The sequence below is a fragment of the Erpetoichthys calabaricus genome, chromosome 10, assembly GCF_900747795.2.
Source record: "Erpetoichthys calabaricus chromosome 10, fErpCal1.3, whole genome shotgun sequence".
NCBI lineage: Eukaryota > Metazoa > Chordata > Cladistia > Polypteriformes > Polypteridae > Erpetoichthys > Erpetoichthys calabaricus.
This window is the reverse complement of record NC_041403.2, coordinates 6,496,328-6,640,506: the sequence shown is the minus strand read 5'-3', so window position 1 is coordinate 6,640,506 and position 144,179 is coordinate 6,496,328. Positions and strand designations below refer to the sequence as shown.

General features: G+C 42.7%; 2 protein-coding genes across 4 annotated transcripts; one reads left to right on the top strand and one right to left on the bottom strand.

Moving 5' to 3' along the window:
- Window positions 1-36,094: 36,094 nt before the first annotated feature.
- On the top strand, window positions 36,095-110,655 carry LOC114658756 (cytochrome P450 2J4-like). 2 transcript variants are annotated; one of them, XM_028810802.2, is made up of 10 exons: window positions 36,095-36,315; window positions 52,639-52,876; window positions 56,877-57,039; window positions 62,230-62,379; window positions 63,836-63,996; window positions 78,055-78,231; window positions 84,234-84,372; window positions 94,394-94,581; window positions 102,607-102,748; window positions 110,319-110,655. In XM_028810802.2, the coding sequence occupies exons 2-10, from the start codon at window positions 52,676-52,678 to the stop codon at window positions 110,492-110,494; spliced, it is 1,497 nt and encodes a 498-aa protein (XP_028666635.1). In that variant the 5' UTR covers window positions 36,095-36,315; window positions 52,639-52,675; the 3' UTR covers window positions 110,495-110,655. The 2 variants fall into 2 exon arrangements, with proteins under 2 accessions (XP_028666635.1, XP_051788696.1); XM_051932736.1 differs by lacking the exon at window positions 52,639-52,876 and having other exon boundaries at window positions 36,096-36,315.
- A 7,039-nt stretch (window positions 110,656-117,694) lies between these two features.
- Window positions 117,695-131,020, bottom strand: LOC114658754 (vitamin D 25-hydroxylase-like). Of its 2 annotated transcripts, none has more exons than XM_028810801.2 (2): window positions 130,632-131,020; window positions 117,695-117,864 (listed from the first exon to the last, which is right to left on the bottom strand). In XM_028810801.2, the coding sequence occupies exons 1-2, from the start codon at window positions 130,995-130,997 to the stop codon at window positions 117,856-117,858; spliced, it is 375 nt and encodes a 124-aa protein (XP_028666634.1). In that variant the 5' UTR covers window positions 130,998-131,020; the 3' UTR covers window positions 117,695-117,855. The 2 variants fall into 2 exon arrangements, with proteins under 2 accessions (XP_028666634.1, XP_028666633.1); XM_028810800.2 differs by lacking the exon at window positions 117,695-117,864 and adding an exon at window positions 120,610-120,828 and having other exon boundaries at window positions 130,632-131,017.
- Between the last annotated feature and the right edge of the window lie 13,159 nt (window positions 131,021-144,179).

Genomic DNA, 144,179 nt, shown 5'->3' with positions numbered 1-144,179 from the left:
CACTTGAAACAATGCAGAAAGCAGCAACTCCACACAACATCAGGCATCATCCATAAAGACTTGGCATTGTAAAACTACTTACCTGTGGCAAGATAAATGGCAGCGAACAGCCAGCCTACCTGTTATGTGTGTGACTAATGAGTCAGCATACAGTCTTATATAATAATAATAATAATAATAATACATTTTATTTATATAGCGCCTTTCCCATGCTCAAGGCACTTCACAGACTTTAAGAAAGAACGGCAGGGTATACAATATATAGCTTATATATACTGTATACAGTGCATCCGGAGAAGGGCCTTAGTCAGGGAGGTGACCAAGAACCTGATGGTCACTCTGTCAGAGCTCCAGAGGTCCTTTGTGGAGAGAGGAGAAACTTCCAGAAGGACAACCATCTCTGCAGCAATCCACCAATCAGGCCTGTAAGGTAGAGTGGCCAGACGGAAGCCACTCCTTAGTAAAAAGCACATGGCAGCCCACCTGGAGTTTGCCAAAAGGTACCTGAAGGACTCTCAGACCATGAGAAAGAAAATTCTCTGGTCTGATGAGACAAAGATTGAACTCTTTGGTGTGAATGCCAGACGTCATGTTTGGAGGAAACCAGGCACCGCTCATCACCAGGCCAATACCATCCCTACAGTGAAGCATGGTGGTGGCAGTGTCATGCTGTGGGGATGTTTTTCAGTGGCAGGAACTGGGAGACTAGTCAGGATAAAGGGAAAGATGACTGCAGCAATGTACAGAGACATCCTGGATGAAAACCTGCTCCAGAGCGCTCTTGACCTCAGACTGGGGTGACGGTTCATCTTTCAGCAGGACAACGACCCTAAGCACACAGCCAAGATATCAAAGGAGTGGCTTCAGGCCAACTCTGTGAATGTCCTTGAGTGGCCCAGCCAGAGCCCAGACTTGAATCTGATTGAACATCTCTGGAGAGATCTTAAAATGGCTGTGCACCGACGCTTCCCATCCAACCTGATGGAGCTTGAGAGGTGCTGCAAAGAGGAATGGGCCAAACTGGCCAAGGATAGGTGTGCCAAGCTTGTGGTATCATATTCAAAAAGACTTGAGGCTGCAATTGCTGCCAAAGGTGCATCGACAAAGTATTGAGCAAAGGCTGTGAATACTTCTGGACATGGGATTTCTCAGTTTTTATATTTTTAATAAATTTGCAAAAACCTCAAGTAAACTTTTTTCACGTTGTCATTATGGGGTGTTGTGTGTAGAACTCTGAGGAAAAAAATGAATTTAATCCATTTTGGAATAAGGCTGTAACATAACAAAAGGTGGAAAAAGTGATGCGCTGGGAATACTTTCCGGATGCACTGTATGTCAATTCATATCTGCTTTTATCAAATTTAGAACATTAGAACCCTCTGGACAAGAACAGGCCATTCAGCACAACAAAGCTCGCCAGTCCTATCCACTTATTTCTTCTAAAAAAACATCCCTGAACCTCCTGTGACTTGTACTCCACACATCAAGGCGCTATATAACCTGACATTCTGTTAGCCTTCTTAATGGCTTCTGAATACTGTGAGGACGTCGATAGTATTGAACATTAGAACATCACAGCAATCTAGACAAGAACAGGCCATTCAGCCAAACAAAGCTTGTCAGTCCTCTCCACTTATTTCTTCCAAAAAAACACCAAGTTGAGTTTTGAAAGTCCCTAACGTCTTACTGTCTACCACACTACTTGATCGCTTGGTCAATTATTCCAAGTGTCTATTGTTCTTTGTGTAAAGAAAAACTTCCTAACATTTGTGCGAAATTTACCCTTCACAAGTTTTCAGCTGTGTCCCCATGCTCTTGATGATCTCAAATTTCTATAATCCATGTGTCTGCTAAGAAATTGTATTATTCTGTTCCTTAAAATGAGTGCAACCTCAGCCACCCTGACAGAAGTCTAAAGACTGGAGACCTCCGCCTATACCATAGAAAGGTAAAGTAAATGAAGTAGGAGCCTTACCGAATTATTGAAGTGATAACTGATATTGCCAAAGGCAAACCTGATTGTTAATTATCCTAATTAAAATTTGTTAACTTCCTACATTTAAATTGACAGTCCCTGAGTGGGAAAGGTAAAATTTCTGTTTTCAGATCCTACACTGCCAGCCATAGCAAAGCATCAATGGAGGAGAGCTACAGCTGCGACAGCAGTCCCGTCCCATCACTGCTGGCTCCTTTCTTGTCCCCCACAGTTCTTTTGGTGCAATAGTGCCGGAAAAAAAAACGTGAACATGGCAAAAGCCAATTTGCCTTCTCGGCTTAATCGTGTACAGCGCAAGAAACGTTTGTCATCCTCAAGAGCAAAATGCGATGCACACACCAGCTATCAGTGCGTCCATTTTAATGCCCCGAGTCATCTCACAAATGTGACGTTTTTTCCTGTTGCGCACTCAGAAGACTTGCACACAAATGTACTGATGTGTGCGTGCGTGCCGTTTTAGAGGACTGGCGCATTCACATTTCATTTAGAAACAACAGGTCACATCTACTTATGAATGTTCTGAGATAAGAACAGGCATCCCGGCTGGGGAGGAGCACAGGTTATTACCTGGACGGGGAGCCCCCGAGAGAAATGTTGTACAGACAACTCTGTGCCCACCCAACGTAAAATAATGGGTGGACCAGTGGAAGCCAGAACTCATGTGCTAGGTGGCAGTGGTCCTTATTTGAGAACCCATTTGGGACACCTGCAGGGGTGCTATGGAAATGGAGTCCAGAAGTGAAGCCCTTGGAGGGCACTGTCAGGGAAGGGCCACTCTACTTTGTCTGTAGCCCAGAAGTGTGTCATACTGGAGACAGAATGGCACTGGACGCATTCTTGGGTCCGGCATTGAAGGAAGCCCACTACCTCCTATGGGGGTACAGAGTCAGAAGGCAGCATGCAAAACTCAGTGGAGGTGGAGAAAGAGGAAGAATTGGGAATTATTGAATAATTATTGCATACTTGTGGCTTATTGTTGGGAGAGGATTGTGGACAGTGCCAGGAAGGAGAATAAAAATCCATTATTTTATTCTACTAACCTAACGTGTGCTGTATTACTGGTCCTGTGGTTTGTGGCTCTCTGGTGCCCTCTTGTGGTCATAATGTGAAACATCAAGATAGAGTAGAAAATTGGAATCAAGCAACGAGGCTGGAGATAGATAGAATAAAATGCCTTTTATTGTCACTATACACATGTACAAAGAGATTAAAAGCAGCTCCTCCAGTGCAAACATATATGTAAAACACAACAAATTAAAAAAGAAATGGTGCAAAAAGTTGCAAAAAAAAGTTCTGCGACGCTATATACATATGGAAAGAATAAATAACTATTGCACTATTGGGTTATTGCACATAATTTAAATATTGCACAATTATGCTGATCATGTGCAGTGAGTAGTGGATGTTGGACCCTGAGAGTAATGATATTGTACAGTATACAGATATTACACAGTTATTATTAGTACCATTTACATATTGGATATTGCACAGTTGATGGACAGAAGGAAGTCCAGGGGTTGGGGGGTCAGACTGTGTAGTCAGTGCATGTGTGAGTTTAGAATGGTTATGGCTTTTGGGAGATAAAACTGTTGTTGAGTCTGTTAGTCCTTGTTGTGATGCACCTGTAGCGCCTCCCTGAGGGCAGCAGGTCAAACAGATCAGAGCCAGGGTGGCAGCTGTCCTTGATGATGTGTTTTGCTCTGCTGAGGCAGCGGGAGGTGTAAATATCCATCAGGGAGGGGAGAGGGCATTACTTCGAAGGGCAGGAGTGACCAGAAGGTGGGAGACTCTCCGCGTGAGGCCATGGAAGGCAGTGGGAGTCGGGACTTGGGACGTGGTGTCCCCAGCTTGAGAGCCTTGGTCGTTGGGGAATCCCAAGTCACTGTCAGGGGGAGCTGACCTGAGCCAAGGATCGGTAAGGCGACTGACAGTGGAAGCAGGCACAGAAGGAGAGCTGCAGAGTGAGCGTCTCGCCTGCTGCAGGGCCCAAACGGGAGAAGCAGGTGAGACGCTAATGTAAAAGAAGCACTGGGCTTATTGTTTTTAAGGACTGCTTCCAGCAACGTTTTAACCTCATCGTCTTTTTAAAGGAGTGTTTTTGCATTGTTTTTAACCTCCACAATTGGCACAGTTTTAATGGATTATTAATTTAATGAAGACTTTTCTTTAGAAGCACTGCACTTATTTATTTGGACTTTGTTTTGATTGCTTATTAAAATCACTGTGCACTTTGTACCATCCCCTTGCTATGTTGTTGCCTCACTACTTAGCTCATCTCGGTTATAATTACCAACGGTGATGGGTTCAAGGGCTTCTGAACGGCGGATGGGAGCATGGAGCAGAACCCGCATCGTCACACACGGACATAGCAATTTCCAGCGAGTTGTAATTCCAAGTCATCCGTTTTATGCACCAGGGATCTGGCATTGGTGAGATACAGGCTCGGTAGATAGAGGTGGCTTGTGTGGTTGTTTCTTTAGCCTTAGCATAACACCGGATCTGCTTCCCCGCTTCTGCTTCCTTTCCCTCCTCCATCTGCGCCGTCGCCTAGACCCGACAACAATCCACGGAGAGCCCGCTGATCTCGTTATGTTGTCTGGGATGTTGTGTGTGTGATGAAAAACACTCGAAACAGATGTCTGGCACTGGACAACGAAGTCTATGAGGTTCTGACGGGTGTAGCGGATGTTCGCAGAACCGACAAAAGCAACAAAAATGAGCACTGAAAAGGTGATCCCTGAGCCGCTGCGACCATGCGCGCCACCATTCTAATCATCATGTGAATGTAGTCTTAAAATTACTGGTCATTAGCAAGATGTCTGGAGTCCAGCTGTGGTCAATTCAACTAATTGGGCTGATCAGGAAAGGCACACACCCAGGGGGATGACCGAAATCAACTGTTTGGAATTTCCTGAAGAAGAAAGAACACGTCCCAAGAGCCAGCTTCTGTAGCCGAGGATCGGACCGCCAAGGTCCCCGCCTTCGGCCACCACCCAACTCACACTGCACCCGACCTCCTTGGCCCCTCCCATAGGTGGTGAGCCCATGGGAAGGAGGACCCACGTTGCCTCTTCGGGCTGTTCTCAGCCGAGCCCCATGGGTGCAGGCCCGGCCACCAGGCGCTCGCCATCAAGCCCCACCTCCAGAGCTGGCTCCAGAGGGGGGCCCCGGTGACCCACGTCCGGGCAAGGGAAAACGCCGTCCAAAGTTTTTATTCATCATAGGAGGTCTTTTGAACCGCACTTTGTCTCATCCCTCACCTAGGAACAGTTTGCATTGGGTGACCCTACCAGGGGCATAAAGCCCCGGACAACAGAGCTCCTAGGATCATTGGGACATGCAAACCCCTCCACCACGATAAGGTGGTGGTTCGAGGAGGGGACTTGAGGGTCCTGCGTCAAGTGGAGGAGTTCAAGTATCTCGGGCTCTTGTTCACGAGTGAGGGAAGAATGGAGTGGGAGATCGACAGGCAGATTGGTGCGGCGTCTGCAGTGATGAGGACTCTGCATCGGTCTATCGTGGTGAAAAAGGAGCTGAGCCATAAAGCAAAGCTCTCAATTTACCAGTCAATCTATGTTCCTACCCTCACCAATGGTCATGAGCTATGGGTAGTGACCAAAAGAGCGAGATCGCGAATACAAGCGGCTGAAATGAGTTTTCTCCGCAGGATGGCTGGGCTGTCCCTTAAAGATAGGGTGAGAAGCTCAGTCATCTGGGAGGGGCTCAGAGTAGAGTCGCTGCTCCTCCGCATCGAGAGCAGTCAGATGAGGTGGCTCGGGCATCTGATCAGGATGCCTGCTGGACGCCTCCCTGGTGAGGTGTTCCGGGCACGTCCAACCGGGAGGAGGCCCCGGGGAAGACCCAGGACACGCTGGAGGGACTATGTTTCACGGCTGGCCTGGGAACGTCTTGGGATTCTCCCGGAAGAGCTAGAAGAAGTGGCCGGGGAGAGGGAAGTCTGGGCATCTCTGCTCAAGCTGCTGCCCCCGCGACCCGACCTCGGATAAGTGGAAGAGGATGGATGGATGGATGGATGGATGGATGGATGGATGGATGGATGAGAAAGAACACACTGGTGAGCTCAGTAATAACAAAGGGGCTGGTAGGCCAAGGAAGACCACCCACTGCACGGCTGATAACAGGAGAATCCTCACTATGGTCAAGAAAAAGCCCCCAACCCATGTCCGAGACAGACCAGAAACAGTCTTCAGGGGGCCGATGTGGACGTGTCAGAGACTTCATGAACAGAAACACAGATGTGAGCCTCAAAATCAGGATGGCCAGATTACAGTTTGTGAAAACAGACTTCAAAGAGCCTGCAGAATTCTGGGAGAAGGTCTGTTTTGTCTTGGTAGAGTAATATATTGCTCTACTTTCCCCTATTGTATTATTAATACAGTATGTAGCCTTTGTCAGAATGCCTAAAATCATAGACTTACCACTGTTTATAAGGTATTATAGTATACTAGTTGAAAAGCCTGCTGAATAGATAGATAGATAGATAGATAGATAGATAGATAGATAGATAGATAGATAGATAGATAGATAGATAGATAGATAGATAGATAGATAGATAGATAGATAGATAGATAGATAGATAGATAGATAGATAGATAGATAGATAGATAGATAGATAGATAGATAGATAGATAGATACTTTATTAATCCCAAGGGGAAATTCACATACTCCAGCAGCACCTTACTGATACAAAAAACAATATTAAATTAAAGATTGATAATAATGCAGGTAAAAAAACAGACAATAACTTTATATAATGTTAACGTTTACCCCCCGGGGTGGAATTGAAGAATTGCATAGTTAAGAAGAAGATGAATGTATATTTTATGGTCTTTTATTATATTATATGGTCCTGGTTTCTATCATGAATGATCTCCAATGACACTATTGGTGCTTGCAGATTCCATGATTCTGCTTCTGCGAGACATTGCTGATCCACCTCATAAAGCATTTTACATGCTTCAGCAAAAGGATTATTCTCGCTCATGAATGAACTCAGCAGGGTCATGAGGTTGGGGTTGCATTTAGAGTTCTCTTTGATTTGCAGACAGCTCATCAAGATCAAGGATATAAAGTTGAGCAAATCGACGATGATCATCATTTTCAGGATGTTGAGCCCCAGATCTGTGATAAATCTGTCCATGAATACGAAAGCAGTAGGGCCCGAATCCGGGAGGAGGAGCAATTTTTGCACCCATTGAAGCAAAGGCTAATGCGCTGTTAAATGACCTTATGTTGTCCATGAAGTTTTTTGAGTGTTCGTGTTGTCCCATCATGAGGCTCTTCAGTAAAGCAGATACCCGTATCGGAGGTAAACTCACTTTTCCTTTGTGGCAACAGATGTTAAACAGTTTATCTGCTGGTTGTTCAGCAGGGAAATGTTTCGCACCACAGAATGTGCACCGTAATTGTAAATTTCCACAAAAATGTTGGTCGATGTTGTCTTCAATAACATATGTTCCGGTGGCTGCATGAAGATGCTGAGGTGTAGGTAATTGCGTGAGTGTTGCTCTATGATTGAGGTCTTGTTGGTTTCGTCTTTTGCGTCGACGGGATGCTTCCTCCTGTGTTGCATTTGGTCGTCGAGTGCGGTTCGTTGACGTTTCTGTTCAGAAAAGACCGCTTCATCTAGCAGTCTTTTGCGAGGCATAATCGTCTAAGGTTTAGGGTAACTCGTTCACTATTGTGAGGAAATGGTGTACTTTAACTGGAATGTGTGGCACTAAACTCTTGACATGTGTACAGGTATTCCGAAGGGCCATTAGAATACGATACAATTCCGTAGTCCAATGTTAACCAAAATTAACCAAACGTTCTCAACAATGTTAACATTATTTTCTAAACAAATATTAATCACCTGGCAACGCAAAACAGTCCCACGTTTAAACAAATTGTTATCATCACCTAGCAACGAAAGGGAGACGTATGTACGTACGTATGTATGCACAGGCATTTTATATATATGATAACATATCCTCACCTTCCCTTCTACATCTATAACCTCAGGCAATTAGATATAGTAAAAAGACAAGCAGGAGTTAAGTTACACATACAGTGGGTACAGAAAGTACCACTTTGTCATATTGCAGCCATTTGCTAAAATCATTTAAATTAATTTTTTCCCTCATTAATGTACACACAGCACCCCATATTGACAGACAAAAAAAAGAATTTTTGAAATTGCTGCAGATTTATTAAAAAAGAAAAACTGAAATATCACATGGTCCTAAGTATTCAGACCCTTTGCTCAGTATTTAGTAGAAGCCCCCTTTTGAGCGAATACAGCTATGAGTCTTCTTGGGAAAGATGCAACAAGTTTTTCACACCTGGATTTGGGGATCCTCTGCCATTCCTCCTTGCAGATCCTCTCCAGTTCTGTCAGGTTGGATGGTAAACGTTGGTGGACAGCCATTTTTTGGTCTCTCCAGAGATGCTCAATTGGGTTTAAGTCAGGGCTGTGGCTGGGCCATTCAAGAACAGTCACAGAGTTGTTGTGAAGCCATTCCTTTGTTATTTTAGCTGTGTGCTTAGGGTCATTGTCTTGTTGGAAGGTAAACCTTCAGCCCAGTCTGAGGTCCTTAGCACTCTGGAGAAGATTTTTGTCCAGGATATCCCTGTACTTGGCCGCATTCATCTTTCCCTCGATTGCCACCAGTCGTCCTGTCCCTGCAGCTGAAAAACACCCCCACAGCATGATGCTGCCACCGCCATGCTTCACTGTGGGGACTGTATTGGACAAGTGATGAGCAGTGCCTGGTTGTCTCCACACATACCGCTTAGAATTAAGGCCAAAAAGTTCTATCTTGGTCTCATCAGACCAGAGAATCTTATTTCTCACCATCTCAGAGTCCTTCAGGTGTCTTTTAGCAAATTCCATGCAGGCTGTCATGTGTCTTGCACTGAGGAGAGGCTTCCGACAGGCCACTCTGCCATAAAGCCCTGACTGGTGGAGGGCTGCAGTGATGGTTGACTTTCTACAACTTTCTCCCATCTCCTGACTGCATCTCTGGAGCTCAGCCAAAGTGATCTTTGGGTTCTTCTTTCTCTCTCACCAAGGCTCTCCTCCCCCGGTAGCTCAGCTTGGCCGGACGGCCAGCTCTAAGAAGGGTTCTGGTCATCCCAAACGTCTTCCATTTAAGGATTATGGAGGCCACTGTGCTCTTGGGAACCTTAAGTGCAGCAGAAATTTTTTTGTAACCTTGGCCAGATCTGTGCCTTGCCATAATTCTGTCTCTGAGCTCTTCAGGCAGTTCCTTTGACCTCATGATTCTCATTTGCTCTGACATGCATTGTGAGCTGTAAGGTCTTATATAGACAGGTGTGTGGCTTTCCTAATCAATACAATCAGTATCATCAAACACAGCTGGACTCAAATGAAGGTGATCTCAAGGATGATCAGAAGAAATGGAAAGCACCCGAGTTAAATATATGAGTGTCACAGCAAAGGGTCTGAATACTTAGGACCATGTGATATTTCAGTTTTTCTTTTTTAATAAATCTGCAACAATTTCAAAAATTCTTTTTTTTTGTCTGTCAATATGGGGTGCTGTGTGTACATTAATGAGGAAAAAAAATAATTTAAATGATTTTAGCAAATGGCTGCAATATAACAGTGTGAAAAGTTGAAGGGGGTCTGAATACTTTCCGTACCCGCTGTAAAATAATGTATTATTGATAATAATCATAAATAATAACAATATGCAAAGTACATTTGAATATTGGCAACCATACAACCTGATTAAATGGTGATGTGTAGTTTCAGGCGGCACACAGACTTGTAGTTACTTAAAATGTCTCTAGTTAAAGCATCATTCAGCTTTCTTCAGAACAGGCCGTATGCCTGTTCCAATATGGCTGCTAAACTGTGGTCTCCATTGTGTTGTCCTTTCAGTTCATGGTGTGATGGTCTTCATCAGTTGTTGGTTAGAAAGAGAGAGAGAGATAGGGTGAGTTTAAGCAAGTAAATTTATAGATTCTCTGTCCAACCCCTACAGCCAATAGGACATCATGATACTTAAAAGCTTCTGATCCAAGCCAATAACTTCCATACTTCAGACCAATGGGGGAATACAACATCTTAAAACCTGCCACCATCCAAGACCATATGTTGAGCTAAAGTTTCCTTGCGGGGGTTGAAAGACTTTAGCAGAGAAACACTCGCCAAACTGGTTTAAAGCACACCCCCCAAATCCTGTCGTAAAATTCAAACAGACTCATTCGTGAATGCCTCTCACCAAAGTAACACTAAATTACATTGCTTTGCCTAAATTACAAATAAAGACGTACAGTCCAAAATATTTATCAAGTTATATGCAAAACCTCACATCACAACAAGGTCTTATGGACAAACGAGACAAAGATGAACCTCATCAGAGTGATGGCAAGAGCACAGTGTGGAGATGAGAAGGAACAGCCCAAGATCCAAAGCAGACCACCTCATCTGGTGCTCGGGGTGTTATGGCGTGGGCATATACAGTGCATCCGGAAAGTATTCACAGCGCATCACGTTTTCCACATTTTGTTATGTTACAGCCTTATTTCAAAATGGATTAAATTCATTTTTTTCCTCAGAATTCTACACACAACACCCCATAATGACAACGTGAAAAAAGTTTACTTAAGGTTTTTGAAAAATTATTAAAAATAAAAAAATTGAGAAAGCACATGTACATAAGTATTCACAGCCTTTGCCATGAAGCTCAAAATTGAGCTCAGGTGAATCCTGTTCCCCCTGATCATCCTTGAGATGTTTCTGCAGCTTCATTGGAGTCCACCTGTGGTAAATTCAGTTGACTGGACATGATTTGGAAATTCACACACCAGTCTATAGAAGGTCCCACAGTTGACAGTTCATGTCAGAGCACAAACCAAGCATGAAGTCAAAAGGAATTGTCTGTAGACCTCCAAGACAGGATTGTCTCGAGGCACAAATCTGGGGAAGGTTACAGAAAAATTTCTGCAGCTTTGAAGTTCCCAATGAGCACAGTGGCCTCCATCATCCGTAAGTGGAAGAAGTTCGAAACCACCAGGACTCTTCCTAGAGCTGGCCGGCCATCTAAACTGAGCGATCGGGGGAGAAAGGCCTTAGTCAGGGAGGTGACCAAGAACCCGATGGTCACTCTGTCAGAGACTCCAAAGGTCCTCTGTGGACAGAGGAGAACCTTCCAGAAGGACAACCATCTTTGCAGCAATCCACTAATCAGGCCTGTATGGTAGAGTGGCCAGACGGAAGCCACTCCTTAGTAAAAAGCACATGGCAGCCCACCTGGAGTTTGCCAAAAGGCACCTGAAGGACTCTCAGACCATGAGAAAGAAAATTCTCTGGTCTGATGAGACAAAGATTGAACTCTTTGGTGAATGCCAGGCGTCACGTTTGGAGGAAACCTGGCACCATCCTTACAGTGAAGCATGGTGGTGGCAGCATCATGCTGTGGAAATGTTTTTCAGCGGCAGGAACTTGGAGACTAGCCAGGATAAAGGGAAAGATGACTGCAGGAATGTACAGAGACATCCTGGATGAAAACCTGCTCCAGAGCGCTCTTGACCTCAGACTGAGGCGACGGTTCATCTTTCAGCAGGACAACGACCCTAAGCACACAGCCAGGATATCAAAGGAGTGGCTTCAAGACAACTCTGTGAATGTCCTTGAGTGGCCCAGCCAGAGCCCAGACTTGAATCCGATTGAACATCTCTGGAGAGATCTTAAAATGGCTGTGCACCGACGCTTCCCATCCAAACTGATGGAGCTTGAGAGGTGCTGCAAAGAGGAATGGGCCAAACTGGCCAAGGATAGGTGTGCCAAGCTTGTGGCATCATATTCAAAAAGACTTCAGGCTGGAATTGGTGCCAAAGGTGCATCAACAAAGTATTGAGCAAAGGCTGTGAATACTTATGTACACGTGATTTCTCTGTTTATATATTTTTAATAATTTTGCAAAAATCTCAAGTAAACTTTTTTTACGTTGTCATTGTGGGGTGTTGTGTGTAGAATTCTGACGAAAAAAATGAATTTAATCCATTTTGGAATAAGGCTGTAACATAACAAAATGTGGAAAAAGTGATGCGCTGAGAATACTTTCCGGATGCACTGTATGTAGGGCTGTCTTAACGCATGGGCACACTTGGCAGTTGCCCAAGGGCCCCACGCTAGTCTGTGTATGTTGTGACTTGCTGAGTGGTTGTGTAGGTGGGGGCCCCAATGCACTGCTTTGTCTGGGGGCCTATAATGCTGTTAATATGGTCCTACATGTATGGATGCCACAGGTCCTGGCACACTTCTCTTCATTGATGATGTGATTGCTGACAGCACAATGAATTCTGAGGTGTGTAGAAACCTCTGATCTGCTCGAGTCCCAGTAAAGGCCTCCAAACTCGGTCGACGGCGCTTCATTCTACCATAAGTTAATGATCCAAGCATACTGCTGAGACGACAAAGGAGTTTATTGAAGCTAAAATAAGTGGAAAATTCTTGAATTGCAGAGCCAGTCACCTGATTTCAGCCCAATCGAGCAGGCCTTCCATACGCTGAAGATAAAACTTAAGGGGACGAGCCCCCCGAAACAAGCAGCAGCTGAAATTGGCTGCATTAGCGTCTTAGCAGAGCATCACCAGAGAAAGACCTGGTGATGTTCACGAATCACAGACTTCAAGCAGTCATTGAATTCTGGGATATGTGACAAAGTCCTCACAGGTGGCGCAGTGGTAGTGCTGCTGCTTTGCAGTAAGGAGACTGTGGAAGATTGTGGGTTCGCTTCCTGGTTCCTCCCTGTGTGGATAGCGCTTTGAGTACTGAGAAAAGCGCTATATAAATGTAATGAATTATTATTATTATGTCAATGACTTTAGTAGACCTGTCATTATTTTGTGCCAAACATTACGGTGCCCTGAAATGGGGGGACCCTGTAGAAAAATTGGTTTGACCGAAATGTCTGCAAATCCCCTTAAATGAAAGTCAGCAGTGTGCCCTTCAATCACAATGTCTGAATTTATTGATTTGTAATTTAAACTGTGGATCAGAGGAGGAAATCAAAGAAATGTGTGTCGTTTTACCAAGCAATATGGAGGGCACTGTATAGAGTTGGTAAAGAAATGATGCTGCGTATCCAAATTTCATCACCTGTTTTTGCAAAATTAGAAGCATTTGTAGAAAATAAAAGAAAACTTTGAAATACAGAAAGTGGAAAACTTTTAAAACTTTGTGTGATTTTGAGCGTGAAAATACATGTATGCCATTAAATGAAAAAAATGCATATACTGTAGTAAAAAAATAAAATTCAAATGTATTAACCTTGCTGTATGCACGTTTCCACAAAATTTATTCTTTATAAATGACGATCATCTTGCAAATGTGTGTTGCTCAAACTCCTCCCAGTTCCACCCTGAAGCAACCATATAAGGAGTATGCTAATCAGCCTCATACATATGCAATCACAATGCTGCAGAGCTTCATGGATTGGAACAGCAGCTTCCTACATGACCCATTGTGGAAACAATTTAATAGGCGCCCCCCACTGGGTGAACAGAACAGAAATAAAAATGAGCACCACAAACACAGGAGGGGCAGATTACAGTTTGTGAAAAAGGACTTCAAGGAGACTGCAGAATTCTGGGAAAAGGTCTTGTGGTCAGGTGAGACAAAGATGAACCTCATCAGAGTGACTGCAAGAGAAAAGCGTGGAGATGAAAAGGAACTCCAAAGCAGACCACCTCATCTGTTCAACATGGTGGTGCTGGGGGTGTTATGGCTTGGGCATGTATGGCCGCCACAGGTCCTGGCACACTTCTCTTCATGAATTCTGAGGTGTATAGAAACCTCTGATCTGTTCAAGTCCCAGTAAATGCCTCCAAACTCAGTGGATGGCATTTCATCCTACACAAATGTGCACTGGTGAATGTGCCTCAGACTCCACCCAGTTCCACCCTGAAGCAGCCATATATGGAGCATGCTAATCAGCCTCATACATATGCAATCACAATGCTGCAGAGCTTCTTGGGCTGGAACAGCAACTTCCTATTTGATCCAATGTGGAGGAAATTTAACGGCACACCCCCCCCCCCCCCCCCCCCCCCCCCCATAGGTTGTCCTATAAAGACAGTAAACACAGGGAAGTGAAAGCGTCAATCATTCTTCTTTATTATCTAAGTCAGGGATGTCCAACTACTGTGTCTGCAGGTTTTCATTCTAACCATATTCTTAATTGGTGAGCTGTTTTTGCTGCTGATTCACTTGTTTTGCCTTCGTTTTAATTGACGTGACTCAGACCCTTTAGTTGTTTCTTTTTCCTTAATAAGCAGCCAAACAATAAAAAGACACAAAACAAGCTGGCTAACCTGAAAATAAAGAAAGGTGAAGGTCTTGGTGATGTTGGTCTGTTCAGGTCACCAAAACATCTTGACGGTGGTCTTAGAAAAAAACAGAAGATCAACAGTCTGCTGCTGCAGAACGAGTGCAGTGAAAAGTTTTGATAGTCAATAATGACTTTAATTAACAGCAACAATTGGCTTCTCATTAATAAACTGGTTGGAGTGAAATTGGCCAGAGTTTGACGTTTCCAAGTTAGCGGGTCATCTGTTGGCTCGTTTCACGTCTCATTTCTGTTTGGCTGCCATTTAATAAAGAAACGAATCAATTCAGAGGACTGAATCCTTAAAAACAGGGCTATTAAAATGAAGGGAAAAGGAGTTAACTAGCAGTGAAAACTGGTCACTGATTAGGAAAAGGGTGAGAATGAAAACCTGCAGCCACTGTGGCCCTCCAGGACTGGAGTTGGACAGCTCCGATCTAAGTCTTGTAACACAAACAGCGCAAGCTACTTATTAGCAAGTGTTACAAAAGAAGGAAGCGCCTTCTGCACTGTATTTATACAATTCATTGATTAGATCACAATTCCAAGGAATTCATTACATAATCAGAAAATGTTTAACGTGATTGCTTACACCCAATTCTGATGGGATGTGGCAAAACTTTGATACTTTAAATAACCACAACTAACCCGGCCCTCCAGGTTTATAGATAGTCCTGTCAGTTTAGGATTATGTGACCTTTTTAATGTATTGTGGGAACCAGAGGCATGTACAGCCGCCCCCACCCCGACACAGACAGGCAACACACAACACTCATTATTTTTATTTTCTCGCTTCCCTGATCACAGCACAACTGAGCACCAAAAATAGACAATGACAGATCTCTTCTCTCCTTCTTTCTGCCAGTCCTTTCCACCTACACTCCTCCTCCTCCTCTTCACAAGCTTTGTCCTTCTTCCTCCCGTCTCTGGCCCCTGAGTAATGGCAGCTAGCCCCCTTTTATAGGACACCCGGAAGGACTCCAGGCATCTAATGACCTTAATCCAGCAGCACTTCCGGGTGTGGCAAAAGTGCTGCCAATCGGGGCTCAGTAAACGTCCAGGCTTCCCCTTGATGGTGGCCACGGACCCCAGCAGGCTTGAGCTTCCATTCTCCAAACCCTTGGGCCTCCTGCCAGCCAGGGGGGCTGCCCTTTATCATTCAGATAGAGATAATGTCCTGAAAAAGTTCTCTCTCTGGTCGTTCCATTGTTGCGGCATCCCGGCCAAGTAAGGGTCCCGGTCGTCTGCCACGGTATTTAACAAGTGTGCTTATTGCCATGAGATTCCTGCATGTTTCTCCTGTTCTCTTTGCCTAAGCATTACGATAGAACAATGATTATGCCTTAAATATGAATATTATATTAATTAAATATTCATATAATTATCATCCATCCATCCATTTTCCAACCTGCTGAATCCGAACACAGGGTCACGGGGGTCTGCTGGAGCCAATCCCAGCCAACACAGGGCACAAGGCAGGAATCAATCCCAGGCAGGGTGCCAACCCACCGTAGTATAATTATCATATATTATGAATATATGAATATTTAAATATACAGTGCATCCGGAAAGTATTCCCAGCACATCACTTTTTCCACATTTTGTTATGTTACAGCCTTATTCCAAAATGGATTAAATTCATTTTTTTCCTCAGAATTCTACGCACAACACCCCATAATGACAATGTGAAAAAAGTTTACTTGAGGTTTTTGCAAATTTATTAAAAATAAAAAAATTGAGAAATCCCATGTCCATAAGTATTCACAGCCTTTGCTCAATACTTTGTCGATGCCCCTTTGGCAGCAATTACAGCCTCAAGTCTTTTTAAATATGATGCCACAAGCTTGGCACACCTATCCTTGGCCAGTTTCGCCCATTCCTCTTTGCAGCACCTCTCAAGCTCCATCAGGTTGGATGGGAAGCGTCGGTGCACAGCCATTTTAAGATCTCTCCAGAGATGTTCAATCGGATTCAAGTCTGGGCTCTGGCTGGACCACTCAAGGACATTCACAGAGTTGTCCTGAAGCCACTCCTTTGATATCTTGGCTGTGTGCTTAGGGTCGTTGTCCTACTGACAGATGAACCGTCACCCCAGTCTGAGGTCAAGAGCGCTCTGGAGCAGGTTTTCATCCAGGATGTCTCTGTACATTGCTGCAGTCACCTTTCCCTTTATCCTGACTAGTCTCCCAATCCCTGCTGCTGAAAAACATCCCCACAGCATGATGCTACCACCACCATGCTTCACTGTAGGGATGGTATTGGCCTGGTGATGAGCGGTGCCTGGTTTCCTCCAAACGTGACGCCTGGCATTCACACCAAAGAGTTCAATCTTTGTCTCATCAGACCAGAGAATTTTCTTTCTCATGGTCTGAGAGTCCTTCAGGTGTCTTTTGGCAAACTCCAGGCGGGCTGCCATGTGCCTTTTACTAAGGAGTGGCTTCCGTCTGGCCACTCTACCATACAGGCCTGATTGGTGGATTGCTGCAGAGATGGTTGTCCTTCTGGAAGGTTCTCCTCTCTCCACAGAGCACCTCTGGAGCTGTGACAGAGTGACCATCGGGTTCTTGGTCACCTCCCTGACTAAGGCCCTTCTCTCCCGATCGGTCAGTTTAGATGGCCGGCCAGCTCTAGGAAGAGTCCTGGTGGTTTCGAACTTCTTCTACTTACGGATGATGGAGGCCACTGTGCTCGTTGGGACCTTCAGAGCAGCAGAAATTTTTCTGTAACCTTCCCCAGATTTGTGCCTCGAGACAATCATGTCTCAGCAGTCTACAGACAATTCCTTTGACTTCATGCTTGGTTTGTGCTCTGACATGAACTGTCAACTGTGGGACCTTATATAGACAGGTGTGTGCCTTTCCAAATCATGTCCAACCAACTGAATTTACCACAGGCGGACTCCAATGAAGCTGCAGAAACATCTCAAGGATGATCAGGGGAAACAGGATGCACCTGAGCTCAATTTTGAGCTTCATGGCAAAGGCTGTGAATACTTATGTACATGTGATTTCTCAATTTTTTTATTTTTAATAAATTTGCAAAAACCTTAAGTAAACTTTTTTCACGTTGTCATTATGGGGTGTTGTGTGTAGAATTCTGAGGAAAAAAATGAATTTAATCCATTTTGGAATAAGGCTGTAACATAACAAAATGTGGAAAAAGTGATGAAGCGCTGTGAATACTTTCCAGATGCACTGTAAATTAAACTTTATATATCTTTGCTATAAAATAATTAAAAAATGCCTTCATCATGGTGAATATTAAATAACACCTTCATCCTTTAAGCAGAAGCTCAGAATATAAAAATATGAAACAAACTCAGCAGGTAATAAAGATGGGCTTCTTTTAACAATTATCTGGTCACCTGCTTGGTGCAATTCGAACCCAGGTGCAGATTCGACTCTTACTCCATCTAGTTGTGCGAGACAGAAGTTCTTGTCTCTCAGCTTTTATTTAATGGCCTAAGAGCAGGTGTCCGCGACAAGCACAAATTTGTTCAATGGCAACCCGTCACTGGTGCTGTAAATGCCGTCTCTGGTGTCTCTTCCTGTGAAGTCAGTAGACGGATTGTGAGAGCATGGGGGGGTCATGAGGTCGCTGGAAAGGGGTGTGTGGCACTCCTGATATCTCTACAAAAGGACAAAGGTCCAAGTCTTTAGAGTCCTGGTGCTTCCTGTTTGTAAGACATGGCCACTGTACAGTGACCTGAGATGAAGACTGGACTCCTTCATTTGTGTTTCTTCAGAGGGTCCTTGAGTACCACTGATCTGACTTTGTGTTACTCCCGGAGTCCCAAATGAGGCACATAATCTGCATTGTGAGGGAGCGTCAGTTACGGCACTACGGCCACATGGTGTAATTCCCCAAGGGTGATCCGACTCGCAGGATCCTCATTGTGTGCCACCTGGCTACGACAGATAGATGGTCATTTCTTGAAGGGTGGGACTGGACTGTGTGTCTGCCTGGGAGGGATTGCCAAGCAGAATCGTGAGCTGTTTAGTCGAGTGGTGGGTGTGGCAACGTGCTGTACCAGTGCAGACTCCCCAACCTGACCTGACCTGACAGAGAGTGGCTGTGGACTCCCTTTAAACTGCTAAAAGCTGGCAAGCAGCTGATTTCCCAACAGTCAAGATTAACAAAATGGGAAAGGGGGAAAGCAGTCGCAGTGCAGGAATGGTGATAGTGTTACTTTACTTATTTGTGGATTTTATGTTTCGTTGTTGTATAACAGTTTGGAAATAATCCTTGGGATCTGTGAAATGTAGGTAAGGTAGTCTATGTGTAGGAACAAGGTGAGGATGAGGTCTTGGATCCCCCCCTATATTAGAATGGTATGAGCCCATTGCCTTTAGGCGAGTGGGTAGGTAATGTTTAAAGGCTTCAAAGCCATTAGTTCAAAAAGTCAGTGATAAGGATAGGTGTGTCTATTGTGCGTATTGCAACATTTCTTTATCTCCCTCAAGCTGTAGGTTGTCTTAAAGGTATTTTTCCATTTTTTTAATTCCAGGGTGTCTCCTAGATTTTGAGAGAGCTTCGGCACTGGGGTGCTACAGAGCCCTTGGACCAATTATTCAGCCTTTTTCATTCTACTATTATTGTTTTTTGGCAGCTTTGGACTGTGTACATTTTATAAGCCTTTGCCTGTAACTACTCTACATGAATGTTTTTAGTAATTTATTGAATTTGTCCCATGTGTTGGAAACAACTATTTTGTTTTGCTTGATTATTGTGTATTATTTTTATGGATTGTTTAGCTCTTCATGACACCTTTTAATTAATTAATTAATTAATTAATTAATTAATTTTTGTTGATTTTTGTTCTTTATCTCACCCAACAAATACTGGATTACAATTTTTCATGTAATAAACATTGTGACTATGGTTTCAAAATACTTTGTGCATTATCTGTGTTTTGGGGCATCCTGAGTGTTGTCTGGCTATGAACTACTAGTGGGCATTGACTTAAAACAGTGTATCACGACACTGACGAGCCCCAGTGAGGGCAAAACACGTGTTGTGTACTCTTTGTATTATTTGGAATGTACTGTATCATATATACAGCTGGGAAAACAAGTATTGAACACGTCAACGTTTTTCTCAGTAAATTTATTTCTAATAGGGCTATTGACAGGAAATATCACTAGATAGATAGATAGATAGATAGATAGATAGATAGATAGATAGATAGATAGATAGATAGATAGATAGATAGATAGATAGATAGATAGATAGATAGATAGATAGATAGATAGATAGATAGATAGATAGATACTTTATTAATCCCAAGGGGAAATTCCCATACTCCAGCAGCAGCATATTGATATTAAACAATATTAAATTAAAGAGTGATAACAATGCAGGTATAACAGACAATAACTTTATATAATGTTAACGTTTACCCCCCCTGGTGGTATTGAACAGTCACATAGTGTGGTGGAGGAACGATCTTCTCAGTCTGTCAGTGGAGCAGGACGGTGACAGCAGTCTGTGGCTGAAGCTGCTCCTCTGTCTGGAGATGATCCTGTTTAGTGGATGCAGTGGATTCTCCATGATTGACAGGAGTCTGCTCAGCGCCCGTCGCTCTGCCACGGATGTCAAAGTGTCCAGCTCCATGCCTACAATAGAGCCTGCCTTCCTCACCAGTTTGTCGAGGCATGAGGTGTCCTTCTTCTTTATGCTGCCTCCCCAGCACACCACCGCGTAGAAGAGGGCTCTCGGCACAACCGTCTGATAGAACATCTGCAGCATCTTATTGGAAATGTTGAAGGGCGCCAGCCTTCTAAGGAAGTATAGTCAGCTCTGTCCTCTCTTGCACAGAGCATCAGTATTGGCAGTCCAGACCAGTTTATCATCCAGCTGCACTCCCAGGTATTTATAGGTCTGCACCCTCTGCACACAGTCACCTCTGATGATCATGGGGTCCATGAGGGGCCTGGTCCTCCTAAAATCCACCATCAGCTCCTTGGTTTTGCTGGTGTTCAGGTGTAGGTGGTTTGAGTTGCACCATTTAACAAAGTCCTTGATGAGGTTCATATACTCCTCCTCCTGCCCACTCCTGATGCCGCCCGTGATAGAAGTGTCGTCAGCGAACTTTTGCACGTGGCAGGACTCCAAGTTGTATTAGAAGTCCGATGGCTGACCAGGACCAGAGAAAGTACAGTCCCCTCCGGCGCTCCTGTGCTGCTGACCACAATGTCAGACCTGCAGTTCCCGAGACGCACATACTGAGGTCTGTCTATAAGATAGTCCACGATCCATGACACTAGATTTTGGTAACAACCCAAGAAATCCACACATACAAAGAGATCAAAACAAATAAGTCTATAAATTAAGTTCTGTGTAATAAAGTGGAATGAAACAGTGAATAAGTACTGAACACACTTACTGAAATGTATTTAAATACTTAGTAGAAAAGTCTTTGTTGGTGATGGGACCTTTAAGACTCCTCCTGTATGGAGAAATGAGTCTCATGCATTGCTTAGGTGTTATTTTGGCCCATTCTTCCACACCAACTGCCTTCAAATCTTGAAGGTTCTGGGGGCCTCTGATCTTCATTTCTTTCCATAGATTTTCAATGTGATTCTAGTCGGGTGACTGACTGACTGGGCCATTCTAACCCCTTACCCCTACTCTCTCTTCTGTTTCCTTTTCCGGTGTCCTTTTGGTGCTGGCTTGTGCCACCACCATCTACCCAAAGCACCATGATGTTCCAACAATGATGGATGGATTAAAAGCCAGAAGTCTGTATGACCATCAGCATTAAGTGACTCCGTGAGAACCCTAACTACAAAGAGGACTATTTCATTTATGTTAGGTAGAATGCCCAGAGGGGACTGGGTGGTCTCATGGCCTGGAACCCCTACAGATTTTATTTTTTTCTCCAGCTTTCTGGAGTTTTTTTTTTTTTTTTTCTGTCCACCCTGGCCATCGGACCTTACTCCTTTTCTATGTTAACTAATGTTGTTTTATTTTAATTTCTTATTTTGTCTTTTATTTTTCTTTTCTTCATTATGTAAAGCACTTTGAGCTACTTTTTGTATGAAAATGTGCTATATAAATAAATGTTGTTGTTGTTCTAGCAGCTTCTTTATTTTCTTTATTCTCTGACACCAGTTGAGAGTTTCCTTGGCTGTGTGTTTGGGGATCCTTGTTTTGCTGAAATGTCCTCCCTCATTTCATCTTCAGCATCCTGGTAGATGGCAGCAGATTCTTCTCAAAAATGTCCCGATACATTTCTCCATTCATCCTTCCTTCAAGTCTATGAGGTCTGCCAGTATTTTGGGGTGTTTTGGGGTAATGTGCAGTGCCATTTCTTCCTCAAATATGGTGTGTGCAATGACAACCAAAGAGTTAGCCCAGACTATATATGTATGCTAGGGGGCTCTGCCCACTGCTCGCTTCGCTCGCCCACCCCCGGGTTTGGTTACCCAGATATACAATTTAAAGAGCTTGTTATTTTCATGGGAATTGTTACATATTCATTATTTTCACTTTTACATTAAAACTTTTGTAAAAACAATTTTGGAATGAACTTTTCTTGAAGATCGCATTGAATTTTGATTCCGTGTTTGTACTTTCATCGTGACAACATAATGTATAACTGCCCGTGAGTGAATATCGTTTCTTTCTCTAATAAACTTTCTCGAATGTTTGTCCATGCTCTTTCTTCTTCGCTTTGTCGTTGACATCATCTAGAATGTATAAAATTATTGTCCTGATATATATTCTAAGAGCTGAGAGCACAGAAAGCGTGCTGGACAAAAGCATTCACACGACTGAGGTTAGATGACCGTGGTCTTGTTTGAAAATAGTTGTAAGTATGGCGTGACTTGAAAGAATCTCATGTTAAAAGTCTCCATCTCACGGGACTTCATACCGAATCAACGTTTTTGGAATCTTTTAATTCTCGCTGGCAACACGAATGAGACGATCTACAAGTCTAAGGTTTAAAGTTTAAATCCGAACAATATATTCTATCTCTTTTCACTGTTCCGTTATTTCACAGAGTAATAATTTCTGTTTATTTGTGCTAATGCAATCTTTCCTATCCTTTTTTTGAGACTTTGCAATTATCGTACTTCCATTATTTCTAACATGCTCTGCTTGTGTACTGCGTCAACATTTTTGAATTCTTTACGACATTCTACTTTGTCATCTACTCTTTGTCCTTAATTTCCAGCCTCGGGCCTGGTTAAATCTTTATTTTTTTTATTTATTTTTTTTTTAATTTTATTGATTTTATTGAAATCACACAACATTCCTGGACTTCTCTAGCGCCTTCAACACCATCCAACTTCTGCTCCTTAGGGACAAGCTGACAGAGATGGGAGTAGATTCATACCTGGTGGCATGGATCGTGGACTATCTTACAGATATACCTCAGTATGTGCGTCTTGGAAACTGCAGGTCTGACATTGTGGTCAGCAGCACAGGAGCACCACAGGGGACTGTACTTTCTCCAGTCCTGTTCAGCCAACATACATCGGACTTCCAATACAACTCGGAGTCCTGCCACGTGCAAAAGTTCTCTGACGACACTGCTATCATGGGCTGCATCAGGAGTGGGCAGGAGGAGGAGTATAGGAACCTCATCAAGGACTTTGTTAAATGGTGCGACTCAAACCACCTACACCTGAACACCAGCAAAACCAAGGAGCTGGTGGTGGACTTTAGGAGGACCAGGCCCCTCATGGACCCCGTGATCATCAGAGGTGACTGCGTGCAGAGGGTGCAGACCTATAAATACCTGGGAGTGCAGCTGGATGATAAATTAGACTGGACTGCCAATACTGATGCTCTGTGTAAGAAAGGACAGAGCTGACTATAATTCATTAGAAGGCAGGCGTCCTTCAACATCTGAAATAAGATGCTGCAGATGTTCTATCAGACGGTTGTGGTGAGCGCCCTCTTCTACGCCGTGGTGTGCTGGGGAGGCAGCATTAAGAAGACAGACGCCTCACGCCTGGACAAACTGGTGAGGAAGGCAGGCTCTATTGTAGGCACGGAGCAGGACAGTTTGACATCTGTGGTGGAGCGACGGGCACTAAGCAGACTCCTGTCAATCATGGAGAATCCACTGCATCCACTGAACAGGATCATCTCAAGACAGAGGAGCAGCTTCAGCGACAGACTGCTGTCACCGTCCTGCTCCACTGACAGACTGAGGAGATCGTTCCTCCTCCACACTATGCGACTCTTCAATTCCACCCGGGGGGTAAACGTTAACATTATACAAAGTTATTGTCTGTCTGTATACCTGCATTGTTATCACTCTTTAATTTAATATTTTCTTTATCAGTATGCTGCTGCTGGAGTATGTGAATTTCCCCTTGGGATTAATAAAGTATCTATCTATCTATCTATCTATCTATCTATCTATCTATCTATCTATCTATCTATCTATCTATCTATCTATCTATCTATCTATCTATCTATCTATCTATCTATCTATCTATCTATCTATCTATCTATCTATCTATCTATCTATCTATCTATCTATTATATAGTACCTTATAGTAAGTGAATATAGATAAATGGAGAAGAAAAAGAAAATGGGGAGAGAATCTGCTTCCTCAGTGCTTTAAAAGTTTATTCTAGAATGTTATTGATTAGATCCTGCCATTTTTTGAAAAATTTCTGCACAGATCCTCTAAGTGAAAATTTTATTTTTTCCAATTTCAAATAATATAAAACATCAGTTACCCATTGACTGCGGTGGGTTGGCACCCTGCCTAGGATTGTTTCCTGCCTTGTGCCCTGTGTTGGCTGGGATTGGCTCCAGCAGACCCCCGTGACCCTGTGTTCGGATTCAGCGGGTTGGAAAATGGATGGATGGATGGAGTTACCCATTGACTTAAAAGAGGAGAGTTAGGAGTCTTCCAGTTTAGCAAGATAAGTTTGCGTGCCAGTAGTGGGGTAAAGGCCATGAAAATTTGTTTGTCCTTCTCCACTTTAAGCCCCTCAGTGAGCCCACCAAGGCTGTCTGAAAGGTATTTAAAAATTTGGGCCCAGAATGATGTTAACTTGGTGCACACAGTCCAGAACATGTGACCCAGTGAGGCTGGAACTTGATTGCAGCGTTTGCAGGTTGGATCTTGCCCTGGAAATATTTTGGATAATTTTAAGTGAGACAGATGTGCTTGATGTATAATTTTTAGTTGAATAATTGTATGCTTTGTGCATATGGAGCTCGAGTGAATTCTCTGCATTGCTACCTTCCACTCCTTTTCTGAGATGTTGAGTGAGAGATCCTTTTCCCACTGTGCTCTTGGATCTTTGAAAGGGAGGGACTGTACAATGGTTTTATATATTGCAGAAATGCTATCTAAGTCCTTGAAACTGATAAATATTTTTTCCAGCATAGAAGGAAGTGGGAGGTGAGGAAAACTGGGCAGGTTCTGTTTAACAAAGTTTCTAATTTGAAGGTAGCGAAAGAAATGTGTTGCTGGAAAGTTCAATTTAGAATGTAATTGCTCGTAGGATGCAAAAATGTTGTCTATGTACAGATGTGTAAGTGATTTAATCCCAAATGTTTTCCAGATATTAAAAACTGCATACGTTTGCGTGGGTTGAAAAAGGTGGTTCTTGTGCAATTAAATCTCTTTCTTGCATTGTGAAGGGGGGGCTGAACGCAGGCTAAGGAGATGCGGTTGGATCAGCTGCTGTCTTTCTGCTGCGTTTCCTTCTTTTCGCGTTGCGCATCCATCATTTAAAAGCCTGTACAGCAGCTGTCCTTTTATCTCGCGGGATGTCAAAGTATCTTCCGAGAAGATTACATCTCGTCTCCCTCATCTCCCTCCCAAGATTTTTTTTTTATAATAAATATATATATAATACCATCCATCCATCCATCCATCCATTTTCCAACCTGCTGAATCCAAACACAGGATCACAGGGGTCTGCTGGAGCCAATTCCAGCCAACACAGGGCGCAAGGCAGGAACCAATCCTGGGCACCGCAGATATATATATATATATACTGTACATACAGTCAGACGCTGACTTGCTGCTCCATTTTGGACCAGCCATTTACCTATATGTCAGTCACAAAGTGTGCAGGCCATTACACTTGAGGGTCTGTGTTGTATGGCGCAGCACCAACTGATCTTCAAGTCTGAGCATCCACATGTCGGGTCTGTGTAAGTCAGTGTTTCTCAACCACTGGACTGTGCCACCATTGGGTTACGGGTTGCCATTGTTGGTTTGCGAATGGGTCTTGGTGGGTCAAGATGGTTGTCCTAAGTGATCGGTGGTACTGTGTGATATGCTTCCCCTTTTCTAAGCAAGCTCATTTCACAAAGTGGGCTGTTCGTGGGTCATCAAAAGATTAAAAAAGGCAAACCTGGGTCACAGTAGTCGGGACCTTAAACATTAAGAAATACTGGTGTAAGGGAAGTAAGGGAAGGCGGTACGGTTGAAATGTATGAGCCACATGGAGCAGCACAGATGAAAACACACCTTCAAAGGTCCTCCTAGAGTCCCTGTGAAATAATAAGGATAATATTGAAGGATTTATTACTAGCCATTTCCTGAATGTTAGTACCCGATTGTTTTACTTTGGCCCTCGGCCGTAGGTGTGAATCTCCTTACATAGGGGTGACCTCCAAGACTTTACTTTGTGTCTAAATGGACACCTTTCATGTATTCACCCCAATCCACATAGCACTACATAACTGTGAAGGTTGCCCACTGCACATCAGTTCTTTACATTAGGCATCCCTTTATCTTTACAAATAGACACCAGACATCTGCAAGTTATTTTAAGACTGCTCTCTAGATGAGTCCACAAATGAACAATTCCCCTGACTTCAGTCCTTAAAAATCCTAGAAGAAGAAAAACATACAGCAATCTATTAAACAAAAAAATACCATTATGGCACTCCAAAAATATCTGTCTCGTCGATGTCTGTGTTTGCTGCCTGCTCCCTGTCTGTCTCCCGGGATAAACCAAATATCGCTTCTAAAAATACTCGGCAGAGCAAACAGATCCTTTCCATCGTGTCTTCTCACTCCACACTCATTTCTGTGCTCAATATGCTACATTTTATTTTCATCCATCACAGCTTGTTGGGCGTCTACATTAAAGCAGCCTGGTAACTGTGAGTGCTGTATTGTTAATGGCACTCATTCCAGCCATTTTCTTCAACAGAAGTCTTGACCGCTTATGCACAAGGTCGTATTTCAAAGTTGTTTGTGTACGATGCAATGCACCCACAAGTCAATCAAACACAATAATGGTATTTTTACATTCCCAAAGGTGTCTTCTTTCAAATAAATCCTATGTTTTCATGTTGTCCTCTCTCTTTCATTATTAAACTATGCGAATTGCGCATGTCACAGCTGAGTTAGTCCGCTTTTTTCAAAGATCCCACCAACTTTGAGCTGCATACAGTGAACGGCTCGTTACTATTGGATAGATGAGGTTCAGAGCCTTCTGTTAATATACAGCTGTCTGTGATTGGTAAATTGTACCACATGTTAAAGCTGTGCATAAAAGGCAACAAAAAAATGCCAATGTAACCTCTCATCTGCACACACCGTGATGCACAAAACTCAAGTCAGATTGTGAGCCAAATTATGACTTTATTGAGAACGACATGTTCATTGAAGGACTCAAGGCTACGCTGGATATGTAGATAGATAGATAGATAGATAGATAGATAGATAGATAGATAGATAGATAGATAGATAGATAGATAGATAGATAGATAGATAGATAGATAGAGAGTGAAAGACACTATATGATAGATAGATAGATAGATAGATAGATAGATAGATAGATAGATAGATAGATAGATAGATAGATAGATAGATAGATAGATAGATAGATAGAGTGAAAGACACTATATGATAGATAGATAGATAGATAGATAGATAGATAGATAGATAGATAGATAGATAGATAGATAGATAGATAGATAGATAGATGTGAAAGGCACTATATAATAGATAGATAGATAGATAGATAGATAGATAGATAGATAGATAGATAGATAGATAGATAGATAGATAGATAGATAGATAGATAGATAGATAGATAGATAGATAGATAGATAGATAGATAGATAGATAGATACTGTATTAATCCCCAAGGGGAAATTCACATACTCCAGCAGCAGCATACTGCTTAGTATGACTTTGAAGTGACTAAACAAATAAAGTGCTTCATTTGAGAATTTCCATCTTATCCATGTGTAAGAGAATGACAAGACAACTAAAAAGATTTGGGGTCCAACCCGGTGTCTCATATACTGGGTTCACAATGAAAAAAATCAAATACACAGTCAAAAGGTCTTTTCAGACAAGAGTTCAAGATGGAACTGACAAAGATGGCAGAGCGTCTGGTTTTCAGTCCTGCTGGAAAGAAGAGGCGGGTCCAGGTGGACGGACATCGGACATCATTCATCCGGTTTGAAGAGAGGAAGGCATTAAAACAGCACCCACTCCTGGTGTGGCGGTATAATTACAGTCAGTAGAGCCCTTCAGCTGTCCCCTATGTGCATGCGTGTGACACCTTGTAATAATATTACCCTCATTTCTGAGTGCTGTAGCATAATTTTGATGACATTAGTTAAGTAAACGTAGGTCAAGGGTAACTATTTATTCTATATTTTACTAATATATTCTTAGTAGAGATAAGGCATGCAGACTTCCTCTATTATTACTATCTTATTATTATTTTATTATATATTATATTACTTATGTTATTACATATATAACATATATATATTATACATATATAAATAGCTGATTATCCAGTGGCTTCGCTCACTGAGTGGAAGGGGAAAAAATAAAATGTAGTCTATAAGTTATTAAACAGTAAAACATTAACATTTTAAGAAGTAAAGATACATAAAGCACTACTGGAGTGGTTTCGGGTAAACTACATTTTAAAGGCGCTATAACACAACAGGTAAGTAGTACTAACAGCAGCTAAAATGCATTTGGATCATCTCACTGTAGTAGATCCCTTTTGAAAGGCGTTACACGACCGCTGTGGTATAGAAATGACATTTGCTATGTGATCGTCCAAATTTCTGCTCTGACAACCTTGCACTACGTGCCTGTGATTTAAGAGAAAAATAATTCTGATAAATGTGGACGCTACCCTTCCGTGCTTAACGGGCAAAAGGTCCAAACAATTCCCAAGTCCAACACTTTACATGAAGAGGTCTGTACATCTTCTTAAAATAATTGAGCACAAAAGCGACCTTGAATGTTGTGGGGTTTTAGTGACCCAAACTCACCTTAAGGGACAGTAAGTAGTTGTGCAGGGCAATTTACAAACAGAGTCCTACTTCGATGGCGCCGATTACACTCATTCACAAAGATTTCCACTCTCCCAGGAGCTGACGGGGCACTTGAAGTGTCACAAACAGTGCGAGAAGAGAGGACGCTGTTCGAAACTGTGAAGGTCTCGACCTGGTGGAGCAGCCCGACATTCCACGCCTCCCAGCGTCCACTTTGTTCTCACGACCCCTCGCCGCTGAAGGCGGTCTTGTCTTCACATTGTTTACAGCTTGGCGCAGTTAAAAAGTAGAAGGACGCAAAGCTGTTTTCCTCATCTCTTCTACTATCAAGTACTGCCAACTAAAAAAAAGTTACAATGTGGCAGTTTCTGCGACAGTCACGTGGACGAATAAATAAAACTTCTCTGTCAGAACACGACTGCTGGCGGACGGCTCAGCGCTGTAGTCCAGAGAGGAGGGCTGGGACAGGGCAACGCGGGGTGCACTTCTATGGGATAGATCAGCGTGTTTGTGTTTACTTCTTTTTAATATCAGTAAAATAACCCTCACACAAATAATAACAATTCGTAAAGACGATATAAAAATGGCGTCCACAAACGAAGTGATTGGTTCTTGTATTATAATATGTTCTGTGGTCATACGTAATTTCCATTTCAAACGCGAAAAGAATTTTATATATATAGATATATTACTTATACATGCACACACACACACACCACAAACACACCTCTTCACTGTATGGACTGGAGGAGCAAGCCTGGTCATAACAGTACCTCCCCGAGGACGCTAGATGGCAGTTCCCCTGGGTAGCAGTGGTGCCTCGGATTCCCACAGGGTTTCATGGGAGATGGAGTTCTCTACAACCCTGTTTGGTTCCGGGGGTGCCACCAGGTGGTGCTGCAATTGTTCCTGAGCCTGTGTGGGCAGTTCTTCTGCTTCACTCGGAAGTGCAGCCGGAAATAGGTCATCAAACACCCGGAGCACTTCCAGGTGGGTTATAAAAGGAGCCAGCAGCCGCCACTCTGGGAGCCAAAGTCGGGAGGAGAGGGACTAAGCTTGTCAGAGAGGAATGGTGAAGACAGAGACTGAAGAAGTATAGTATTGTGCTTTGGACTGTGTGTTGTGGACTCGTGGGAATGGGGAAGACGATCTCCACGAGTTAAGAAAAATAAAAGCACTTTGTTTTAGTAGTGTGCCTCCTGTGTCTGTCTGTGTTGGGTTAAGCGCTGGTATAGCACCATCTACAGTCACCATATTACAGTATATATATATTGTCACGCACGCGCGATTAGGGAGCCGCGGAACGACCTAAACTGTTGTGCGAAAACATATACCAGACGGGAATGGCGGAGTACTAACCTTTCTCTTTTTATCTCCAACAGAAAGAAAGACACAACACTGCCATGAACCTGCTGAACATGGACTTTCAACACGCCACTTCCGCCTTCCCTCTGTCGCACCCCAATGACGTCAGCAGTCCCATCATCCATCTCGGTTCCTTCCCAGCAGCGCTTCATCCATTTCCGGTCCCTCCCTCATAAATGTTCCCCCCGTCCGCCATGATGGCGAACGGTGTTATGACAGTTGTATTGTTTAATTCGCTTGATTGCACTTTTCCCACAGTATATGGGGCCGGAAAACCCCAAACCTTTTTCTGACTTATTGTGTCTTTTTTACAGTGGCGTAGTCGGCAGGATAGAAAGATTGTCCGAACATGACAGAAGGACAAGACCTAAACGAAGTGCTGACCGGGATGGCTGCCCAAATCCAGAATCTCCGGATTGCACATGCAGAAACAACGCGGGAGCTTGAAGCAACCAAGGCAAGGCTGACAACGGCAGAAGCGGTAAGACCGGAGCCCTCCAGACCTCCGCCTCCTCCGATGGTACCGTTGTCCGAAGCAGACGATATAGAATCGTACCTCGGCATATTTGAGAGGACCGCCTCTCGCAACAAGTGGCCGCGGGCGGAGTGGGCGTCCATTTTGGCTCCGTACCTGAAGGGTGCTGCGCAGCGGGCCTATTACGATCTCCCCGAGGAGGAGGCCGCAGATTACGACCTCCTAAAGCCAGAGATCCTAAGTCGCTACGGCATCACTACGGACCAGCAGGCGAGTGAATGGCGAACCTGGCAGTTCAACCCCGACCACTCTGCCCGAGCCCAGGCTTTCGAGTTCTGGAGCAAGATGGGGAGTTGGTTAAGACCAGAAGGTCCCCAGGCACGTAAAGTAGTAGAGCAGGTGGCTTGTGAGGGCTTAGTGAACGCTATGCCGGGATATCTCGCCCAGCAGGTCCGTAGACACCCCTACAAGGACATGAAAGGACTCTTGGAGGTCCTGGAGCGTCAACTGGCGGTACACCGAGCCGGGAGATCGGAAAAGTCGGCTCGTGGCGCCCGACAGGGACGGTCCAGTCACTCCGAGCCCACACGTCGCGCGGCGGAAGCACCGCCAAAAGCCAAGGACAGACCCGGCCCGTCGCACTGTTTCAAGTGCGGGGACCTCGGTCACCTGTTGTCTGCCTGTCCTTTGTATCAGCCACTCCAGGAGCCAATGGACTGTACTTGGGCCACCACAGAAAGGTACTATGCTCTGTCAAACCCTCTGGCTATTCCAAATACGGGAGTGGTTTTAGTTAATGGTCATTCTGTGCTTGCATTGTTTGATTCCGGCAGTAACATTACCATTGTTGCTCACCGTTATGTTTTACCGCAACAATGGCAATACCAGTATGTCAGTGTAACTTGTGTACATGGGGAGACCAAGTCTTATAAGTCCGCAAAGTGTTTTTTATCATGGAATGGTGGCTTGTCTCGATTAACGGTCACAGTTTTACCCGAGCCACCTTTTCCTGTCATTTTGGGACACGACTGGTCCGATAGCAACAGCGGGAAACAAATAACCACTCCTAGGACTAAGTTGGGTCTTGTTATGGGTACGCGAAGCACCACCCCCGCGGTTCCCAGGCCGTGCACACGGGCGAATGCCGTAGACAACAGTGACCGGGGGGAAGAGTCTCTGGCGTCGGACCCCGACCCGGAAGAAGATCCGGGCGAGGGCACGAGCCAAGGAGTCTGCAGAGCTCCCGTACATGCGGACCCGATAGACTCTATGATCAATCAGTTCCGGTCTACCCCCGCGTCATTTAAAAGGGAACAGTGGAATGATGATTCCCTAAAAAACGCCCGGAACACAATTGTTTCAGTAAATGACCATTTGTCCGACAGTTCCTTGTCACCGGAGCCCTACTTTGTATTAGAACATGATCTGTTGTATCGAGTCGCGAGTCACGAAGGTGGAGCGCGGAAGTTATTGTTAGTGCTGCGAACCTTCTGGCGGGAGGTTTGCGAACTGGCACACTCCTACCTCCTAGGTGCTCATTTGGGAGCCGAAAAAACGCTGGAGAGAATTAAACAGCGGTTTTATTGGCCAGGAATAAATGAGGAGGTTCGACGTTTCTGTCAGTCCTGCCCGGAGTGTCAGATCCGTCAGATTCCTAGGAGGGACCACGCTCCTTTAGTTCCTATTCCCCTTATTGATGTTCCCTTTGAGAGGATCGGTATTGATCTTGTAGGTCCCCTAGAACCTTCGACCCGTGGCCAAAAGTACATATTGGTCATGGTAGATTACGCGACTCGATACCCAGAAGCAGTGCCCTTACGGTCCGCTACTTCTAAGAATATCGCACGGGAATTAGTCAGGCTGTTTGCCCGAGTGGGAATACCTAAAGAAGTCCTCACGGATCAAGGTACTCCCTTTATTTCGGATACGTTCAGGGAGGTTGCTAAGTTACTTAAAATCAAACATCTGAGGACGTCGGTTTATCACCCGCAAACCGATGGTTTAGTGGAGCGCTTCAATCAGACGCTTAAACAGATGTTACGTAAGGTAGTCAGCGCGGACGGTCGGAACTGGGACGAGCTTTTGCCCTTCGTGCTCTTTGCTTACCGGGAAGTCCCACAGGCCTCCACGGGTTTTTCCCCCTTTGAACTCTTATATGGACGTCAGCCCCGGGGGCTTTTAGATATATTAAAAGAAGGCTGGGAAGAGGACGCTCTGCCTGGCTGTAATGTTTTGGAGTACATCGCGCAAATGCGTGATAGAATGAACAAAATCCGACCCATCCTAAAAGATCACATGACCCGTGCTCAAGCAACGCAAGCCCGGTCCTATAATAAAAATGCTGTCCTCAGGGAATTTCACCCCGGAGACCGCGTAATGGTGCTCGTACCCACATCCCACTCTAAATTACTGGCCCATTGGCAGGGTCCTTATGAGGTTAAGGAGCGGAAAGGGCTGGTGGATTATTTGGTGAAACAACCAAATCGTAGACCTGCCGAGAGAGTGTACCACGTGAACTTGTTAAAGCCGTGGAGAGATAGGGACGAGGCTCCACCCTCCGGTACCGCCCTCTCCCTTTGTGCAAGTAAACTCACACTTAACCTCGGACCGGACTTAACCCCATCACAACGGCTGGAGCTGGAACATGCTATCCATGCCATTCCCGAAGTGGTTAGCGAGTTACCTGGCCGTACTTCGTTGATTGAGCACGATATTGTTACTGACCCGGGGGTGGTAGTCAGGGAGAGACCCTATCGCCTCCCGGAAGCAAAGAGGACGGAAGTGGAATTGGAGATCCAAAGGATGCTGGACATGAATATTATTGAGGAAAGCTATAGTCCCTGGTCCAGTCCTATCGTCCTCGTATCTAAGCCAGACGGGTCCTGGAGGTTCTGCAATGACTTCAGGCGTCTGAACCAAGTCTCTAAGTTTGATGCCTACCCTATGCTCCGAGTGGACGATCTCTTGGAGCGCCTAGGGAGGGCACAATACTTGACTACCTTGGACATGACAAAAGGGTACTGGCAAATTCCCTTAACGGCATCCGCCAGAGAGAAAACAGCATTCAGTACCCCTAGTGGACATTGGCAGTATACGGTTCTCCCATTCGGGTTGCACGGGGCACCTGCAACGTTCCAGCGTCTGGTGGACAGAGTGCTACGGCCCCATCAATCCTATTGTGCCGCCTACTTGGATGACGTAGTCATTTATTCCGGCACCTGGGAGGAACATATACTGCAGGTGTATGCTGTTCTTGCCACACTAGCGAAGGCCGGCCTCCGCATTAATCCACGTAAGTGTTACTTTGGCTTAAGGGAGGCCAAATATTTAGGCTACCTAGTGGGGCGGGGACAGGTGAAACCCCAATGCTCCAAAATAAAAGACATCTTGGAATGGCCCCGTCCGATAACCAAGAAACAGGTGCAGGCTTTCTTAGGGTTAGCGGGGTATTACCGCAGGTTTGTTCCCCGTTTCTCTGAAAAGGCAGCACCCTTGACTGATCTGACAAAGAAGGGGTCTCCTGTCTATGTGGTATGGAACCAGAAAGCGGAACTAGCATTCAGTGACTTAAAAAAGGCCCTGACGTCGGCACCTATATTACACACCCCTAACTTCTCTTTACCTTTTCTTCTCCAGACCGACGCTTCGGACACAGGCCTGGGTGCAGTGTTGAGCCAAAGCGTCGACGGTGCCGAACACCCCGTGTTTTACCTGAGCCGGAAATTGTTGGACCGAGAGACCCGGTACGCGGCGGTTGAGAGTGAGGCCTTGGCCATTAAGTGGGCGGTGACTCATCTGCGGTACTACCTGCTGGGTCGTAAGTTCACTCTGGTAACGGACCATGCTGCCCTACAGTGGATGGCCCTGCACAAGGAATCGAACCCTCGTGTCACCAGGTGGTTTTTGGACCTGCAGCCATACAAGTTTACCGTTACTTATCGCCGGGGTCCCCTTCTGGCCAATGCAGATGCCCTCTCCCGGGTTCACGACCTCTCGGTTCGGTCCGCCCGACCCGGTGGGTCTGGGCTGAGGGGGGGGTCATGTCACGCACGAGCGATTAGGGAGCCGCGGAACGACCTAAACTGTTGCGCGAAAGCATATACCAGACGGGAATGGCAGAGTACTAACCTTTCTCTTTTTATCTCCAACAGAAAGAAAGACACAACACCGCCATGAACCTGCTGAACATGGACTTTCAACACGCCACTTCCGCCTTCCCTCTGTCGCACCCCAATGACGTCAGCAATCCCATCATCCATCTCGGTTCCTTCCCAGCAGCGCTTCATCCATTTCCGGTCCCTCCCTCATAAATGTTCCCCCCGTCCGCCATGATGGTGAACGGTGTTATGACAGTTGTATTGTTTAATTCGCTTGATTGCACTTTTCCCACAGTATATGGGGCCGGAAAACCCCAAACCTTTTTCTGACTTATTGTGTCTTTTTTACAATATATATATATCAGCGGTGGGTTGGCACCCTGCCCGGGATTGGTTCCTGCCATCCATTTTCCAACCCACTGAATCCGAACACAGGGTCACGGGGGTCTGCTGGAGCCAATCCCAGCCAACACAGGGCACAAGGCAGGAACCAATCCCGGGCAGGATGCCAACACACCGCAGGACACACACAAACACACCAAGCACACACTAGGGCCAATTTAGAATTGCCAATCCACCTAACCTGCATGTCTTTGGACTGTGGGAGGAAACCGGAGCACTCGGAGGAAACCCACACAGACACGGGGAGAACATGCAAACTCCACGCAGGGAGGACCCGGGAAGCGAACCCAGGTCCCCCAACCGCGAGGCGGCCGCGCTACCCACTGCGCCACCGTGCAGCCCATATATATAGAGGGCAGCTGTGGCACCACGGATTCCCGCAAGGTATGCTGGGAGGTGGAGTTTGGCACAGCCCTGTTGGGTTCCATGGGGACTGCCAGGGGGTACTGCAGAGCCCTATAGTGGATTTCCACCACACCTGGAAGTGATTCCAGGTAATACTGATGAGCGACCTGGAACACTCTCAGGACCTGAATAAAAGGAGCCGCCTCAATCCATTCTGGGAGCCAGTGTCAGGAGGAAGAAGGAGGAAGCTTGCAAGAGACAAAGTGCAGGCAGAACGACTGCGCTGTGGTGCTGTATGGACTGTGCTGTACTTTGGGGGAGTGAAGAAAAAAACGATTTGCTCTGCTGTAAATAAAAACGTGCTGTGTGGCAAATCGTGTCTCTGCCTGTCTGTGTTGGTTTAGGGCGCCCTGGTGATCCACTATATATATATGGAAGTGTGTGGGTGTGTGCGTGTGTGTATGTGCGATTTTTTCATTTAATTCGGGATCCCCTTTTTGTGGAATCTGTTTTAGCGGCACCATTTGCAGTTTTTCCCCGTTGTCATCTGACAATGAAAAATTTCTGTGGTGCCCCCACCCCCTCACTCGATCCCCTCAGCACGGGCTTATTTTGTTTAATGGTTAATCCAGTCCTGCCGCTACGCTACTGTACGCAGTGCCCTTTCACACTGACCCGGTACTTCAGGTCAGACGACGTCTTTGTGCTCCTCATCTGTCGCACGTCGGGCGTGTCTCTCAATCTGTCACGTGTGGCGAGTCACCTTCCATGGCACTCAGTCAGCTACAGCCAGTGAATTGCAACTTTGTCCCTGCTAGTTGCGCAACTCCAGCTGGTGCGGTGCGGTGTTCCTCATTTTACGTTGGACGTCATCTGACTGTCGGCTGGAAGTCGTGTACGGCTCGGCGCTGGCGGTTCACTTTGTGCTCGCGCCCACAGGACACGCTCGTGTCTCCCGTCTCTTTGCTGAGGATTACAGAGAGGATTGCGCGCGCATGGAAAAAGCGCCCGTAAACTTACTGAGGTAAGTGAAAAGAAAGCTAGAGAGGGGGGGCGGGGCTGTCGCGGTGCGCCGCTCTTACCGGATTCTTGTCATTTCTTATGAATGCCCTCATCACGGAATAAAAATCGGGCAAGGTGAATCACACATTAAAGGTTCTTGGTAAACGGCCAGCAGACGAATGACACAAACCCGGTTCGAGTCCATCAGCAGGGGATAATTTTGTTCCCGCAGGCTGCGGCGGGTGCTGCCGCTCTAACCACTTTTTTTTCTTCACTATGAAGATTAAACATCACCGCACGTGAAAACCGATTTGTATTTGGAGAGGTTTGGTGGGTGGGGTGGTGGCTGATGGTCGTGACCGTTGCAGCTCTTGGCGACTATGGTGAGATGTGTATGTGTGTATATGTAAACAAGTTGTCTGCAGTTCGCTGAGAAGCACTACAACTCCCATGATGCTTTAGCACAAAGAATTACAGTGATTGTTGGAGTTACCGGGGCCGGACAGTAGGAGTGCATATAAAGTGATGTGTTAATGATATTGCTGTGCAATAAATGTTCTCGACCTCAGTAAACCCGGTTTGGGGATTAATAAAGTATCTATCTATCTATCTATCTATCTATCTATCTATCTATCTATCTATCTATCTATCTATCTATCTATCTATCTATCTATCTATCTATCTATCTATCTATTATATTGTGCCTTTCACTCTATCTATCCAGTGCAGGATTTACGTATAAGCTACACAAGCTATAGCTTAGGGCCCCCAAAACAAATTGTCCGAGTGAGCAATTGTCATATATACTTAAATATACTACAGCATTATTTGTCCCAATCAGACCTGGCCTTAGGCATAGGCGAAGTAGACGACCGCCTAGGGCCCCAGCGTCTGGGGGGCCCCGGATCGACTCCTTGGTCTAATTTTCACGCATTTCACAGAGCTTCCAGGGGGGCTCCTGGACCCCCCTTTCGCCTAGTGCCCCATAATACCTAAGACCGGGCCTCTATCTATCTATCTATCTATCTATCTATCTATCTATCTATCTATCTATCTATCTATCTATCTATCTATCTATCTATCTATCTATCTATCTATCTATCTATCTATCTATCTATCAAGAAAGACCCAGGTGGCATGACAGTGCCTGAGGTGTTTTGGATTTCAGTCCCATTCAAATCTTTATTTTCTCCTGAGGTGTGTTTTTTCCTGGGTACTCGGCTTTCATCTCAAAATAATAATAAAATAATATAACATTTTATTTATATGAGATAAGTTGATATTAGATAAAACTTTATTAATCCCAAGGGGAATTTCAAATATATACAGCAGAAGAGACGTAGATCAGGTCAGGTCAGGTTTGGTGGGGCATGCACAGGTACAGCATGTTGCCGCACCCACCACATTACGAAACAGCTCAGGATCCCTTTTGGCAACCCCCTAGGCAGACACACAGTCTAGTCCCTTCCGGAAATGACCATCATTCTGCCACAGCCACAGTGTCCCCATGGCCTGGTCCTCAATGTTGAGGATCCCCTGAGCCTGATCACCCTCCTGAAATCGCGCCACATGGCCGTAGTGCCGTGACTGACACTCCCTCACAATCATTTGGGACTCTGTGAGCAACCGCTCATTGGACACAAAGTCAAACCAGCGGTACCCAAGGATTGTCTGATGAGACACAGTACCAAAGGAGTTCAGTCTTCATCTCAGGTCACTGGATAGCATCCATGTCTCGCAAACAAATGCTCCACAGCCGTTGGACCCCACATCACTGTCACTGCCGAGGTAATCCCATAAAGAGGCGTGTGACTAAAATGCTTGATAATGGACAATTAACATAAATCAAATAGACACCCTAGAGGAGGGGCCTGGCTTCTGAATCCCTCCCAAGTCTCCCCATAGCTTCGTCCCTGCTGTAATATATACAGAACTAGCTGTGAAAATTTTGTAAAACAATTGATTGGATGTATCAGAAGTACTTCACATCTAATTGAGTACTTATCTTCTTCTTCTTCTGAGGCTCTGAGTCTAGAGATCTGCACTGGCAATCGGAAGGTTGCCGGTTCGAATCCCGTAAATGCCAATAGGGACTCTGCTCAGTTGGGCCCTTGACCTGCAATTGCTGAGCGCTTTAAGTAGTGAGAAAAGTGCTATATAAATGCAAAGAATTATTATTATTACTTCTATGTGGGCTCAATGTGCCTGATTAACCATCTCCAAACAACTCGGTCCTACACCTCTTCACCATTCAAGCCATTTTTCTCCAAATCCACCTCTGCACTGGACTCCCTTGCTTTCCCTTTCCCTGGACTTCCATTCCCATCAGTCTTTTGCCCACATATCAGTCACATGTCCATACCACTTCCACCTCCATTCCTGTACGTTCTTAGATGTCTCTCTCATTTTTGTCGTACTTCTGATAGTCTCATTTCTTATTCTGTCCCTTAAAGTATCTCAACATGCTCATTTCTGCTGCGTCTAACTTCTTCTCCTGCACTCCCTTTATTGCCCATATCTTAGCTCCTTACATCACTGCTTGTGTTAAAAACCTTCGCCTTAATTCCTTGATCACATTATACTTCTGATACCTTCTTCCACATGTTCCGTCTGCTCTGCATTTAATTCTCCATCTTTGGCCACCACTGATTCTAGATATTTTAACTTCTACACTCTTTTCAATGACTCTCCCTGCAGGCTAACTTCTTTATCCTGATCATCATTAAAGCTCACATATGCTGTCTTCTTCCTGTTTGTTTTCAACCCTTTATTTTCTAAAGTCCTTCCCCAGTCTTCCAACATCCCTTCTTCTGTATACAACATTTGTATTTTTTTTTAACCAGAAGATAATACTGTTAGTTCACTGACCCTCCTTACTCTTGAATACGCTACATACGGTTGCCCACAAGTTAACCATCCCTTCTTCTTCTTCTTTCGGATCATCTTCTTCCATTACAAGTTAAACATTCCTGCCATAGAAGAATTCCTGCTATTGCCTTCTGACGGACTTTGGCTTTTGTTGATGGTCATTGCAAAACACAATTTTACAGTTAACCGTATTCTTTCGAATGGAAACGGGTAATTGTGATGATGCGGGTCCACTCCATGCTCCCAACGCCTTCCGGGAGCTCTAAACCGGACACCGTCGGTAATGTCACCGAGATAAGCTGACAAATGAGGACAAATGTCACATGAAGCCAGGGGGTATATCCAAAAAGTGTCAAAGTGCTTTTATTAAAACAACAAACAGTGTCCAAACAAAAGTGCAGTGCCTCAGGTTCAATAAATAATCCATCAAAACGAGTCCAGTGGGATAAAAAACATCAAAAAATAAATCCTTTAAAATACGAGGTTAAAATGCAGTCTCTATCATCCCGATCTCGGCACACCCTTCTTTCTCCCCGGCTCACCCATAACTCGCAACTGGCGGATACCCCACGGCCACGAGCTCCTTCAGCCAACCTCCGTCTTGGCCTCCTTACGGACGTCACTGCCACACCGTCTGAGGTCAGCTGTCCTCCCTTCTTCTTTTGCGCTCCCGCAGTCGCTCCTCTGATCCCTCGGGAGGACACCTGCCCTGCTCACCCCACTCACTTGAACTTTCAGTGGGGCAAACTAGCCCCTAGAGCGCCACCAACTAACACTCCTTCACAGGGCCCCAGCTTGTTCGGCTTCCTCTTTTCAGGTGGCCAGATCCTCCAGCCAAGACTGCGCCTTCCTGTCCATTAACCTCCTCTTTCTTCACCTCCAACTATCTCTACATCCTTCCATTTTTCTCCTCCCCATCCTGGTGTCGACCCATATATATATATATACCCCCCGTGCGCCTCCATGGGCACAGCACCTTAATCACACACGGCAGGAAGCCAATGAGGCAATCGAGAACAACCGTACCCAACAACCTCATCACGCCCACGGAACGGCACTGGACTTAAAACCCGACCTTTTTTTTTATTCGAAGCCGCGGATCCGCCATACCGCAGTAATCAGTAGGAATTAGGGATGTGAGTGAACAACACTTAAAACGTTTAACTAATTTGAGGTTGAAAACCAGTTAGGAAAATAAAAAAAAATCTAACCTGTTTGTCCGTAAACCCCAGCTCCACCAACCCCAAATCGCATTGCACTGTACGATGAAAACAAAATTTCAACATAATCTCCCCGCGCGAGTTGCAGTACCAGCCAAAAGTCGTGGGGTGCATTGTGATCAAGTCGGAACGGGACGTCAGAGTCTCTGTTTACTGTCTACATGTGAAAGAAAGCCGCTTTGAGGGATTCTCCGGGATCGATGTGCCTGCTTCGATGTCTGATGAATGGTTCGATGTAGTGAAGCAAATGGCCGACATACAAATGCATTCGTGGTGCTTTTATATTCATCCATCCATCCATTTTCCAACCCGCTGAATCCGAACACAGGGTCACGGGGGTCTGCTGGAGCCAATCCCAGCCAACACAGGGCACAAGGCAGGGAACCAATCTTTGGCAGGGTGCCAACCCACCACAGGACACACACAAACACACCCACACACCAAGCACACACTAGGGCCAATTTAGAATCGCCAATCCACCTAACCAGCATGTCTTTGGAATGTGGGAGGAAACCGGAGCGCCCGGAGGAAACCCACGCAGACACAGGGAGAACATGCAAACTCCACGCAGGGAGGACCCGGGAATCGAACCCAGGTCCCCAGATCACCCAACTGTGAGGCAGCAGCGCTACCCACTGCGCCACCGTGCCGCCCCTATTATATTCAAGCGTCGCATATTCCCCATCATAATGACATTGTAAAAGTCTCACACGCCATCTTCTGTGCCATCTTTGTTTTTTGCTCATTCACTGCAGAATCGCAATGTACGGCGGTGTATTGAAGCCACAGAGAAAAACATTAAGGGCACAGTGAAATTAAAAGTGGACATAATCTCAAAACGTTCAGTTTACCCTCGTAGTTCGTTTTATCATTAAAGTAGACCGTCATAAACGTCATCTTAAAACGGACACAGTTGTTAATCGCTCCGTGCTTCTGGGGCTTCCTCCTGAATTGACAGCAGCAGAAAGCCACAATCGCCACACAGAACACATTACATTTATGATATTCCGGCTGTCTGCACATTTAGAATCCTTAGATTTATACTTGATATCACTTTCATGATGAAATGCATTAAAGTATGTATGTCATATTTTACAAATAAGTCATTAACTTCATTTAAATAATGAATACTGTTAATAATTACACATGTTGTGGCAGAGCGGAATTGCCTGGAATTTTGATGTTTTCCCAGTGGGTTTCCAGTTCATTCCAAAGACATGAAGGTTTGGGGATTTGGTGACACTAAAATGACGGCAGTTGTTTTGTCTTGGTAGAGTAATATTTTACTCTACTTTCCCATTTTGTATTATTAATAGATAGATAGATAGATAGATAGATAGATAGATAGATAGATAGATAGATACTTTATGTAGCCTTTGTCAGAATGCCTCAAATCTCACAGACTTACCACTCTTTATAAGGTATTATAGTATACTAGACATTAATACCATTACAATAACGGGCGCTAGAACAGTAGTGCATAAACATTAGTAGGAACAGTCTATATTAAATGGCAAGGGACTTTGACCTCATTCTTTTTGTTGGTCGTATTTTTCTTTGTCTTTCAGCCTTTCTTTTGTTGATGTTTACTTGCTGAGCTGACCGTTTTCTGTGGGCTGTCGCCGTGTATTGTGTGTCTTTAATTTTCTGTGACAGTAATACCGTCTTGTACATCCGCTGGCTTGTACGTTCGTAATATACCTTTAATTTTCTCTGGCGGTAATACAGGCGTGCGCGTCGGTAATATGACAAACTTTCTCTGACAGTAATATCGTGCATCGCACCGTGCCCCGCGCATTCGTACTTCACCAGAAGACACACACACACGGACACCTGGACACACACAGGGATTTTATTAAAGAGGATAACTTCTCCACACCTTCCCTTCTACCTGTTTAACCTCAGGCAATTAGGTGTAGTAAAAAACAAGCAGGAGTTAAGTTACAATTTAAACAATGTATTATTGGTAATATTCATAAATAATAACAATATGCAAAGTACATTTGAATATTGGCAACCATACAACCTGATAAATGTTGATGTGTAGTTTCAGGCGGCACACAGACTTGTTAGTTACTTAAAATGTCTCTAGTTAAGGCGTCATTGGTGGTCAGCTTTCTTCAGAACAGGCTGCATGCCTGTCTCAATATGGCTGCCGAGCTGTGCTCTTCATTGTGTTGTCCTTTTCAGTTCATGGTATGTGAGACGGTCTTTCATCAGTTTGATAAGAGAGAGAGAGTGAGGTAAAGCAAGCAAATTTATAGGTTTTCTGTCCAACCCCTACAGCCAATAGGACGGCATGGTACTTGAAGGCTTGTGATACAAGACAGTTCCAAACAGTAATACAATGGGGGGACAGAACATCTTCACACCTACCCTCCCAACCAGGTGTTAAGGTAAAGCTTGGCAGTTAGGCAGCCTGGCTTTCCTGTGGGGGTTGACTGGAAGTCCTGCAGAGAAATATTAGCCAAACTTGTTTGAGGCAGTTCACCCCAACCCTGTCATAAAATTACAAACAGGGGGGGGTCTTAAACCATTGCTGTTATTATCTATAATGTATCACTAATATTACATTGCTTTGTCTAAGTTACAAATAAAGACGTACAAAATATTTATCAACTTGTATGCAAAATTTCACATCACAATACCAGTGTGTGCTTGTGTGCTTGTGATCACCTTGCGATGAGCTAATGTCCCATCCAGAGATTTTGTTTATGTCTCATGCCCGATGCCTGCTGGAATGGGCGCATCCCTGGATTGATGGATGTAATCATTAAACATTGTTTTCAGACATATTGTGGCAAGTTGTCCTTGGAACTTAATGGATGTTTTAGACAATTCACAACACAGCGAAGCCGAACGTTTTCTCACCGTGATGATATCTCGCACTGCCACCCAGTGGAATATTGCAGATTTACATAAAGTATGTGCACAAGTGTAAACAGTGCACCGCTTGCATAGCAGTAGCGTCCGCTGGAGCACGCGTCACGTCGTATGAAGCATAAACCCGGCCTTACGGTATTTGAGGGTTCCTCTTGAGTTCCTCTTTCTCTTGCACAATTTGTCTCAAAAACTAATCAGCACATCATCATCTCATAACAAGCTTAAGTTTCGAGTTTGGTATTTTTCCGTCTGCGACACACAGACACACACCCATCATCAAGATATTGATGTTTTTCGGTATCAGAGTGTTGTGGGGTACAAAATCTGTACATTTTGGTTTATATTATTATATTTTGTTCAATCCCAACAAGATGAATTCAGATGCAGGACACTTGTATAGGCATATCCTCCTCCCTTACACTTTTATAACAGTTGTTGACAGCATAGTGCTAAATTGGTTTTACAGTCTGGAAAAGGAAGACTGAGCCGATACCTCAGGCTATTGATTACTTTATGGCTGGGCATCTGGGACAACAATTTGGTTTACAGCCTGGGAAAGGAGGACGTGTCGATGTTTTAGGCAACATCAAAAAAAACTTTATTATCTGGGAAAAGGTAGATTAAAGAGTTTGAGCAAAATTCATCCATCATATTGACAGCCAGCCAATCAGGTGCATGCAACAATCATGTGTTGTGAAACCACGGCATGAAATTTTATAATAAATATGCCTCATTGGAAAGCAATGTCAGAAGAGAAACAGCGACGACAGAAGAGCGATGTCAGAAAAGAAAACAAAGACACGTGTGACCAGTTTTCATCCGATTGTCAGTTAACAGTATTTTCATGAACATCGATTGCTAAATCAAACACCGCCCTGGGACATTCAATCTTGACATCACTGATTCCTTTCAGTAAGCTTTTTTTGAGACTGTTTTATCCAGACTTTACTATCGATCTTATTTTCTATTGCTTATTATTGTTCTTTAATAAATATTAGCTTATTTTCATCCTTCTATGCTTTGTCTTAATGTCTAGAGTGATTGAAGTAATAAGTTAGATTTCTGTAAGCACCCGGTGCAGTCGGAGGTTTGCCATTACCTTTGTGCTGTGAGGTTTATTAAGGCTGAGGGTGTGAGCTCCACTCAATAGTAGGGAACAGGATGTAAAGTAAGGTATTCTTGGCTGATAAATGGCTTATAGTCAAGAGTGCTGAGCCTTTGTATGTTTTAAATGTATTCTTGGAAACACAAAGTAATATTTAGGTCTGAGATATCATTAAAACATTGTATGTTGTTCGTGCTGATAATAAGTAAGCCTCTTGAAGTGCTGAGAGAGTGACAGGCTGTGTTATTCCAACAGCACTTGTGTAGTTTAAAGTGCTAAGGGTTAATCAGCGTGTGTGTGTCATTCATGGGGCACTGTTGTGGTTAGGGTCTGTGTGTATGCATATAGCTATGTATGTGTGTGTTCATCTTAAAGTGCAACAGTAGACCAACACGATCACGAACTTGATGAGTACACTTACCCTTGAGAAAACAGGAAAAGGGAAAGACTACGATAATACACAGGGGGACCATAAAACTGATCTGTCGAAAACTGGAGATCGAAATTTTTGATGAATCTAATGTTTTTGCTCCTTCCCCATAGATCAGGGGTGGGCAAATTCATTCCTGGAGGGCCGCAGTGGCTGCGGGTTTTTGTTCCAACCCAGTTGCTTAATTAGAAAACAATCCTTGCCAATAATTATATTTCATGGCTTGTTAGTGCTTTAACTCTGCTATGTCAAGTCATTCTCATATCCTAGATTTTTTTTTTCCATTCTAAGGATATCATCCAAATACTTTGAAGTGTAAAACGGAGGGGTAATTCTCAATCCTTCACTTTTTTCTCTTCTCTTTCCTTCCAAGTATTTAATTAAACCAAATAGTGCACGATAAATACACACAGGTGTAAAGGGTAACAAGCAACATGGATAACTGCTGGTTTCTTTTGTCATTTGCATCTTATTGCTTATAAGGAGCAATTAAAAACCAAGAATGCAGCTGTTTAAGACTTAAATCAGCAATAAGGGTTCATAATCTTAATGAGGGAGGTAACTAAAATGAAGCAGAAGTGTTTCTAGAGCAATAAGTGCTTCTTATTAAGCAATTGGGTTGGAACAAAAGCCTGCAGCCACTGCGGCCCTCCAGGAATGAATTTGCCCACCCCTGCCATAGATGATAGGTTTTAGTGGGATGATGGCGCAAAGCAAATAAGTGTCTGAAGTTTTCTCGTGTTCAGGAGTACAATAAGTGATGTTTCTCATCATTTTTACCAGTTGTCAATGTCAGTGAGCAGATGCTGCTTTAAATATTTTAAGCATTGATGGGGTTACTTGCAGTTGGGCTACTTACTCTTCTTACAGGCACATTGGTAGGTATATTGTTCACCGTTTTAGTTCTTGTATTTTTAAAACATTGTGTTTAAAACCAGGGGTTTGGTGCTCTAGCAATGTTGTTTTCCTCTCAGTTCCTGTTGGAGCAGTTACACCGCTTTTTGTGTTGTTCTACCGTAGTCCCTCCATTTCAGAACATGTAAACAAAGAACGACCTACTCCTGCATTGCATAAAACTGATTATATCTAGCTGAATAATGTTTACCTCATCCACCGTTCAAATTCCTTATTACTTTATTTCCTTTTTTAAACATTGAATTTAAATGGCTAAAAGCAAACAGACGCAGGCTGAATCAAGCTACTCTCTTAGCCGCTTGGTGCCTGCCCTGTGCAGAGTGAGTGAGAAAGAGCGTACACCGAGTGGGCAAAACCAGAACAAACGAGATTGTAATACCAAACAGAAGTACGAATGCTGCACGTCTTAAAGCCCAGCTCCAAATGTTTAACCACTGTGATGCCCGGGCGCATACAGCTGCCCTAACCCCGACACAGACAGGCAGGACACGGGTTTAGCACACAACACACACCTTTATTTACAGTCGTGGAGCTCTTTTCTCTGCACAGGGCACAAAGCACAGTCAAGATCATACAGACAAGGAACAAACTGGCCCTCCAGTATAAACAATAGCTATTAGTCAAATCAAGCAAAAGTATCACCTAAAAACATAATCGTAATAAATTACATTCACTAAAGCTCATGATTTCAGGGTGTCAGAAGGTAGAAGTCAGCCTAAGAACGGACGTCGGTCTATCAACATTAGGCTTAACCTAATGTTATTCAATTATGTTTACCTCATTTGTAAGCCACTTTGGATAAAAACACCTGCCAAGCAAATAAATGTAACTGAAAATTGTATATCTGTAAATTGACACATACACAGCAAACATCTCACATCTTTCTATTATCACACATGTGTGCATGGGATGCTGCTATAGGGCTCGAAGGAAGGTAATTCCCCCCTGGTCTGGCGTGGTGCACTAATCCTTTCTCTCTCTCCACTGCAAATCCATAATGGGAAATTCTGCCTGGTCTCCATGATGTCCCTTCCAGTTACGAGCCCAATGACGTAATTTCCAGTCCAGACCCCACCACCACTTCCGGTCACAAGCACAATGATGTCACTTCAGGTTCCGGTCATAATTACCTCACTTCCTCTGCCACACTTAAAAAAAAACCCACCATCTCAATCTCACCAGTCAGTTCTGTTTTGGACTCCAATCTGTACACAATTGTACACAAAATTAATTATTTTGTAGTCAGGATCAATTGTTAAGTTGAATTGTTGAATTGTTAAGTTAAACTTTGGTACGGCTAATTTTGTGCAGACGAGACAATGTCTAATTAGGATACACTGGGATAAGCTTTTAAGTGTGGAAACAGTCGAGGAGCAATGCAACAGGTTTAAAAATGTTTTACATGTGATGCAGGACAGATACAGACCTAAGTTTGGAATTAACAGGAAATTAAAAAAAACTCCACGGTTGATTAATAAAAATTTAAAAAAGAAGTTGCAAAGGAAAAAACTGCTTTATAAGGCATATAAGACTAATGACTGCAAAGTGAATCGTAGAGCGTATGAGAACATGAGGGCAACCATTAAGAAGGATATCAGGGAGGCTAAAAGACAGTTGGAGAGGAATAGATCAGATAAGGCGACAGACGACCCTAAGAGATTCATTCGGTATTTTAGTAGTAAAAGAACAGTCAAGGAGGCGGTCAAGTGCATCAGAAATAGTAAAGGGGAATTAAAAGATACAGACAGTGAAATAGCAGATGCCCTAAACTTACATTTTTCTGAGGTGTTTACAAGTGAGCAAGTGGATAACCTCAGAGCAGTAACAGGGACTACTAAGGAGGTACTGAGGGATTTGGAAATTGTAGAGGGAGAAGTGCTGCTCAGATTAAATAAGCTGAAATCAAACAAATCACCAGGACCAGATAATATTTACCCTCGAGTTCTTAAGGAGGCTAGCGAGTACAGATATAAACCCTTGACACATACTTTTAAGAAGTCACTGCGCACTGGAGAGATTCCGAAGTACTGGAAAATGGCAAATAACATCCCATTATATAAAAAGGGTGACAGGGCAGATCAGAGCAACTATAGGCCAGTAAGCTTAACATGCATTACAGGAAAATTAATGGAAGGAATTATTAAGGTTAAGATTGAGCAACACCTGGCAAGGACAGGAGTTATTAGGAATAGTCAGCATGGGCTCAGAAGAGGGAGGTCATGTTTTACTAACATGCTGGAATTCTATGAGGAGGCAACAAAAGGATACGATCAAAGTGGAGCAGATGAGATTATTGATGTGGACTTTCAGAAAGCATTTGATAAGGTGCCACATGAGAGGTTGGGCATCAAATTAAAAGAAGTGGGAGTTCCGGGTGATGTTTTTAGATGGGTGCAGAATTGGCTCGGACACAGGAAGCAGAGGGTGATGGTGCGAGGAACCTCATCAGAACTGGCCGATGTTAAGAGTGGTGACCAGCAGGGGTCAGTGCTAGGGCTGCTGCTTTTTTTTAATATCTATAAATGATTTAGATAGGAATATAAGTAACAAGCTGGTTACATTTGCTGACGATACCAAGATAGGTGGATTAGCAGATAATTTGGAATCCGTTATATCATTACAGAAGGACTTGGGTAGCATACAGGTTTGGACAGATTTGTGGCAGATGAAATTTAATGTCAGTAAATGTAAAGAATTACACATAGGAAGTAAAAATGTGAGGTTTGAATACACAATGGGCGGTTGGAAAATCGAGAGTCCACCTTATGAGAAGGATTTAGGAGTCGTAGTGGACTCTAAGCTACAGGAGAAGAGCGACTAGGCTGATTCCTGGGCTACAGGAGGTGAATTATGAGGAAAGATTTAAAGAGCTGAGCCTATACAGTTTAAGCAAAAGAAGATTAAGTGGTGACATGATTGAAGTGTTTAAAATTATGAATGTTATTTTAAAATGAGTTCATCAAGAACACAGGACACAGTTGGAAACTTGTTAAGGGTAAATTTTGCACAAACATTGGGAAGTTTTTCTTTACAAAAAGAACGACAGACACTTGGAATAAGCGACCAGGTAGTGTGATAGACAGTAAGACTTTAGGGACTTTCAAAACTCGACTTGATGTTTTTTTGGAAGAAATAAGTGGACAGGACTGGCAAGCTTTGTTGGGCTGAATGGCCTGTTCTCGTCTAGAGTGTTCTAATGTTCTAATTATATGGAAGGCTGCCCCAAACGTTTTTTTTTTTGGCTCTTTTGTCTCATCTTTTGACACTATATAAGCTGTGATGGACTCGGTCAGGACACCCCTTCTATATATGTTCTGGAGGAGCAAGCACAGGCTGCACAGTACCTGTCTCGGATCATTTGGTGGCAGCCTCCCTGGGTGACTGTGGTGCCTCAGATACCTGCAGGGCTCCATGGGAGATGGAGTTCTCCACAGTCCTGTTGCGATCCGGGGTGACCACCAGGGGGCACTGCAAGGATTCCTGGATCCGTCTGGGCTGTAGTTCAGCCACACCCGGAGGTGCAATCGGAAGCAGGTGGTCAAGCACCTGAAGTTCGTCCAGGTGAGCTATAAAAGGAGCCACCAGCCACCACTCCGGGAGCCAGAGTCGGGAGGAAGGAGACAAAGCTGCCAAGGAGGAGTAGAGGACTTAAAGAGTTTATTTGTGCTTGCGACTTGTGGCTTTGTGGGACTGTGTGGATGGGGAAGACGTGGGTCCCCAGCTGAAGAAGAAAAATAAATTCTTCTGGTTTATTTTAACGTGCCTCCGTTGTCAGTCTGTGTCGGGTCGGGCGCATAAATAGTGCCTTATTACAAAGCATTTCCCTATTAAATTTCTTAAAAAGGAAAATTCATGCATTTGGAACACTGTGTAACGGCCGACCCCTTACCCAGCCGGCAGCCGAACTACCAGGACCTGTTGCCTGGATGAATTACTGAGAAAACCTATCAATACCAAGCAGTACCTCTGACAAATAATATTTTCCCTCCTCTCCAATTGACGGTTCAAAGACTAGCAAACGAAAGCAGATATGTAAAATAAGTGTAGGAATATTTTAAATACAGTAATCCCTCCTCCATCACGGGGGTTGCGTTCCAGAACCCCCCGCGAAAGGTGAAAATCCGCGAAGTAGAAACCATATGCTTATATGGTTATTTTTGTATTGTCACGCTTGGGTCACAGATTTGCACAGAAACACAGGAGGTTGTAGAGAGACAGGAACTTTATTCAAACACTGCAAACAAACATTTGTCTCTTTTTCAAAAGTTTAAACTGTGCTCCATGACAAGACAGAGATGACAGTTCCATCTCACAATTAAAAGAATGCAAACAAATCTTCCTCTTCAAAGGAGTGCGCGTCAGGAGCAGAGAATGTCAGAGAGAAAGAGAAAAGCAAACAATCAAAAATCAATAGGGCTGTTTGGCTTTTAAGTATGCAAAGCACTGCCGGACAAAGCAGCTGCAAGGAAGGGAGCAATGTGAAGGTAGTCTTTCAGCATTTTTTAGAGGAGCGTCCGTATCCTCTAGGCCAGTGTGCGAACAGCCCCTCTGCTCACACCCCCTCCGTCAGGAGCAGAGAATGTCAGAGAGAGTGAGAGAGACAGAGAAAAACAAACAATCAAAAATCAATACGTGCCATTCGAGCTTTTAAGTATGCGAAGCACTGTGTGGGAAGCATGTCGCTTGACAAAGCAGCTGCACAGAAGGGAGCAATGTGAAGGTAATCTTTCAGCATTTTTAGACGAGCGTCCGTATCGTCTAGGGGTGTGAACAGCCCCCCTGCTCACACCCCTCCATCAGGAGCAGAGAATGTCAGAGCAAGAGAGAGAGAAAGGCAAACAATCAAAAATCAATACATGCTGTTTGGCTTTTAAGTATGCGAAGCACCATGCAGGAAGCATATCGCTTGACAAAGCAGCCACATGTAAGCCCAGCAAGGAAGGGAGCAATGTGAAGGTAATCTTTCAGCATTTTTTTGAGGAGCGGCCATATCCTCTAGGGGTGCGAACAGCCCCCGTGCTCACAATATATTTGAGGAGTTTTATTTAATACGTAATACGCGCTCTGGTTGGGTAGCTTCTCAGCCATCTGCCAATAGCGTCCCTTGTATGAAATCAACTGGGCAAACCAACTGAGGAAGCATGTACCAGGAATTAAAAGACCCATTGTCTGCAGAAATCCGCGAACCAGCAAAAAATCTGTGATATATATTTAAATATGCTTACATATAAAATCCGTGATAAAGTGAAGCCGCGAAAGTCAAAGCGCGATATAGCGAGGGATTACTGCACAACACAATGACAGATACAAGAATACAAATCCACGACGTAAAATATATCTATATATATCCCTCCACCAAAGCAGCAAAGTGAAAACAACACATATACAACAACAAAACCTCCCTCGCCCCTGCAAATGTACAACAAACACAAAACACAAATAATATCAATGGAAGAGTACTGAATGACAATGAACGTGAAATTAAGTCCAGGTAAATTCACTGTGCAGTGTACGGATGACTGATCAAAAATGGATGTGTTTGAATCTCCCGAGTAAAACAGAACAACCTTAACCCTGCTTCCTCTGTGAATAGTGGATAATAATGTCCAACCCCGGGGTTTCTGGCAATGGAGGTGCTGTCGTGATTTCTGCAGAATGAGAATCAAACTGGAACCAGGTGCAATGTAAATACAGTGGAACCTCAGTTTGCAAGTAATTTGGTTTACGAGTGTTTTGCAAGACAAGCTAAATTTTTTGATAAATTTTGACTTGATAAACGAGCGAGGTCTTGCAGTACGAGTAGTATGTATACGCTTTGTCTGCTGAGTGTCATGTGATCACAACTGAGCTGATGGTTCTTCTCTCTCTCTCTCTCTCTCGCTGCAGGATTGTGGGCAGTCGTCTCCTATTCTCCGTCTTAGTCGGCGTGCCTCACTTATATAGTCAACATCCGTATGCGTGTACTGTTTACTACAGCATTGTAACTGTGCGTGCGTGCGCGCGTGCGTGCTGTGACGTGCGAGTCCCTGTCATGCGCCCCAAAACACAATGCTGAGTCTCAGTACTTTAGTAACACTAGCTTTATTCAGCTTGAAACAGCTACAGCGCGGTTATTTATTGTAGAAGGATCTGCCAACTCTCCTATACACAGACACAGCAGTCAGGCAGGGCCCTGCGCATTTATAATGTTCCTTGTTCCTTGTATCACCCATCGATGGCAGGCGCTTATAGCATGTCCGCGATCTTTTTGGATTCGCTTTTACGGCAAACTGCTACAGCGCTGGGAGACTGCAATTGCTTTGGGACGCTCTTCCGCGTGTCGTCCCGTTGGGTGGAATCCCACAAGAGTTTAGAAACTCACTCACAGCAACCATGATTCTTTTTAAAGGTAAAGTGCAGGTTTATTTGTTTTATGTATTTTTACTTTATATTTTGTATTAATCATTTTTATATGAGTAGTTTTGAGTTGTGGAACAAATCATCTGAGTTTCCGTTATTTCTTATGGGGAAATTCACTTTGATATACGAGTGCTTTGGACTGCGAGCACGTTTCCGGAACGAATTACGCTCGCAATCCGAGGTGCCACTGTAATAGCAGAATAATGCTGATTGGTTGTCGATACTTGAAATTTCCATCTCTCTCCTTCCTCTCCTCTTTACCTCCTGATAGTTTAAATAATGAAGAGCCGGATGTAACTGCCAGTACTGACGTGTCCAGGGGGTCGCTGCCTCCCCGCAACATCCTTCCCCATTTCTCATTACGGGGACGACATTTAAACAGACACATATTAGTTTAAACGGGGTGCTGTGACGAGATGCGACTGGGTGCTAACACTATAAACAACAATACCTATGTGGCCCTGCTACAACTTTCTCTTGTCATAAATTAATATTTGCATTTGTTTTTGTGTTTTTGTTTTTCAGAGAAACATAAAAATAACAATTTTAAAGAAACAGCAAAATGCAGATGCTTCAGGAGCTGTTGCACTTGGAAGGGATTGGTATAACGGAGTGTTTAATTTTCCTGTTTGTATTTCTTTTAATATCTGATTATTTTTGGAGCAAGCCCCCAAATAACTTTCCTCCGGGACCACCCAGCCTGCCGTTCATAGGACACTTGTTTCATTTTGATACTAAAGAGCCTCATACAACTTTAGTCAATGTAAGTACTTTATTTTTTTTATGATTGTCAGCCTTTACGATTATTTTATTTTAACCAAAACATAAAGCGAGCTTTGAATAAATAAATAAGCCATCTCAATGGATTACAAAGACGCTGGTGCTGAAGGGTAAATCGGAGTGGTGGGGCTAACAAATCATCCAGTCTATGATTTTGAGGAAGGAATTCAGCCATCAAATGGTAGGACCTGCTGGTCTCAGTGTTGTCTTCTTGTCACTCATGTGTTCTTGGTGGAGAGGCGTATTGTGAAGTGAAGAAAGTACAACATGGACTGTGCTTCTTAAAAAGGACACATAGGCTTGTTATAGGAGCCATGTTCTTTAAGTTAACGTTAATGGCAATTTTACCTTAGCCTGCTTAGCTTGAACTTGAATATTATAATAGCTTAACAGAGTGTTTTGTCTTGGTAGAGTTCTCTATTGCTCTCCTTTCCCCTTTTGTGTTATTAATGTGTGTAGCCTTATCAGAATACCTCAAATCTCACAGAGTTATCATTGTTTCTAAGGTATTGTACTTTATAAATTCTCCTCACCTTCCCTTCTGCATTTATAACCTCAGGCAATTAGGTGAAAGAAATGCAAAGCGTTCAAAATTCCCATTTTGAACTGGGGATTTCAGTTCAGCCGGGCGGCACAGTGGCACAGTAGTAGCTCTGCTGCCTCGTAGTGAGGAGACCTGGGTTCGCTTCCCGGGTCCTCCATGCATGGAGTTTGCATGTTCTCCCCATGTCTGCGTGGATTTCCTCCCACAGTCCAAAGACATGCAGGTTAGGTGCATTGGCAATCCTCAATTGTCCCTAATGTGTGCTTGGTGTGTGTGCCCTGCGGTGGGTTGGTGCCCAGCCCAAGAATTTGTGCCCTGTGTTGGTTGGGATTGGCTCCAGCAGACCCCCGTGACCCTGTGTTAGGATATAGCGGGTTGGAAAATGAATGATGATGATGATGATGATGATGATGATGATGATGATGATTTCAGTTCAATGACCAAATGATCTTTGGGTTATGGTATCATATTCAGGCAACTGGAAAAAAGTGTAAAGAGTTTTGAAAAATGTGCATTTTCATCATGGGTTGAGAGTTTTATAAAACCAACATCAAGGTTCACCACACAACACATACCGTTATTCTTCCCATGATATACAAATCAATGGCAACAACGCTTGCACAGTCATTCTGCCTCCAGTCCTCCACACAGGCTTTGTCCTTCTTTCTCCCAACTCTGGCCATTGAATACTGGTGGCTGGCCCCCTCTTTATAGGATACCCAGAAGCAGGGCAATCTTAACAGCATTATAGGTCCCCAGTCAAAGCAGTGCACTGGGGTCCCTACCTTCACAACCACTCAGCAAGTCACAACATACTTAGATTAGCATGGGACCCCTATGCTCATGGGGCCTCCGGGCAACTGCCCAGTGTGCCCATTCATTAAGATGGCCCTGCCTGGAAGGACTACAGGTTTTTAGTGATCTTCTTCCGGCAACACTTCCTGGGTGTGGTGGAAGTGCTATCAAACAGGGCCCAGCAAACGTCCAGGCATCCCCCCGAAGGACCCCTCCAAACCAGTGGCCCGCTGCAAGCCAAGGGGGGATACCCTCTATCGGTCCAGGGAAGAGAATGTTCTGAGAAAGCTCTCCCCACCAGTCCTTCCATTGACAGGGTGTCCCCGGCCCTCCACCACAGGATGTACCATTCAAAAATTCCAGTTTCATCTCAGCAGTCTGTTTATATTGAAATCCCTTTTGTTATTTGGACATATTTCCATTGTCAGTAGCCTGGACATGAAGTACAGTTTTCAAATATCGGAACAGATGTGGGCCGCAGTGGCTGCAGGTTTTCATTCTAAATCTTTCCTAATCAGCAACCAGTTTTCACTGCTAATTAACTCCTTTCCCCTTCATTTTAGTTGCCCTGTTTTTGAAGGATTCAGTCCTCTGAATTGATTTGTTTCTTCATTAAATGGCAGCCAAACAGAAATGAGATGAGAAACGAGCCAACAGATGACCCACTAAATTGGAACGTCAAACCCCGGCCGATTTCACTCCAACCAGTTTCTTAATGAGAAACCAACTATTGCTGTTATTTAAAGCCGTTATTGAATATCAGGACTTGTTGCCGCTCTCATTCTGCCGCAGCAGACTGTTAATTTTCTGCTTTTATTTTCTTGTATATGAAGTATAGGGAAAGTATTGTAATTGTCCAAAAATTCAATTTCGAGATTTTGATGAATCTCAACGTTTTAGACCTCTCTGACTTTCTTGTATACAAATTATAGGGAAAGTATTGGAATCCTCCATCCTCCAAAAATTACATTTTGAGATTTTAATGAATCTCGACATTTTAGACCTCCCTGGCTTTCTCATATGCAAATTATAGGGAAAGTATTGGAATCCTCCAAAAATTCAATTTCAAGATTTTAATGAATCTCGACATTTTAGACCTCCCTGGCTTTCTTGTATATTTAGTATAGGGAAAGTATTGTAATCGTCTGAGATTTTGATGAATCTCAATGTTTTAGACCTCTCTAACTTTCTTGTATACAAATTATAGGGAAAGTATTGGAATCTTCCATCCTTCAAAAATTCAATTTAGAGATTTTAATGAATCTCAACATTTGAGACCTCCCTGGCTTTCCCGTATACAAAGTATAGGGAAAGTATTGGAATCGTCGAAAAATTCAATTTCGAGATTTCAATGAATCTCAATGTTTTAGACCTCTCTGACTTTCTTGTATACAAATTATAGGAAAAGTATTGGAATCCTCCAAAAATTCAATTTCGGGATTTTAATGAATCTCGACATTTTAGACCTCCCTGGCTTTCTTATATACGAAGTATAGGGAAAGTATTGTAATTGTCCGAGATTTTGATGAATCTCAATGTTTTAGACCTCTCTGACTTTCTTGTATACAAATTATAGGGAAAGTATTGGAATCCTCCATCCTCCAAAAGCTAAATTTCGAGATTTTAATGAATCTCGACATTTTAGACCTCCCTGGCTTTCTTGTATACAAAGTATAGGGAAATTATTGGAATCCTCCAAAAATTCAATTTCGAGATTTTAGTGATTCTCGACATTTTAGACTTCCCTGGCTTTCTTGTATACGAGGTATAGGGAAAGTATTGTAATCGTCCAAAAATTTGATGTCGAGATTTTGATGTTTTAGACCTCCCTGAGTCTGAAAATACCATTTTTGGAATTATGTCTGTATGTCTGACTGTTTGTCTATGTGTGTGTAAACACGATAACTTGAGTACACTTTCACTTAAGTCGACCAAATTTTGCATACAAATATTCGGTACAAAGCGTAGATTTCTATTAACTTTTGGGCTATTTCCACTAACCGGAAGTGGAAACTTTACCTTTTATTCATGCAGCCGCAGAGTCCAATTTATTCAACTTTTCTTTTGTAATAGTTGTTCAGTATATTATTAATTTGATTTGATTTGTTGTTGATGGTTCTTTCATGTACATAATATAAAAATATAATCATTGTCTTGTGGTTTTCTCCTCAAATATCCATCCCCATATTTGAGTATATGCAAAAGTTGAGGGGAGGCCACTCCCGATTTTTTCTAAGACCACCGTCAAGGTGTTTTGGTGACCTGAGCAGACCAACATGACCGAGAACTTCACCTTTCTTCATTTTCAGGTTAGCTGGTCGTGTGACGGCTTGTTTTGTGTCTCATTATTGTTTGGCTGCTCATTAAGGAACAAGAAACAACTAAGGGGTCCGATTCACTTCAATTAAAACGAAGGCAAAACAAGTTAATCAGCAGCAAAAACGGCTCACTAATTAAGAAGATGGTTAGAATAAAAACCTGCAGCCACTGCTGCCAAACAGGACCGGAGTTGGACACCCCTGAGTTAGAAGCTGCTAATGCTAAGGCCAGAGGTGGCCTCTCCATCTCTATCTCTCTTCTGTGTTATGTTAATGTTTGGTCCAATCAGTTGTGCTAGCTATAATTATTCAATCTCTATTTGCAGATTGGCAAGAAATATGGAGACGTGTTCAGTTTACGTATTGGAAGAAGACGTTTGGTGGTGTTATCTGGATATAAAATCATGAAGGAGGCCTTTGTGCAAAATGGAGATATTTACATTGATCGGCCATCTTTACCTCTGCTTTCTGACCTAACCAACCATCTTGGTAAATTCTATTTTTTTTTCTTTTCCATTGCATAAGGAGGCTTAACATTTGAAAACCTTTCTGCATGAATCCAACATGCCAGTATGCTTTATTTTGCTTGAAGGAGACCTGCTTAGAGCAGATCAGGGTGTTAATCTGAACCAAAATTCAGATGAGTGTTACATTAGGCCAAGACAACACCATTTTGAAGATGGTGGACTTAGGACTTTATTTGTCCCTAAGGGTAAATTTATTTATTTATTCTTTACAAAAGTTGAAGAAATATAATAAACAACAACCCCCCTCCCCCCCAATATACACCTGAATTACTAAAAAGGAGAAAATGTCTGGACTGGCTAAAGGCAACAGAGTAGTTGCAGCTCCAGTAAGGCATCACAAATGGCATGTTGCCGTCGGCATGAAGGAGCCCCCCAGTATTGTTATGTGTCTGACTTCTGCGGGCTAAAAGTCCTCAGTGCTAGTGTGTGATAGTAAAATTCTTCATTGGGTCTTTGATTCAATTTCCAGCAGATCCAGAGAGCATCCCATAATAGGCCTTGTGTTCTGTCACAGACAGTAATATTGTAGGGGGTGGGAACAACATGAATAATATTCAGTCTGACAACTGTAAAACAAGTTGTGTATTTGTGGACATTTTTGGTGAGTAATAAAAAACTAATAAAATGTAACAAAATATAAAAGTTAATCGCTGAAAAACTAAAACTAAATAATAACAAAGAAAATACCAAAAATCGGGAGTGGTCTCCCCTCAACTTTCCCGTATTCTCATATATGGGGATGGATATTTGAGGAGTAAACCACAAGACAATGATGATATTTTTATATTATGTACATTAAAGAACCATCAACAACAAATCAAATCAAATCAAATTAATAATATATTGAACAATTATAAAAGTAAAGTTGAATAAATTGGGCTCCATGAATAAAAAGTAAAGTACCACTTCTGGTTAGTGGAAATAGCCCAAAAGTTGATAGAAATCTACATTTTGTACCTAATACTTGTATGCAAAATTTGATTGACCTAAGTGAAAGTGTACTCAAGTTATCGTGTTTGCAGACACATACACAGACAGACACACAGACATAACTCCAAGTCTAAAGTCTAAAATGTCAAGATTCATCAAAATTTCTAAAATGATTTTTTTTTTTGACAATTACAATACTTCCCCTATACTTTGTATACAAGAGAGTCAAAATTGTATTATTTCACTCAGGGAGGAGTAAAACATTGAGATTCATCAAAATCTCAAAATTGAATTTTTGGACGTTTACAATAATTTCCCTACACTTCGTATATGAGAAAGTAAAAATGGTACTTTCGGACCCTGGGAGGTCTAAAATGTCGAGATTCATCAACCTCTTGAAATCTTATTTTTGGACGATTGCAATTCTTTCCTTATGGGAAAGTGAATCGGACTCAAGGGAGGTCTAAAACATCGAGATTCATTAAAATCTCAAAATCGAATTTTTGGACGTTTATAATTCTTTCCATATGAGAAGGTAAATCAGACTCAGGGGAGGTCTAAAACATCAAGATTCATCAAAATCTCAAAATCGAAATTTTAGAAAATAGCAATACTTTCCCTATATTTCATATATGAGAAAGTAAAAATGGTATTTTTGGACTTCGGGAGGTCTAAAATATCAAGATTCATCAAAATCGAATTTTTGGACGATTACAACTCTTTCCCTACGAGAAAATAAATCGAACTCAGGGGAGGTCTACAACATCGAGATTCATCAAAATCTCAAAATTGAATTCTTGAACAATTACAATTCTTTCATTATGAGAAAATAAATCGGACTCAGGGAGGTCTAAAACATTGAAATTCATCAAAATCTCAAAATTGAATTTTTGGATGTTTATAGTTCTTTCCATATGAGAAAGCAAATGAGACTCAGGGGAGGTCTAAAACACCAAGATTCATCAAAATCTCAAAATCGAAATTTTGGACAATTGCAATACTTTCCCTATATTTCATATATGAGAAAGTAAAAATGGTATTTTTCGGACTTCGGGAGGTCTAAAATATCAAGATTCATCAAAATCGACTTTTTGAATGATTACAATTCTTTCCCTATGAGAAAATAAATCAGATTCAGGGGATGTCTAAAACATCGAGATTCATCAAAATTTCAAAATAGAATTTTTGGACAATTACTATTCTTTCCCTATGAGAAAATAAATTGGACTCAGGGAGGTCTAAAACATCGAAATTCATCAAAATCTCAAAATCGAATTTTGGGACAGTTACTGTACTTTCCCTACACTTCGTATACGAGAAAAGTAAAAATGGTATTTTTGGACTTCGGGAGGTCTAAAATGTCGAGATTTATCAAAATCTAATTTTTGGATGATTACAATACTTTCCCCACACTTCATATACGACGAGAATGTCAGGGAAGTCTGAAACGTCGAGATCCATCAAAATCTCGACATTAAATCTTTGGACGATTACAATACTTTCCCTATACTTTGTATATGAGACAGTAAAATCTAAAAATAGAAAAGAGCAAAAAGCAAAAGCTAAATAAAAACAAAAAAAAAATCAACTAAAAGTCAGCATTGTCACCCTAGAGATGGGCGGGGCTGAACAGGTGATTGACAGCAGGGTATTCACAGATGTGCTGAGTTCTGCATTCCAAGAGCCCCCAGAACTTTCTCATTACACTTTACAAGTCCGAGAAGGCAGCTGGAGACTCCCATGGCCTTATAAATTCAGACTTGCAGATGATAATGGAGACACGAGGGAAAAGGGACATCACACGAGATGCTGGTTGACAATCAGGAACACTGCGAGAGTGGAATAGCCTGTCTTAGGAAGCGACTGGTATTTTTACGGAGCGTCTTACATGGCTTTTACAGCGCATGTTTGATTCTACTAGAACAGGGGGTCCCCAACTCTGGTCCTGGAGGGCCACGGTGGCTGCAGGTTTTCATTCTAACCCTGTTCTTAATTGGTGACCAGTTTTTGCTGTTAATTAACTCCTTTTCCTTTCATTTTAATTGACTTGTTTTTTAAGATTTGTTCCCCTGAAATTCTTCATCATTCTTCTGAATTGCGTCATTTCTTTTCTTAAATAGCACCCAGACAGAAATGAAATGTGAAGTGAGTGAGCCAACAGAAGACCAACTAAGTCAGGATCTCAAACTCCAACTCCAGTTGCTTAATGAGGCGCCGATTCTTGTTGTTAATTAAACATATTCTTTAATTCTATGGCTTGTCACTGCTCTCATTGTGCAATAGTAGATATTTACAAAATGGTTGATTTTCTCCTTTCTAAGAGCACTGAGAAAATGTTTTGGGGACCTGAGCAGATCAACATTCCTGAGACCTTCATCTTTCTTTATTTTCAGATATTGTATGATGGACACCAGTTGTTTTGGCTCATTTTGTATCTCACTATTGTTTGGCGGCTAATTAAGGGAAAAGAAACAATTAAGGGGTCTGAATCTTCAAGTGGCTTTCAATTCAAATGAATTCAAAAGAACTTAATTAGCATAAAAGACAGGTCACTAATTAAGACAAGGGTTAGAATGAAAATCTGCGGCCCTCCAGGACCAGACTTCGGGAAACCCTTTGCTACAAGACCACTGTGAATCATTTGTTGTGGAATAAATGGCGCTCGTTATTGGGCTTAACTCCCATTTGGTGTGTGCTTTTCAGTCTTTCCATCTCGGTGCTCGTTACAATATCTTCGAACTAGAAAAACCAGTGGGCAGCACAAGTGTGAGCACCTGAAAAGAGTGCGCTGATCGCATCACACTTGGTGACAGTTGTGAAGCAGAGTTTAAAATCCCCACATGACAGTGCAGACAGCGAGTCTATCGGTCATTTGAAAAACGTCCTTTGTTGAGAGTCTGGAGACGGCAACTCAGGTCATAATGCGGTCCGTGCTGCCATCTGTTGATGCTTTACGATTGTTTTAGCCTACAACTATTTTGTAAGTAAAGGATGTTTCATAAAGTACGCAGGTTATGAATTTTTTAAGCTTGTCAGCACCGTTCCTATCATTTTCGTTATCTGTTATCACTTCCGATTAGAAGACCATTTGTCGTTTTTCCATTTAGTAGCCATGAAGCAGTTCAGTATCGTGCAACGCATTCTTATTGTGAAAACTCATTACAAAAACGGGGATTGCTATGCAGAGACTGACCGTAAACTTTGCGCAATCTTTGGACGTGACAATGCCCATACTGCAACAACAGTTTCGAGGTTGGTACAGAAATTTGAAGAAAATGGGTCAGTTGCAACCAGAAAATCGCCCGGTCGAAACCGTAATGTCCGAACGCAACAAAACATTGCGCAACACAACAACACAAGAGCTGAAACCAGCAGATCATGCAGAACAGCTGGATTTTGGAAGCAGAGGACGACAATTTTTCAAAAAGAATAATCTTCAGTGACGGGGCACATTTCCATCTCTCAAACAAAATTGCCACATTTGGGGTCACGAAAACCGTAGAGTGATCCAAGAGCACGAAATGCATCCCCTACGAGCCACGGTTTGGTGTGGTTTTTGGGCAGGAGGCGTGATTGGCCCCTTCTTTTTTGAAGATGATGATGAAAATTCAGTTACTGTAAATGGCAACCGTTATTGGGACGTGATCACAAACTTCTTGTGGCCTTGTTCTGGAAGAAATGGAGGATGACGAAATTGATGAAATGTGGTTTCAGCAGGACGGGGCTACTACCTGCCATACATCCCGGGAGACAATCACCTTTGCTTCATCAAAAATTCCCTGAGCGTCTGATCTCGCTTTACGGCAGCGACCAAGAATGGCCTCCGAGGTCATGTGACCTCACACCTTGTGACTTCTTTTTATGGGGATATGTGAAGTCACAAGTTTACATGAACAAACCTCAAACGATTGCCGAACTGAAGAGGGAAATTCAACAGGTAATCTGCGAAACCGACAGGGACGTCTGCAAAAAAGTTATCGTTAATTTCAACGATCGGATGACTGCCTGCAGAGAAAGTGTAGTGGACATATGCTCATGTTTCATTATTAAATTGAAGTATATGTTGAATGAAATTAAATAAAAATTTTGAATTTTGCTTCGATTTTGGCTGATTTATTGCATTTTTAAAAACTATGTAGTTTATGAAACACCCTCTATTTGCATCAAGTCTTTCTTAATAAGTAATGCTTGACAACTCAATGCTCTTACTCTTTTTATTCAGGGATCTTAGCCTCCAATGGACATCAGTGGAGAGAGCAAAGACGATTTGCGTTGTCCACGCTAAAATATTTTGGAGTTGGAAAGAAGACTTTGGAAAATGCCATAACGGAAGAGAGCAGACATCTGAATGAAAACGTCACAGAGAAGAATGGTAACTGGGAAAGCCAGTCAGAAATTCTATTCCTGGGTGTATGAAAATGGCTTTGTAACAGAAAACACAGGACAGTTTTATATATAAGTGGAGGCTTTATAGTCCAAGCACTCATCTGACCTGTTAGTCTCTGAATGGTCCAAACATTTCCTCCTGGTGAGGAAGGAATGCCAGGTTTTTCTCAATTGTTGTGGGGCCCATTTAGAAAATTACTCTGTACTTTAGTACATTTTATTTTCATTTTAGGATTTAGGTCAAACCTAACAAATAGTTTTCTTACATTGAGATCCGTTTCAGTAACAAGCTGGACTAGTTTTATAACACAGAGGGACCAGAGAAGAAAAGGGCAGAGCAGACTTAGGAGGCTTCACTCCTTCAGTGCAGGAAGTGAGAAACATCACATCTTCTACAACTCTGTGCTGGCCAGTGTGCTGGGCTGGTGACATCACTTCAAGAGAGGCCCACCGAATCAACGAGTTCAACTCAAAAAGACAGGCAGGCTCAATTATGGGATGTACTCCTGACAAGCTGGAGGTTATAGCGAAGGGGAGAATGAACACAAACCTTAATAAGACATAATGAACAATGGTGGACATCCTCAACTCTGAGTCACACCAACACTGAGGACCTTCAGCCAACAAATTATTCAGCATTAGTGGGTCAAGAAACACTAATGGGGGGTCTTTTAAAACAACAGCAATACGCCTGCCATAACACCTCACTAGGAAGTTTTTCGTTCATTTTCATTTCTTTTCCTTTTTGTCATTCTGGTATATGTTTGAGAGGAGGTTGTTACTTCTTATATTATAGTAATATTTATTTATTTTCTGAGCTTCTGAAAAAAAATCTAACACATTTCTCTCTGGGCATAAGTAAAGATCTATCTATCTATCTATCTATCTATCTATCTATCTATCTATCTATCTATCTATCTATCTATCTATCTATCTATCTATCTATCTATCTATCTATCATATAGTGCCTTTCATATCTATCTATCTATCTATCTATCTATCTATCTATCTATCTATCTATCTATCTATCTATCTATCTATCTATCTATCTATCTATCTATCTATTATATAGTGCCTTTCAGATCTATCTATCTATCTATCTATCTATCTATCTATCTATCTATCTATCTATCTATCTATCTATCTATCTATCTATCTATCTATCTATCTATTATATAGTGCCTTCTATCTATCTATCTATCTATCTATCTATCTATCTATCTATCTATCTATCTATCTATCTATCTATCTATCTATCTATCTATCTATCTATCTATCTATTATATAGTGCCTTTCAGATCTATCTATCTATCTATCTATCTATCTATCTATCTATCTATCTATCTATCTATCTATCTATCTATCTATCTATCTATCTATCTATCTATCTATTATATAGTGCCTTTCACTATAGTTAACTTGATTTACAATCCCTTTTCCAGGTAATCCATTTGACCCCCAGTATCTCCTGCACAATGCCATCTCCAACATTATCTGCTCTTTAGTTTTCGGCCACCGATTTGAGTACACAGATGGCAGATTCCAGGAGTTGCTGCGCCTGCTTGAAGAGTTGTTGCGTCTACAAGGAAGCGCATCTGGACGGGTAGCGTATCATCTTTTGAATTTTGAGTTTTAAATCCTGACCTCTTTCAGTAAGAGTGACAAATTTTTAAAGTCCAACCAGGATTTTTTTTTTTTTTGTGAACAAATTTAATACTTGACTTGTTGAATGAAATCCATTTTTTTCTGAGAGTAGTCTGCAAACTGTGTGAAACCTTTAGGTTCCTTTTAAGAAAAGCAAGCCAAGTAACAGTGTGTATGAATATCAATACAATAGGTGATTGGTGATTTCACTGTACATTTTTTCATAACACAGACATGGATTCATTTAATTGTAATTCAGAAGAAGACCTGCTAAGTTGTAGCAGCCCCCTAGTGATGGTAGGTAATACATGACCAGGGGCCTAAGGAGAAGTCCTAAAAACACAACATCAACCAAACGCAAGTCAAGTATAGAAGCTTCCTCTGTCTCCTTGACCTTTAGCAACATTGGCGTCTGCTTCTGTTTTATGTAAATCAGTCATATTGTGATATTCAGTAAGATCAAATTTCATTGTTTTTATCTAGAGAGGTGCTATATTTATCTTCTTCTATAATACACTACCGTGGCTGTCCGTTTGTCTATCCAGGATTTTAAATCACTTGTAGCTCACAAACCGTTTGACCTGTTGACCTGAAATTTGGTCCACTTATACTACGTGACCTCTACTGTCCACTTTCGGGGTGATGATTTTTATTTTTATTTTATTGTAGAAACCTGCTGTGTGGCGCATGCGTATGGCTAAATCATTTTTTAGGCAGATTGAAGACTTAAGTGCTGGCTTAAGTGAAAAATGAAGGAAAACGTACTAAGTAATTGCAGCACAAACACTGACTTAATCAGTCTTAGCAAGAAACAATGCAGACGGAAGAAGAGAAGAAGCGGACCGCTAGGGTGGAGACAAGAAGAGCTGCTCAGGACACAGCAAGCACATCAGCCTCTGAGCAAATGAATGGTAAACGTACAGAGAAAGAGGATGAAAACTATAAATACTCGAGTCAAGTGTATTCACTGCATGTTATTGTGCAGTCCGCCGTTACTGGTATAATATAATATAATATAATATAATATAATATAATATAATATAATATAATATAATATAATATAATATAATCCTCTTTAATAAAACCCCTGTGTGCGTCCAGTGTCCATGTGTGTGTGTCTTCTGTTGAAGTGCGCATGTGCGGAGCACGGTGCGATGCTTCAAAGGCTGCCTGACGCGTCACACAAGACAGAGAGGGCGGGACCTATAAAATATCGCACGGCCGATCCAATCGGATTTCGGTAAATGAGGTAAGACCTAAAACATAAAACATGAAAAATCCAATCGGGTACTGAGACATGGAGACCATCTTCCCCATTGTTGTGCAAGTGTTCACTCTGAGGATGTCAGATTTGCGATTAAGAAGTTTGGCTCGGTAAAGTGTAAAGTGTCAGTCGTTGAATGGGTTTTCTTAAATATACGAATTTTCATGATATTACAATACAATGACTTTTAAAAGTAGATTTATTTTCGCGCACATTAAATCAGTTGCTAGGGAGAATCTGCTGATTGCCCACTGTTGTGACAGAAAATTAAACGCATATTACGGACAGCAAAGCCAGTATTACTGTCAGAGAAAATTACAGGCATTTTTACTGAAAAAACTTAATGAGGTTTAAAGGTCCCTTGCCATTTAATATAGACTGTTCCTACTAATGTTTATGGACTACTGTTCTAGCGCCCGTTATTGTAACGGGCTTAATGTCTAGTATAATATAATATATGATTTTTTAAAAATCTTTTTACAATGTTTGAATTCCATGCATACCTTCATTGTGTAGGTACAGTATAATAAAGGGATTCTATTCCATATAATACACTCCATGGCCAAAAAAAAAAAAACAAAAAAAAACTCCCCAGCTGGACTTAAGTAAGCCCATTCACAGAAGGTGGCACCTCATTCTGGACTGACGCTCATGAGAGATGGAGCTCCAAACCAGCTGTCAACCGTTGGCTGTTTTTTGTTTTGGAGCTGCACCATTGTTCAACTTTTTTCTTTGAAATCCTTTGTTATTTTTAAACGGGATGACCCTACTGGCACCCCAACATTCCTCGAGACCTATCGCTGTACCTCGCATGACCACAATATGTTTATATCTTATATATAAACATCTACACGTGGAAGTGTGTGTGTGTTTGTGTGTCTGGCCCAGAAGTGTGAGGCTACAGCATGAAGCTCAAAGAAAGCGAGTCTGTCGCCAAAGTGAAGCCGCCGCCGCTACTAATACACAAGTGAGGGGCGCACATCAGCAAAACGAAACCTCTGAGGAGAGAGAAACTCACTTAGCTGCCAATAGACAATGGAGTTGAGCAGGTCGGCAAAACGAAACCACAGAGGAAAGAGAACCTTGCTTAGCCGCTAATGCACAACCGATGCGATTGACTGATTGACTGAAGTGCCAGAATCCATGGTTTCTAGGAGCCCGGGCTTTTTACAGCATGGGCTTCCACAGCTAGTACAGTTTATTTATCGATGTTCTCGTTAGCTTTAGCAGGTCTAATAACATTGTTGCCGTTTGCTTTTATTCTGGTGGGACTGCAGGAGGCGGAGCAGGGGGTGTGGCCTGAATGTTTTCAAGGCATTTCTGACTGCTTGGAGTTTTTGTAGTTGGTTCTGATAACTGGCTGCCCAGCTCTCAAGCCCTTCTCATGAGAACAACGGGGGCTTTCAACCTGTTATGTGACTGTACACCTGTGTGACATGAGGGGAAAAGCCAGCGGATACAACTGTAACTGGTATATATATATAAAATCCAACATCTGTCTGTCTGTCTGTCTGTCTGCCTGTCTGCCTTTCACGAGAGAAGTACTTAACGGATTTCAACACTCTGGTTGATTTTGCGACTTCTATCACCATGCTAAGCATCATAGTTCGCTTGTGATACCGATTTGTTTGCACGAATCAAAGAGAAAGAGGCAGTGGGCTGAGGGGAGTGGGGGTGAGGCCATCCTGACTCACATGCCAGCCTCGGTTCATGTTCCTTACCTCCGCTTAGCTAGCAAACGAGAGAACTGCTTAACAGATTTAGGTTTTTTTCTATAATTTTTTTGAACATTCCGGTTGATTTTGCAACTTCTCTCATTGTGGCATAGTTCGCTTGTGGTACCGATTTATTTGCACAAATCCGACAGAGAGGGGAGGGCATAGCGGACAGGGCCCTGTGTGATTGCCAGAGATTTTGCGGATACGTGCTTTTCTCCCCATGCGGGGGACGCTCTCCTGTCAGAGCTGAACACAATCAGATACAGTGCCAATGTTTGACATTGGAGCGTACCTACAGTCATATGAAAATGTTTGTGACCCCCTCTCAGCCTGCATAATAATTGACTCTCCTTTCAACTACAAAGATAACAGTGGTATGTCTTTCATTTCTTAGGAACACCTGAGTACTGCGGTGTTTTCCGAACAAAGATTTTTAGTGATGCAGTATTTAGTTGTATGAAATTAAATCAAATGTGAAAAACTGGCTGTGCACAAATGTGGTTTCCCTTGTCATTGTGCTGATTTGAATGCCTGTCACTGCTCAATCCTGATTGGTTGATGAGCTCGTTAAGCCTTGAACTTCATAGACAGGTGTGTCCAATCATGAGATATAAAGGGATTTAAGGTGGTCAATTACAAGTTGGGCTTCCTTCCCTTTGACTCTCCTCTGAAGAGTCACAACATGGGATCTCAAAACAACTCTCGAAAGATCTGAAAACAAAGATTGTTGAGTCTCCTGGTTTAGGGGAAGGCTACAAAAAGCCATCTCAGAGGTTTAAACTGTCAGCTTCTGTAACTGTAAGGAATGGAATCAGGAAATGGAAGGCCACAGGCACAGTTGCTGTTAAACCAGCAGGTCTGGCAGGCCAAGAAAAATACAGGAGCGGCATATGAGCAGGATTGTGAGAATGGTGACAGACAACCCACAGATCACCTCCAAAGACCTGCAAGAACATCTCGCTGCAGATGGTGTATCTGTACATCGTTTTACAATTCAGCACAATTTGCACAAAGAACGTCTGTATGGCAGGGTGATGAGAAAGAAGTCCTTTCTGCACTCACGCCACAAACAGAGTCGCTTGTTGTATGCCAATGCTCATTTAGACAAGCCAGATTCATTTTGGAACAAAGTGCTTTGGACTGATGAGACACAAATGGAGTTATTTGGTCAGAACAAAAAGCGCTTTGAATGGCGGTAGAAGCACACCACATTCCGAGAAAAACACCTGCTACCTCCTGTCACATTTGGTGGAGGTTCCATCATGCTTTGAAGTGGGCTGTGTGGCTAGTTCAAGGACTGGGGCCCTTGTTAAAGTCGAGGGTCAGATGAATTCAACTCAACAAATTCTTCAGGATAATGTTCAGGCATCGGTCACAAAGTTGAAGTTACACAGGGGTTGGATATTCCAACAAGACAATGACCCAAAACACAGTTGGAACTCTATAAAGGAATTCATGCAGAAGGGAGAAGTACAATGTTCTGGAATGGCCGTCACAGTCCCCTGACTTGAATATCATCGAAAATCTATAGGATGATTTGAAGCAGGCTGTCTATCAAATTGAACTGAACTGGAGAGATTTGGTATGAAGAATGGTGAATAATACCTCCATCCAGAATCAGACACTCATCAGAGGCTATAGGAGGACAGCATCTAGAGGCTGTTAGATTTGAAAAGGAGGCTCAGCTAAGTATTGATGTCATATCTCCATTGGGGTGCCCACATTTATGCACCTGTCTAATTTTGTGATGATGCATACTGCATATTTTCTGTTAATCCAATAAACGTAATGTCACTGCTGAAATCCTACTGTGTCCATAAGGCATGTCAATAGGAAGTTGCTACTTTGAAAGCTCAGCCGATGAGAAACAAAAATCCAAAGAATTAAGAGGGGTTCCCAAAATTTTTTCATATGACTGTACCTTCTGTTTGCCCAGAATTATATATATATTAGTATATATAGACATATATATATATATTTTTAATGATTTTTAAAGTTTATCCTGTTTCACTACTGCGTGGGCAGAGCTGTGGGGTACAGCTAGTATTTCACATTATTATTGTGAGAGCATATACCTGGTTTTAGACTCCATACAGAAAATGTGAATATACAGTACATGCCTGTCTGGTGCCTTTCTTCAATCTGCAATGTATTTTGAGAACATATCGAGAAATACTGAATATCACATTTTGGGTCAAAATAATAGCAATATTAATATAAGTCCATATCACTCAGCCCCCCACAGATAATCTTAATACATAATTCGCCAGTTTCCTCACTCACTGTCTCACTCAATCATGTCCGTCCGAAGCCAAATGCGCAGTCGCCTTCTGCGCAGCTGCCCGAAAAACCTTACGAGACTGACATCGCGGCAGGCGGCGTATTTACGGCCGTGAAAATTCAAAGAGAAAGGAGACTTCGACCGACATCCAACCCCAACATCGCGGGAGGCGTCGGATTTATGGCCGCAAAAATTCAAAGAGAAAGGCGACTTCAATTAAAGCTCTAGAGGCCTGAAAGGCGATTTCGACTACAGCTCAAGGCCTAATTACGCATTCATTCAATACACCTATATCAGGTTTGTGGTGCTTATACTTGTTATATATTATACTATTCCACTCGTGCCCATTTCATCTTATGTTGTTGAAACAGGCTCTTTGTCTAGTGTTTAATAATATGCATGAATGTGAAATTACTCTTTCTTTTGAAAGTAACCATTGCAACCAAATTAGAGTTCAAAATGTGTAAACAATTGCTGAAAACTGAAAATTCAGGGCTCATCTGCTGATACACTGAGTCGAGGGTTGGCGCTGCCACCTTTTACCTCTGCAATAAGACTTTAGTGCATCTGTTTGTTAATTTACTGTTGCGTAACAAGATGCTGACAAAGTCTTCTTTTGGCAGTCATGACACTTTTATAACCTCAGCAGGTTAGTGGGTTCTTCATCTCTGTGCAGTGTGGCATATAATGACTTATTAATATGAAGGACTCACAGGTCTTATACTAAATATGTCATATCAAGAGAGGTGCGTCACAGTCAAGCCACCTCAGACCACTTTAGAGGGAGGTTTTGTTAGTGGGTCACATTTGTAACACTAGAGGGCGTTGTCGCTCCTCTAACCCAACAGACAGACGTCCAGGACACCAGGTAAAAGCACCAAGAATTATTCTTTTAATTAGTTCTTCCGTAGATAATGCCTTTAAAGCACCACAGCCACAATACACAAGCAAGTAATATAATAAATACGATAATTATTCTCTCCTCCACACCTCACAGCAAGCTCTGTCAACTCCCTCCCAACTCCGGGTCGCTTGCTGGGTCTCCACCAGTCCTTTATTTAGTTCTTGACCTGGAAGTGTTCCTGCTCTTCTTCCCAAGTGACTTTGCCAGCACTTCCGCGTCAGATGAATAATCCATCCATCCATCCATTATCCAACCCACTATATCCTAACTACAGGGTCACGGGGGTCCGCTGTAGCCAATCCCAGCCAACACAGGGCTCAAGGCAAGAATCAAACCCCGGGCAGGGCACCAGCCCACCACAGAGATGGAGAATCTCAAGTCTTCAATCAGCCCGGAAGTACTGAGGAGCTTCCATCTTCATAACTTACAAGCACTTCTGGGCTGCAAGGGAAGCATGACTCCCCAGGTCCTTTCATAGCTCCTCACGGCACCTGATAGGGCTTAGAAACCAGACTCCAAGTCCCAGCATGCCCTGTGGGAATCCGGGGCACTGCTACACTCCAGGCGAGCTGCCATCTAGTGTTTTGGGGGAGGCAGTGTCCTGAAAAAGCTGCCTTCCCCCATCCTTCCACTTCAGGGGCGTCCCAACCGTCTGCCACACATTGCAGAGATGAAGAAACACTTTACTGAGGTTTCCCAAGTGAGACCCAAAGACGTGTATGGTAAGGTCTTGGTGCCAAAAGAGATCCTGCTCTGCTGGGCCCTTGAGCAAGGCCCTTAACCTGTAATTGCTCCAGGGGGGCGCTGTACAATGGCTGACCCTGCGCTCTGACCCCAAGGGGTATGCGAAAAAAAACTAACAAACACTGTTGTAAGTCGCTCTGGATAAGAGCGTCTGCTAAATGATGTAAATGTAAATGTAAATGTAAATGAACAGTAGATGCAATTTTGCAGTACCTAAACTAAAGTGTTACCGCCTCTCCTTTCGATTTGCCTCCACACCCGAAGAACACCGAGTTGATCGGTGAGGTCACTTCCAGTCCCATCAACTTGGACCCACCTCTTCCTTTCAAATCAGACTTAAATAAGCCACCACCAAGATGGCGGGCAGTCTCTACAAAGACTGGAGTCTGAGAAGACATCTGTTTTTAATAGTGTTCGTTAGATATTTTCAAACGTTTTTGTCAGAAACCTTCACTTATATGGGGGTCACCATTGGTGCCCCAGTCTTTTATAGTTACTGTAGTTTGTATCTTTTGTCTTACACTGTGTGTTATCGTGATATTTCCCTCTACTTACCCTTTACCTACCTTCTTTAAGTGTAAGTGTATTCACCAAGTTCGTTACCAAGTTGGTCTCGTCTTGCACACACATACATAAATATACGCTTACACACACAGACCCTAACATTCCTTATGAATGACGTATACACAGCACGTTATTCTGTAGCACTTTAACCCACACAAGTGTCGTATGAATAACACGAGCACAGTCTGCTTTCCATAGTACTCCAAGAGGGTTACTTGACATAGGCACGAAAGACATGCGATATCTTAGCTATATCTCAGACCTAAATATTACCTTTGGTCTCCAAGAATATATTCAGACATACAAAGGCTCAACATCCCTGGCTATAAGCCATTTATCAACCAGTGAATGTTTTACTTTAACGCACTGTTCGGTTTTGGACAAAGCTCTTCGTCCGCAGTTCAATAAACCTTGCAGATCAAATCATATGGCACTTCCACACTGCCCCAGGTTTCTCAAAGAAATCTACCTTATTACTTCAATCACTCTAAATATGAAGACAAAAAATAGAAAGTTAAAAGAAATGTGGTATTTATCAAAGAGCAATAATACCAGTAGAGAAAAGAATACCTGAAAATGTGGATAGCAAAGTCTGGATATGTATAGTCTTTAGAAAACGCTTACGAAAAGTCAAAGATGTCAAGGATGAATGTCCCAGGCGGTTTGTGATCGAGCACTCGGAAGTTGTTCATGAGATGCTTTGCTGGCGATCAGATGGAAACGGCCACACGTTGCTGGCGCCCTCTTCTGACGTTGCTCTTCTGTCGTCGTTGTTTCCTCTCCTTCAGATGAAGCATACCTTATATATAAACGTCTACGTGTGGAAGTGTGTGGGTCTGTCTGTCTGTCCGGCCTGGAAGTGAGACATGGAGTCAGGGTAAAGTCTCCACCTCTGATGAAACAGAAAACTCACTTAGGCGCTAACTACACAAGCGATGCGAGCACATCGGCAAAACGAAACCTCAGAAGAAAGAGAAAGTCGCTTAGCCGTTAATACATAAGTGATGTGAACTCGTCGGCAAAACGAATCCTCCTAGGAGAGAGACGCCCAGAGTAGTTCCTTTCAATTACCTGACATCTCTACATTTCAATTTTTCTTCTGTCGATTTCAATAGTTTCTAGGAGCCTGGGCTTTTTATACCATGGGCTTACATAGCTAGTCTACTCTCTCTATATAAAATCCTAAGCCTAAAAGTGCAAAGATTTTAAGTCACGTTTTTTGTCACGGTTTAAATCTAACATATATTAATGTTTGGTATCATTCTTTTCAGAATTTATCGAACTTTAATTTTAAGATTTTCAGATTCTTATTCCATTTTTAAATTATTAAACTAAAATTTCAAGAAAGTCGTGGTTTTTAATATCAAGAGACACGTAATTTTTATTTTTCATTGAGTAAACTATCTTTCATAGGAGCAAACTATTAAAAAAAATATCTATTCACAACATCAATGCTTGTATTTTGGTGATTTAGTTAGCTGAAGGTTGAGTGACAAATGACCCATTGCATACCACTTTAAATGACTTTTAAATGAGTCATTTTTTAAAAAAAGTTTTTTAATCTATAAGAATGTCAGTTAAATCGAATGGATCGTTTATTTATAAATACCCATCGAGCATAGTGGACCTCAGTTTAACAGGAATACTCCAATCGGTAAGAGAGTACCGTAAATACCCGCATATAGGACGCATTTTTTTTCTTAAGAAGTAGGCCTAAAAACCCAGGTGCGTCTTATACATGGATACTTTTATTACAAAAATTATAAATCTATATATATAATTCACCGAGCCCCGCCCACCAACAATTCACTACGCACGACACGACAGAGCCCCACCCGCCAAATCTAACCCTCCTCCTGCCACACACGCAAACTGTTTTACACGCTGCATACAAACGTGACAAACTTTGATGGCTTGCCCGCCTGCCCGCCCGCCTGACTGTTACCAGCATTCACCACAATGTACTGGAGTGTTAAACTATCGCAGCTGATACCTCACAAACTGTCCTTACCGTATTCCCCGGATATCCCTGACCCCATCAGATTTAAATTTGCCTTTTACTTTTACACACAGACAATTTCCTGTTAGATTGGCATTTGCAATGACAATTACATAACACGGTAAGTCACAGGGACAAACTTCTTTGATGGTACTTTCGGCTTTTCTCCATTTTCTGATTACGCATTCTGTCGGACCAAATTGCCGCTCAGCTGCCCGGTTCCCGTGTTCTTACGCATACGTGATCACCTCCAGTTTAAACTTTGCAGTACAGCTCTGTCGTGTTGTCTTTGCCATGTTGACTGGGTAATAATGAATAGCTATCTTTAAAACTACGTAATGGGATATTGGAATTTATGATCGTGTGCGCATGTGTCAGTGCCTCTCCTTCGCCTTCGATGGCTGTGTGACGGGGACAGAGAGGAGTGGTTTGAATCCAATTTGAATTTCAAGGTTTGTTTTCAAGCGACAGTCGGTTAGCAGTGCTGCAATTGTAGCTACCGGGGTATGTCTCAGTCCGCACGCGATTAGCCGTTGCCCCCGCACTGGCATTTCACACCATTTCAAATTAAAGTATTTTTCAGGTGTAGCGTCGCTAATACTGTATCGATTTTGGAGAATGACACGGCGTTTGAAAGCTCATTTTACTATTCATGCACCTGTATGCCTTATTGTAACGTTTGGAAATTGTTTTATTTTGAATATTCATGTCACCGATATGTCATTTTCGCTGTCTAGTATGTTTCTCGCCCTTTGTTGTTGTTCAGAGATACTCCAGCCTAACACAAACGCATGTATACAATCACTGGCGCTGGCGGCAGCAGCTTTTAATTAGTACCCCGGTAACTCAAAATCAGGATGCGTCCTATAAACAGGTACACAGGTTTTTCCATGGTTTTTAGGGTCAAAAATCCACTGCGTCCTATACATGGTATCATCCTATATGCAGGTATTTACGGTAAATATTTTATTCTCATTTCATGATTTTTACTCCGTTAAATAATAATTAATTTTTATTTTACATATTTATAGAAAATTTGTGAATTTGAGACCAAAAAATAATAATTATTCTTTTTTACATTTACAGATTTTACTAATAGTCTGGCTGTAACTGGGGGTTGGGCTCCCTAGTTTAGAATAAAATTCTACGGGGTTCACAGCACAGGATTTTTAGATATTCTCAAATCAAATCAAATCAAAATCAAAATCCTTATTGTCATTGTAGCAATGAGACTTTGTACAACGAAATTTAGGTGCAATTTTCCAATGCAAAAATAAAATAAAAACAAAACACAATTGAAGATGCGAGTTCCAAAATCTGCCTATTACACCTTTTGGTAAAATTTAGTGAACACATGATTGTGACTTTTCATGCAGTTGGTCATGTGCCGAAAATACGTTTGAGCTTCAAAACCTGCTAATTGCAACAGTGTAGCGCTATAGTTTTAAAGATTTAGTTTCAAAATCTGCTTACGGACCCAGATTTCTCCAAAATTTATCTTTTGTACTTAGCTGATTTTGGAACTGAGCTCTTCAATTGCTCAAGTTAAAACTAAAATTATCCATTCATACATACGTTATATTGCACTTGTCCCATAGCCAATGTTGACTTACTGTAGGGCTGTATTGTAAACATGAAGGTGCTCTCGGTCAGACTGACCACTTAGCAGCATTCAGCATGGTGATGGCTGAAGGACAGAAACTGTTTCTCAGTCTATTTGTCTTAGTCTTTATGGATCTGAAACGTCTGCCTCAAGGCCGGAGTTCAAACAATGCATGTCCTGGCATTCTGATTGGCTGGCTGTCAATAGGATGGATGAATTTGCTCAGACTCTTTAACCTATTTGAGTATGCCCATTTTTTTTTCAAGCAATATAATTTCTAATGATTCAATAATCTCCTGTCTCGCGCTGTACTTGCCAGTCCCACGGCATCTCCTTCTGCTCACAGGTGGTAAAGTAATCGGGTACAGCTTGAACCATAGCATGTCTTCCTTTCCCAATCTGTAAACCAGTTTAATCCTGATGCCCACAGTCGAGGATGTCATCAATACAACTTGAGGCGTCTCCTGAATCCCTGCTCACTTCAAGCAGATGGTACTGATATTTGTACAAGTCAGGAACACAGATTGCCATTGATGTTAACTGTCCACACTAGTGATGTGTATTTAAGTTCATTTGTTGATTTGTCTTGAGAAAAATATAATGAAAATATCGACCAAAATTTACAGATTTTGTACACCACAACACACTGCATACTCGACATACAGTATATTATTACCCAGAGTGTCTTGCGTCTTCATTGGCAGCAGTCAACCGTAACTCTGATTTCACAAACCAAGCCGTTCTCTCTTGTGCTTTTTTGAAAGCAACCAGACACAGTGTGACATGCACCCTGTCACTGCACTCAGACTCCTGAAATTCGTGGGACTTACGTGCCTAGAGCACCCGCGAAATGTGAAAAACCGCGAATTTTGGATGTGGTCCAAAAAATGCCTATAAATGCCTATTTTTATAGTTTAAACCCTAAATATGCCCCCAAAGCACTTTGATTTCATTTTAAACTCAGCTTAATACATCCATCCATCCATTATCCAACCTGCTATATCCCATCTACAGGGTCACGGGGGTCTGCTGGAGCCAATCCCAGCCAACACAGGGCACAAGGCAGAAAACAAACCCCGGGCAGAGCGCCAGCCCACCGCAGGGCACACACACACCAAGCACACACTAGGGACAATTTAGAATCGCCAACGCACCTAACCTGCATGTCTTTGGACTGTGGGAGGAAACCGGAGTAGCCGGAGGAAACCCACGCAGACACTGGGAGAACATGCAAACTCCACTCAGGGAGGACCCAGGTAGCAAACCCGGGTCTCCTAACTGCGAAGCAGCATCGCTACCCACTGCACCACCGTGCCGCCCAGCTTAATGCATTACCATAAAAAAAAAATAGAATGTAATGGTAAACCCGTATACCACACAGTGCTGTATTGCTATGTCTCCCGCAGTGCTAGAATGTAAAATACTCTTGAACCGCTATATGTACTGGAATTCATGCGAGCGTATTTTCTTTGGTATGCGCTGTCATTTTCTTTGGTATAAGTAAGATAAATACATAATAATTTAATTTAATAACAATACAGTAAAATGTACATGCACTCATCAATAATGAATGATATTGATTGAAGATGATGATGATGATGATGATGAATTAGCTGTGCAGTACAATGAAGGTATGTAATGAAGATAATGACTGCACAGCAAAGCAGAGGATTTACAGGTCCTCGAGTGTCTACTGCGACATAACTTTTTAGTTCCCAGAGCAAATCCAGCAATTCAACCTTCTCCTGGAATGTCTTAAACTTCTTCTGGTGCTTCGGTTCATTGCCAGAAGCCTTAGAAGGTGCAGGGCGTTTGGGCAACATCTTAGGGCTTTAAGAAAAACAAAACGAAAAACACGAGAACACTCAGCGAAACACTCGAGAGAGCTACACACGGTAAACTGTTATGATGTGGGAATGCTGGGCAGCCAATCAGCAGCAAGGAGAAATGAACAACGCTCTCAGATACAGGTGGAGTGGTGGCTCTGAGGCTAGAGATCTGCACTGGCAATCGGAAAGGTTGCCGGTTCGAATCCCATAAATGCCAATAGGGACTCTGCTCTGTTGGGCCCTTAAGCAAGGCCCTTAACCTGCAATTGCTGAGCGTTTGAGTAGTGAGAAAAGTGCTATATAAATGCAAAGAATTATTATTAATTATTAGACTGGTTACTTTCACCATCCCAAGCTGCGTTTTCCTCTATGATTGCTTTGTATTCTCTCCACAGTACACTATTGCCACAGAAGAAAACTTTAAAAAATTCATTCATTCACTCATTTTCCAACCCAATGAATCCGAACACAGGGTCACGGGGGTCTGCCGGAGCCAATTCCAGCCAACACAGGGCACAAGGCAGGAACCAATCCCGGGCAGGGTGCCAACCCACCGCAGGACACACACAAACACACCCGGGCCAATTTAGAATCGCCAATCCACCTAACCTGCATGTCTTTGGACTGTGGGAGGAAACTGGAGCGCCCGGAGAAAACCCACGCAGACACGGGGAGAACATGCAAACTCCACGCAGGGAGGACCCGGGAATCGAACCCAGGTCTCCTAACTGCGAGGCAGCAGCACTACCACTACGCCACCACTTAAAAAAATTGCAGAGGATATTTGCTGTTTTCTGCTAACAACTATTAGTTAGGTTCTAAGGAAAAATCCGTGAACGACTGAGGCCGCGAACTCTGAACCGCGATTTCGTGGGGGTCAACTGTATTTGCACAGACGTCTTAGACTGCTCTCCTTGTGTTGACTCCAGGACAGATAATGTTTGGATTTCCCCTTAATCTCCTAGAAATGTTTCTTTATTTGTCACTTTCAAACAGTTCATAAAAAAAAATGTGTTTATTTATTTATTTATGTGCAAGAAATAATCTTAAGTTGAATTCATAAGCACTAATTTGGATGTTTTTTTTTTTTATCTGATTGTTCGTTATTAAGGCCTACAACGTCTTCCCCAAACTTATGAAACTTCTGCCTGGAGGACACAAGACTCTGTTTTCAAACTGGGCAAAGGTCAAAGCGTTTGTTAGAGTGGAGATAGAGCAGCACAAAAAACACAGGAATCTTTCTGAGCCTCGAGATTATATTGACTGCTACCTGGAAGAAATGGAAAAGGTAAATATTACAGTGGGTTGTCTGTTTCTGATGCATTTCACCTTCTTATGCTCTGTAATAAGTATGTTTATTAAAGATTGATGTGCCACAGGTTAGGGTGATAAAGGATAAAGATGGAAACGCACTCACAAGAGAGGAGGGTGTGTCAAAAAGATGGAAAGAATACTTTGAGAGGCTGATGAATGAAGAGAATGAGAGAGAGAGAAGGTTAGATGATGTGGAGATAGCGAATCAGGAAGTGCAGTGGATTAGCAAGGAGGAAGTAACAACAGCTATGAAGAGGATGAAGAACAGAGAGGCTGTTGGTCCAGATGACATACCTGTGGAAGCATGGAGGTGTTTAGGAGAGATGGCAGTGGAGTTTCTAACCAGATTGTTGAATGGAATTTTGGAAAGTGAGAGGATGCCTGAGGAGTTGAGAAGAAGTGTGCTGGTGCACATATTTAAGAATAAGGGGGATGTGCAGGACTGCAGTAACTACAGGGGGATAAAATTGATGAGCCATAGCATGAAGTTATGGGAAAGAGTAGTGGAAGCTCAGTTAAGGGGGGGGGGGGGTGATGATTAGTGAGCAGCAGAATGGTTTCATGCCAAGAAAGAGCACCACAGATGTGATGTTTGCTCTGAGGGTGTTGATGGAGAAGTTTAGAGAAGGCCAGAAGGAGTTGCATTGCGTCTTTGTGGACTTGGAGAAAGCATATGACAGGGTGACTGAGAGTTGTGGTATTGTATGAGGAAGTCGGGAGTGGCAGAGAAGTATGTAAGAGTTGTACGGGATATGTACGAGGGGAGTGTGACAGTGGTGAGGTCTGCGGTAGGAGTGACAGAGGTGGGATTACATCAGGGATCGGATCTGAGCCCTTTCTTATTTGCAATGGTGATGGGCAGGTTGACAGACGAGATTAGACAGAAGTCCCCGTGGACTGTGATGTTTGCTGATGACATTGTGATCTGTAGAGATAGTAGGGAGCAGGTTGAGGAGACCCTGGAGAGGTGGAGATCTGCTGTAGAGAAAGACAGGAATGAATGTCAGTAGGACCAAGACAGAATACATGTGTGTAAATGAGAGGGAGGTCAGTGGAATGGTGAGGATGCAGGGAGTAGAGTTGGCGAAGGTGAATGAGTTTAAATACTTGGGATCAACAGTACAGAGTAACGGGGATTGTGGAAGAGAGGTGAAGAAGAGAGTGCAGACAGAGTGGAATGGGCGGAGAAGAGTGTCAGGAGTGATTTGTGACAGACGGGTATCAGCAAGAGTGAAAGGGAAGGTAGTGAGACCAGCTATGGTATATGGGCTGGAGACGGTGGCACTGACCAGAAAGCAGGAGACAGAGCTGGAAGTGGCAGAGTTAAAGATGCTAAGACTTGCATTGGGTGTGACGAGGATAGACAGGATTAGAAATGATAACATTAGAGGGTCAACTCAAGTTGGACGGTTGGGAGACAAAGTCAGAGAGGCGAGATTGCATTGGTTTGGACATGTGCAGAGGAGAGATGCTGGGTATATTGGGAGAAGGAGGCTAAGGATAGAGCTGCCAGGGAAAAGTAAAAGAGGAAGGCCAAAGAGAAGGTTTATGGATACCCCCTCAGGGTTAGCCATTGCACAGCACCACCTGGAGCAAATGCAGGTTAAGGGCTTTGCTCAAGGAATGGAGTCAACACATCACAGTTGTCAGATGTTCTTTATAATTGGTACTGGTCCTTTTCTCCCTGTTTAGTGTCCAACCTCTCCTACAACTCATCATACGCCTTTTCTTTAGCCTTCACCACCTCTCTCTTCACCTTGCGCCTTATCTCCATGTACTCTTGTCTACTTTCTACATCTCTCTGACTGTCCCACTTCTTCTCTGCCATCCTCTTCCTCTGTATACTCTCCTGTATTTCCTCATTCCTCCACCAGGTTTCCTTTTCCTCCTTCCTCTTTCCAGATGTCACGCCAAGCACCCTTCTTGTTGTCATCCTTACTACATCTGCTGTAGTTTCTCAACTGTCTCGTAACTCTTCACTGCCACCCAGTGCCTGTCTCACCTCCTCCCTAAACTCAACCTTGCAGTCTTCCTTTTTTCAACTTCCACCATTTGATCCTTGGCTCAGCCCTCACTCTCTTCCTCTTCTCCAACGCCATTGTATAGACCAGCATCCTATGCTCCTTAACTACACTTTCCCCTACCACCACTTTGCAGTCTTCAGTTTCCTTCATATTGACTCTTCTGCATAGGATGTCATCTACCTGTGTGCATCTTCCTCCGCTCTTGTACGTCACCCTATGTTCCTCCCTCTTCTTAAAATACGTATTCACCATAATCATGTCGATTCTTTTAGTAAAATCCACTACCCTCTGACCTTCTTCATTCCTCTCCTTGACACCATACCTCCCCATCACCTCCTCGTTTCCACTGTTTCCTTCATCAACATGCCCATTGAAATCCGCTCCAATCACCACTTTCTGTCCCTTGGGTACACTGTTCATCACTTCATCCAGCTCACTCCAAAAATCTTCTTTCTCACCCATTACACACCCAACTTGCGGTGCATATGCACTAACAACATTCATCATCACACCTTCAATTTCCAGCTTCATAATCATCACTCTGCCTGACACTCTTTTCACGCCCTAAACACTCTTGACATGCTGTTCCTTCAGAATAACTCCTACTCCATTTCTCCTCCCATCCACACCATGATAGAACAATTTGAATCTACCTCTGATCCACCTGGCCTTACTCCCCTTCCATTTAGTCTCTTGCACACACAATATATCAACCTTCCTTCTCTCCATCATATCTGCTAACTCTCTCCCCTTACCAGGCCAACATTCAAAGTTCCTACCCTCAGTTCCACTCTCTTTACCTTCCTCCTCTCCTCCTGCCTCCGGACACGTCTCCCCCATCTTCTTCTCCTTCTTCTTCTTCAGCCAGCAGTAGCCCAATTTCTTCCAGCACCCTGTTAGCTAACAGTACTGGTGGCGATCCAGTATGGAAATTTGTATTGTTGTCCTCATATTGATTTGGCAAAGTATTATACCGGATGCCCTTCCTGATGTAATCCTCCTCATTTATCCGGGTTTGGGATCGGCACGAAAAAACACACTGGTTGTACATCCAATGTGGCTGGGTTATAAGGTGAAATAAAGAACAAAACTAAAAAAAAATCAAAGATGACGCCAAGATTCCTTGCATTAGAAGAAATTCTGTTGAGATCTCCGTCAAGAGTGACTGAGAAGAAGTTGTGTTTCAGTGCCAATTTCCAGGAGTTCTGCTCCATCCAGCTTTTAATTTCACTGAGGAAAGTTCTGAGTTTAGAATGCCTTGATGAAATGCAACCAAAATCCAACTGGACCGTTGCATTTGGGTGCTAAAATAAAGAAGTCTGACGACTGTGATGTGTTGACTCCATTCCTTGAGCAAGGCCCTTAACCTGCAATTGCTCCAGGGGGGCGCTATACAATGGCTGACCCTGAAGGGGTATGCAAAAACGAATAAATTTCTAATACAAGAAATTGTATAGGGTTAAATAAAGAACAAAAACAAATCAAAGATGACACCAAGATTCCTTGCATTAGAAGAAGGTCTGTTGAGATCTCGGTCAAGAGTGACTGAGGACGGAGCTCGTGCTCTTAAGTTGCTCTTTAGTGGTAATTTACAGTTTTGTAGTTTAATCTGAAAGAGTTCTGCTCCATTCAACATTTCATTTCACTGAGGTGAGCCGAGAAAGACCTGACGACATGCAATTTCAAATGAGCTTGGGTGCTAAAATGAAGAACATCTGACGACTGTGATGTTGTAGCTGCGTTTTCCCGAACTTTCCAAAGTTCAGCAGCTCAAACTAAAAAACAATGTGATTCAACAAAGGCCTGACGCGCAGAAATGATTCCACAGACAAAATATCTTCGTTTTTTAAATGTTTAGTTAAGTTTCCAAAGTAAAACTGTTCACACAAAAAAGAAAAATTAAAATAGCAAAAAAAAGAAAAATTTATAATAAGAAAAATTCAGTTCTAAGCTTAATCTTGTTACATCTTAAATGTTTACTAATCACTTATACTTTCTGAACCATTTCAAAATGGTCAGAAAACTGTATGCTTATCCCCGCTCCCAGAGTCTTTCAAGTCCCTGTTTACTGGGACATGTTCTAAACACAACAGGAGTTTATTATCACACTGTTTCTCAGTTATAGCAAGAAGGTTCTATCTCTTACTAACTTATAGGGGGAAAGACTATACCATTGACTATGACTATCCATATTACTAACCGAAGGTTATGGACGCAGGGCGCATTGAAGCGCACGCGCACTGCAACGAGCCCGCCCATAGCTAACGACACAGCCACAGAAAACACAGAAACGAGACCAGATGGATAATAACAATAAACGAACAAAAACGAGCCCATAGCTAACGACACAGCCACAGAAATAACACAAACGAGACCAGATGGATTCAGCGCCCCGCCCCAGAGTCAAACCCGAGTTACTACGGAATCCCCAAAGGTCCACACTACACAGCATATTTGAATCACATTACAGGAATTCATTATTAACAGTACAGCTACAGAAGACAGACTCTGTATTAAACGTAAGTGCAATTATAATTCCTAACCGTAAACGACAACGCGGCGGCTTCCCAGAGTCAGTAGGTGGCGCCCAAACAACATGGATAAAAACAATGAACGAAGGCGCCCACACAAAGAGACTGCTTTAGTTCAAATGGGATTATTGAATTAAATGGAAACTTTACCATGCCTACGACCTGTGAACTATACCTGAGGTAAAGCGTGCATGCCAGGTTGTACAGCCGCCCGGACGCGACCGGCCACACCACCGCATATACGACGACACAGCCATAAAAAAACAAAAACGAGACTGCATGAAGAAAAGCAATAACAGAAGTACGTTGAAATGAACTGTCCCAGGACGCACCCACCCTCCATGATATTTCATCACACACTGGCTTCCCCCCTGGGAATGGCCCATACTGTTTACACGTGTGTTGACAAATATTGCATCGGATTGGAACAGTGCACCCTGAGCCAAATCACCACCGCAAAGGTGCCTAAATGTACGTGTTACATCTGGATGACGCAGTATATCAACCACAGAGCTAATAATGAGAAACGTAGCTGAAGTCATAAACAATCACCCATTAGCACACTCTATGAAAATGCTACATGAGGTTGAAAGAGAGGCCAATACAAATGCAGAGGCGGACGGTGTGGCACCAACTACAATTGCCGTAGTGCTAATAAAGGACAAATAACAGGATCCAAGACGATACAATGTTCCCATCGTTAATGAAGTGGCAATTGTGATTCAAAGTGATGTTGAGCCTCCGTTTCACCGCGATATTGTCATGCATTTGGAAACAAGGCGCCTACAACTCGCGTCTGAAACACCACAACAACATGAGTCACAGCTCCAAAAAGCAACCGCTTTAGTACAAATATGTTTATTTAATTAAATGACATTTCCCAGGATGCACCCATCCTCCATGAGTTGATTGCCATTCTTGGATTTGCGATTCTTTCGAGAATCGCGGGCTTGCTGGTAGAAATTATATTCTATTCAAATTAAGCAAACATTAATATGAGTTTAACTCAAAACTTTAACTTTCTAAGATTGGCTCTTACAGATGTGTTGACTCCATTCCTTTGGGAGCAGCTTGTAAATGAAGAAGGGGTGAAACGAGAATGGAAATAACCCTGCAGTTACTATACTGTTGAGTTTATTTTTGTGATGCTCTTCACATTGCATCAAACATTTATTGCTCATTACTACTAATTGGAAAAATTTGGTTTCTTTGTTTTCTCAGTTTACATTTTAGTTTCCAGAGCTTGTTGTCAGCAGTTCTGTAAAGCTTGCTGCAGTGTCGTTACAAATCACCATGTACTGCCTGTGTTGACTGAAATTATGTAGTAGGCAGCTAAGATGAAAGTAGCACTAAATGTATGTGACTAACAAGTAGATGGCAGGACGCCTTATTAGAACGTTGTTCTGTCTTTTGGCTTTCAGTGTAAAGATGAGTCGGCGGGATTCAACGAGGAAAATTTGTGCTGCTGCACAATGGATCTGTTTGGGGCTGGAACGGAAACGACTGCCACCACTTTACGCTGGGCTCTTCTCTACATGGCGAAATACCCCCACATACAGCGTAAGTGTTTTGACCAATTCTGCTAAAATATGGTGATAACATCTTGCCCGAAGAAGTGCCTAAGTTGCATCGAAAGCTCACATATTGTAATCTTTTTAGTTAGCCAATAAAAGGGGTCAATTTGCTTGACTTCTCATTGCCTCCATAATGGCTAACACAGTGCAACACACTAATGCTACTAAAATATGTTAAAAAGCGTTTTTTGTCTTAAAAGAAATAGTCTACTGTCGTTGTTGTTTAAGGAGATGTCTCAAATAAGGACAAAATTCATTTACATACATAAATAGAATTCTCGGGATGTACCACTAAAGTGACACTTGCATGAGCGACTCAACAACAACAACATTTATTTCTATAGCACATTTTCATGCAAACAGTGTAGCTCAAAGTGCTTTACATGATGAAGAAAGATCCATCCATCCATCCATCCATCCATCCATCCTCTTCCGCTTATCCGAGGTCGGGTCGCGGGGGCAGCAGCTTGAGCAGAGATGCCCAGACTTCCCTCTCCCCGGCCACTTCTTCTAGCTCTTCCGGGGGAATCCCAAGGCGTTCCCAGGCCAGCCGGGAGACATAGTCCCTCCAGCGTGTCCTGGGTCTTCCCCTGGGCCCCCTCCCGGTTAGACGTGCCCGGAACACCTCACCAGGGAGGCGTCCAGGAGGCATCCTGATCAGATGCCCGAGCCACCTCATCTGACTCCTCTCGATGTGGAGGAGCAGCGGCTCTACTCTGAGCCCCTCCTGGATGACTGAGCTTCTCACCATATCTTTAAGGGAGAGCCCAGACACCCTGCGGAGAAAACTCATTTCAGCCGCTTGTATTCGCAATCTCGTTCTTTCGGTCACTACCCATAGCTCATGACCATAGGTGAGGGTAGGTACATAGATCGACTGGTAAATTGAGAGCTTTGCCTTGCGGCTCAGCTCCTTTTTCACCACGACAGACCGATGCAGAGCCCGCATCACTGCGGATGCCTCACCGATCCACCAGTCAATCTCACGCTCCATTCTTCCCTCACTCATGAACAAGACCCCGAGATACTTGAACTCCTCCACTTGGGGCAGGATCTCGCTACCAACCCTGAGAGGGCACTCCACCCTGAGGACCATGATCTCGGATTTGGAGGTGCTGATTCTCATCCCAGCCGCTTCACACTCGGCTGCGAACCGATCCAGAGAGAGCTGTAGATCACGGCCTGATGAAGCAAACAGGACAACATCATCTGCAAAAAGCAGTGACCCAATCCTGAGCCCACCAAACCGGACCCCCTCAACACCCTGGCTGCGCCTAGAAATTCTGTCCATAAAAGTTATGAAATGAAGAAAGATAAAAAAAAGACAAAATAAATAAGAATTAAAATTAGGGAACACTAATTAACATAGAATAAAAGTAAGGTCCGATGGCCAGGGAGGACAGAAAAAAACAAAAAAAAACTCCAGACGGCAGGAGAAAAAAAATAAAATCTCCAGGGGTTCCAAGGCCACGAGACCACCCAGCCAGCCCCCTCTAGGCATTCTACCTAACATCAATGACCTCAATCAGTCCTCATGGTATTCAGGGTTCACATGGAAGAACTTGATGGTGACGGTTATGTGGACTTCTGGCCTTTAATCCATCAATGGAGGAACATCACAGTACTTTGATCAGGTGGTGGTGGTGCAGATCGCCACCACAGAAAACCAGAAAAAGAACAGAAGAGAAAGTAGGGGTTAGTACAGATTGTAGAGCCATGAAAAAAAATGATAATTCAATGCATATACAGAATATCAGGGTTAAACTAAGATGAAGCTCTGAGAAAGCCATGTTAAAGTAATGAGTTTTCAGCAGTGTTTTAAAGTGCTCCATCGTATTAGCCAGCTATTCCAGATTTTAGGTGCATAACAGCAGAAGGCCGCCCGCCTAACCACTTCTTTTAAGTTTAGTTCTTGGAATTCTAAGCAGACCCTCATTTGAAGATCTAAGGTTACGATTTGGAGTGTAAGGTGACAGACAGTACAATATATAGGATGGGGCAAGTTATTGAAGGCTTTGTAAACCATAAGCAGTATTTTAAAGTCAATTCTAAATGGCACAGGTAACCAGTGTAGTGACGCTAAGACTGGTGTGATGTGCTCGGATATTCTTTTCCTAGTTAAGATTCTAACAGCTGCATTCTGCACTAGTTGCAGTTGATTGATGTCTTTTTATTGGGTAGTCCTGAGAGGAGTGCATTACAGTAATTTAGCCGACTGAAAACAAAAGTGTGAACTAATATCTCAGCATCTTGCAATGTTATAAGAGGTCTAACTTTTGCTATATTTCTTAAGTGAAAAAATGCTGTCCTAGTAATCTGATTGATATGTGATTTAAAATTCAGGTCAGAGTCAATAGTTATCCCTAAATTCTTTACCTCCGTCTTGACTTTTAATCTTAATGCGTCAAGTTTATTTCTAATAACCTCATTATATCCATTATTGCCAATCGCTAAAATTTCTGTTTTCTCTTTATTTAGTTTGAGAAAATTACTATTCATCCATTCAGAAACACAAGTGAGACATTGTGTCAGTGAATCAAGAGAGTCGGGGTCATCAGGTGCTATTGGTAAATACAGCTGTGTGTCATCAGCATAGCTGTGGTAGCTCACATGATACCCCGAGATAATCTGACCTAACGGAAGCATGTAAATTGAAAAGAGTAGCGGACCCAGGATAGAGCCTTGTGGAACACCATATAGAATATCATGTGTCATAGAAGTATAATTACCACAACTAACAAAGAATTTTCTACCTGCCAGGTAGGATTCAAACCAATTTAAGACCCTGCCAGAGAGGCCCACCCACTGACTAAGGCGATTTTTAAGAATATCGTGAGATAGATAGATAGATAGATAGATAGATAGATAGATAGATAGATAGATAGATAGATAGATAGATAGATAGATAGATAGATAGATAGATAGATAGATAGATAGATAGATAGATAGATAGATAGATAGATAGATAGATAGATAGATAGATAGATAGATAGATAGATACTTTATTAATCCCAAGGGGAATTCACAATCAATTGTACAGCACTCAGATCTAAGAGGATGAGAACAGTTAAATGGTCTCTGTCTGCATTTACCCGCAAATCATTGACTACTTTAACAAGTGCAGTTTCTGTTCTGTAATTTGTTCTGAAACCCTAGGACTCTGGGATGTTGAGGACGTTGATTCCAGAAGCAGTAACTAGTGGGAGGCCACCACACGAAACGGCTTAGGCACATCAGTCCATTGCCTAAAAAATGACTAACCAAAACCAGCTGCCTGTCCACCCGGCCTTGCCATGTAAATAACACACAAGCAAGATCTGCTAGGATCAGAGCAGCAGTTCATAATCCACATCTCCTTAAAATTCAGAAACTTGTTTGTTGCAGTCAGTTTTCTTTCTAGAGATGGGATGTGTGACTCCTAGGCTTCACAGTTTGTATCTCTTTAATGAAGGGCACTGTATTGGAGCAGAATATGGAAGCTTTACCACCACGTGAGGGATGACGTTCAAAGCTTTGTAAGTTTTAATGAAGCACCAGGCGCATGCTATGACGAGAGACAACTGATTGTATCTTATACAAAGAAGATAACTGAATTTGAAGTCCAGAAGTGTGCAACCTGTTACCTGACAGTAAAAATAAATACTATGGTGGGGCTAAGGATCTGCGCTGGTATCCTGAACGCTGCCGGTTCAAATCCCCATTACTGCCAAAAGAGATCCTACTCTGCTAGACCCTTGAGCAAGATACCATAGGCGATAGGTTATGGTGAGGGAGGGCACAAAACAAAAATTTAAAAAGTTACTTGAACGCAATTCTTTAAATACTCGATATCAGGAAATGTGTTATTCTAAGCAAAGTGACATTTGAAATAAAACACTTTTTTATTTTTTTAGAGTAAAATGTACTGTATATACTCACGTATAAGTAGGGTCTTAAAACCCGAAAAACCGATCATAAAATCAGACCCTGACTTATACGCCCGTTCAAAAACGCGACACTTATTTTTATTTTTTTTTTTTTACATCTTCTTGCCTCCTCCAATCTCACACCAGTTTCTCAGACACATCGAATTGTGTTGCAATTTCTTTCACCACTTCAACGGCTCACGTGAACTGACTGAACTTTGAGGCAAGATTGCTTTTCTCCTGTACAACTATACGTTGCATTCTCAGGAGTGTGCTTGCACGGCTTGGTCATATTACAACCGGAGTGCTGAACTGACAACGTGGTACACAAATAGAACTATAACAATCGTAATAAACAAACAAAAAAACAGCGGACAATTAATGGATTAAATAAAAAGGCTGCTTCCGTTGGCGAAGCAACGAAAAAGGAAGACCTTATATGGCGTTCGTTTATAAAACAGCGGAGAGGCTGTGTGAAGTCAGCTTCACAAAAAAACAGATCCTTAACAAATTGTTATTGGTATATTTTCCCTCAATTTAAAAAGGTTTTCTTTTCTTCTTAATAAAAATTTAAAAGCAGTACTTCGCCGGTGCGAAGCGCGGGGATTTCAGCGACTGACGCATACAGATATATTCATGAGTGCAGGTACTATGGAAACAGAGCACCGTGTAAACCTAAAGTTTAAATTAAGTTCATAGACCTACAAAAGGTTGCCATTGATTTGAGGCAAGATTGCTTTTCTCCTGTACAACTATAAGTTGCATTCTTAACAGTAAGCTTGCACAGCTTGGTCATATTCCAACCGGAGTGCTGAACTGACAACGTGGTATACAAACAGAACAATCGTAAAAACAGCGGAGACGCTGTGTGAAGTCAGCTTCACAAAAAAACAGATCCTTAACAAATTGTTATTGGTATATTTTCACTCAATTTAAAAAGCTTTTCTTCTTAATAAAAATTTAAAAGCAGTACTTCGCCGCTGCAAAGCACGGGGATGTATATAGATAGATAGATAAATAGATAGATAGATAGATAGATAGATAGATAGATAGATAGATAGATAGATAGATAGATAGATAGATAGATAGATAGATAGATAGATAGATAGATAGATAGATAGATAGATAGATAGATAGATAGATAGATAGATAGATAGATGTGAAAGGTACTATATAATAGATAGATAGATAGATAGATAGATAGATAGATAGATAGATAGATAGATAGATAGATAGATAGATAGATAGATAGATAGATAGATAGATAGATAGATAGATGTGTATGTATGTAGATATGTGTATATATATATGTAGATATGTAAATATGTATATGTATATATGTGTCTGTATGTGTATATATATGTTGATATATGTATATATATGTGGATGTGTATATGTATGTATATATATGTATATGTAGATATGTGTATATGTAGATATGTATATATAAGTATATATGTTTATGTATATATATGTTTACATAACCTCTTTAACACACTACTTCTCCGCTGCGAAGCGCGGATATTTTGCTAGTAGAAAAATAAAAGGCCGTGTGCTCTGTGGTTACTCTCTCAGGTGGCCGTTAGCACATCGTAATCTCTTGGACTAATGGTGTGAGTTTTCCGCATTTGAGTTATTTGACCGACATTCTAAAATACCAGAAATGATACGGTAAAATCAAGCCCTGACTTATCCATGGGAGAATTTATATGAGGGTATATATGGTATTTGTTATCCCTGCCATATATTACACCATAATATTTATTTTCTTTTTCTTGCAATAGACTTAATGAAACATTTGATTTGAATTGTATTCACTACTTACTAGGCAAATAATCCAAAGCATTTGACGTTGGGTTTCATTTGGTTAAATGTGTATTATGCACCTCATGGTATTGTCTAACAGTTTATTGCCTGTTTAAAATGCACTTAAATAATAATTAATGTCATAAATGTACATTTATGTATTTGTTTGATGCCTTTATCCAAGTTGACTTACAACATTTAGAACATAAGAACATTAGAACACTCTAGACAAGAACAGGCCATTCAGCCCAGCAAAGCTCGCCAGTCCTGTCCACTTATTTCTTCCAAAAAAACATCAAGTCGAGTTTTGAAAGTTCCTAAAGTCTTACTGTCTACCACACTACTTGATCACTTATTCCAACTGTCTGTTGTTCTTTGTGTAAACAAGAAATGTTTCTCCGAAATTTCCCCTTCACAAGTTTCCAACTGTGTCCCCGTGTTCTTGATGAACTCATTTTAAAATAACAGTCTCGATCCACTGGACTAATTCCCTTCATAATTTTAAACACTTCAGTCAGGTCTCCTCTTAATCTCCTGTAAAGGCTCAGCTCTTTTAATCTTTCCTCATAACTCATCCCCTGTAGCCCCCCATAATCAGCCTCGTCTCTCTTCTCTGGACCTTCTCTAGTGCTGCTATGTCCTTTTTTTAGCCTGGAGACCAAAACTGCACACAAGACTCCAGATGAGACCTCACCAGTGTGTTATAAAGCTTGAGCAGAACCTCCTGTGACTTGTAATCCACACATCAAGGTGCTATATAACTTGACATTCTGTTAGCCTTCTTAATGGCTTCTGAACACTGTCTGGAAGTCGATAGTTTAGAGTCCACTACAACTCCTAAATCCTTCTAATAAGGTGGACTTTTGATTTTCCGACCTCTCATTGAGTATTAAGACCTAACAAGACCTAAACTTAGTGCAAGCGTTAATCTCAGCTCTTTCTGTCTCTCCTCATCACTTACCCCCTGTAGCCCCTGAATCAGCCTCATCACTCTTCTCTGGACATTTTCTTGTGCTGTTATGTCCTTTTTGTAGCCTGGAGACCCAAACTGCACATAGCACACCAGATGAGGCCTCGCCAGTGAGTTATAAAGCTTAAGCAGAACCTACTGTGACTTGTACTCCACACCTCAAGGTGCTATATAACCCAACAGTCTGTTAGCCTTCTGAACACTGTCCGGCAGGTGATAGTGTTGAGTCCACCACAACTCCTAAATCCTTCTCATAAGGTGGACTTTTGATTTTCAGACCTCCCATTGAGCATTCAGACCTAAACTTAGTGCAAGCGTTAATCTCAGCTCTTTCTGTCTTTCCTCATCACTCATCTCCTGTAGCCCCTGAATCAGCCTCGTCGCTCTTCTCTGTACCTTTTTCTAGTGCTGCTATGTCCTTTTTGTAGACCCAAACTGCACTCAGGACTCCAGATGAGGCCTCATCAGTGTGTTATAAAGCTGAGCAGAACCTCCTTGGACTTCAGTGCTGCTGTGTCTTCTAAGTATTGATGACATAGGAACAATTTGCTTGTTCACAGTTAAAGGTGCTATATAAACACAGATGATACATTTTAGTAAAGCTCACCCGTTGACTCTTCAGAAATATCACTCTAGCTTAGAGTCCACTACAACTCCTAAATCCTTCTCATAAGGTGGACTCTCGATTTTCTGACCGCCCATTATGTATTCAAACCTAACAATTTTACTTCCTATGTGTAATTCTTTACATTTACTGACATTAAATTTCATCTGCCACAAATCTGCCCAAGCCTGTTTTCTTCCAAGTCCTTCTGTGATGATATAACGAATTCCAAATTATCTGCTAATCCACCTATGTTGGTATCATCTGCTTCTTCCTTATATTCCTATCTAAATCATTTATATATATTAAAAATAGCAGCGGCCCCAGCACTGCCCCCTGCTGGTCACCACTCTTAACATCGGCCAATTCTGATGAGGTTCCTTGCACCATCACCCTCTGCTTCCTTTGTCTGAGCCAATTCTGCACCCATCTACATGCCACACCCTGAACTCCCACTTCTTTTAGTTTGATGCCCACCCTCTCATGTGGCGCCTTATCAAATGATTTCCAATTTATGATATAATCGGTTCCATTTCTTTTGGTTTTCCAACTGGAGCACAGGCAGGTCAAGTGACTTGCTCAGGCTCACACAGTGGTAACAGTTGTGGGATTTGAACCCTCAACCTCAGGGCTTGAAGTCCAAAGCCTTAACCACTACGCCATCCATGTAAATGGAATCGATGATTTTACTTGCTCGCTTCCCGTGTCCTCCTTGCGTGGAGTTTGCATGTTCTCCCTTTGTCTGCGTGGGTTTCCTCCCACAGTCCAAAGACATGCAGGTTAGGTGCATTGGCGATTCTAAATTGTTCCTAGTGTGTGCTTGGTGTGTGGGTGTGCCCTGCAGTAGGCTGGCGCCCTGCCCGGGGTTTGTTTCCTGCCTTGCGCCCTGTGTTGTCTGGGATTGTCTTCAGCAGACCCCCATGACCCTGTAGTTAGGATATAGCGAGTTGGATAATGGATGGATGGATGGATGGATGGATGGATGGATGGATGGAAAATGTTTCCAAGCTGTGAACGTTGCAATCGAGCTCCAGCCTCACTGGGCTTCATGTTCTGGGTGTGCACCAAATTGACATCATTCTGGACAAAAATGTTTAAATGCCGATCATAAAGTGTTCCAATCCCTCCTAATCCACTAACAGCTGTGTTTGGTGGGCTCACAGAGGGGCTTCAAGTGGAGAAGGACAAACAAACTGTCATGACCTTTGCGACATTATTAGCATGTAAACTTATCTTACTCAACTGGAAGAATCCTAACTCTCCTCTTTTAAGTCAGTGGGTGATTGATGTTCTATAATATTTGAAATTGGAAAAAATCAAATTCGCACTTAGAGGGTCTGTGCAAAACATTTTTTAAAACCTGGTCTAATCAATAACACTTAAGAATAAGCATTTAAATTGGGGAAAGAATTTTCTTCCCTTTTTAATTTTTTTCTACTCTACTAAAGTTTTCCATTGTCTGTTGGCCTAGCTCTCTGGGGGCTGATTTGAACTTAAGTTTTAGTTTTTGAACTTAGTTTTGTCAAGTTTGACTTACTTCTATGGAATGCTATACTTGCTTTTAAAAAAATTAAATAAACTGTTAAAAAAAAAGAAGCAATGAAACAAATCCATTAGGCCGCGTGAGGACTACACATGCAGCGCGGTGTGCTAACGTGACCAGCGGGGGACTTTCTGCCTCATGGGGTCTCCCAGGTATCACATTTTCCCTTTCAGATCACACAGCAGATTAAGTCAGATGGACGACTGCCTCTGATCTCATTATTAATTTTCTTGCCCAAATTGCGCTCGAGGGCAGTCAACGTAGCCAAAATTTAAAGTTCTGATATTCACAATACAAATAAGCAAATATTCAAATGTAATTAAATGGAACTTAAATGTTGGTAGGGGGCGGCACGGTGACACAGTGGTAGCGCTGCTGCCTCACAGTTAGGAGACCTGGGTTCACTTCCCGGGTCCTCCCTGCGTGGAGTTTGCATGTTCTCCCCGTGTCTGAGTGGGTTTCCTCCCACAGTCCAAAGACAGGCAGGTTAGGTGCATTGGCGATCCTAAATTGAGCTCTGTGTGTGTGTGTCCTGTGGTGGGCTGCCGCCCTGCCCGGGGTTTGTTTCCTGCCTTGCACCCTGTGTTGACTGGGATTGGCTCCAGCAGACCCCCATGACCCTGTAGTTAGGATATAGCAGGTAGGATAATGGATGGATGGATGGATGGATTTTACTTGCAGTGTACAGTACTTTAAATTTCTTTATCCTTTTGTTTCTGGACCTGTGAATCAGTTTTCTTCTAGAATGCAAAGACATGCCTCGAGTTTACAGTAAATGGTGTTTTTAAGGACAGTATCCTATGCAATATACCATTGCCACAAAAGCTTTTCTGATATTTATCATGATGAATAATAATATGTCACATTTCCTACATTGAATGCAGATCAAAGTGCTAAAAACGACAGCACAATTCCATTCCATTAAGAGCAAGATCTGCTGTGCTGTATATTGCTGCTTAAACTGGCTTTGCTTTAACTGACCGCACCATTTGGAGTAAAGCACACATGAAGGCCGATTATCTCCTTTACTATTTGAAATTCAGCTCATTGGCCTAAGTTAATTGATCCAAATGTGAATTTACCAACTCTTCATTTCGACCATCTCTTCATATCCAGGTCTTTGATCTTCGTCTTCAGTGAAACACAGTCTCACTCAGTTTTTCCTCTGCTTTTCTACAGAGAAAGTTCAGGAAGAAATCGACCAAGTGATTGGACCTTCACGCCTGCCATCCATGGATGACCGAATCAACATGCCGTACACGTATGCTGTTATCCATGAAGTTCAGAGGTCTGGAAATGTTATTCCTGTGAGCCCACCTAGGATGGCTTCTAAGGATACCACCCTAGCCGGATACTCTATTCCCAAGGTGACACTTTTATGGCACCTCAATTTGTATCCATCCAAATGTTCATTTTATTCTATGCTAAAAATGTTTCAATTGCTTATAAAACAAACAAATTGAAATTTGTTTTTGAAATTGAGGTTTGTGCCCGGTGTTTTGGCCCACTACAAAGATCAGACATGCATTTTATTTAACATCAAAGTGTAAATATTTTCCTGAAAGTTTTATAGATACTCAGGTATGATACTGTGGTACTTGAATTAGGTTTGTAAATATTTCATACTAGTTTAATAAATAAAATAGGATAAATATTGGTGTACATCAGTTAATCTGAACAAGTATGTGACCCTTATGTAGATTAGTGTTTGGGAAAACTTTAAGAACAGCCATTTGGTAACTGGTAGGATAAAACAAGTTCAAGGTTACATTTATTCTGAGGTGTACGTAATACAATTCAAGTCTCCCACACACTAATTAAGAATTTTATAATACACACCACAGACGGAGAATACAACATCATACAAAAAACACTCGCACATTAGAAGTCAATAAGAACCGAGCCTCCAATATTAAATTACTTCATTATAACATTTACAAATTAAAACCAGTCTTCAAAACCATTTAATGACAACCATAAATATGTATGTAACACCTTGACAGAGGTGAGCTATTCTTATTACCACCAGTGCTGTCATTTCCAGCTCTGAAGTGACTCAGTCTACTGAGTTATTTTCATCTGAAAGAAATTCAATTTTCTGTACGGAGACACAATCTGATCCACGGTTATTAGAGACCACTATTAGGTTTCAGTATTCAAATCAACTCCGTTTATTTATGTACCCTTCCATTTGTGAGCTTGGCAAAGAGAGGAGAAAAAAAGAAAAATGGCCTCAATGCAAAATCCAGTCTTGAAGCATAAATATAGAATACAATACAATACAATTTATTTTTATATAGCCCAAAATCACTCAAGAAGAGCCGCAATTGGCTTTAACAGACCCTGCCTCTTGACCGCCCCCCAGCCTTGACTCTCTAAGAAGACAAGGAAATAAAACCCTTGTAGGGAAAAATGGAAGAAACCTCAGGAAAGGCAGTTCAAAGAGAGACCCCTTTTCAGGTAGGTTGGGCGTCAAAAAGAAGGGGGTCAATACAATACAATACAAAACAATACACAGAACAGAACAAATCCTCAATGCAGTATAAAAATAAAAATTTTAGAAGTACAGAGCAGAAGTTAACAGTAAATGATATCACATAAGAAGATTTGGATATCTTTAGAGTCCTGGAGACCTCATCCATCAAGCTGCCTCCCCATTTTGGCCATTCCATAGGTGAAACAGCGCTGGGCCATCCAATCCGATGAAAGGCCCCCTCTACCTGATGATTCCTGTGATCCTCCATCAGGGATGACTTTACCTTAGGCAGGCAAAACAACTTGGCACGTGGGCCGTGGCGCCTAGTGCCACATTTGAGTACTGAGAAGAGAAACAGAACAGGTGAGGGTTAGTATCCAATTAGAACTATCATTACTTTTGTTTTAGTGCTAATGACTGACAACAGAAATGCAGTCTGTACAGTAAATCAGCAGCTCTAGTCAGGGTGTGCTAAACTGAAGTTGTGAGTCTTCAGCCGGGATTTAAAAGCTGAGACCGAAGGGGCATCTCTTATAGTAGCAGGCAGACCATTCCACAGTTTAGGGGCCCTGTAACTAAAAGCTCGACCTCCCACTGTTATTTTATTAATCCTTGAATATAGGATATATAATATAGAATTGTCATGTGGGAATAGACAGTATATATATTTAAGGGGGGGGGGGGTGTACAGTATGTCTCAACTGCAATAGGTTCTAATTCAATTTGAAAGAAGAAGAAAGAAAAAATGAAAAATGAAGAGAATTTTTTTTTTATTTGATTTTATATGCTTTAGTAATCCCTGAGAGGAAAGTGTCTTTCTGTGTGACCTTTGGAGGTCACAGTCAGCCGCGGTACAGGACCACTGGAGCAATTTTTTTCAGGTTGAGGGCCTGGCTGAAGGATTCATCGGAATCAGATCCTTTCTAGAAGTAACGGGATTCGAACCTGCAACCTTCCAGCTGCCAGTGCAGTAACATGGCAGCCTTTGGAAACGTATACATCTAGGTGTCCTTTTTTAAACTTGCAAATGCTATAGATAAATGAACCAAATGAGATGCAGTAGTTTTTTTTTTATAGATGTTAATTTCATATGACTCTTTGTTATCTGTAAAAGTGCATTTTTTATCTTTGAAATTAATATATGAATGAGTCAAGTTAAGTCAAGTCAAGTCAAGAGTAATTATTGTCATTTCATTCATATACAGTAGTACAGCATACAGTCAAACAAAACAACGTTCCTCCAGGACTGTGGTGCTACATAACACACAGGACAACAAAGAATCCACTACACATAACATAAAGACACATAACATATAACAAGGTGCATGTGAGTTAAATGTGTAATCATGTGCAACACTGCAGAACAGAACACATACAGTGTATCCGGAAAGTATTCACAGCGCATCACTTTTTCCACATTTTGTGATGTTACAGCCTTATTCCAAAATGGATTAAATTCATTTTTTTCCTCAGAATTCTACACACAACACCCCATAATGACAATGTGAAAAAAGTTTACTTGAGATTTTTGCAAATTTATTAAAAATAAAAAAAACTGAGAAAGCACATGTACATAAGTATTCACAGCCTTTGCCATGAAGCTCAAAATTGAGCTCAGGTGCATCCTGTTTCCCCTGATCATCCTTGAGATGTTTCTGCAGCTTCATTGGAGTCCACCTGTGGCAAATTCAGTTGACTGGACATGATTTGGAAAGGCACACACCTGTCTATAGAAGGTCCCACAGTTGACAGTTCATGTCAGAGCACAAACCAAGCATGAAGTCAAAGGAATTGTCTGTAGACCTCTGAGACAGGATTGTCTCGAGGCACAAATCTGGGGAAGGTTACAGAAAAATTTCTGCTGCTTTGAAGGTCCCAATGAGCACAGTGTCCTCCATCATGGAAGAAGTTCGAAACCACCAGGACTCTTCCTAGAGCTGGCCGGCAATCTAAAATGAGCGATCGGGGGAGAAGGGCCTTAGTCAGGGAGGTGACCAAGAACCCAATGGTCACTCTGTCAGAGCTCCAGAGGTCCTCTGTGGAGAGAGGAGAACCTTCCAGAAGGACAACCATATCTGCAGCAATCCACCAATCAGGCCTGTATGATAGAGTGGCCAGACGGAAGCCACTCCTTAGTAAAAGGCACATGGCAGCCCACCTGGAGTTTGCCAAAAGGCACCTGAAGGACTCTCAGACCATGAGAAGGAAAATTCTCTGGTCTGATGAGACAAAGATTGAACTCTTTGGTGTGAATGCCAGTCGCCACGTTTGGAGGAAACCAGGCACCGCTCATCACCAGGCCAATACCATCCCTACAGTGAAGCATGGTGGTGGCAGCATCATACTGTGGGACTGGGAGACTAGTCAGGATAAAGGGAAAGATGACTGCAGCAATGTACAGAGACATCCTGGATGAAAACCTGCTCCAGAGCGCTCTTGACCTCAGACTGGGGCGACGGTTCATCTTTCAGCAGGACAACGACCCTAAGCACACAGCCAAGATATCAAAGGAGTGGCTTCAGGACAACTCTGTGAATGTCCTTGAGTGGCCCAGCCAGAGCCCAGACTTGAATCCGATTGAACATCTTTGGAGAGATCTTAAAATGGCTGTGCACCGGCGCTTCCCATCCAACCTGATGGAGCTTGAGAGATGCTGCAAAGAGGAATGGGCGAAACTGGCCAAGGATAGGTGTGCCAAGCTTGTGGCATAATATTCAATAAGACTTGAGGCTGTAATTGCTGCCAAAGGTGCATCGACAAAGTATTGAGCAACGGCTGTGAATACTTATGGACATGGGATTTCTCAGTTTTTTTATTTTTAATAAATTTGCAAAAACCTCACGTAAACTTTTTTCACGTTGTCATTATGGGGTGTTGTGTGTAGAGTTCGGAGGGAAAAAATGAATTTAATCCATTTTGGAATAAGGCTGTAACATAACAAAATGTGGAAAAAGTGATGTGCTGTGAATACTTTCCGGATGCACTGTATATCAGATATCAGTCTGGTCCAGGAGTTTTCACGAGTCTGACTGCTTGGGGGAAGAAACTGTTCCACATTCTGGTGGTGAGGGTCTGAATGCTCCGGTACCTTTTTCCCAATGTCAGGAGTGTAAACAGTGAATGTGAGGGGTGTGTTGGGTCATTCACAATGCTGGTGGCTTTGTGGATGCAGCGTGTGGTGTAAATGTCCATGATGACATTATGTCTGGGACACAGTTTAGTAGACAGGCTGCGCAGATCAGCTAATACGGGACTTATAAAGATCAAAAGGTCTTATCTGTTATTATTATTGTTATAGCCTTTTTCGGCTACTGCTGTTAGTGGTTGCCACAGTGGATCATCTTCTTCCATATCATTCTGTCTTCTGCTTCTTGTTCAGTTCACCTGCATGTCCTCTCTCACCACATCCATGCATTTTGAACTAATTCTTTCAAAACACTCAATGTCCTATTAAGAATCATACAGCATTATGTGCGTGCGTGCGTGCGTATGTCTGTGTGTGTGTGTCCATGTGTGCGTCTGCGTGTCTGTGTGTGTGCATGTGTATGTGTGTCCGTGTTTGTGCGTGTATGTGTTTGTATACACTTCTTCAGTCAATACAGGTTTTTTTTTGTATCCTTTTTTTCTCCTCCACTCCTTCTGGGTGTGGTGGATGCCTGCTTTTATACCAAACCCGAGAGTGCCACCAGTGGCAGAGTATTGCACCCAGGAAGCACATTTTCGTGTCAGGAAGAGCAGCTGTGATGAAACAAAGGAATCGGCTCCCAGCAGCGCCAATGAACTCCTGTGGGAATTTAAACTGTAGGTATGCAGATGAGTGCTGCCACTTGGCATACTGGATGAATATCTGCTCTTGAGAGGCAGTCTGCCTAGATAGATAGATAGATAGATAGATAGATAGATAGATAGATAGATAGATAGATAGATAGATAGATAGATAGATAGATAGATAGATAGATAGATAGATAGATAGATAGATAGATACTTTATTAATCCCAAGCAGCTCTAGTCAGGGTGTGCTGGAGTATGGGGAAATTCACATACTCCAGCAGCAGCATACTGATAAAGAAAATATTAAATTGAAGAGTGGTAACAATGCAGGTATACAGACAGTAACTTTGTATAATGTTTACGTTTACCACCCCTGGGTGGTATTGAAGAGTTCCATAGTGTGGGTGAGGAGTGATCTCCTCAGTCTGTCAGTGGAGCAGGACGGTGACAGCAGACTGTTGCTGAATCTGCTCCTCTGTCTGGAGATGATCCTGTTCAGTGGATGCAGTGGATTCTCCATGATTGATAGGAGTCTGCTCAGCGCCCATCGCTCCGACACAGATGTCAAATTGTCCAGCTCCATGCCTGCAATAGAGCCTGCCTTCCTCACCAGTTTGTCCAGGCGTGAGGCGTCCTTCTTCTTTATGCTGCCTCCCCAGCACACCACCGCGTAGAAGAGGGCGCTCACCACAACCGTCTGATAGAACATCTGCAGCATCTTATTGCAGATGTTGAAGGACGCCAGCCTTCTAAGGAAGTATAGTCGGCTCTGTCCTTTCTTACACAGAGCATCAGTATTGGCAGTCCAGTCCAATTTATCATCCAGCTGTACTCCCAGGTATTTATAGGTCTGCACCCTCTGCACACAGTCACCTCTGATGATCACGGGGTCCATGAGGGGCCTGGGCCTCCTAAAATCCACCACCAGCTCCTTGGTTTTGCTGGTGTTCAGTTGTAGGTGGTTTGAGTTGCACGATTTAACAAAGTCCTTGATTATGTTCCTATACTCCTCCTCCTGCCCATTCCTGATGCAGCCCACGATAGGAGTGTCGTCAGCGAACTTTTGCATGTGGCAGGACTCTGAGTTGTATTGGAAGTTTGATTTATATAGGCTGAACAGGACCGGAGAAAGTACAGTCCCCTGCGGCGCTCCAGTGTTGCTGACCACTTATAAGTGTCCATTATTCCTGCCTTGCACCTGTGGCGGGGAGCAGCACCCATCCTGGCTGGAATGTCTGTTCAACCCGACTGTCCACGCATGACGGAGGCTTCCTATCTGAGCAAAGTCAGACCTTCCGACCCAAGAAGGGGCCAGTTCATCCATGTCTATCACTAATATAATTATATCTGTATGTATGTATATATGATACAGTACCTGCCAAATAATACAGAGAGTATACAACACGTTTTTCACCCTATTTGGGGCTCATCAGGTGTCGCTCTTTTGCTTCCCCTTGCAGGGATCAAACCTCGGATGTCAGCGCCCAAGGCAAAGCCTCTGATGTTGTGCCATGGTGGCTGGTTCATGTACTTGATAGGGTGAAGATTGGAGTATTACATTCATAGGTCTGAATGCAATCTCATTATTATCACATATGTGTATGTATATATTTACTACTGTAAGCCTGTGCTGTAAAAATCCTGGGGTCCTAGAAACAATTGAAATCATCAGAAAAAAAATTGAAATGTTGAGATGTCAGGCAATTGAAAGGAACTACTCTGGGTGTCTCTCTCCCTGGAGGATTCGTTTTGCCGACGTGCTCGCCTCGCTTGTGCATTATCGGCGGGAGGCAAAGTAAAAGGGATACCAGTTTTGCCGATGTTAGCGGCTAAGCGACTTTGTCTTTCTTCTGAGGTTTTCGTTTTGCTGATGTGCTCGCCTCGCTTGTGTTTCCTCAGAGGCGGAGCCCTTACTCTGACTCCACCTCTCATTTCCGGGACGGACAGACACACACACTTGCACACGTAGACATTTACATATAAGAGTGTGGCTGCTTTAAAAAAAGCCAATTCCTCCACTGTAGCCAAAGCTCTGTGTGAGATTTTTACTCGTATTGGCATCCCCAGAGAAATTTTAACTGATCAGGGCACACCTTTTACTTCTCGCGTGATGAAACAATTGTGTGAGAGCTTTGCTATTAAGAAATTGAGTACCACTGTTTATCATCCACAGACGAATGGTATGACTGAACGATTTAACAAGACTTTAAAACAGATGATCAGACGAGTTGCTCATGATGATCTGACGTCTTGGAACTCTGTCCTGCCTTTTATTATGTTTGCGGTGCGGGAATCTCCATACAGTAGGCGTCCACTGGCTTGGGTCCATTCAAGTTGTTGTTTGGCAGGCGTCCAAGAAGCATCTTGGATGTTGTATAAGAGGAATGGATGGGAACCAGGATAACAGCTCACAGGCCGAGCTTTGCAGATTGGGTAATTTTGTTGCAAGAAAGAATTTCTAAACTTTCTTCTATTGCTGTGGAGCATCAGTGACATGAGCAGGAAACCCAGAAACGTCTTTACAACAGGCGCTGTAAGCTCCATGAATTCAAACCTGGTGATCGTGTTCTGGTACTGATTCCGTCTGACCTGCACAAATTCCTAGTGAAATGGTAGGGCCCTCTCATTGAGGAACGTATGGGGCCGGTAAATTACAAGGTTAGAATACCGGGCCAGCGCAAACCATTCCAGATTTTACACGCGCTTTCGCAATATGAACTAAAGTTCTAAATGTGTATCAAGTGGCTTTTAACATCAACGGAAAAAATGTGACCTATTATCTGATATGGCACCATTCGCAGACGAGAACAGGCACTGTGGTGGACTGTTATACAGTGTTACTGGATCAAAAGCAAGTGGTCCTTCCACCTCAAAGTGCAATGAAATGGGCAAAAACACATTGGGTCAGCACAGGCAGGCACAGTGGAGTGTTGTAGTGTTGCAGCCTAAGCCCTCTGGCTCTTTTGTTTGCATATCCTTATAAAATGAGAATAAAAAACAACAAAAACCTGTTGTGGGCAGGGGGTTAAAAGCAATAGTGAACTCCGTTAGTGAATGTCCTGCAGATTTTCAAGCAACCTTAGTGTCTCTCCAGGAATAACAAGAAATAAGTAACATTAATCCACATTTCCTATTTCCTCCTCAGGGTACAGTTATGCTTCCCAACTTCACGTCTGTCCTCAATGATGAAAATGAATACATGACACCTGGTTTCTTTAACCCTCAGCACTTCCTGGATGACAATGGGAAGTTTGTGAAAAACGAGACCTTTATTCCATTTTCAATTGGTAAGTCTCACTGCTACTGTTCCACAATTTTAAAGCAAAGCTTCTCAATATATCTGCTTAGATTCTGCTTTTGTGCTAAAGTCTTGAAACCTGGTGAGGCAGACTAATGCCTGCTGCCAGATCTAACAGGTGTTATGCATATTTATGTGGCAGGTCCACTTGGCGAGGACATGACAATTGTATTTAAATGAGGTGATGTGAGTGTTATGCCAGTGCCACACTACATGACATCTAGTTGGAAAGGATATCACATTTAAGACTGCAGCTGCTGACCTTACCGTTGGAGGATGTCTGATGACATGACTAGAAACTGCAGGATATGTCAGAATAGATGACTCTCTGATGACGTCTCAACACAATTTCACTTTTCTAAAGTATCACAAGTCCACATCAGTCACAACTTGGACTGGTCTAATAAAACAGAGGAACTACGGAGGAAAGGGCAGAAAAATGTTCTGTGTCCCCAAGGCCTACTTTAATGGGGGCAGTGACATTAAACATTACATGATAGATAGATAGATAGATAGATAGATAGATAGATAGATAGATAGATAGATAGATAGATAGATAGATAGATAGATAGATAGATAGATAGATAGATAGATAGATAGATATGAAAGGCACTATATGATAGATAGATAGATAGATAGATAGATAGATAGATAGATAGATAGATAGATAGATAGATAGATAGATAGATAGATAGATATGAAAGGCACTATATGATAGATAGATAGATAGATAGATAGATAGATAGATAGATAGATAGATAGATATAAAAGGCACTATATGATAGATAGATAGATAGATAGATAGATAGATAGATAGATAGATAGATAGATAGATAGATAGATAGATAGATAGATAGATAGATAGATAGATAGATAGATAGATATGAAAGGCACTATATGATAGATAGATAGATAGATAGATAGATAGATAGATAGATAGATAGATAGATAGATAGATAGATAGATAGATAGATAGATATGAAAGGCATTATATGATAGATAGATAGATAGATAGATAGATAGATAGATAGATAGATAGATAGATAGATAGATAGATAGATAGATAGATAGATAGATAGAAAAGGCACTATATGATAGATAGATAGATAGATAGATAGATAGATAGGTAGATAGATAGATATGAAAGGCACTATATGATAGATAGATAGATAGATAGATAGATAGATAGATAGATAGATAGATAGATAGATAGATAGATAGATATGAAAGGCACTATATGATAGATAGATAGATAGATAGATAGATAGATAGATAGATAGATAGATAGATAGATAGATAGATAGATAGATAGATAGATAGATAGATATGAAAGGCACGATATAATAAATAGATAGATCTTTATTTGTTTCCAGTTGGAAATTAGTCTTTTAACAGAAGCTCTTTAAATAAGTAAATACATAAACAGATGCATTTACAAATATATATTCACACACACTATGGTCTGAACATACCCCAGAATAACTGAGGAAGAAGAAAAATTTTAAAAGAAAGAAAGGGAAACTTCTGACTTGGCAGTCGCAGTCACAATAAGGCACAACTGATTACAGACGTATTGCTGGTGGAGCCATTGCTGTTTCACAAATCTGTTACCATCTCTTTCTGATTATTTACTGAATGGAGCTTTTTACAGATCTAAATAAGCAAAAGGTTCTTTCTGCAATTTTCATGTGGATGTGTTTTTTGGGAACCAAAAATGGTGCCCCCATGGCATCGCTCTGAAGCTGGCACCTTTATTTTTAGAGTGTAGTCTCAGGTCTCTTACTGTCAGCAAGTCATTTTAAAGTAGAGAAACTTAACTGCAGCCAAGAGCCGCTCCATCCTGCTGCTTTGTCCTGTTTGTTACAAAACACAAAGAAATGTAGATAGAACTTTGTTTGTTCCCAGGGGGAAATTTGACTTTTCACAGAAGCTGTTTAAGTAAATCGATATATAAATAGGTAGGTAAGCAAGTAAGTAAATATACAAACTGTGTTTTATGTATCAAGTCCAAAGTCACCGCAGCTGTCTACCAGGACATTTTAGAGCACTTCATGCTGCCCTCTGCTGACGAGCTTTATGGAGATGCTGATTTCATTTTCCAGCAGGACTTGGCACCTGCCCACACTGCCAAAATTATCAACACCTGGTTTAATGACCATTGTGGGTATCATTGGGCCTGACTGGCCAGCAAACTCACCTAACCTAAACCCCATAGAAAATCTATGAGGAAGATGAGATACACCAGAGCCGACAATGCAGACTAGCTGAAGGCCGTGATGAAAGCATCCTGGGCTTCCATAACACCTCAGCAGGGCCACAGGCTGATCGCTTCCATGCCACGCCACATTGATGCAGTCATTCATGCAAAAGGAGCCCCAACCAAGTATTGAGTGCATACTTACATGGACAGACTTTTCAGTAGGCCATTTCTGTATCAGAAATAATTTTTTTTATTGGTCTTATGTAATATTCAAATTTTTTGAGATACTGAATTTTGAGTTTTCATTACCTGTAAGCCATAATCAGCAAAATGAAAAGAAATAAACGCTTGAAATATATCACTCTGTGCGTAGTGAATCTATGGAATATACGAGTGTCACTTTTTGAATTGAATTACTGAAATAAATTAACTTTTCAATGATATTTTAATATATTGACATGCACCTGTATTTGGACAGGTTGACCATAACAACAAGTTAATTACAGTCATAATTAATACAGTCATATGAAAAAGTTTGGGAACCCCTCTTAATTCTTTGGATTTTTGTTTCTCACTGGCTGAGCTTTCAAAGTAGCAAATTCCTTTTAATATCTGACATGCCTTATGGACACAGTAGGATTTCAGCTGTGACATTAAGTTTATTGGATTAACAGAAAATATGCAATATGCATCATAACAAAATTAGACAGGTGCATAAATGTGGGCACCCCAACAGAGATATGACATCAATACTTAGTTGAGCCTCCTTTTGTAAATCCAACAGCCTCTAGACGCTGTCCTCCTATAGCCTTTGATGAGTGTCTGGATTCTGGATGGAGGTATTTCTGACCATTCTTCATACAAAATCTCTCCAGTTCAGTTCAATTTGATGGACAGCCTGCTTCAAATCATCCCATAGATTATCAATGATATTCAAGTCAGGGGACTGTGACGGCCATTCCAGAACATTGTACTTCTCCCTTCTGCATGAATGCCTTTGTAGATTTCCAACTGTGTTTTGGGTCATTGTCGTGTTGGAATATCTAACCCCTGTGTAACTTCAACTTTGTGACTGATGCTTGAACATTATCCTGAAGAATTTGTTGATATCGGGTTGAATTCATCAGACCCTCGACTTTAACAAGGGCCTCAGTCCATGAACTAGCCACACAGCCCTACAGCCTGATGGAACCTCCACCAAATTTGACAGTAGGTAGCAGGTGTTTTTCTTGGAATGTGGTGTTCTTCTTCCGCCATTCAAAGCGCTTTTTGTTCTGACCAAATAACTCAATTTGTGTCTCATCAGTCCAAAGCACTGTGTTCCAAAATGAATCTGGCTTGTCTAAATGAGCATTGGCATACAACAAGCGACTCTGTTTGTGGCGTGAGTGCAGAAAGGGCTTCTTTCTCATCACCCTGCCATACAGATGTTCTTTGTGCAAATTGCTCTGAATTGTAGAACAATGTACAGATACACCATCTGCAGTGAGATGTTCTTGCAGGTCTTTGGAGGTGATCTGTGGGTTGTCTGTCACCATTCTCACAATCCTGCTCATATGCCGCTCCTGTATTTCTCTTGGCCTGCCAGACCTGCTGGTTTAACAGCAACTGTGCCTGTGGCCTTCCATTTCCTGATTCCATTCCTTACAATTGAAACTGACAGTTTAAACCTCTGAGATGGCTTTTTGTGGCCTTCCCCTAAACCAGGAGACTCAACAATCTTTGTTTTCAGATCTATGGAGAGTTGCTTTGAGGATCCCATGCTGTCACTCTTCAGAGGACAGTCAAAGGGAAGGAAGCACAACTTGCAATTGACCACCTTAAATACCTTTATATTACATGATTGGACACACCTGTCTATGAAGTTCAAGGCTGAACGAGCTCATCAACCAATCAGCATTGAGCAGTGACAGGCATTCAAATCAGCAAAATGACCAGAAGACCCACATTTGTGCACAGCCAGTTTTTCACATTTGATTTCATTTCATACAACTAAATACTGCGTCACTAAAAATCTTTGTTTGGAAAACACCGCAGTACTCAGATGTTCCTACGAAATGAAAGACATACCACTGTTATCTTTTTTGTTGAAAGGAGAGTCAATTATTATGCAGGCTGAGAGGGGCTCCCAAAATTTTCATATGACTGCATGTTTGACAATCTATATATATAATTGACTATGCCGGAAGACAAGTAGCCACACATGGAAAGCACGCCGGAAGGGGCATGGATTCACTAAGCCGCCGACAAGTAAGCCGCCCATGGCGCACGCAGGAAGGAACCACGCCCACCAACTCTAAGAGCATTGGATTACGACGACAACTCACAGAGCCACGGCCACCAACTTGGACGCGTCGACTGGGAAAAAATGCCGTCATTTATCTTCGTCTGGGCTACAGTACACATGCACCTCTAAGCCACGTTGACGTTTCGCTTACGACGCACGACCGCGTGCACCATAGCAAACTGTTTTACATGCTACATGCAGTACTAGGGTGTTGTACCGTGTTAGCCATTATGAATGTAGAGAAAAGCCAAGCAAAATGACACCTTTTATTGGCTAACTAGAAAGATTACAATATGCAAGCTTTCGAGGCAACTCAGGCCCCTTCTTCAGGCAAGATGTAATCGACAAACATGCGTCTTCTTAGATTGTCCTGCAGGAACACGGAAAACGTTTCCCGCCCACCAAAGCAGGACCATGTAAAAAGAGGCATGTTTGTCACGGATGTGAATTGCTGAATGCAGCGTCTAAAATAGTTAATAGGCTGCAACAAAATTATGAAAGTACGGGCGCATTTTTTCACACAAGCTGTGTGTGTGTGTGGGTTGGTTGGTGTTAGTTAGTTAATTAGTTCCTCGAAGGATTTCAACATTTAATATGCACAAGCGGTAACACTGCAAAATCAGCCCAAACCAGAAAAGACGACTGGCAAAAAGTGGCCGACAAATTAAATGTGTGTGCATTGTACTTACTGAAAGCAGCGTTATGGATTTTGCAAATGTTCATTTTTTTCCCTCTGCTTAAAAAACATTTAAAAAGCGGCATGATTCGGCGTATACTACGCCGCGGCTTGGTATGCAGCGTTTATAACAGTTTGTTTGTCGCGGATAATTTGTCTTTTACTATATAAACGCGTGTGCATTGTACTTACTGAAAGCAGCGTTACGGATTTTGCAAATGTTCATCATATATAATCCACCAAGTCGTCCGACCGTGCGGGCGCATTTTTTCACACAAGTTGTGTGTGTGGATGAGTGGGTTGGTGTTAGTTAGTTAATTAGTTCCTCGAAGGTTTTCAACATTTAATCCTCATCATATATAATCCACCAAGTCGTCCGACCGTGTGATACAAACGACAGAGCACCGCCCAAGAACTCGAACCGCTAGAGAGACACGCCCACCACCTCTAAAAGCACCAACTCTAATACGCCTGCCCGCCTGACTGTTACCAGCGTTCAACCCCAATGTGCTGGAGTGTACATGTAAAACCATCACAACTATCAGACGCTGTCTATATCTAAGAAGATATATAGATACTCATTATTCATCTGGGACATGTCCACCCACGCTCTCAAGGCATTCACAGTGCCTGCTCATGTGCTCGAACACATCAACTCACCACACACAAATCTTGCTTTATTTGACTCAACATGGGAAACCTCACCCTGCCCAGAGGATTGACAGATTGATAGCTCTGTCTCGAATTGTTCCCCACGAACGAGGAATACCCACTGAGTGCGGGTCATACGCTCCCTCTGAATACGTCCCTGCCCTGTGTACACTCCCCACCCCCCTCCTACTAACGTGGTCGGGTGACTTGGTGGATTATATATAGAAAAGCAGCCGAAACCGCAAAGAACAATGAAAGGACAACGTGGCTCAGAGGTGCCCAGACAACAGCGACTCAGGTGAGGAGTTGGGGGCATCAAGTCTTTGATAGGCTGCAACAAAATGATGAAAGAACCGGCACATTTTTTTCACACAAGCTGGGTGGGTGGGTGTTAGTTAATTAGTTACTCGAAGGATTTCAAGATTTAATATGCACAAGTGGTAACACTGCAAAATAAGCCCAAACCTGAAAAGACGGCTGGCAAAAAGTGGCCAACAAATTAAACGCGTGTGCATTGTACTTACTGAACGCACCGTTATGGATTTTGCAAATGGTCACTTTTTTCATTCAAAGCGCTATTCACACAGGGAGGAACCGGGAAGCGAACCCAAAATCTTCCACAGTCTCCTTACTGTTAACCAGCAACACTACCACTGTGCTACAAGGCAGAAAATGCAGTTAAAGAATGCACCGGGCTCAATTTTATTTTCACTTCTGTTTGGACAACGTTCAGGAAGTGTTCACCCATCAATACATCACTATGCAGCGTATGCTACGCCGCGGGTTTGCTAGTTTTCAATAATTTATCTGCCTGAGTATAGTACTAGGGTGTTGTACCATGTTAGCCATTATGGATGTAGTGAGAAATTAAGCAGAATGAACCCTTTTATTAGCTAACTAGAAGGATTACAATATGAAAGCTTACCTGAAGAAGGGGCCTGAGTTTCCCTGAAAGCTTGTAATCTTTGTAATCTTTCTAGTTATCCAATAAAAGGGGTCATTTTCCTTAACTTCTCTCTACCTGAGTATGAAAGAAAGTAGCAAGCATGTTGAAACAAGTCTGGGGATGTTATGACAGGTCTCAAGGTGACTCAGGCACAGTTGTGGCTCAGTGCGAGTCTAACTTTCCAAGAGACAGGAGATCAGGAGAGTCCTCGTGTGAATCAAGTAAGTTTCTTCACGACAATGTGCCGGTTCACAGGTCAGTTCAATCACAGGCTGCCATCTGAGAAGGTGGGCTCCAGCAGCTGAACCATCCACTCTACAGTCCTGATGTGGCTCCCTCAGATTATTCCCTCTTCCGAGTTTTGAAGAAATCTCTCCATGGACAGCGGTTTTCAAGCGATGAACACGTCAAGGCAGCTGCAACATCCTGGTTGGAAGACCAAACAAAAGATTTTTTTTTTTTTCAAAGGGGTTAAAGTCATTGCAGGAAATTGGATGACGTGTATGGAGCTACCAGGGGACAACATTGAAAAATAAAACAAAAATTTCTTGAAAGCTCGATCTCTTTCCTACTGAGGTAGATAAAATATTGAATGCCCCTCATACTGTATATTAAGTGTATGAAAAACTCAGGTCAGTCCTTGAATAACAATTAGTTTTTAAATCAGCCTGTGCCCATTTTGGCAGAAAGATTCCAATAAATTAAGTGAATCAGTGGAGGGACTGATAGACCCCCTCAACTGAGAGATAAATTTGTAATTATTTATTAATTTATTTATTTTTTATTTCTCTCCCTATAGGGAAGAGGGCCTGTCCTGGAGAAAACCTTGCCCGTATGGAAATTTTCCTGTTTTTCACGTCACTCCTACAAGCCTTCACCTTCCATTGCCCAAATGGACAGCAGCTGACTCTTGAAACCAAGCCAGGAATTACGTTGGGTCCAAAGGCATACAAGATCTGTGCGCTGCCTCGCTGAAGAATTTTTTTTCTTACTTGTTTACGAAGGTTTTTTTAAAAAGGACTCTTATTTTAAGAGGTGTATCAGTGTAACTTGATTAATAGGCTTGAAGAAGTGCTGCGAAATGTTGAATATGGCCAAGCCTGAAAACAAACAATAAAAATCGTCATCAGCCTTGATGTAGTCTTAAGGCCGGGTTTATACGTCACGTGACGCATGCTCCAGCGGACACTCGTGCTACGCAAGCGTTGTACTGTTTATACTTGCGCGCGTACATTACGTAAATCTGGAGGAATCCACCAGGTGGCAGTGCGAGATATTATCACGGTGAGAACAGGTTCGGCTTCTCTGTGTTGTGAATTGCCTGGAACATCCATTAAGTTCCAATGACACCTTACCGCAATATCTCTGTAAAGGATGTTTAATGATTAAATCCGTCAATCCAGGAATGTATCCACTCCAGCAAGTATTGGACCTGAGGCAGAAACAATCCCTGGACAGGGCATCAGCTCATTGCCAGGTGAATCCAACACTCACATACACTAATGTCATTTTAGTGCCACCAAATCAGCATATCTTTGGAAGGAAACCGGAGCACACTGTGAAAACCCAGCAGGAAAACATGCAAACTCCTGGCAGGGAATATCAGCGACATGACTCCCTGCAAGACAGCAGCGCTAACGATCCACCACCGTGTCACCCCCATGTGTGTAATTCTTAACAGTATCCATTATTTAAATGAAATGAACGATTTATCTGTAAAATGTAACATACTTTAATGCAATTCATCATGAAAGTGACATCAAGTATAAATCTTATATACAGTGCATCCAGAAAGTATTCACAGCGCATCACTTTTCCACATTTTGTTATGTTACAGCCTTATTCCAAAATGGATTAAATTCATTTTTTTCCTCAGAATTCTACACACAACACCCCATAATGACAATGTGAAAAAAGTTTACTTGATATTTTTCCAAATTTATTAAAAATAAAAAAACTGAGAAAGCACATGTACATAAGTATTCACAGCCTTTGCCATGAAGCTCAAAATTGAGCTCAGGTGCATCCTGTTTCCCCTGATCATCCTTGAGATGTTTCTGCAGCTTCATTGGAGTCCACCTGTGGCAAATTCAGTTGACTGGACATGATTTGGAAAGGCACACACCTGTCTATAGAAGGTCCCACAGTTGACAGTTCATGTCAGAGCACAAACCAAGCATGAAGTCAAAGGAATTGTCTGTAGACCTCCAAGACAGGATTGTCTCGAGGCACAAATCTGGAGAAGGTTACAGAAAAATTTATGCTGCTTTGAAGGTCCCAATGAGCACAGTGGCCTCCATCGTCCATAAGTGGAAGAAGTTCAAAACCACCAGGACTCTTCCTAGAGCTGGCCGGCCATCTAAACTGAGCAATCGGGAGAGAAGGGCCTTAGTCAGGGAGGTGACCAAGAACCCGATGGTCACTCTGTCAGAGCTCCAGAGGTCTTCTGTGGAGAGAGGAGAACCTTCCAGAAGGACAACCATCTCTGCAGCAATCCACCAATCAGGCCTGTATGGTAGAGTGGCCAGACGGAAGCCACTCCTTAGTAAAAGGCACATGGCAGCCCACCTGGAGTTTGCCAGAAGGCACCTGAAGGACTCTCAGACCATGAGAAAGAAAATTCTCTGGTCTGATGAGACAAAGATTGAACTCTTTGGTGTGAATGCCAGGCATCATGTTTGGAGGAAACCAGGCACCATTCCTACAGTGAAGCATGGTGGTGGCAGCATCATTCTGTGGAGATGTTTTTCAGCAGCAGGGACTGGGAGACTAGTCAGGATAAAGGGAAAGATGACTGCAGCAATATACAGAGACATCCTGGATGAAAACCTGCTCCAGAGCGCTCTTGACCTCAGACTGGGGCGATGGTTCATCTTTCAGCAGGACAACGACCCTAAGCACACAACCAAGATATCAAAGGAGTGGCTTCAGGACAACTTTGTGAATGTTCTTGAGTGGCCCAGCCAGAGCCCAGACTTGAATCTGATTGAACATCTCTGGAGAGATCTTAAAATGGCTGTGCACCGACGCTTCCCATCCAACCTGATGGAGCTTGAGATGTGCTGCAAAGAGGAATGGGCCAAACTGGCCAAGGATAGGTGTGCCAAGCTTGTGGCATCATATTCAACAAGACTTGAGGCTGGAATTGCTGCCAAAGGGGCATCGACAAAGTATTGAGCAAAGGCTGTGAATACTTATGTACATGGGATTTCTCATTTTTTTTATTTTTAATAAATTTGCAAAAACCTCAAGTAAACTTTTTTCATGTTGTCATTATGGGGTGTTGTGTGCAGAATTCTGAGGAAAAAAATGAATTTAATCCATTTTGGAATAAGGCTGTGACATAACAAAATGTGGAAACAGTGATGCGTTGTGAATACTTTCTGGATGCACTGTATATATATAATATAATATAAATGTGAATTTCCCCTTGGGATTAATAAAGTATCTATCTATCTATCTAACTATCTTAGGATTGTAAATGTGCAGAGAGTTGGAATATCATACATGTAATGTGTTCTGTGTACTGATCTTTTGCTGTTTGCTGCTGCTGTCATGTCAGGAGGAAGTCCCAGAAAAAAAAGACAGCACAGAAGATGGTATGTGAGATATGTAGCATGTCATTATGATCGGGAATATGCAATGCTTGAATATAAATGCACCACGAATGCATCTGTATGTTGCCATTTTGCTTCACCACATTGAACCATTCATCAGACAAGCGGCTTTCTGTCACCTGTACATAGTAAACAGAGACTCTGACGTCACATTCCGACTTTCATCACACTGCGCCCCCTGACTTTTTTGCTGGTACTGCAACTCGCGTGCACATCGCGTTAATTTCTGAGGACCTGCTCAGAGGACGCGTCAAATGAACGCTGGGAACCCATGGCAGCCATGATGCGTGCACATACGTGTTCTGAGCGTGTAGTATCAACGAGCACTTAGGGCCCGTTTATAGTTCACGCTCAGAATGTGGACACGCACACTGCGTTCATTTGACGTGTCTTCTGAGCACATCCTCAGAAATTAATGCAACGTGCACACGAGTTGCAGTACCAGCAAAAAACGTCGGGGGTGCAGTGTGATAAAAGTCGGAACGTGACGTCAATGTCTCAGTTTACTATCTACAGGTGACAGAAAGCCGCTATGAGGATCCTCCAGGATCGATGTGCGCGCTTCGCTGTCTGATGAATGGTTCGAAGTGGTGAAGCAAAATGGCGACATACAAATGCATGCGTGGTGCTTTTATATTCAAGCGTCGCATATTCCCCATCGTAATGACACGACACATTTTAAAAGTCTCACATACCGTCTCCTGTGCCGTCTTTTCACAACAGAATCAGAATGTAGAAAAAAATTACACAGTGAAAACGTGTATTTTGTGATTAAAGTGGAAATTTCGGCTTTAATCTGGAAATGTCCACAGTAACCTCGTAGTTTATTTTATCATTAAAGCAGACCGTCGTAAACGTCATCTTAAAGCCAACCCCGTTATTAATCGCTATGTGCTTCTGGGGTTTCCTCCTGAACTGACAGCAGCAATCGCCACACAGAACACGTTGCATTTATGATATTCCAGCTCTCTGCACATTTAGAATTCTTAGATTTATACTTGATATCACTTTCATGATGAAATGCATTAAAAATATGTATGTTACATTTTACAGATAAGTCGTTAACTTCATTTAAATAACGAATTCTGATAATTGCACATGTTGTGGCGGCACGGTGGCAGAGTAGGGATTCATGTCCCTAGTGTTTGCATGCTTTCCTGCTGGGTTTCTCCAGTTTGCTCCGGTTTCCTTCCAAAGACATGAAGTTTTGGGGATTTGGTGACGCTAAAATGACATCAGTGTATGTGTGTGCTTGTGTTCACCTTGCGATGAGCTGATGCCCCCACCCAGGGATTTTGTTTCTGTCTCATGCCCGATGCTTGCTGGAATGGGCGCATCCCCAAACTGATGGATGGAATCATTAAACATCCTTTGCAGAGATATTGTGGCAAAGTGTCCTCAGAATTTAATGGATATCTCAAGCAATTAATAATTCTTTGCATTTATATAGCGCTTTTCTCACTACTCAAAGCGCTCAGCAATTGCAGGTTAAGGGCCTTGCTCAAGGGCCCAACAGAGCAGAGTCCCTATTGGCGTTTACGGGATTCGAACCAGCAACCTTCTGATTGCCAGTTCAGATCCCTAGCTTCAGAGCCACCACTCCGCAATACAGCGATGCCGAACCTGTTCTCGCCATGACGATATCTCGCACTGCCACCTGGTGGAATCTTCCAGATTTACATTAAGTAAAGTATAAACAGTGCTTGCATAGGAGAAGCGTCTGCAAGAGCACGTGTATATTTTATATATGGAGGAAACCCCAGAAGCACATAGCGATTAATAACGGGGTTGGCTTTAAGATGACGTTTACGACGGTCTGCTTTAATGATAAAATAAACTACATATATATATATATTGGTGTGAATTTCCCATTGGGATTAATAAAGTATCTATCTATCTATCTATCTATCTATCTATCTATCTATCTATCTATCTATCTATCTATCTATCTATCTATCTATCTATCTATCTATCTATCTATCTATCTATCTATCTTATAGTGCCTTTCATATCTATCTATCTATCTATCTATCTATCTATCTATCTATCTATCTATCTATCTATCTATCTATCTATCTATCTATCTATCTATCTATCTATCTATCTATCTATCTATCTATCTATAAGTATAAACCTGGCCCTTACAGTTCATGCTTACAGGAGAGTTTATTAACCGTACGCTGAGGGAAGAGCACTGCATAAAAATGGCCAATGCCAATGAAATTCACTTGCAGCCTTGTGTGATGGCATTGCCACATTGAGCGATGCAGATGTGCATTTTAACGTGGCAGGTTTTAAGAGAAGAGCTTTCATTTTGTCTCACCGACATGGAGATTTGAGTTGCAAACTCTTTAGTGGGGTGCCTGGCATTTTACAAGGCTGCCTTTACTAGTTGGTAGGTTGCATGATCTTTCCATTTCTAAGCAGTGTGTCCTAATGACTAGGAGACTACTGGATTATGCCCATTAAGTCCTTTCTGACTGATTACTTTACACACACACACTTGGCTCCAGAAGTGAACTGTGTGCCCTCATGAAGATTGTCTTCTTCTTGTAGATCTTGTTTTTTTTTGTATTTAGTCATCCTTCTTAAAAGTTAAACTGCTGACAGTCTGGCTAGTTTAATAATTTAAGGGCTTACAGTCCTATTTGGATGTTTTCTTTTTCAAGGGTGTTTATTCAATAACTCATGAAGGCTCATCCAAAACCTCTGGGGTTTACTCAATGGTATTTCTTAAGGCTGTCATGGATTTACGTTTTAATTTTAGCATGTTGGCATCAGTTGTCTCACAAAGGCCTTGTGTTTGTACCATGGCTTCCGATAACCACTGAGTAATGTCCTAGGGCCTTCACGTCAAATGTCGCTCTTGATCTATTGAAATAATGAAAGAAAACACAGAAAAAGGTTTGGGGATCCACGCCGTCTATTTTGAGACGGAATGAAACAAAACCAGCGAGTAATCACAAAAGACGGAGTCCGAATAAACTGCGCAAAAAAATTAAAGGAACAGTTTGAAAACACATCAGATCTCAATGGGAAAACAAATCCTGCTGGCTATCTCTACTGATATGGTGATGTGTGAGGAATGAAAGGATGGCACATCGTTTGATGGAAATGAAAATGATCAACGTACAGAGGGCTGAATTCAAAGACACCCTGGAAATCAAAGGGAAAAAATGATCAGGCAGGTGAGTCCAGTGTGCTGAAATTTCATTGTTGTATGCATGTCTGACAACGTCCTAATAAGATAATGGATGGTGTCCTGGGAAATCTCCTCCCAGATCTGGACCAGGGCATCACTGAGCTCCTGGACAGGCTGAGGCATCGGATGGACTGAAACATAATGTTCCACCCTGAGGTGTTCTACTGGATTGAGGTCAGGCAACTGAGCATGGGGGTCAGTCAATGGTATCAATTCCTTCATCCTCTCGCCACATGAGGCCGGGCATTGTCGTGCACCAGGAAGAACCCAGAAGCCACTGCATAGGCACAGGGTCTGACAATGGGTCTAAGGATTTCATCCCGACACTTAATGACAGTCAAAGTGCAGTTGACTAGCTTGTAGAGGTCTGTGTGTCCCCCCATGGATATGCCCCCCCAGACCATCACTGACCCTCCACCAGACCGGTCATGCTGAACGATGTCACAAGCAGCATAGCGTTCTCCACGGCTTCTCCAGATCTTTTCACGTCTGTCACATGTGCTCAGGGTGAGCCTGCTCTCATCTGTGAAAAGCAAAGGGTACCAATTCTGTTATTCTATGGCAAATGCCAATTGAGCTGCATGGTGCCCACTTGAGGACATCCGACCCTCAGACCACCCCCATGAAGTCTGTTTCTGATTGTTTGGTCAGAGACATTCACACCAGTGGCCTGCCTGCCTGCATGCTGGAGGTCATTTTGTAGGCTCTGCCAGTGCTCATCTTGTTCCTCCTTTGCACAAAGGAGCAGATACTGGTGGGCCCTGCTGATGGGTTAAGGACCTTCTAAGTGGGGCCCTGTCCAACTCTCCTATAGTAACTGATTGTCTCCTGGAATCACCCCCATGCCCTTGAGACTGTGCTGGGAGACACAGCAAAACTTCTGGCAATGACTCGTATTGATGTGCCATCCTGGAGAAGATGAACTACCTGTACCAGCTGTGTAGGATCCAGGTATGGCCTCATGATACCAGTAGTGACACTGACCGTGGCCAAATGAAAAACGAGTGACAAAACAGATGAGGAGGGAAAAATGTCAGTGGCCTCCCTCCAGCTGTTAAACCATTCATTCCTGTTTTGAGGGTCATCTCATTGTTGCCCCTCTAGTGCACCAAAGCAGCTGAAACTGATGAACAAGCCCCTCTGCTACTTCACTTACCAGATCAATAGCCCACAAGTGTCATTGACTTGATGTGGTACTCGGATTACAAAAGTGGTCCTTTGATTTTTTGAGCAGTATAGAACAGAATGGGGAGGAGAGGTGCGGGACTGATAGATAGATAGATAGATAGATAGATAGATAGATAGATAGATAGATAGATAGATAGATAGATAGATAGATAGATAGATAGATAGATAGATAGATAGATAGATAGATACTTTATTAATCCCAATGGGAAATTCATGTGGTGTACAGGAAGAGGCGGGTCCATGAGGGAAGTGGCAGAAATGCGGTCAGTAGGAAGGCATTGGTCAGGACAGGGATGCAGAAGTTGATGCCAGTTTAGCTGGGTTTCCCTTCAGCTTATCTGTAGAAGAGGGAGAAAAGAGGTTAGTGCACTACATCAAGTCCCAAGCTGACATCTTACTCTCATTTTACCCCTTTTCACTACCTCCTATGCACACGTGTGTGACACTATCCATCCATTTTTTAAACTTGATTATCCTGAGCAGGGTAACAAGTGAGCTGGAGCCTATCCCAGCATGCATTGAGCACAAAGCAGGACCAACAAATGAACAGGTTGCCAGTCCATCACAGGGTGAACACATTTCAATATAATATGAATGATTATCTTCTTCTTTTTCTTCTTTTGGCTGCTCCCGTTAGGGGTTGTCACAGTGGATCATCTTCTTCCATATCATCCTGTCTTCTCCATCTTGCTCTGTCACACCCATCACCTGCATGTCCTCTCCCAGCATATCCATAAACCTCCTCTTAGGCCTTTCTCTTTTCCTCTTCCCTGGCAGCTCTATCTTTAGCATCCTTCTCCCAATATACTCAGCATATCTCCTCTGCACATGTCCAAACCAATAATATGAATGATTAGATATATGTTAGCATTATTTATATTATATAGGAAAGTCCATCCATCCATTATCCAACCCGCTATATCCTAACTACAGGGTCACAGGGGTCTGCTGGAGTCAATCCCAGCCAACACAGGGCACAAGGCAGGAAACAAACCCCAGGCAGGGTGCCAGCCCACCACAGGGCACGCACACACACACCCACACACCAAGCACACGGGACAATTTAGAATCGCCAATGCACCTAACCTGCCATGTCTTTGGACTGTGGGAGGAAACTGGAACACCCGGATGAAACCCACACAGACACGGAGAGAACATGCAAACTCCATGCAGGGAGAACCCAGGAAGCGAACCCGGGTCTCCTAACTGCGAGGCAGCAGCGCTACCCGCTGCACCACCATCCGCCTACAAAGTGGACGTTTGACTGTAAAAGAAGGGTTATTCATTTCCCCTCACACTACTGTCAGCATTACGTAAGATCACCCCCCTACCCTATCTAGAAGGGGGTGGGTTAGGGTTGATTTCACCACCCTACAGTATTTTTAGTTGACCAATGAGAAACATGTGTACCAAGTTTCATGAAAATCGCTCCAGTCATTCGGAAGTGATGCTGGAATTTACCTACAACTGAACACCAGCAAAACCTGGTGGTGGATTTTAGGAGGCCCAGGGCCCTCATGGACCCCGTGATCATCAGAGGTGACTGTGTGCAGATGGTACAGACCTATAAATACCTGGGAGTGCAACTTGATGATAAATTGGACTGGACTGCCAATACCGATGCTCTGTGCAAGAGAGGACAGAGTCGACTATACTTCCTTAGAAGGCTGGCATCCTTCAACATCTGCAATAAGATGCTGCAGATGTTCTATGAGACGGTGGTGGTGAGCGCCCTCTTCTATGCGGTGGTGTGCTGGGGAGGCAGCATAAAGAAGAGGGACGCCTCACGCCTGGACAAACTGGTGAGGAAGGCAGGCTCTATTGTAAGCACGGAGCTGGACAGTTTGACATCTGTGGCAGAGCGACGGGCACTGAGCAGACTCCTGTCAGTCATGGAGAATCCACTGCATCCACTGAACAGGATCATCTCCAGACAGAGGAGCAGCTTCAGTGACAGACTGCTGTCACCATCCTGCTCCACTGACAGACTGAGGAGATCGTTCCTCCGCCACACTATGCGACTCTTCAATTCCACCTGGGGGGGTAAACATTAAAATTATACAAAGTTATTGTCTGTCTGTATACCTGCATTGTTATCACTCTTTAATTTAATATTGTTTATTATCAGTATGCTGCTGCTGGAGTATGTGAATTTCCCTTTAGGGATTAATAAAGTATCTATCTATCTATCTATCTATCTATCTATCTATCTATCTATCTATCTATCTATCTATCTATCTATCTATCTATCTATCTATCTATCTATCTATCTATCTATCTATCTTTTTATAATATAGTGCATTTCATATCTATCTATCTATCTATCTATCTATCTATCTATCTATCTATCTATCTATCTATCTATCTATCTATCTATCTATCTATCTATCTATCTATCTATCTATCTATCTATCTATCTACACACACATACCTTGACTTTTATATATATATCTATCTATTATATACAAAAAATCTTGGGTCAAGACGTGATTATCTCGGAGAGACACTTTGAAGTCCCGCGAGACTTCTTGCACGTCACTCCCTACTTACAAACAATTTCTCGGAGACACTTTAATGTCTCACGAGACAAGGCAATGAGACAAAAGGACAGCTGTTGTACAGGCTTTTAAATGATCGACGCGCAGCGCAACATGCGGATCATGTAGCTCGGTAGCAGCTAGCAGACAGCCAGCAGTTGATCCGTCATTAGCGTGTGTTCAGCTCCTTCCCCACCACCTTCACAACGTGAGCGACAGAGACGCGAAGTGGCTAGCGTGAAGCGCACCCCCGGGAGTGTCGGTTGTGGTATGGGCGAGCGAAGCGAGTAGAGGGCACAGACCCCTAGTAGATAATAATATTCAGTTTAGTGTTACCTTAACATAAATTGGTAATTTTAACTCCAGGAGGCTCTAGACATGGCAATAAAATGCGCATACAGGAATGGGACAAGCACTGGGAAATGTGCATTGGATCTCAAGGAGACTATTTTGACATAAACTAAAAAGGAATTTCTACAAGTTTTATAATACTAGATTAATCCATTTTTTTAACAATATGTAGTAAATGAGAGACAAGAAGAAAGGTTGGTGTATCACAGGTGTACCCTCTATAATTAAACGTTTTGCTTGAAGGTTTTCACAAAAGAAATCATCAAATGACTCTGCTGCGATATGGGAGTCCATTGACTAATCCGTTGTGGTGGAGATGGCTCTTTCAAGATGGCTTCTTGCAGGAAAAGACGGGTTTAGGTCACTGGAACCAGAAGTGGCGCCCACTGCTCCTCACGCTGCTGACTTTCCATTCTGAAGGAAAAAAGTAAGGAGAGGCATTAGGTGACAGGGTCAACCATCGACCCGGGGTGGAATTACCATCAGATGAGTTCTGAGATTTTCTCCCAATTGCACGTGTGTGAGACAAAGGCTCGAGTTAAAGGGTCTGGGGCACCCGAAGGCAAACCCCGTATGCTGAGGTGTAAAATAAAACGCATGTTAAAGGGCAACATGAAGACTTTATTAAATTCAGACAGACTGCCCAAGATGGCGTTATTCCCTATTATGCTGGATTCTGGAAGGAAGAGGCGGGTACAGGTGGTCTGATGTCAGAGTGGGAGAGGTGTCAATCTTTCTTTCTGCAGAAGGGGAAGGAGAAGAGGGAACATTATTAGACAGTACCTCCTCATGTCTTGGTGATAAATGACACTTACCTAAGCCTTTAGGTTGTACCCCAATCACACGTGTGTGACAAAATATATATATATGTATCTATATATATATAATTCACTAAGCCGCCGACAAGTAGCCACCCATGGAAAGCACGCAAGACAGCCACGGCCACCAACTCTAAGACCATTGGATACGACGACAACTCGCAGAGCCACGCCCACCAACTCGGACGTGACGCCTCGGAAAACACGCCGTATCTATATATATAATTCGCTAAGCCGCCACCAGAGCACGCAAGACACCCATGAAAGCACGCAGGAAGTAGCCACGCCCACCAACTCTAAGACCATTAGATACGACGAAAACTCGCAGAGCCACGCCCACCAACTCAGACGCAGCAACTCACAACACCGGGCGTCATTCACGTTCGTCTCTGCTAGACTCCACATGCACCTCTGAGCCACGTTGACTTTTCATTAGTCAACCTCAGTTGAACCTCGGTTCACACACAGGCAGCACCAGAGAGAAGGGGCTGGACTCATAAGGTAGGACGGCAGTTAAAGAATGCACTGGGCTTGATTTTGTTTTCACTTCTGTTTACAGTGATCGGTTCGTAGTGTGCATTGTTGCAATGTTACTTTTCTTGGTGGTTTATTAAATTACGGATTTTTTCAAATGTTCATTTTTTTTTCCCTGTGCTTAAAACTCATTAAAAAAAAAGTGTTTTTAGCCAGCGGTTGGTAGCGCTATAGCGCAGACTATTGCAGTGTTAGTTTTCTCTGTTGTTCAAGGTTTTCTCAGTGTTATTCAATGTTTTTACATTTAGTTTACTATTACGCTATGCATTCTATGGTTTAATTAACTATATTTGTGCTTAAAAACTTAAAATATATTTTTACATACAATTCGTACAGTGTGGAACTGATTAATTGTATTTACATACAATCCTATGGGAGAAATTGCTTCGGTTCACGACCAAATCGGTTTACGGCCAGAGTTTTGGAACGAATTATGGTCGTGAACCAAGGTTCCACTGTATTCTTTTCAGTTATGACGGACGACCGCGTCCACCATCGCAAACTGTTTTACACGCCATGGTCTTAGAGTTGGTGGGCGGGTCTCCGTGAATTTCTCTTGCGAGCGGGCACATGACCAGGCAGTGTGTATGCTTCGAGAACGAGGGTGGACGCGGCAGGACTATCTAAGAAGAGGCATGTTTGTCACGGATGTGAATCGCTGTATGCAGCGTGTAAAACAGTTTCTGAGGGGTATCCCATGGTCTTAGAGTTGGTGGGCAGGTCTTTGTCAGTTGCTCTTGCGAGAGGGCACATGACCAGGCAGTGTGTATGCTTCGAGTGCGAGGGTGGACGCGACAGGACCATCTAAGAAAAATCATCTCGCGGATGTGAATTGCTTTATGCAGCGTGTAAAACAGTTTGTTTGTAGCAGATGTGAATCGCTGTATGCAGCGTGTAGAACAGTTTGCGAGGGGTATCCCATGGTCTTAGAGTTGGTGGGCGGGTTTCTGTTAGTTTCTCTTGCAAGCTGGCACATGACCAGGCAGTGTGTATGCTTCGAGAGCGAGGGTGGACGCAACAGCACCATCTAAGAAGAATCATATTTGTCGCGGATGTGAATCGCTGTATGCAGAGTGTAAAACAATTTGTTTGTCACGGATGTGAATCGCTGTATGCAGCGTGTAAAACACTGTATTGTATGTTGCCCTCTCCAGAGTTACATCTTTTCATTCACCTACAGTCGTATCCTCAAAACCAACCCCATTTGGACAACTGTGTCTTTCAGGAAGTGTTCACCCATCAATACATAATTATGCAGCATATGTACTATGCCGTGGGTTGGCTAGTATATTATAATGAGAGACAAAAACACATAATGGGTCTAGGAGCACCCATAGGCAAACCCCATATATTATAAGTTGGCGCAAAAGGCACATGGAGACTAATCGTGCTGAAACTGGTCAAGTCTGAGCCCTGATGGTGGTGCTTCTGATTAAGTTGAATTCTGGGAGGAAGTGCTTCTGGAAGTGACATCATGGCACATCAATCATTCTATCTGCAGAGGTGAAAGAAGAAGAGATACCACTACTGCTTGGCGCCCTCAGCTGGGCCCGAGTAGTATTGTTATTATCTAAGCCCTTAAGTTGTTCCCGGAGTACATGTGTATGATAATACAGTATATATATATAACATTTGTGTGTGTGTGTATATACAATATGTTTACTTTTCTCTCTTTTGTTCTTTAAATTCTTTGGTTACATTTTTATTTAACTACAACAACCAACTTTTTAAAGAATTATAAGCCATTTTTAGCAAGTATTAAACGTATGCCAAGCGCCCAATGACCACTCCTTGAAACAACGCAACCCAGCCACATTCAAAACTGAACATAACAACCAAGGTAGACCCTGAGCCCATGTGACCTGGCAAGCAAGAAACCAGCACAACATCAACCCCAATAAGAAGAAAGAGCTTAGGATTTGGGCTGTGGAGAGACCCCCGGGGTGCCTGTCCACAGAGTTACAGATCGCGCCTTTTCATTGTTGAATCAGAGTCTGCAGTGCTTTTAGATTTCCTGTGGTCCGCCAGTTTTATTCATTATCAGGGAGACACCCCACCCACTCTTATGGAATCAGAAAAGGATAAAAGGAGCAGGTCAATCAGTCACAGCAGCCATGACATTTAACAAGAAGGTGAGAAAGCAGCAGCCACCTTGGCCTTAGACACGGAGAAGTTAGCGTACAGAATTCTGTTTGTTGTTTAAACACCTACCCATGTGTGCCAATTGAGATTGAAGTGAGGGTCAACGTTACAAGGAATGCAACTTCAGCCAGCTGGAGCCAAACTGCCTGCCAAGTACAACATACAGACATCTGGAATATGACCGCTCCGTGACCCATGGAGTCAGGCCCCTTTCACGTGCATACTTCTAGCGTTTTGTAGTTAGTGATAAATGACTTGGAAAGAATGGCTGCAGGCGCCTAAATCAGTGCACCTCACTCAGTAAGCCTTCAGAGTTATCCTGGGGTAAAAAAAACAGAATAATTCCAAAATAGCAAGAGGCCCCTATGATTTCACTGTAAACATTTCTTGGAAGAGTCCCAGACAGAAAACATTAGGAGAGAGCGATGAGCGGTGCAGGCATTTACTGTGCGGGCAGACACCTTCATTGGCATATAGTTTACTCTCAATCTACCAATTATATAGTGCCTATCTATCTATCTATCTATCTATCTATCTATCTATCTATCTATCTATCTATCTATCTATCTATCTATCTATCTGTCTGTCTGTCTGTCTGTCTGTCTGTCTGTCTGTCTGTCTGTCTGTCTGTCTGTCTGTCTGTCTATCTATCTATCTATCTATCTATCTATCTATCTATCTATCTATCTGTCTATCTAGTTTTATAAGGATTTTAACCGTATACGTTCCAGGATAGGTAAAAAGCAGCCATTCACCTGTCACCTTTCATTTACATGACCTTGTATCCATGAAATTGTTTTCCTTCTTTTCACCGTGTACAGCTGATTCACAGATATGTTCATTTGTGTGTGCAGTTTGTAGGAAATTAGACAAAGTTAAACAGTTTATGGGTCAAAGTTCAGTGGGAAAGAGTGTTTCAAGGATGTAACCTGATAAGTTAAATGGAGCTGAACGGGATGTCCCGATAATGAAGGGCCCGGCACAAGACTGTGCTTCTAAATAAACTACTGAACAACCCCTACAGATTTTATTTTTTTCTCCAGCCTTCTGGAGTTTTTATTGTTTTTTCTGTCCACCCTGGCTATCAGACCTTACTCCTTTCTATGTTAACTAATGTTGTCTTATTTTAATTTCTTATTTTGTCTTTTATTTTTCTTCTCTTCTTTATGTAAAGCACTTTGAGCTACTTTTTGTATAAAAATGTGCTATATAAATAAATGTTGTTGTTGTTGTTGTTAACCCAGGAACCCGCCATCTTGTTCCCAGTTCGAGATTGAAGTCTGGTCTGAAAAGACGTCTCTGCAATCATTGCTTGCCTTTTTGCACCGTGGTTTATCCAGATATACAGTTAGGTCCATAAATATTTGGACAGAGACAACTTTGTTCTAATTGTTCCCCTGAAATGAAGGGATTGTGTTATAAAAATGCTTTAGTCGCCTCACATTTTTATTCAATCGTTTTGTTCACCCCACTGAATTAAAGCCGAAAGTCTGCACTTCAATTGCATCGGAGTTGTTTCATTTCAAATTCATTGTGGTAATGTACAGAACAGGGGGTGGTAGCAGCAATTTCACCTTCCACATTGCAAGGTTTGTTCCAATAGACTTTTCTTTTGAGCAGACCCCAAAGGAAGAAGTCTGGTGGTGTCAGATCCAGCAACCATGGTGGCCAAAGCCCTGTTTCCGAAGAAGGATTCAATTTCTGGTATGATCCTTGCCGATGCGTGACACGTTGCTCCATCTTGCTGGAAGCAACCTTCCGTTTCCATCCAGTTGATTCACAAACTGTTCAAAAATGTCCAGGTATACATCGGTGTTCATGGTGGTGTCAAAAAAAATGGGGCCTATGATACGCAACCGAGACATCGCACACCATACATCAACTTATTGATCATGGAGCGGTTTTTGGTGAGTGGCGCACATACGGGTGTTTTGCGAGTTAACATAACCTGACAAATGGAACAACGCCTCATCCTAGAACCATGTGATGTCCAATATTCCTTCATTGTTCCTCACAAACGCCTGTAACCAGTGACAGTATCTGACTCTTTTCTCCATATCACTTGCTCTGAGCTCCTGAACAACAGTGACACAATACGTATGCAATTTTTCTACGCCTAGATCATTGCTCTGGCTTGTTCGAAGCTCCATATACTGAGGAGCACATTGCATGTTGTTTCATTCAGATTGCTCCATTCTAGCAAGAGTTATTACAGAATATTTGTGGCCTCTTTCGAGTGAATCTCCCTGTATACAGTATATACGATATATAAACAGACACACGAGTATACACAGGTATATGTGTGTGTAGTCTCTCTATTATATAAAAAAAATCCTTTGACGCGACAAGACTTTTTGGAGACGAGACGTTTTTAAAGAGATTTTTTCAAGTCCCGCGAGACGAGACTTTTGCCTTGAGATTTTTTCAAGTCCCGCCCTTTTCAAACAAGACCACGGTCCCGTCACCTCTCATTGGTGTGAATGCTTTTGTCAGACACACTTCCTGTGCTCTCAGCTCTTATACATTTTAACACTTTCCTCACTTTAAGTTCCCAATTAAAGAAGATGTATTATGTCCAAATGTTATTGAAGAATTTCATCACAAAGGGTTATCAAGGGAAGAATTGAGTACACGAGCAATCCTAGCACCGAGAAAGGATGAAGTCAAATGAATTAATGTGAAAATGTCGATCGGTTACACGGCAAATTGGTTTAATGCGTCCAAAAATGTTGAACGGTTACACAGTAAATTGGTTAAATGTGTATCAATAGACTCTGCTGAAACAGTTGGTGGTGATTGTGCGGAAGATGAAAACAACAACTTACAACATCACGAAGAATATCTACAACCATTAACACCATGCGCTCTTACAACGCCTGAATTACTGTACAGCCTTATCAGCAAGGACAGCTCTGCCCATAAAAACATTAGAGCAAGGCTGGGAAAGGCTCAGGGCGCCTTTTCCCAACTCCGTTCCATCTGGAGGTCTAAACAATACAGCCTAAAAACAAAGATGCTCCTGTACAACAGCAACATAAAGTCTGTCCTCCTGTATGGTTCAGAGTGTTGGCTTGTGGTCAGTACAGACATGAGGAGACTTGAGGTCTTCCACAACAGATGTCTCAGACGAATATGTCAGATCTTTTGGCCCAACAAAATATCAAACCAACAATTATACAAGAAAACAAACAGTCAATGCATCACCAAGGACATTACATTAAGACGTTTAAGATGATAATGTTTTATATTTGATAGATAGATAGATAGATAGATAGATAGATAGATAGATAGATAGATAGATAGATAGATAGATAGATAGATAGATAGATAGATAGATAGATAGATAGATAGATAGATAGATAGATAGATAGATAGATAGATAGATAGCCCCCCTGGAAAAGTCTATTCATGGGTCCTGGAGGGGAGGGTCCGTCAGATAGTCGAACCTCGGATTCAGGAGGAACAGTGTGGTTTTCGTCCTGGTCGCGGAACAGTGGACCAGCTCTATACCCTTAGCAGGGTCCTGGAGGGTGCATGGGAGTTCGCCCAACCAGTCTACATGTGTTTTGTGGACTTGGAAAAGGCATTCGACCGTGTCCCTTGGGGAATCCTGTGGGGGGTACTCCGAGAGTATGGGGTACCGGCCCCCTTGATAAGGGCTGTTCGGTCCCTGTACGATCGGTGCCAGAGCTTGGTCCGCATTGCCGGCAGTAAGTCGAACCCGTTTCCAGTGAGAGTTGGGCTGCCCTTTGTCATCGATTCTGTTCATAACTTTTATGGACAGAATTTCTAGGTGCAGCCAGGGCGTTGAGGGGGTCCGGTTTGGTGGACTCAGGATTGGGTCACTGCTTTTTGCAGATGATGTTGTCCTGTTTACTTCATCAGGCCGTGATCTTCAGCTCTCTCTGGATCGGTTCGCAGCCGAGTGTGAAGCGGCTGGGATGAGAATCAGCACCTCCAAATCCGAGACCATGGTCCTCAGCCGGAAAAGGGTGGAGTGCCCTCTCAGGGTTGGGAGCGAGATTCTGCCCCAAGTGGAGGAGTTCAAGTATCTCAGGGTCTTGTTCACGAGTGAGGGAAGAATTGAGCGTGAGATCGACAGGCGGATCAGTGCGGCATCCGCAGTAATGCGGGCTCTGCATCGGTCTGTCGTGGTGAAAAAGGAGCTGAGCCGCAAGACGAAGCTCTCAATTTACCAGTCGATCTATGTTCCTACCCTCACCTATGGTCATGAACTATGGGTAGTGACCGAAAGAACGAGATCGTGAATACAAGCGGCTGAAATGAGTTTCCTCCGCAGGGTGTCTGGGCTTTCCCTTAAGGATAGGGTGAGAAGCTCAGTCATCCGGGAAGAGCTCAGAGTAGAGCCGCTGCTCCTCCGCATCGAGAGGAGTCAGATGAGGTGGCTCAGGCATCTGATCAGGATGCCTCCTGGACGCCTCCCTGGTGAGGTGTTCCGGGCACGTCTAACCGGGAGGAGGCCCCGGGGAAGACCCAGGACACGCTGGAGGGACTATGTCTCTCGACTGGCCTGGGAACGCCTTGGGATTCTCCCGGAAGAGCTAGAAGAAGTGGCCGGGGAGAGGGAAGTCTGGGCATCTCTGCTCAAGCTGCTGCCCCCGCGACCCGACCTCGGATAAGTGGGAGACAATAGATAGATAGATAGATAGATAGATAGATAGATAGATAGATAGATAGATAGATAGATAGATAGATAGATAGATAGATAGATAGATAGATAGATAGATAGATAGATAGATAGATAGATAGATAGATAGATAGATAGATAGATAGATAGATATGAATAGCACAATATTAAAGATAGATAGATACTTTATTAATCCCAAGGGGAAATTCACATAATCCAGCAGCAGCATACTGATAAAGAAAATATTAAATTAAATAGTGATAACAATGCAGGTATACAGACAGACAATAACTTTGAATAATGTTAATGTTTACCATAGTAAATATTTAATAATCAAATTTTAATTTATTTTAAATTTTCAATATTTTAAATATTAAATAAAAAATTAAATATTAAATATTTAATAGTCAAAAAGGGTGATCTTATAATAATAATAATAATAATAATAATTAATTAATAATTATAGCACCTTCTTAGTGCCAGTCTGCTGTAGTTGCAGAACAGAGAAGATGGCACTTGCCCAACTGCATGTCAGTCATATTGTACTTTCTATTGCAGGTTCTCCATGCATGCTTTTCTTTTTCTTTCTTCCATCCTTTTTTATGGAACCGCAGTGTGTTATGGATAAGCACTGGCTGATTGTCACCTTTAACAGGTGACATATTCCAGGCTGTCAACATGTCAGTCAAGTGTAAGTATCTTACAGATGAAGTGCGGAGGGTAGACATTGTCCAGGCCTGGTTTTCCCATTCCTTGGATTATTTTTAAAATGAGACTGGAGATGCAGTGGCAATTGACATGGTGCAATGTGGGTGACATTTTTTGTTTCAACCCATAAGCACTCATCGTATTTAAAATAACGGCTCTTAAACAGCTCTTTGCTGGGTTGCGTAGTTCCTCGTTAAAGCTTCATAAGGAGCCATTTCACTCCATGAAGAGATAAAATCAGTCCTGCATTTACATTTATTCACTTAGCAGACATTTCTATTAAAAAATGACAAACAAAGGCGGTCACCTAACATCTGGGCTTGTAGCCAATACAGTATTTGAATAAGGCAGAAATCTTCAATGTGTAGTGCGCAACGAAAGAGGATTAAACAAATTTTTAAAAATTAATAAACTTATCCTGCATCATTGTATGCCACAGCAGTGCTCACCAGTGTTTTATAACTCACATCCATCCATTTTTTAACTTGCTTATCCAGTGTGCAGAGTGGTAGGGATGCTGGAGTCCAAAGTAGTGAGCACTGGGACACAAAGCAGGAACAATCTCTGGATGGGGTGCTAGTCCACCACACCATCTCTTCATGGTTATTAATAAAATCTGTTATGGATCTAATAAATAACAGTTCTTTCTGAAACCTTCACATGGATGGTTCTTCAGAGAACCAAAAACAGTTCCACTGTGGCATCACCCTGATTTTCAGTACAGGTGACAGCCAGTGCTTATCCATGACACACTGCGGTTCCAAAAAAAAATTGTAGAAAGAAAAAGAAAAGCATGCAGGCAGAACCTGAAAATTCAATACTGATGACCTGCAGTTGAACGAGTGTCATCTTTTCTGTTCTGCAACTACAGACTGGCACTAAGAAGGCACTATATAAATGTAAAGATTATCCATCCATCCATTTTCCAACCAGCTGAATCCGAACACAGGGTTACCGGGGTCTGCTGGAACCAATCCCAGCCAACATAAGGGCGCAAGGCAGGGAACAAACCCCGGGCAGGGTGCCAGACCATCCCAGGACACACACACACACACACACACACACACACACACACACACACACACCAAGCACACACTAGGGACAATTTATAATCGTCAATCGACCTAACCTGAATGTCTTTGGACTGTGGGAGGATGGGGAGAACATGCAAACTCCACGCAGGGAGGACTCGGGAAGCGAACCCGTGCCGCCCGTAAAGAATTATTATTATTATTATTATTATTATTATTATTATTATTATTATTATTATTATTCACTATTGGTTGTATGTGTCGTCTTTATTTTTAAGTGTTGGAGTCGGACAGTCGAAGGAAGAAGAACAAGAAGAGTCGGGGGTTCGGACTCACCTTTGCCATGTACTGGTGCGGCTTATCTGAAGTCATACTGAACAAGTCGCCTATAAACGGCACCCAAATAGGACTCGGCGGGAAGTTTTTGCCATTTCTGTTCTTCAGGTAATCAGACACAAGCAACAGCACCACAATGAAGATGAAGGCGCTCCGGGCGTCCAGCTGCTCCCACAGCCACCAGACCGACATTGCGGACTGAATTGCGCTCCGCTCGGCTGTCACGCTGCCTTTAACTTGAAGCCGACGGACTTCGTGCAGCCCATCTAGGGCGGGCACTGCGTGTGACGTCACTAATGCCAATAGTAGCTGGGGTGGAGAACAACTGGAGAACAACTCATGAAAGGGAATGACATCTGATAACATTCCTCGAAACACGCGACAGCCGGGCTCTGTCTGCTCGGTCAAATCCTGACCGATAACAAGATTACAATTCACCGAACTTGTCGGCGTCCAGTCCAGAGCTTCACACCTGCGCTCCACATTAAGAAAAGATGATGAACGAAGTTATATGTCAGAGAGAACTTGAAATAACTGAACCGAGTTATCCGTTACAGGTTCACTAAGCCAGTGTCGGGAGATCCGCAGCCACAAATCCACAGTTGGTTTATTAAAAGCAGTGCGACGTTACAGACACCTGCGTCTTGTCGGTCTGATCGTTCACGTCTGTTACTGTAATACCGAAGACAAACCGGGAAACACACAGCCTTGCTAAAGCCCCTTAAAAGGCAGCTTCACGACTATGGGTAGTCTACTCACCACCGAATAGTAACTGGAGGAGATACAACTGCTGTAAGGGCATAGCAAAGCTCAACGAAAAAACATAATAATAATAATCATTAAAAAAAAAAAAATCAAGATTGTCATCGTAATAGTGACAAATGCCTGGCCGTGTTCAATCAGTGGCTGGATTTCACTTGGAGCAACTGCTTTTTCACACAGTGCCAGGCTGTGACGATGCTGTGATCTTTGCGGAGTCAATGGAGGCTCTGATCGTGGCGCTCCAGAGACTGAGTGAGCAGTCTGAGTGTCTGGGCTTGCGAGTGTCCTGGAAGAAAACCAAAGAGCCAGGCCTTTAATGACCTCCTGGGCACAGTCATCAGCAGTGTGTCAGTCTGCGGAGAGAGCATCGACCTCGTTGAGAGGTTTACTTACCTTGGCAGTGACATTCATGTCTCTGGTGACTCTTCCTGTGAAGTCAGTAGACAGATTGGCACAGCATGGGGGGTCATGAGGTCATTGGAAAGCGGTGTGTGGCGCTCCTGATATCTGCAAAAGGACAAAGGTCCAAGTCTTTAGAGTCCTGGTGCTTCCTGTCTTGTTATATGGTTATGAGACATGGACGTTATCTAGTGACCTGAGATGAAGACTGGACGCCTTTGGTACTGTGTCTCTCCGGAAAATCCTTGGGTACCGTTGGTTTGACTTTGTGTTGCTCATGGAATCCCGAATGAGGCACATTACCTGCATTGTGAGGGAGCGTCAGTTATGGCACTGCGGCCATGTGGCACGATTCTCCAAGAACCAAACTCGTAAGATCCTCATTGTTGGGGTCCCAAGTGGCTGGACTAGGCCAAGAGGTCGCCCACGTAACACCTGGCTGAGGCGGATAGAGGGTCATTTCCGGAAGGGTAGGACTGGACCACGTGTCTGCCTGGGGAGTTGCCAACCGGGATCCCGAGCTGTTTTGACGTGTAGTGGGTGCAGCAACACACTGTACCAGTGCATGCTCCCCAACTTGACTTGAGTTGACAGTGCCAGGTAATAATTGTGAATAACATTATACTTTAGATTAATACATATATTGTAATGGATGAACTCCCTTGGCCAAAAAGCTCAGGTGGGAAATGTGCAGAAAGAGTGGCAGGGTGTTCCCTGCCTTAGCCAGGATGGTGGCAGCAGACCCCAGTGCAGAAGTAGGCATGCTGACATCCTGGCAGGGTTGGACCAAAGAACATTATCTAGCTGGGAGTCCAGTGTGGCAGAAGGACAGGGAGAGATAAGCTGTCAGGACTACAGGCTCCCCCAGTGTGTTATATGGTAGCATCCTTGGTTTGGGGTCCCCATACAGACACCCGCAGAGCATGCTGGAACCTGTAGTCCCCTTGGGTAGTCTTGTTGGGTTTCACGGGGGCCGCCCTGCTTTTTGGGGCTTCCTGTTGACCCAGAAATGCTTCCAATGAGCTAAGAAAGAGATAAGAGAAGAATTATTTTGACTACAAGAAACCTCTTCAAGGTATTTGTACAATAAATCTGTTTTATTTATAAATCTGTGAGTTGTGTTTGGGGTGCTGTAATGCCCCCTAGTGGTACATACAGGGTGGGGCAGAAATAACTCCCACATTTCGAAAAATCACTGTGGGGTCCCCAAAGCAGGTAGAAGGGTGCAGTCCGTTCCATTAGGTAGGGTACATAATAAAGTTTTCAGTCGTCACCATGCCATGGTCGGGTGAGCATCGAGGCTTTGTAGTGGAGGCTTTTTTCAAAAATGGCGAATCTGTAATTGTGACGCAGAGGGCGTTTCACACGCAGTTTGGTTTATGTGCTAATGAAAGTGTTCCAGACCGTGGCCACCACGCTCGCTTGATTTAAGTCCCTGTGACTTTTTTTCTGTGGGGGTATCTCAAGGCCGAGGTTTTCAAACATCGTCCTCGGCCCTTGGACCAACTAAAGGAGGCCATTGAAGAAGAAATTGAAGGAATTTCGCCCGCTATGCTAATGAGAGTGATGGAAAACTTCCAAGAATGGCTCCAAATGTGTATCAGCCGTCAAGGCCACCATTTGGACGATATAATTTTTAAAACTTAAAGTAAAAAAACTTGTTTATATCTACATTTGGGAAATAAAAAGTTTTTGGTGATACCGCATACTATTTTTTTTCAATCCTCCTTTGAAATGTGGGAGTTATTTCTGCCCCACCCTGTATATGCAGTGGTACCTCTGGTCACGACTGTAATTCGTTCCAAAACTCTGGACGTGACCCAAACGTAATTTCCCCATAAGATTGTATGTAAATACAATTAATCCATTCCAGACCGTACGAACTGTATGTAAATATATATTTTTTTAAGCACAAAAATAGTTAATTATACCATAGAATGCACAGTGTAATAGTAAACTAAATGTAAAAACATTGAATAATACTGAGAAAACCTTGAACAACAGTCAAAACTAACATTGTAAGAGTTGGCGGTAGACCCTTATGAACCACTCACTGTAAACAATTTTTTTAATGAGTTTTAAGCACAGGGAAAAAAAATTAAATGACACTTCTCTTGTGAAACTTTTCAAACCATCCTCTACTGCAGGGGTGCCAACACTGTTTTTGGCTTGCAAGCTACTTTTAAAATGACCAGGTCAAAATGATCTACCTACATTAAAAATGCTATATATATACAGTGCATCCAGAAAGTATTCACAGCGCATCACTTTGTCCACATTTTGTTATGTTATAGCCTTATTTCAAAATGGATTACATTCATTTTTTTCCTCAGAATTCTACACACAACACCCCATAATGACAACGTGAAAAAAGTTTACTTGAGGTTTTTGCAAATTTATTAAAAATAAACAAACTGAGAAATCCCATGTCCATAAGTATTCACAGCCTTTGCTCAATACTTTGTCGATGCACCTTTGGCAGCAATTACAGCCTCAAGTCTTTTTGAATATGATGCCACAAGCTTGGCACACCTATCCTTGGCCAGTTTCGCCCATTCCTCTTTGCTGCACCTCTCAAGCTCCATCAGGTTGGATGGGAAGCGTCGGTGCACAGTCATTTTAAGATCTCTCCAGAGATGTTCAATCAGATTCAAGTCTGGGCTCAGGCTGGGCCACTCAAGGACATTCACAGAGTTGTCCTGAAGCCACTCCTTTGATATCTTGGCTGTGTGCTTAGGGTCGTTGTTCTGCTGAAAGATGAACCGTCGCCCCAGTCTGAGGTCAAGAGCGCTCTGGAGCAGGTTTTCATCGATGATGTCTCTGTACATTGCTGCAGTCATCTTTCCCTTTATCCTGACTAGTCTCCCAGTCCCTGCTGCTGAAGAACATCCCCACAGCATGATGCTGCCACCACCATGCTTCACTGTAGGGATAGTATTGGCCTGGTGATGAGCGATGCCTGGTTTCCTCCAAACGTGACGCCTGGCATTCACACCAAAGAGTTTAATCTTTGTCTCATCACACCAGAGAATTTTCTTTCTCATGGTCTGAGAGTCCTTCAGGTGCCTTTTGGCAAACTCCAGGAGGGCTGCCATGTGCCTTTTACTAAGGACTGGCTTCCGTCTGGTCACTCTACCATACAGGCCTGATTGGTGGATTGCTTCACAGATGGTTGTTCTTCTGGAAGGTTCTCCTCTCTCCACAGAGGACTTCAGGAGCTCTGACAGAGTGACCATCGGGTTCTTGGTCACCTCTCTGACTAAGGCCCTTCTCCCCTGATCGCTCAGTTTAGATGGCCGGCTAGCTCTAGGAAGAGTCCTGGTGGTTTCGAACTTCTTCCACTTACGGATGATGGAGGCCACTGTGCTCATTGGGACCTTCAAAGCAGCAGAAATTTTTCTGTAACCTTCCCCAGATTTGTGCCTCTAGACAATCCTGTCTCGGAGGTCTACAGACAATTCCTTTGACTTCATGCTTGGTTTGTGCTCTGACATGAACTGTCAACTGTGGGACCTTATATAGACAGGTGTGTGCCTTTCCAAATCATGTCCAGTCAACTGAATTTACCACAGGTGGACTCCAATGAAGCTGCAGAAACATCTCAAGGATGATCAGGGGAAACAGGATGCACCTGAGCTCAATTTTCAGCACACTTTCATATTATCTATTTTTCATTGTTTTTTATTGTATTTTTATTGTTATTTTATTATTTTACTAGTCATTTAGCCCATTACAATAACGGGCGCGAGAACAGTAGTGCATAAACATTAGTAGGAACAGTCTATATTAAATGGCAAGGGACTTTGACCTCATTCTTTTTGTTGGTCGTATTTTTCTTTCTTTCAGCCTTTCTTTTGTTGATGTTTACTTGCTGAGCTGACCGTTCTTCGTGGGCTGCCGCCGTGTATTGTGTATCTTTATTTTTCTGTGACAGTAATACTGTCTTGGCTCTATTCAATAAGGGTGCACACAAAAAGGCGAGCTTCAAAAGGGCGATCTCAATTGAGCGCGGCGAATAAAGGTGTTCGTAGATAATTTAGTTCAAATGGCTCTGGACTATGTGAAGAGCAACAAAGGTGCAGATCTTTATTTACGCGCGCCTTTATTCGCTGCGCCCAATTGAGGTCGCCCTTTTGAGGCTCGCCTTTTTGTGCGCGCCCTTATTGAAGGATACCGTCTTGTATGTCCGCTGGCTTGTACGTCCGTAATATATCTCTAATTTTCTCTGGCGGTAATACAGGCATGCATGTCGGTAATATGCCTTTAATCTCCTCTGACAGTAACACTGGCTTGTATGTGGCTGTAATATGAGTCACTGTATTGTGTACCTTTAATTTCCTCTCGCAGTAATACTGGTTTGTATTTATGTAAAACGCCTCTAACTTTCTCTGACAGTAATATCGTGCATCTCACCGTGTCTTGCGCATGCGCACTTCACCAGAAGACACACACACACGGACATCTGGACACACATAGGGATTTTATTAAAGAGGATAGGAAAATAAGTTTTTGCAGGATTTACATATTGAATCTCATTGTACCATACAGTATAATAACAATAAAGGAATTCAATTCATTAGAAGAGAGAGTGTATTTATAGATGATGACGACTGGCTTCTCAATTTAGATTCCCAAGCACTATCTTCTTGGAGCTCTTGATATCATTTTAAGATGAAATGCAGTAAAGTATGTACAGTGGTGTGAAAAACTATTTGCCCCCTTCCTGATTTCTTATTCTTTTGCATGTTTGTCACACAAAATGTTTCTGATCATCAAACACATTTAACCATTAGTCAAATATAACACAAGTAAACACAAAATGCAGTTTGTAAATGGTCGTTTTTATTATTTAGGGAGAAAAAAAAATCCAAACCTACATGGCCCTGTGTGAAAAAGTAATTGCCCCCCTGAACCTAATAACTGGTTGGGCCACCCTTAGCAGCAATAACTGCAATCAAGCATTTGCGATAACTTGCAATGAGTCTTTTATAGCACTCTGGAGGAATTTTGGCCCACTCATCTTTGCAAAATTGTTGTAATTCAGCTTTATTTGGGGGTTTTCTAGCATGAACCGCCTTTTTAAGGTCATGCCATAGCATCTCAATTGGATTCGGGTCAGGACTTTGACTAGGCCACTCCAAAGTCTTCATTTTGTTTTTCTTCAGCCATTCAGAGGTGGATTTGCTGGTGTGTTTTGGGTCATTGTCCTGTTGCAGCACCCAAGATCGCTTCAGCTTGAGTTGACGAACAGATGGCCGGACATTCTCCTTCAGGATTTTTTGGTAGACAGTAGAATTCATGGTTCCATCTATCACAGCAAGCCTTCCAGGTCCTGAAGCAGCAAAACAACCCCAGACCATCACACTACCACCACCATATTTTACTGTTGGTATGATGTTCTTTTTCTGAAATGCTGTGTTCCTTTTACGCCAGATGTAACGGGACATTTGCCTTCCAAAAAGTTCAACTTTTGACTCATCAGTCCACAAGGTATTTTCCCAAAAGTCTTGGCAATCATTGAGATGTTTCTTAGCAAAATTGAGACAAGCCCTAATGTTCTTTTGGCTTAACGGTGGTTTGCGTCTTGGAAATCTGCCATGCAGGCCGTTTTTGCCCAGTCTCTTTCTTATGGTGGAGTCGTGAACACTGACCTTAATTGAGGCAAGTGAGGCCTGCAGTTCTTTAGACGTTGTCCTGGGGTCTTTTGTGACCTCTCAGATGAGTCGTCTCTGCGCTCTTGGGGCAATTTTGGTCGGCCGGCCACTCCTGGGAAGGTTCACCACTGTTCCATGTTTTTGCCATTTGTGGATAATGGCTCTCACTGTGGTTCGCTGGAGTCCCAAAGCTTTAGAAATGGCTTTATAACCTTTACCAGACTGATAGATCTCAATTACTTCTGTTCTCATTTGTTCCTGAATTTCTTTGGATCTTGGCATGATGTCTAGCTTTTGAGGTGCTTTTGGTCTACTTCTCTGTGTCAGGCAGCTCCTATTTAAGTGATTTCTTGATTGAAACAGGTGTGGCAGTAATCAGGCCTGGGGGTGGCTACGGAAATTGAACTCAGGTGTGATACACCACAGTTAGGTTATTTTTTAACAAGGGGGCAATTACTTTTTCACACAGGGCCATGTAGGTTTGGATTTTTTTTCTCCCTAAATAATAAAAACCATCATTTAAAAACTGCATTTTGTGTTTACTTGTGTTATATTTGACTAATGGTTAAATGTGTTTGATGATCAGAAACATTTTGTGTGACAAACATGCAAAAGAATAAGAAATCAGGAAGGGGGCAAATAGTTTTTCACACCACTGTATATTGCGTTATGCAGATAATTTTTTAAGATTATTTAAATAATGCATACTGCTAATAATTAAACGTGTGGGCATGGTGGCATAGCTGGAGCGATGAGCTGGCACCTCGTTCAGGGATTATTCCTGCCTCGTGCTGTATGCTTGCTGGAATTGGCGCGACCCTGGATGGAGAGATGGATGGAATAATTAAACATGTGTGGCTGAGTTACTTTGTTATGTTTTATTTTTGTGAACATTCTCAAAACTATTTTTTTTAATACTGAAATGCATCTGTTTTATATATTATGAGTTTTGTTTAATGTGAATCCAATCAATGCATCTTTTGTATAATAGTTCCTGTTTGCCTGTTGTAGCGGTGGGCTTTAATTAATGAGACAGCCATAGTACGCACATGCAGCGTACAGCAGACTCCTGGATGACGCTTTTGCAGGTAAGGCGTTTCTCAATATTCTCCGTCTTGTTTAAGCTGACAAGTTTTGAAGTAGTGTATTCTGTCTGAAACTGCATAGAATCATCACGTCATGTGGTTATTGATGTGTCTTGAGGTTCTGTCGTCACTTTTGGTCAGCAGAAATGGATTTTAAAAGTGTTTAATTTAATGGAGATCCAGCCTCATTAGCGTATTGTTTGGCTTGCTACAGGAGACTGAGAGAGCGCCTGTCGCTGCGTGTGCTGACTGTGCTCCTTACTGCTTGTCTTGTAGGTATGTTGCAACGTTAATTATTGTTCTTCACTGTTATTGTTTATACGCATTTGTTAGATTTGTATTTATTGTATTTGTTTATATATGTAAAAAAAGAAAAAAGCTGGAAGACACTTTTGCAGGAGACTGAGAGAGAGCCTGTCGCTGCGTATGCTGACTGTGCCCGTTACTGCTTGTCTTGTAGTTGGATGACGTTATTGCAGAATAAACGGCAGAATCTGGATATTGGTGTGTCTGTCTTCTTCCAAATCACCAGCAACCATTTTAAAGCCGCTACACATGTATTACGAAGACATTTCAATATTCCATAAAAGTCCTGAAGAATCGGTGTACTAAGCTTACAGATGGCTTGGCATTTATTACAGAGATGATTGTGTGGCGATTGGTTACGTGGAGAAAGAAAAGGAAGTGCAAAAATTGGGGGTTAGTACATTTGACAGAGACAGTACTGTTGCAATAAATTATTTGATTGAGGGTCGCACACAACACAGCAAGCATCTTGCGGGAGGCAGGAACAATCTCTGGACAGGACACCAGCTTATCTCTACCACTGCGCAACCGTGCCATCATGTTTAATTCATGTTTTAATTTCTATCATCATGAAAATGATATCAAGTATACATCTTAGTATTTACATCGTTCAGAGAGCTGTAAAATCATGAATGTAATGTATTCTGTGTCCTGTCAGCATACGTGAAAGCCCATTTAAGAAGCACATAGGGATACACAAACGTAGAGTACATAGGAGAACACAGAATTTGAAGCATTTAACGTTCTACTTTAGTTACAATGGGATCTGAGAAACTCTATTAATTAAACATTGATTTAAAGATGAAGCTTACGACATTCTACTTTAATGACAAAATAAACTACGAGAATAAAGTGGACATTCAGTCTTTTTTTGTCCCACTGTGTCTCTTTTTTTTTTATTTTCTCTGTACCCTAATACATTTCTTTCTGTATGAAACTCCACGGTGGGCTGCGACTTACCTTTTCACAGCGACTTTTATACCTTACGCCTTCTTTTTTTATTTCGGGCACTGTGCGACTTTCTGAACTCAAACTTTCGAGTGTCTCCGCCATTGTGTATCACACGATCGACTTCCTTTTTTTGCTTGTACCACTGCTTAAGCCAACAAATAGTATGTTTTTCCTTTGCCTCCACTTCGCATTGAGTGAAATGCTTTTTTTCATGTGCTTTTGCCATTGTCTTTTAACCAAACACTGAATGGGAAAAGCGGTATTTATACTGATTTGTATATTAAAATAAGCAAAATTCTGGGAGGAGTTGGGGTGAGACGGCAGGCACGTTTGTTACTTTTCACGCTGACCGGGATTTATGGAGCTGAAGTGTGTGGAAGCTGGCGTACGCACGGTTTTGTGCATCAGAATTTTTTTGTGTATATGCACATTTCCACTTTTCTCCATACGCCGTGTTTTAGGGTGAGTTCTACGCACAGCGTTATGCATGAAGCCCCTTGTCACCACGATACAAGAAAGACGTAGCGGAATTTGAGGGTGGGTGGAGGAGATCAACCAGGGGCATTATGGGACTTAAGGACAGGTCCTACTCTGACAGACTCAGAGAATTAAACCTGTTTAGTCACGAGTAGAGGACATGGCATGGGAACCTCATTCAGGTCTTCAGAATCCTCAAAGGATTCATTGATGAAGTAGATACAACTTAGTGGTGATTCACATAATCAAGAACACCAGTGGAAATAAAAATGAAGCTCACTTAGGACTGAAACCAGGAAGCATTTCTTTATGTCAAGAGTTGTGGGAATCTGAACAAAATACTGAGACATGGAGGTGAAGCACAATCCTGGACAACCTTTAAGAAGGATCTGGAGGAGCTGTTGAAACAGCTTAGATATTAGTGGATCAAACGAGTATGATGTCTCCTATCATTTGTCAATTTCTTTTATGTTCTTATATTTTAGGTAGGAATTAAACAATATTTACATAAAGCAATATTCACAAACTTCTTCTTTTTCTTTCGGCTGCTCCTGTTAGGGTTTGCCACAGCAGATCATCTTTTTCCATTTCCTCCTTTCCTCTGCATCTTGTTATGTTACACCCATCACCTGCAAATCCTCTCTCACCGCAACCATAAACCTCCTCTTAGGCCTTCCTCTTTTCCTCTTCCCTGGCAGCTCTATCCTTAATATCCTTCTCCCAATATACCCAGCATCTCTCCTCTGCACATGCCCAAAACAACACAATCTGGCCTCTCTGACTTTGTCTCCCAACCATCCAACTTGAGCTGACCCTCTAATGTTATCATTTCTAATCCTGTCCATCCTCGTCACACCCAATGCAAATCGTATCATCTTTAAATTTGCCACCTCCAGCTCTGTCTTCTGCTTTCTGGTTTGTGCCACCATCTCCATCACCATCAACATAGCTGGTCTCATTACCGTCCTGTAGACCTTTCCCTTTCACTCTCGCTTATACCCGTCTGTCACAAATAACTCCTGACACTCTTCTCCACCCATTCCACCCTGCCTGCACTCTCTTCTTCACCTCTCTTCCACAATCCCCATTACTCTGTACTGTTGATCCCAAGTATTTAAACTCATTCACCTTCACCAACTCTACTCCCTGCATCCTCACCACTCCACTGACCTCCCCCTCATTCACACACATGTATTCTGTCTTGGTGGTCCTACTGACCTTAATTCCCCTCCTGTCTAGAACATATCTCCACCTCTCCAGGGTCTCCTCAATCTGCTCCCTACTCTCACTAAAGATCACAATGTCACCAGCAAACATCACAGTCCACGGGGACTCCTGTCTAATCTCGTCTGTCAATCTGTTCATCACCATTGCAAATAAGAAAGGGCTCAGAGCCGATCCCTGATGTAATCCCACCTCTGTCACTCCTACCGCAGACCTCACTACTGTCACACTTCCCTCGTACATATCCTGTACAACTCTTACGTACTTCTCTTCCACTCCCGACTTCCTCATACAATACCACAGCTCCTCTCTAGGCACCCTGTCATAAACTTTCTCCAGGTTCACAAAGACGCAATGCGACTCCGTCTGACCTTCTCTCTACTTCTCCATCAACATCCTCAGAGCAAACATCACATCTGTGGTGCTCTTTCTTGGCATGAAACCATCCTGCTGCTCACTAATCATCACCTCCCTTCTTAACTGAGCTTCCACTACTCTTTCCCATAACTTCATGCTGTGGCTCATCAATTTTATTCCCCAGTAGTTACTACAGTCCTGCACATCCCCCTTATTCTTAAATATCGGCATCAGTACACTTCTTCTCCACTCCTCAGGCATCCTCTCACTTTCCAAGATTCCTTTAAACAAGCTGGTTAAAAGCTCAACTGCCATCTCTCCTAAACACCTCCATGCTTCCACAGGTATGTCATCTGGACCAAGAGCCTTCCCATTCTCCATCCTCTTCATAGCTGTCCTTACTTCCTCCTTGATTAATCCATTGCACTTCCTGATTCACTATCTCCACATCATCCAACCTTCATTCTCCCTCATTCTCTTCATTCATCAGCCTCTCAAAGTACTCTTTCCATCTGCTCAACACACTCTTCTCACTTGTGAGTACGTTTCCATTTTTATCCTTTATCACCCTAACCTGCTGCACATCTTTCCCAGCTCGGTCCTTCTGTCTAGCCAATTGGTAATGGTCCTTTTCTCCCTCCTTAGTGTCCACCCTCTCATACAACTCATTATATTCACAAACATGACATCGTAATAAAATCGCATAAAAAAAAAGTTAAACATTAACAATAGAAAGTAAAATGCACATAAGGCAGGGAACAAGCCCTTCTGGCTCTTCGAACGAGTGCGGGGGTTTCTCGACATGTGACTCCGGAGTTCAGTCAAACCTTTGGCCGACTGTTTGAGGAAGTCCCGGCCTTCCTCATCACTGTCCACGGCTTGGCCGGTCGCCGATGGAAACGCCGCCGCCGTGGGAAGCGTGGAGGCACCAGGGCTCGGCTCCGAGCCTCCCGGATCCTCTCTAGGAACAACTCTCCTGGCTCCCAACATGAGTCAATGCTCCCGGAATGCCTCTTGCCCTCGGATGCTCTGGTACACTTCCCTGCCTCGCTCCGTCACCGCCGCCGGGGAGTGAACTTTAACAACCTACGCCGCATCACGACAATGTCAGCCGCCACGGCTGGTGCGTCTTTATTAACGTCGTCCCAGCCGGTTCGTTTTGCGCTGATAAATGCCAGATCGGTCGTGAACAAAACTTTCATCCTGAAAGACTTTTTTCTTTCCAATGGCCTGGATTTTTTATGTACTGCTGAAACCTGGATTTTACCGGGCGAGACGCTCTCACTCACTGAAGTTTTGCCCCCGGGATGTTCCTTTATCAACACGCCGAGAGCGCTGCGCCGCGGCGGGGGCTTATTGACCTTATTTAAATCTGATTTTATCTGCAAACGCCCTTCCCTTCCGCTTTTATTTTCCCCTTTAACTTTTGAGCTCAGTATGTTTGAACTTGTCTGTTCTCCATCGCTGCTGTGCACACTCATCTATCGCCCCCCAAAATATAATAAGGACTTTTTAGACGAATTTTCAGCTTTTTTGGCTGATATTACCTGCAGATATGATCGCTTCCTTTGTTTGGGTGATTTTAATATCCATGTTTGTTGTCCCGTTAAACCTCTAGCAAAAGACTTTCTGGACATTATTGACTCCTTTGGTCTTTCTCAACTAGTCAATGGACCAACACATGGACAGGCTCACACACTGGATCTGGTTCTTTCTCGCGGTCTCAGAATCAGTGACTTGGACATTCTGCCTCCCAGTTTTTCTGATCACTCGCCTGTTTTGTTTAATTTGGATTTGGTCTCTGCTGAGCATGGTAAATCCACCACTACCCGTCCCTTCCGTGTCATTTCCCCTTCTGCTGCTGAAGATTTTGCAGCTGCTTTTTCATCAATCTCCACATCATGTGAATCCACGGATGCTGATGTTTTATTGCAAACCTTCTATACTTCCTGCTGTTCTGTGATGGATGTTGTAGCCCCACTCAAACAGAGACAATCCAAGTCAAGCATGACCCATGGCTAAATGAACAAACTCGCTCCATCAGGCAAAACTGTAGGCGGCTAGAACGTAAATGGAGGAAAGATGGTCTCACTGTTACCTTTGACTGCATGAGAGACATGTGGTCTCAATACCAGAGAGCAGTCAGAGGTGCAAGGAACCGTTTTTTTTACTGACATCATCTCAAAAAATTCTGGCAATCAACGTGTCTTATACAAAACACTGAATGCTGTCCTCTCTCCAGCTGCAACTGTTTTCTCTTCTCCCTCCAATGCTCTTTGTAATCAGATCCTTACGTTTTTTCTGGATAAGGTCACGAACATTAGATCCCAGAT

Bases quoted from the DNA above. Each gene is read 5' to 3' on its own strand.
- LOC114658756 (XM_028810802.2), top strand. From the start codon at position 52,676: ATGCAGATGCTTCAGGAGCTGTTGCACTTGGAAGGGATTGGTATAACG. The intron at 57,040-62,229 runs GTAAATTCTATT...CTTTTTATTCAG, and splicing joins TGACCTAACCAACCATCTTG to GGATCTTAGCCTCCAATGGA. The intron at 84,373-94,393 runs GTAAGTGTTTTG...GCTTTTCTACAG, and splicing joins GAAATACCCCCACATACAGC to AGAAAGTTCAGGAAGAAATC.
- LOC114658754 (XM_028810800.2), bottom strand. From the start codon at position 130,997: ATGTTATCAGATGTCATTCCCTTTCATGAGTTGTTCTCCAGTTGTTCT. The intron at 120,829-130,631 runs GTGAGTCCGAAC...TTTTTCCTTCAG, and splicing joins CGCACCAGTACATGGCAAAG to AATGGAAAGTCAGCAGCGTG.